At 39.8% G+C, this 144179-nt stretch overlaps 7 protein-coding genes and 1 long non-coding RNA gene across 20 annotated transcripts; 5 read left to right on the forward strand and 3 right to left on the reverse strand.

Annotated features, from left to right (window-relative positions):
* The first annotated feature begins 8164 nt into the window (after positions 1 to 8164).
* uchl1 (ubiquitin carboxyl-terminal esterase L1 (ubiquitin thiolesterase)) lies at positions 8165 to 15761 on the forward strand. Its single transcript, XM_044190654.1, has 9 exons — positions 8165 to 8311; positions 8408 to 8419; positions 8919 to 9047; positions 9810 to 9951; positions 10579 to 10664; positions 11460 to 11507; positions 12000 to 12069; positions 12150 to 12208; positions 14636 to 15761. Exons 1-9 carry the CDS (start codon positions 8279 to 8281, stop codon positions 14717 to 14719), a joined length of 663 nt encoding a protein of 220 aa, XP_044046589.1. The 5' UTR covers positions 8165 to 8278; the 3' UTR covers positions 14720 to 15761.
* Positions 15762 to 18061: 2300 nt separating this feature from the next.
* Positions 18062 to 47663, forward strand: LOC122873551 (LIM and calponin homology domains-containing protein 1-like). 10 transcript variants are annotated; one of them, XM_044190381.1, is made up of 31 exons: positions 18062 to 18501; positions 26734 to 26804; positions 26915 to 26984; positions 27068 to 27174; positions 27264 to 27294; positions 27400 to 27510; positions 28018 to 28145; positions 28364 to 28434; positions 30155 to 30356; positions 30521 to 30727; positions 31270 to 31578; positions 31760 to 32020; positions 33817 to 34074; positions 35136 to 35492; positions 35624 to 35950; positions 37563 to 37889; positions 38178 to 38216; positions 38989 to 39118; positions 39271 to 39428; positions 39611 to 40262; positions 41081 to 41410; positions 42615 to 42717; positions 42812 to 42837; positions 43030 to 43143; positions 43301 to 43393; positions 43474 to 43702; positions 43809 to 43908; positions 44676 to 44750; positions 44870 to 44978; positions 45332 to 45434; positions 46247 to 47663. In XM_044190381.1, exons 1-31 carry the CDS (start codon positions 18385 to 18387, stop codon positions 46270 to 46272), a joined length of 5241 nt encoding a protein of 1746 aa, XP_044046316.1. In that variant the 5' UTR covers positions 18062 to 18384; the 3' UTR covers positions 46273 to 47663. The 10 variants fall into 10 exon arrangements, with proteins under 10 accessions (XP_044046316.1, XP_044046317.1, XP_044046318.1 ...); XM_044190382.1 differs by having other exon boundaries at positions 37566 to 37889; XM_044190383.1 differs by lacking the exon at positions 43030 to 43143.
* A 2250-nt stretch (positions 47664 to 49913) lies between these two features.
* Positions 49914 to 63992, forward strand: tmem192 (transmembrane protein 192). The gene is made up of 6 exons (XM_044189626.1): positions 49914 to 50070; positions 51042 to 51197; positions 52063 to 52324; positions 52457 to 52579; positions 61692 to 61797; positions 63264 to 63992. The coding sequence occupies exons 1-6, from the start codon at positions 50041 to 50043 to the stop codon at positions 63376 to 63378; spliced, it is 792 nt and encodes a 263-aa protein (XP_044045561.1). The 5' UTR covers positions 49914 to 50040; the 3' UTR covers positions 63379 to 63992.
* Positions 63993 to 64568: 576 nt separating this feature from the next.
* On the reverse strand, positions 64569 to 67812 carry apela (apelin receptor early endogenous ligand). The gene is made up of 3 exons (XM_044189628.1): positions 67447 to 67812; positions 65516 to 65605; positions 64569 to 65156 (listed from the first exon to the last, which is right to left on the reverse strand). The coding sequence occupies exons 1-2, from the start codon at positions 67520 to 67522 to the stop codon at positions 65517 to 65519; spliced, it is 165 nt and encodes a 54-aa protein (XP_044045563.1). The 5' UTR covers positions 67523 to 67812; the 3' UTR covers positions 64569 to 65156; position 65516.
* Positions 65630 to 100900, forward strand: march1 (membrane-associated ring finger (C3HC4) 1). Of its 3 annotated transcripts, XM_044189622.1 has the most exons (11): positions 65630 to 66189; positions 74546 to 74643; positions 83658 to 83663; positions 83816 to 84061; positions 93033 to 93083; positions 93993 to 94066; positions 95386 to 96180; positions 96408 to 96588; positions 96743 to 96887; positions 98672 to 98716; positions 98810 to 100900. In XM_044189622.1, exons 4-11 carry the CDS (start codon positions 83975 to 83977, stop codon positions 99130 to 99132), a joined length of 1701 nt encoding a protein of 566 aa, XP_044045557.1. In that variant the 5' UTR covers positions 65630 to 66189; positions 74546 to 74643; positions 83658 to 83663; positions 83816 to 83974; the 3' UTR covers positions 99133 to 100900. The 3 variants fall into 3 exon arrangements, with proteins under 3 accessions (XP_044045557.1, XP_044045559.1, XP_044045558.1); XM_044189623.1 differs by lacking the exons at positions 65630 to 66189; positions 74546 to 74643; positions 83658 to 83663; positions 83816 to 84061 and adding an exon at positions 86662 to 87597; XM_044189624.1 differs by lacking the exons at positions 65630 to 66189; positions 74546 to 74643; positions 83658 to 83663; positions 98672 to 98716.
* LOC122873215 lies at positions 76740 to 83650 on the reverse strand. 2 transcript variants are annotated; one of them, XR_006377375.1, is made up of 5 exons: positions 80938 to 83650; positions 80717 to 80846; positions 78237 to 78346; positions 77933 to 78133; positions 76740 to 76920 (listed from the first exon to the last, which is right to left on the reverse strand). It is a non-coding gene; the product is annotated as an uncharacterized LOC122873215 (long non-coding RNA). The 2 variants fall into 2 exon arrangements; XR_006377374.1 differs by lacking the exon at positions 80938 to 83650 and having other exon boundaries at positions 80717 to 80890.
* On the reverse strand, positions 99983 to 104495 carry tma16 (translation machinery associated 16 homolog). Its single transcript, XM_044189627.1, has 7 exons — positions 104369 to 104495; positions 104136 to 104239; positions 102235 to 102272; positions 102044 to 102128; positions 101779 to 101927; positions 101650 to 101692; positions 99983 to 101264 (listed from the first exon to the last, which is right to left on the reverse strand). Exons 1-7 carry the CDS (start codon positions 104369 to 104371, stop codon positions 101081 to 101083), a joined length of 606 nt encoding a protein of 201 aa, XP_044045562.1. The 5' UTR covers positions 104372 to 104495; the 3' UTR covers positions 99983 to 101080.
* Positions 104496 to 111611: 7116 nt separating this feature from the next.
* On the forward strand, positions 111612 to 121097 carry tmem154 (transmembrane protein 154). The gene is made up of 9 exons (XM_044190656.1): positions 111612 to 111841; positions 112609 to 112701; positions 114384 to 114446; positions 114693 to 114752; positions 114964 to 115140; positions 115705 to 115759; positions 116773 to 116849; positions 117841 to 117883; positions 120011 to 121097. Exons 1-8 carry the CDS (start codon positions 111751 to 111753, stop codon positions 117870 to 117872), a joined length of 648 nt encoding a protein of 215 aa, XP_044046591.1. The 5' UTR covers positions 111612 to 111750; the 3' UTR covers positions 117873 to 117883; positions 120011 to 121097.
* Positions 121098 to 144179: the final 23082 nt, after the last annotated feature.

Here is a 144179-nt window from a genome sequence, read left to right on the forward strand (position 1 = left end):
CCACTGGAGCAGTTGGGGGTGAAGTGCCTTGCTCAAAGGCATCTCAGTGGTGGTAATGAGGGAGTGGCAAAAGCTGCTCTTTCACTTCCCCACCCAGGTATCCTGCTGGTCTGGTGATCAAACCACCTATCCGGTCACAGCCCCAGTTATCTAATCTTTAGGCCACCATTGCTCCACATTACAAGTTTATTTTTCCAGAGCTATCAATTGCATTTCATGGTCTTCATATCACATGATCAAAGTTCCAACCCCATCTGGTGGTGAAGATTGTGAGATGCAGTTGAAAGCTCCCGAAAAAATGTCAATACATTTTCTGGATCCTTTGCCCTCACAAATGAAGCTTTAAAAATTAAATCTACCTAAGGATGTAACTGTAACTTGTAACTTGTATGTACATAATAGTTCTGTTTATTTCGACCTATCTTTGTTCAGCTTGTTGTCCTTGTTTTTTGCTTTTTTTTTTTAACTGTGTATTTATTGAACTTTTTTTAAAACAAAACAGTTACACAACTTTTACATACAATATGAATACATGAAACAAAAAGAATAAATAAACATTGGGAAAACAAAAAAAAAAAGATTCCTGACAGCAGTTTGGTAAATGCACCACATATCGGTAGTTTACCTGCATGGTTTAAACATTGATGTATTAGTATATGTTAAAACTATTTCCTTCGAGCAAATATGTTTCAATAAGTGCCCACTTCTGTCAAAAAAAGTCAGATTTTACCTGCAAGTCTGCAGTCATTTTTTCAAATATATATACCTGTTTCAGTCTTTGTGTCCACTCTGTCACAGATGGTCGTGCACCTTCATCCAATTCACAGTGATTATCTTCCTAGCTACCATTAATAATATATGCAATACAAATAAGTGGGATTTATTAAACTGATCTGAGGGGAAACCATCAAGCAAACAGAAAACTGGGAGCATTGGTATATCTCTTCTTAAAATTTTACTAATTTCCCTTTTAATCCCCTGCCAATACAATAGTACTTTGGGACATTCCCAGAATATATGCACATAGTCCCCCACCATTCCACATTCTCTCCAGCACTGTGATAAAGGCGATGTACTGGCAAATTTGGCAACCACCAGTGGGGCTCTGAAGAATCTCATTTTCATTTTCCAATCAAATTCCTTCCACATTTGACTACTTATACCCTTATGACAGCCAGCATATATATTTATCCACATCTCATCCTCTATCACAGTATTTAACTCTAATTCCGTTTTTTTGCTTTTTGATGACACATACTTGGCCAATAATGCTGATTCTGATTCTAACTAAATCATAAGTCTTAGGCATGTGCTTTAATTTTTGTGTATGTATACTTGTATTTGTATATGTGTATTTTATGCTATATGTGAAGCACTTTGTAACTGTGTGTTTTAAAAAGTGTTATATAAACAAAAATTATTATTGTCATTGTAAAATAAGATAATAATACCGTAATCAGACATTTACATGGCAGTTGATGTGGTCAAATCTGGTTAAGATTATATTTATAGTGCGCATATAAACACGCAAGTTATAAATGAAGATAGCAACCCTCTTTTAAATACCTTGTTCTACTTTTACATTATTTGTTATCATTTACACAGGTGTAAAATATTTCAAACGTTATGCAACAATACAGATTAAATTTTAAATTGTCCACAAGAGTCCACAAAACAAGCACACCCAAACACAAACTGGCTGTTTTGAGATAGCAGGTGTAGGTCATAGTGCATCGTCACTTTCTGTGTCTGTAGTGTTGCAACTGTTGAAGTAAGAGCCAGAGAAAACAGCGCTAACAGCGTGCTGAGTGAGACAAAGAGACAAAATTACACTCCATCCCCGAACCTGCTGCTAAAGGAGGTGCACCATTCACCTCCACAGATTGTGCCGGGATAGGCACGCTGGCGTGCACAGGAAACAGGAGTCAAAGGTCAAAATGAGATTCCTTTAGTTCCTTTTTGACATCCAGGGGAAGATAAGTGAATTTTGTTCCGTTGTCCACAAGTGAATGTTTGTTTTTCCTTGTAAGGGCCACAATCATCACACATGAGCCGTTTTCACCAGCTGTTTCTGTAGCAGGAAAGAATGATGACTGCACTCAAGTTTCTTCCCGGTCAAACAGAATTAAGAGAAAAGATCTTGATCATAGGAACAAGTCTGATAGTAATTTTGTCTCCAGTGTGCAACTGAATATCCTGTGAGCTGATGAGCATCCCAGTGTCCTATCTTCGCTGACTGAAATGAAATGAAATAAAGATGGGAGTTCTTGCCTGTCTTGTCTTCTACTGAATTTTCTACATAGACCACTGCCTCACAATTGCTTGTCCCCTTTTTAGTGACCCATAAATACTCTATTTAAACACACAGGCAGACAGATAGACATGTAGACACATAGAATAAATCACCAGCTACCCGGATCACTCTGACCTATGAACCCTGCGCACACACAGCCACTGACCTCACCCTGCACGTATGTATAATCGATACCTTTTGGGATTGTCTATCTTTGCTTCTAATTAAAACATATTTCCAAAGTCCACCCTGAATACATGAATAAAACATGCATGTTGTGTTAAAAATCTATAACAAAGGGCCAACTGACACATTTAAAACATGTCATTTTCTTTGGGGATACACGATCAAATGAAGGTCAACATGCAAAGAAATGTTGTGTTGTCCCATGCCCTCTTTCTGGGAGTGTCAATGGGTGCTCAGTGTCAGAAAGCAAAGAACAACAAAATAAAATGAAACATAAACAAAATGCAAAGAGTTTTATACATGTGTGTTACATAATGTATGAAAGCAAGTGCAGATAGGTTACAGTGCAGTGCAGTGATGAGTCACATAGCCACAACCTAAAATACAAAAGACAGGGGAGGACACAGAGCAATTATTTACACACTCTTATTCTAACTGACACAGACAAGTACCAACATGAACAATCAGGTGCTTAAGCAGACAGGTGCTGCTTATACTTAGAAACACCAACATGAACAAACAGGTGCACAAAAACTGAGAAAACAGGACACATTAAAGTTATGCAACGGGCAGAAACCAGAAATGGTACTGACTAACCATTCTGTAACCATAGGCAGTGAAGAGTCACTCAAATTCATGCAAATTGTGCAAACCTAAGGAAGTGAGTGAATATGCATGGAATTTACAACTGCACTTAATGCTCTATATACAGGACTGTATATTGCTCTATACTGGCACAATAGCGACACCCTGGACTATGGTCATATTTGGCAACTGCACTGCTACACTTAAAGGGACAAAAAATATATCGCCCATTGTGATGTCTGCATTGTTTAAATATAATGGGACCATATGGCACTCGGCTTGTGGTGCTCAAAGCGCCAAAAAATTACATTTGAAAAACTCATCAGCAACGTCTCTTTCCAGAAATCATGACCCGGTTACTCAAGATAATCCACAGATTTGTTGTGAGCAGTTTCATGTAGGGACTATTTTCTTAGTCTTAGATAGTTCCTACATGAAACTGCTCACAAGGTCATTTTTGATTTTGGGGTGAACTGTCCCTTTAAGATGATGTTAGTTCCAGTAAACAAACATGTGCTGTCTTGTTCTTGTAGATCATGGTGGATTGAGAGACACATGCAACAATTTAAACGCCAGTGTACTTTACATCCAGTACACCATAGATCAGAATAGGCAGTTCTGAAGGGTCTTGAGTTAAATGGCTTATCCTGTAGGAGACAACTCTAACACTGGTAATATATATATATATATATATATATATAAACTTTGTCCTTCACCCCCCGCGGGTGGTCTCGTCCTTCGAGCTCGGGTCCTCTACCAGAGGCCTGGGAGCTTGAGGGTTCTGCGCAGTATCTTTGCTGTTCCCAGTACTGCGCTCTTCTGGACCGAGATGTCTGGTGTTCTTCCAGGGATCTGCTGTAGCCACTCCTCCAGTTTGGGGGTCACTGCCCCGAGTGCTCCGATGACCACGGGCACCACTGTTGCCTTCACCTTCCAGGCCTTCTCCAGCTCTTCTCTTAGCCCTTGGTACTTCTCTAGTTTCTCATGTTCCTTTTTCCTGATGTTGCCATCGCTTGGTATCGCCACATCAACCACAACGGCTTTCCTCTGTTGTTTGTCAACCACCACGATGTCAGGCTGGTTCGCCATTACCATTCTGTCAGTCTGGATCTGGAAGTCCCACAGGATCTTGGCTCGGTCATTCTCTACCACCTTTGGAGGTGTTTCCCACTTTGACCTCGGGGTTTCCAGTCCATACTCAGTGCAGATGTTCCTGTACACTATGCCAGCTACTTGGTTATGGCGCTCCATGTATGCTTTTCCTGCCAGCATCTTACACCCTGCAGTTATGTGCTGGATTGTCTCAGGGGCCTCTTTGCACAGCCTACACCTTGGGTCTTGTCTGGTGCGGTAGATCTGGGCCTCTATTGCTCTGGTGCTCAGGGCCTGCTCCTGTGCAGCCATGATGAGTGCCTCTGTGCTGTCCTTCAATCCAGCCCGCTCTAGCCATTGGTAGGACTTCTTGATATCAGCCACTTCAGTTATGTTCGGTGGTACATCCCATGTAGGGGTTTGTCCTCCCATGATGGTCCTTCCTCCAGCACGTCTTCCTCTGTTCCCCATTGCCTGAGACATTCCCTGAGCACGTCATCTGTTGGGGCCTTATCTTGGATGTACTTGTGGATCTTGGATGTTTCATCCTGGATAGTGGCTCTCACACTCACTAGTCCACGGCCGCCTTCCTTACGGCTAGCGTACAGTCTCAGGGTGCTGGATTTGGGATGGAACCCTCCATGCATGGTGAGGAGCTTTCGCGTCTTAACGTCTGTGGTCTGTATCTCCTCCTTTGGCCACCTTATTATTCCTGCAGGGTATCTGATCACTGGCAGGGCGTAGCTGTTTATTGCCTGGGCTTTGTTCTTGCCATTGAGCTGACTTCTTAGGACTTGCCTTACTCGTTGAAGGTATTTGGCCGTTGCCGTCTTCCTTGTTACCTCTTCGAGGTTGCCATTTGCCTGTGGTATTCCAAGGTACTTGTAACCATCCTCAATGTCTGCTATTGTTCCTTCTGGGAGTGAGACCCCTTCTGTGTGGACTACCTTCCCTCTCTTTGTCACCATTCGACTGCACTTCTCAAGCCCGAATGACATCCCAATGTCAGAGCTGTAGATCCTGGTGGTGTGGATCAGTGAGTCGATGTCCCGCTCGCTCTTAGCATATAGCTTGATGTCATCCATGTAGAGGAGGTGACTGATGGTGGCCCCGTTCCTGAGTCGGTATCCATAGCCAGTCTTGTTGATTATTTGGCTGAGGGGGTTCAGACCTATGCAGAACAGCAGTGGGGACACTGGATACTTGTGCAAGTGGCTTACCATTGGCCTCAAGGGTGGTTTTCCACAGCCTCATCGAGTTCGCAATGAAGTCCCTTAGAGTCCTGTTGATGTTGTACATCTCTAAGCATTCAGTGATCCATGTGTGCGGCATTGAGTCATATGCTTTCTTGTAATCAATCCAGGCAGTGCACAGGTTGGTGTGTCGGGCTCTGCAGTCTTGGGTGACTGTTCTGTCAACCAGGAGTTGGTGTTTGGCTCCTCTGGTTCCTCTGCCAATGCCCTTCTGTGCTTTGCTCATGTATTGATCCATGTGTCCACTTATCTTAGCCGCAATGATGCCTGACATGAGCTTCCATGTTGTGGAGAGACAGGTTATTGGCCGATAGTTGGATGGGACTGTACCCTTTGCGGGATCCTTCAGGATCAGGATTGTGCGCCCTTCGGTAAGCCATTCAGGGTGCGTCCCATCTCTTAGCAGCTGGTTCATTTGTGCTGCTAGGCGCTCGTGGAGTGCAGTGAGCTTCTTTAGCCAGTAGGTGTGGATCCTGTCAGGGCCCGGTGCTGTCCAGTTCTTCATACCTGAGACTCTTTCTTGGATGTCTGCCGCTGTGATGGTGACTGGATTCTGTTCAGGGAGCTTGCTGTGGTCCTTTCTCAGGGCTGCCAGCCACTGTGCATCGCTGTTATGCTTCGTACCCAATCTCTGGTTGGGGAGCTGCTGGATGCTCCCCTCTGACCTGTAGTCCTGGCTCCCCCTTGCCGTAGCATTTGTGTTGTACCTCGTCAATCTCAAGTTGTGATAGCAGTTGCCGCTTGTGGATGTTGGAACACTGAGCTACTAGTTGCTTCGCCATAAGCCTCGATTGTGGGTTTCGAAGTAACCATTCACCCCACATCCTGTGCATGTAACCCCTCTGACTAGGGTTACTGGAGTAGTAGCATTCCAACAGAGCCTTGTTATCGCATCTCGCCCATTTCCGTCTTGTTCCAGTAGCCCATTTGTCGTCTCGATGCCCTGGTTCCCCAACACCTGACGCAGACCTTGTTTGGCCGGGCGACGTCTGAGCCGGCATGTCAATCATTTCATCGTCACTCATCATCATGAGGTAGGCAGCAGCGTGAAGGGTCTTGCCTAAGGACCCACACTGGATGATGGGTCATTGCTCATTGCACCCCGAGGGGGATTCGAACCCTTGTTCCCCCGTGAGTGTCCCGTGGCCTATCAAATCGAGCTATCCAGCCTTTCCGCACTGGATGATGGTCATTGCTCAATGCGTCCCGAGGGGATTCGAACCCGTGTCCCCCGTGTGAAAGTCCTGAGACTTACCAATTGAGCTATCCAGCCGCATAATATATATATATATATATATATATATATATATATATATATATATATATATATATATATATATATATATATATATATATATATATATATATATATATATATATATATATATATATATATATATATATATATATATATATATATATATATATATATATATATATATATATAACAGTAATCCCAGTGTTGCCAACTATCTTTAAAACAGTATGTAACTGCCTTTTAGATGTATATATATATATATATATATATATATATATATATATATATATATATATATATATATATATATATACATATATACATCTAAAAGGCAGTTACATACTGTTTTAAAGATAGTTGGCAACACTGGGATTACTGCAGAGATACAAAAAGTTGTAATAAAAAGCTTTACTTTTCTCTTTGACCGATGCAGCAGTTGATGAGACCTAAAATCTCTCCCTTTTACTTTTCTCCAAAGAAAAAACACTGACATCGTCTTTGTGGAAGTGAAAGCCCCTTTTATACACAGTCTCAGGATAAAACAAACGGTTAAGTTAGCCTACTGCATGCTATTTAGCTCCATATCTTTATTCTAGAACAATTGGTTATGATTCTAAAAAAGACAAAAAACAACCCCACAAATCCAATTGTCTTATATGGTAAAAGCCCAAAATATTCGCACATTTTTATTTTTGCATAGACATACATTTGCATGTTGTATCTTCTTACATTATACATACACACCATACATCACAGAACATCCTAGAATACCTGTTTTTCCTCCATGTTGGAGGTGCAACTGCCTTATATGAGAACAAAAGTATTACATAACTTTCTTTATATTGTTAGAAGTTACATAAGAACATTAATACCCTGTGTTGCCAATGTATTTCCAGTTAGATTTCACTGGGGTGTTTTTCCAGTTAGGCTGTGGGTACATGCAGCCACATTAGGGGCATAAGAAAGTACACAAAAATTCACTGAAGCTTTCAGTCCATTTGCTGTTGTACATGCTGTCAGGTAAATTAGATCTTTCCCTGAACAATATCTGGTACACTAATAATAATAAACAGAACAGTCACGTTATTGGCCTGACTGATTAACATGTGATCTATGCAGTGTACAGCATTGCAGTTGGCAATAAGATGGACATGTATTGTTTTCATTATCTTTAACGTGCGACTTCAAAAGTCCAGTATTAAACTCATTAAGCAAACCATTGTTGATAGGGAGTGATTACTACGTCACACTTTCTTTCTAGAAAGAACGTGATTTGAGCACAGTGATCTCACTTTTAGCGGTGTGTGATTGAACTTAAATCTGATTTTTTAAAAGAGGCTATATCTCTTTCTAGGATGTAACTACATAGCTAAATGTGTAGCAAGTAACATCTAGCGTTTAAATCACTGTGATATTTCTAATGAGGCCGGTTAAATATGTACACCACCGGTTATTTGATCTGAGCCCACCCCCCTGTCTGCCGGTAAGTGGTATGACCGGCAGCATAAAGTACACGCTCTGTAACTTCAACTGACAGCAGCAGAAAACCGGGAGAGCGCACAGTGACAAGATATCGTTAAACTTGCGGAGTCACGCAGAAACATTGCAAAAATGGAGTGGACCCCGATGGAGATCAATCCCGAGGTGGGGGGAAATAACCGTGTTTTCTTATCTTTTTAAACACCATAACATTTTCACAGTCAACAAACTCACCTGTGGTCTCTGTTTATGTCGTTTCAGATGCTCAACATGGTGAGTAGCAAACGTTAGACGCTGAGGAATGGCGACATACTGGTAACGTTAACCGTTTGATTCAGCTGTCAGGTAAATTTTACAGTAGCTAGCTAGTTATGAGGGCAGTTAAACCGTTACTAAGACGACTAAAACGCCACCATGACACAACTAAGGCGTCAATACTAAGGTTATAGGGATATTGTCAACTGTCTAGGTTAAAAAAAAAAGTGGTTGGTAAGTTTATGTTAAAAGGAGATGCGACAACAAACAGAAGAAGCGTTGATCTCCTCATTTTAATTAGCGGCAGCATCATTCCCAGCGCTGCCCCCAGTGTCTGGGCTAAAGGGTGTGGTCGCACTGGACCAACACAACGCAGCATCTTTGAACACCCTCAGAAGGGATCGTGTGTGTGTGTGTGTGTGTGTGTGTGTGTGTATATATATCTGTGAAACCTCAAGTGCTTTACATCCATTTAAGTCGTCGTGTTTTTGTTTATTTTCCTGGCTGTGTGTTTCAGATGATGAGCAAGCTAGGCGTGGGTGAAAGCTGGCGCTTTGTTGATGTGGTGGGGCTGGAGGGGGAGCAACTCTCCTCCGTACCCAAAACATGCTGTGCCTTGATGCTGCTCTTCCCACTGACACAACAGGTAACAATTGGGTGGTGGAGACTACTTCCTGGAAGGGAAGGAGGGAGTGGAGGGTGGGGTGAGTCATTGATACAGGCTGTCTGGAGTGGGGTGACACTGAGGTGCAGGGAGGGCATGGATGGAGAGGGAGCAAGAGCTGTAATGTTATGTGATGCGTAGAATAGGGTGAGACTGGGATGGCAGAGAGGAAATGAATCAGCAGATGCTTACACTTTTACCCCCCCTCAGTATGAAGTCTAATTAACCTGTCAAGCCTAAGTATGAAGTATAATTAACCTGTCAAGCCGGGTTTGCTTGTATTGTGATCCTGGGAGCCAGACCACATCCCGAGGGCCAACAGCCGAAATATACTTGGGCTATGCAATTAATTTCATTAACGATTTTTTATTTTTTTTAATTCCAATTAATTATCAATTGGTCTACAAAATGTCAGAAAATTGTTAAAAAATGCCCATCACAGTTTCCCAGAGTTCAAGATGATGTCTTCAAATGCCTTGTTTTGTCTGATCATCAGTTCAAAACCCAAAAATATTTAATTCACAATTATATAAAATAGAGAAAAGCAGAAAATCCTTGCATTGCAGAAGCTGTAACTAGACAATTTTTTTTTGCTTTATAAATGACACAAGTAATAGATGCAGTTTCCAATTGTGACCTTAATCCATGTGCACATTTCAAGTGGCATAACTGGCAGCACCCTGTGTTCTCATGGGCAGATGGTAATGACCATGCTCTGTGTCTGTCTGTCTGGGTGTACGGCAGCATGAGTCTTTCAGAAAGCAGCAGGCAGACAAGGTTGCAGGAGGCTCTGAGGTTTATTTCCTGAAGCAGACAGCACACAATTCCTGTGGCACCATCGCCCTACTGCATGCTGTGGCTAACAACAAAAGCAAACCAACATTTGGTGAGTGCAGATCAAATAAGCACTGGCACCATAATAAGAACGAAACAATACAGTTACTAATACTGATGTTACAAAATATTTATTTGGAGAACGAGCATAACGCTGTTGGTCAGTGTCAATGACTCAGCAGTTACTTTTCAACGAGCCGAGATATCTTGCTTTCATAATTCAAATTACAACCCAGACATTACTTTAATGTAGTTTTTGTTGAAGGGAAAACGGCAAACTTTCACCACTCTTCGTTAAACCTGGAAATGAAATAGAAAACCCTTTAAATTTGTGATGTAAAATCCAGGGGCTGCAGTGACATGGGCACATGTCCTGACCTGACATGGGCACAACTCGTAATGAAATTTTCTCTCCAGAATTAAGTTTAAAATCAAATCACACATACAGGGGTTAGTTCTTCAGTTTATTGCTTTAAAAATAAGCAGTATGTTCAAAAGTATTTGCTGAATGGTCCTGGAGCAGCGAAATAAAATAAAAATTAAAGTTTTTTTAAAATTACTCCATGATGAGTGATGATAGTTATTTGGTGTGGTGGCAGGTTGTGATTTGGGATATTTTATTGTGAATGAATGGCATATTTATTTCTAATTAACTTGATGCTGCTTTTGGTCTTTTCAGATAATGGCTCTGTCCTGAAGAAGTTTCTAGATGAGACTGCAAACATGTCTGCTGATGATCGTGCCAAACATCTGGAGAAGAACCAGGTAAGATAAACATACACACTGTCGAAGCTGCTATGTGTTCTTCTGTTAATTGAATTTAAAAGAATGGAGATTTAACTGTTATATAAATTGTGAATCTGGTCAGCAGAGACTAAAGTATCTTTGGAGATTTTATTGCCTATAAGGTAATGATCGGAGGCAGTTAACGAGGCATCTTCACAACCAAACCTTTACTTTTTTTTTTCTTTTGTTTGTGTATATGGTTACTGTCTTCTATGTAAAAATGTTGAATAACCTGTACTTCAAAATTAATGACTAATGAACAAAAAATACTATGTATTTTTAAAAAAAGAAAAAAAACTGAGATAAACCTAAAGCCGGTGTAGTCCCTCATTCGTCCAGGAGTGTTCTATCTTGTCCAATTGAGAATGACTTCCGGATGGGAGCCGAAACGTCTTGATTCTGAAAACCGTGTCCAGATGACTACGACTGAAACCTTTTCTACGATAAACCTAAAGCAAACACCTACACTTTATAGAATTTGTTTGTAGTGCATGTTTTGTTTTACCCACTTGGGGGCGCCAGACACTGCAAAATCTTTGGCACGCTTAATGGCACTTGGACAGCTGCTTTAAAAATTCTTGAATATTGTTACAGAATGTACTATTAAGAATGTGTTACTAAGTCTGAAAAACATCAAACTTCTGCTTTTTTTCTAAGATACACTTTTTTGATTAGCAGTTTATCTATTAGAAACATCTCTGCATGTTTATTTTAATGAGTATAATCTGTTTTTTGCATTATTTAACTAACATGTTCTGAATTTGTCTTCTCCAGGCAATCCGTGAGGCTCACAATGAGGTTGCAATGCAGGGCCAGTGTAGGGTAAGATACTTAACCACAATATCAACAACTAATGGCTAGCATCCTACACCCCTTTCAGGGAGCAGATGCACATATGATGCAGGTTTACTCAACACTTCGACCAGCGATGGACTCCTTCATATGAGACAACTGTCATACTCCTTGTCACTGTTAGAGACTCTAATCTGCAGTGTATTTCCATACACTAAACTGATAAACCTGAGAATTACATTAAATAATTACCAGTAAAAAATAACTCCTCCTCCCCTTGGTGAGTCGGTTAAATAACGTTTAAATATCAGTATCATTGAAATAATTTCTGTTCCTGGTCGCCAGTTCACCAAAGCCGGGCAACCTCTGACCCACGTCCAACCCTGGTCGAGAGGAGGGTTATGAAGGTTGATCCGTTCAGATAGAACCCCGCTGTCACTGTGTGCTTGTCTTTTCTGAAACCTTTTTTGTATCCCAATATTTATTTACTCTTATTAATTCCTCATATCTCAACTTTCACAGCCGGAAGCCGACAAAGTCAACTTCCACTTTATTGCCTTTGTCAATGTAAATGGACAGCTTTATGAATTTGGTAAGATTGTCAACTCATTTTGTAGATTCCTGTTTGTGTTTTCATGTTGTGGATTCCTGACCATCTTAACTGTTTTTAAGATGGGAAAATGAATGGACCAGTGAAGCACGGAGCTACCAAAGATGAGTCATTCATAACGGTACGTAATAATAATAATAATAATAATAATAATAATAAAACTTTAATTTATAGTGCACTTATCAAAACAAAGTACAAAGTGCTTCACAACAAGAGAAATTAAATAAAATAAAGTACAGTGAATGATGAAATAAAATACACAAAAGCAATAAAAACATCCAGCCCAGGTAAGATCAGGATATGCTTTCAGATAAAAATGCGTTTTGAGACGAGACTTAAACGAAGACACTGACTCAGACAACCTAATTTCTTCGGGCAAGTTGTTCCAGAGCCTCGGGGCCCTGATAGAAAAAGCTCTGTCCCCCTTAGTTTTCATCCCAGACTCAGGAACAGACAGGAGACCCCTGCCCAAAGATCTCAAACTACATGAAAGTTCATAAGGGATTACAAGGTCTAAAATATAATCTGGAGCCAGGCCATGAAGAGCCTTAAAATTAATCAATAAGATCTTAAAATCAATCCTAAAACCAACAGGGAGCCAATGTAAAGAGGCTAAAACAGGTGTGATGTGGTCATACTTCTTGGTCCTGGTTAACAGCCTAGCAGCTGAGTTCTGTACAGTCTGCAGTCGTGTCAAAGTTTTTTGATTAAGACCAGTGAACAGGCTGTTACAATAATCGAGGCGTGAGGAGATAAAAGCATGTACAACAGTTTCTGTATCAGTAAGATTTAAAATAGATCGTGTTTTTGCAATGTTTCTGAGGTGATAGAAACATGATTGGACAAGCTTAGTGATATGTTGCTCAAAATATAAATTGCCATCAAACAGGACACCAAGATTTCTTGCAACAGGCTTGATACGTTGTGACAGGTTACCAGTAGATGGCAGTATTTGTTTAGTGATGTGTTGGGGCCCAATAACAAGGATTTCATTTTTCTTTGAGTTGAGCTGAAGAAAATTTATCGACATCCAATTTTTTATGTCAGACAGACAGTCCTGCAGAGAACTCAGCGTACTAAGGTCAGTGGGCTTGACAGGGAGGTACAACTGTGTGTCATCCTCATAGCAATGAAAAGAAATACCATGTCTGCGGATTACATCACCCAAGGGAAGCATGTATAAGGAGAATAGTATTGGTCCCAGAATTGAACCTTGAAGAATATGGTCATTCTTCAACATTATGTCAATTCTGGATTTGCTGAAATATAATTGTGAGCCAAGTTCCTTTTTCTGCACATGGCCGGTGATGAGTCATGGTATTAAACTGGAATAGGGAGCGGCTGTTCCTGAGTATCTTGAATCAATCAATAAACATTAAACTAATGCACACTCTTAAATTCTTAATGTAATCCTTATTCTTAATGTAAGGATTGCTGGAATTTAATCAATCTTGTTTGATGCCAGTTATGTTTCACCTTGCTGTTGAACTGCCACTCCTCAAGCCATGTACGTCAGGTCTGTTTGTTAAATGTTAGATAAATAACGTAAGTTGTCTAGGAAAGCATAATGAAGATGACTGATACAACTGGAAAACCAAGAGTGCTTTTAGTCCTAATTTGCTTATGTGCTACAGAAGTCATTGAGGTCATGTCTGTGCTCAACTCGGAGGCTTTTAAATTGTTGCGGCAAACTACCACAAGAGGGTTGTTGTGGTGATTTTATTGGATCTCAGTTAAAGGCAGAAAAACTACTGAAAGTAGAGACACCTGCATTCACAATTCTACTGGAAAGTATGGGTGGGAAATATTGGCAAAATAAAACTCTAATCAATTATTCATGGCTTTAACCAAATACTGCTATCTATCGCGTGTGTGTGTGTGTAAGGCATAAGAATAAACTTGAGACAGCATACTAAACCAACCAAACAGATGCCTGTGAGGAGAGCAGCAGCAGCAGAAAAGCAGACAGACACTGCGGCCAGGCTTAAATAGCCTGGGAACACACCGGGGCCTCAGGTGTTCCAGGTTACACTAACGATCCACCTGCGGAGAGGCAGGGGAATCACAGCAAAACAGAGATGGCACAGCAGGGGTCATCACAAGAGGCATTCATTTTACTAAGCTGGAATGCCCTAATAAGATAATTTTTTAAAAAATATCCTTAAACATCTGAAACATTTTAAACTATATGACAATAACTAAATTTCATGACATCAAGCCTCATATTACAGTATTAATATATTAGTGATATTGCCCAGCCCTACTGAGGAGTATAAAAAATATTATCAGTAAAATGTACTTAAATATATTTTTGTTTTTAAATCCTCCATCTTTAGGACAGTCTTTCCTTCGTGGCTAGTAACTTCAAGAAGTCAGAAGTGTAGTTTTTAAAAAGTGCAAATTTCAGTTTTTCATTTGAAAAGTGCAGTATTGCTAGTTTATGTACATTCGAGCAAAAGTAACTTAATAACATGAGTAAAATTACATCACAATTAACCAAGAGTAAACAAATCTCCTTTTTTCGTTTTCCCTTTTCATACATGCCCAGGATGCAGCCAAGGTGTGCCGTGGATTTATGGAAAGAGAGCAAGGCGAGGTCCGTTTCTCTGCAGTCGCTCTTTGTCACAGTTAGATATTTCGGTAGGACACACAATCAAATTGTCAACCAGAATGTCCTGGAGCATTCACGTGGCAAACACAATCAGCAGGCACCCATAACGACCTGCGTGAACACATACATCTGCAGACACTATGCACTATAAAGCACATAATGTTACCACATACTGTACTCATCTCATGAACAAAGCATTCTTTAGCACATGTACACACAAACACACCATCAAAACCTTTTTGTTCTGCTAACACTGATACAACCCTTTCATGTGATTTCATTTAGCAGTGAAAATTGTAAAACATGAGCTCAGATCTCACCACTGCTTGTTTGCATGTGTGTATTTGTCTTTTTATTTTATTTTTTTGCAACTTTTTTTTTTTTTTTGTACTTTTGTACATTGGTGCGTCTGTGTTAAACCCAAAAGACTGATGCTTAAATACCTTTTGTGCCAATAAAGAAGAGTGAGAAGGAAACGGCAGAAGACTTGTTTGGAGAAACATTTTGCCTGTTTTCTCTGAATGCCTTCACTTGCTGTGTGGTTGAGTTTATAAGGATCTGACATTCCTCAGAACAGGCCAAATGTATCCGTAGGAATAATTTAACCATTGTTCGGAGCACGCACACAACTTCTTGAGTGGTGTTCTTGGGTGTCACTCTGACATTTCTCTGAAAAGTGGAGGTTTTCTTTGAGAAGTCTCAATTTCAAATGCAAAATGATAGTGGTGGATTACAGTCATTTTCTTTGTTTACTTTACCTGTTTTCAGAAATTGAACAATTGCATTATGTTTGTGCTTTTCAGTTGAAAATACAAAAAGGCTCAAGTAGTCAAAGTTGCACACTAATAATATATTTAACAGAAAATACAAAACTTCCAAACACGATAGGGACTATGAAAATAAAGTGCTACTCTATGTTGGGTTGTTGTCGTGCAGGGTGATAGTACTGTATGTGTAGGCTGTGCACCAATTGTTTACCTTTCTGCACTTTCCAAATACTTTGTTGCTGTAGTTCTACTGGTGATGCAGCTGTGGGAATTCAATAAAGCAACCATTAAACGTCTATGTGTCTCCTGGTGTGTTTGTATTGATAAGTAGAGGAAAAATGGGAGTCCTGCTTGTGCGCCTGCTAATCTGCGACAGCTACTGTATCAGTGTTTTTGTTTTTTAATACGATACCTCAAAATACTATTCTTCTAATGTGGTGGTCTAGTCATTTGACTGCCTATATACCTTTTCTAAAGCCGCAGTTATTCATTGATTAGTCAATCGATTTAAAAAATTGACAATTGTTTTTCAAGCTAAAATGAATTATACATATACATTTATGTTCTGGACCTGGTCAGACAAAACGAGCAAATTGACGCCATTGTTCACAATAGTTTTAACATTTCATAGACTGTTAATTGAGAAAATACTTGACAGATGAATTGATAATGATCGTTAGCTGCAGCCCTAAACTTTTCTAGCTCTTGCTTTAAAACCCAGTAATCTATAAGCTTTTATTGACTTCCCCCCGGTCACCAGTCTACATTTTAGCCGACAACCCATTCATGCTTCTGTCACACGAGGTGATGAAGTGGTTGATGTCCTAAGGCCCTCACAGCTTGGGGCTCATCCTGACTGGTCTTTCTTGGCTGCAGTTCAGCTGTAAAGGGCTGAAACAGGAGGAGGACTGAAGAGTTGTTGATTGTCTGGTCACTCGACTCATCACTGTGGATACCGACACAAGACCTTTCTCTGTGCTGCAAAGGAGCAGGCACGGTGTGATGTACAGTATACTGACCTAAATGGAGGACAAGGGGTTGTGAAAAAGTACTCTGTGAAGCTCGTATTTGCCGTTGAAACACTTAGTGGAATGCACAGATCCTCTCAGAGGCAGGGATGTAGACTAAAGTCCTTATCCAAACAGACAGACGGGCCAACATCTATATGATAAGAAAGGGGTGTGGGAGGAAACATCGCACTACTAGTATCCCCTATGTCTTTTGCTTGGCAAGGGCAGGTGACTAGGTAACATGCTCAGAAACTAAAGGTTTGACCTGCTGTTTGAAAAGGTCACATTTGCATCCAATGCTAAAGGGCAGGAGTCAATAACCACACTGTGTACGCAACTGTTATCAGCAGCACTGATTACTTATAACATTACAGATGACTGCCGAGCCATTCTTTGGTCAGGGTATGAAATGCAGTTTGTAAGAGTTTATGGGCTATTGATTTTATTGATTGTAACTTGCACGTAATGACGAAGAAGCTCAAAATGGGGCATACGTGTTATTTTTCGCAGGCAGGGCTGTAGCTATTATTGAGGACCGTGAGGTCATTTTGGGGAGTTTTGCATCCTGGGGGTGAGTTAACGTTATACAATGAAAAACTTGCACTTTGTAGATATTTTATAGGCTGATTCCACTCTGCATTTTAAATTTGACAGCTTTAAGGCCAAGAAATGTATAAATTAATACACCAGAGAAATAATATGTGTTGCCTTTAAGTACCCATCAGGTACAGAGCACACATTATATCATTATATTTTTCCCAGGTTGTCAGTTTGTTGGTGGTGATTTGATTAAACACAACTATATTTATATTAGGAATATGCACCATTTAAGCACAATATCAACTGAAATAATTAAATAATTCATTTTGACACAGGGTGCCTTCACAACACAGTAAAAGTACAGTAAAAAAAAAAAAGAAGCTGTTTATGTCTTGCTATGGTGGTGCATATTCCTAAACTAAATTGCAATTAATCAAATGAACAAAAACAGTGAACCTGCCCTGGGGGCTTTTGGGGCCCTTGAGGGTCTGAGGGCCCCAGAGCAGTTGTCTGCTTTGCCTGTAATCCAGCCCTGTGGAGAAGGCTTTAAACGGCATCCAGGCCTTAATGTAGGGGAAATAAAATTCACAGACAATATAATTGAAAAATTAACTGAACAAATAAAATGTTAAAAAATCCAATACCTCAGACTTTTTGGTCTAAATGTTCTGGGTAGAGGGCTCCTGACCTCAGTATTTCTAAACATCCTTCCTATGGCTCTGCTTGAGGGAGAAGTTACTTGACCATGTAGCACTATGATAAATTGGAGATTTTAAGGTATCATTGCCCATTTGTGGTCCCTGTGATAAATGTAGGCTCTCTCAAACTGACTTTCATGGACTCAAACAGATAAATGACATTTTCTTGCACAATTGCTCTCCATCTTAAAGCCAGTAGACTTTCTATTGCTCAGGTAAGCATGAAGTAAATCTCCTCCAGCTGACGCACGAGAGCTGTGCAATAACGGGACATCTTTTGAAATCCCCCCCCCTCACCCATCTCTCTCTCTCTCTCACCCCTCTCTTTCTATCTCTCTCGACCTCCCCCGCACAGATTCCTGCCTGCGCGTTCACGTCTCCTGAATTGCGCGGCAGCAGCAGTCTCGCGCAGTTCAAGAATCGTTATTTTTAGCGCGTGGTTCGTGTTGCAGTGTCGTGGTCGCGAGGAGCTTTTTATCCTCCATCTCCGTGCCACAGTTTGAGCAGGACTCGCGGGGGAGCACGAGAGGGCAACGCAACGCACTGACTGCGCGAGGAGTTGCGGAGTGGCGGTAGACTGTAGAGAGCGAGGAGGAGGATAACGGACTGACCGAGGGGAGCACCACCACACATCTTATCACTCTGGTCCTCGTTAAACGGCCTGCCCGAAGATGGCTAGCCCCGTAGCAGGTCGAGATGTCCCGAATGCCCCGCCGCGGGACGAGCCGGAACGGTTGGACCCGAACCGTCCCGAACCAGCCTGTCAGGAGGCACAGAAATGGATAGAGGTAAGTTAGGTGACCGTTCAGAGAGGCTCAGGGGCCTGCTGCTACAGGGGAAACGGGCCATACTGTCATATACTGTGACCGGGGAAATAATAGCACTACAGCACCGGTGCACCGTCACCTGTTGTGGGGACGACGCAGTGTCATGTTACCGTGTGGGACAACGGCTCTGCTGCCGTATGTGTGGACCACCGTATGTGTCAAAAGTTTTCACACATGTGTGGCTCTTAGTGACATTTAACAACCCAGACCAGCACTGTGGGGGCGTTAAACGACGAACCGAGCAAGAAAATAAACGACAAACATAACGTAAATCCCGCAAAGTAGTCGTTTATTTTCCGTTTGTTTGGTATCGTGTTCTACTTGCTAGGAGGAGGAACGCCCCCTTTTTTCCAGGCGCGAGGGGATTCCGGTTGCCATGGTAATGAAATCGGGCCAGCAGTCACGCATGATGCTATACTGTACCAGCAGCATCGGATGAGATTATCATTTGTGGTTTGCTGCATCGCTTCCACCATCATCTGGTCGGCTAAAAACGCCTCTCTCTATAAGCCTGAGTGGTGAATCATGATCCGCCCGTGGAGCTGCGTTATGACCTATTTTTTCTTTCTTTCATCACGGCCCCTTTAGCCTAGCTACCTGCCAACTAGAAACCCAGATTAGGTAACAAAAAAATATATAAGGTTTGGAAGTACAACACAATCAACTTTTATGTAAAGGTCTTGGCTGTGTTTTCACAGGACTCCCACAATCTGTGCTGCTTATCACACACAAGCCAGTTTACTACTTGGCTGTGGTAAATAGAGAAGAAGATGGATAGATAGATCTATATGACACATCTGAAGGTAAATACAGTACTACAAACACCCAGTCCTGACATACAATTTGAATTGTCTGGATAAAAACCCAATAAAGATTAAGAAAAAGCTTATTTCCATTGTGATTTCCATTCTATGAGTAAGATGACAAACAGGTTAAAACAGGCAAGAACAACAGAACAAACAACCCCACAAAGCAGACTTAAGATTGATTATTTAACAACCATTTCTTCACCAAAGAGAAGTTAAGTTTCAGCAATGTTTAATAGACAACAACTCACTAAAGTGGATATTGTAATGGGCTCTGTATCAGTCCATACTGATAAGACTGAAATCCAGTTTGAGATTAAACATGCATCCAAATGCAAAAATGCTACTGTTTATTACAGTGGTTTCCAATTTGGGGGTCAGGACACAAGGGCCGTCAGATAAATGATTAAAATGATTAACAGGAAAGCAAAGTGCTGGGTAGTTTTACCTCTTTAGGTCTCTAAAAATTATTTGAACATAATATGAAATAAAACACTTTTTGGGTGAACTGGTTCCAACCAGTAGACATATGCATCCACTGGTGAGGGGTGGCAAGTAGAGATTGTTTTGTTTTAAGCCCAAAAGGTTAACATGAGCTGAGGAAGTTGTACATTTTTAAGAAAAGATTGCTGCTCAATGAATGAAAACTTGTTAAATGTTAAAACTGCCATAAACATTGAAGCCAATTGCGTTAAATATAGTCCTTCCTTCCTTTTACCAAAAACATTTTTAGTTTCTATCTATCTTTCTATCTATCTGTCTGTATGTCTGTATCTATCAAAGTTAAATGGTTCACCTGGGGCCACATCTTTCCTCCATGATTACTTTTAGACTTTCAGAGGCTACAGAAGTAGATCATTCGTCTCCCATCTGCCCAGTTCAGATCTGTAAGTGTCCCACATACAGTTCAAGAAAAATCTAAATTATCAGCATTTATAAAATATCTATTTCTGTGGAGAGTAATGACCTATTTAGGTGGCTTTAGGGATATTAATATGCTCAGACAATTTTCCACCCAACTTGCACAGTTATCCATTCAATGAATGAGGTTGAGGTTTGAGGGCTATAAACATGTTATCACAAAACCCCTTTAACAAACTATGACAAAACTCTCTATGCATCAATGATTGTTTTAACACAAGCATCCATACAAGAAGTCTAAAATTAGCAAAGATATGATTTAGATGTGAAAATATTTTAGCCAGCTTGCCTTCATCATGGTGGTCATGGTGTCTGAGGTTGTTTCTGGTTCATTTACATGCAATCCATTCACAGCGTCACTACAAAAACCAGATAAATAACATTACAACCATCAAAATAGTTTTTACAGAATGCAGCAGTTCCTCTCAATGTATAAAGATATTTACAAGAAACATATAAATAGCAGTAAATACAAGATATACGACATTACAACCAAGATTTTTCACACAATATTTCATCTTAACGTTTTAAGCAAATGCTATTCTTCTAGCCTCATTTTTCAGAAACACAATATACTAAATCTCTGTTTTTGCACTTATGGATAACTCAAACAAATTTATAAGACAATCAGCACAATTGACTTCAACAAATCCCTCTTTAACTGAAGTTCACCTTGCTCTCAAAACTTTCTTTTTTGGGGCGGGGGGACTACTGTTATCCTCTTAACTCTACAAAACTGGCTTCAAAACTTTACATTTTTGATGCACGATGAAATGGACACATTTTGATCAGCGCTTAAAAAGTCCCGATGGTAGCTTTGTAACATCAGTAGTGAGCATAAACAGTCTTGTCTAGGTTAATGCTGGCCTCTAAGTCTTAATCTGTCCTTCAGTGTCTTTGCTCTGCGTTCCTCTTGCTTTGTCGTCTTTCTGCCTCCCAGTTCTCTAGTTATTTTCAGACTGGTCAGGCTGACTCTATTTCTAGTGGTGTATTTAAATGCTCTCACAGGTGGGGATGATTCAGGGTTAACCATGCAACCCTATGCTCCATGCAGCATTTTCAGTCCGCGTGTGTGTGTGTTTTCCATGTCTGTAAGAGTATGCAAAGCGTATGCGCACACACACACATGTCGATCAGCTATGCATGATACTGCTCACACACTACTCAGACACGCCCCGGTTGGGTGACACTGGTCACTATGGGAACATAACATGGTCAAGCTCTCAGGTGTCACTGTTTCTAGGGGGGCAGTAGAGCAGTAGGCTATATATCACCACATGACCCAAGCAGGAAATTAGACTGGCACAGACAAGACCTAGCTATCTGTTTATAGACGAGACAAGGCTGGATTAGACTTTGTCTCAAAGCTGATACGCGCTGTTGAAGGTGCTTTAAACCTGTTGGATGTGACACTGAGCAGTTGTACAGGCTTAGAGAAACACAAAGTTAACTTTAGTGACAGCAGTTAACCTTTGCTGTCACCGGCATACAGTGCATAGCAAAAGTTAGGGTCTGTCACACAGGGAATAAACCAAAGAATTGTGTGTGTGTGTGTGTGTGTGTGTGTGTGCGTGCGTGCGTGTGTGTGTATGTGTGTGCCAGATGTCACAGCTGTCCTAGGCAGATTAACGCCAATGGTCCCAGCCAGCCAGCTGTGTCTGCTCGAGAGAAAGAGAGTGGGGATTCATGGATTTTCCATGCATCAAATACTTTATGAAAGAATGTGAAATAATGCAGAGATGTCTATCATGCCTCAGTGATTTATCAAGTTTTTGTAAAGCCAGGAGAGTCACGGTTTGCCTCAGACAAAACTAAACATGTTGTATTTTTTTGCAAAGCATAAAGTTTCAGAAAAGTTAGTTGTAATTGAATATGCTGTATCATGATATATGATTGATTGACTCTGATTAGCATCGTGCAGACCTTTCAAGGAGCATTAGTTTGTGTTGTGTCAACTTTGACACTGAGCTATGTGAAAACGTAAGAATATCATATTTTGCCACATTTTGGATATTTTCATTGAATTAAAAATACCAAAATATCATGCAGTGATTACGCTATGAAAGTTCCTAATCACATATTACTGTAAATATCATTTTAGTGTACTACTACTTTATTTTACTGTGATGAAAAATACCTTTTCAAAATATGTAGTACAATAGGTGTGCTTGAATTACACAAAGGAAGTGCTTTTCTTCTTCATATTGAACAGATATCAATTGTCAGCAGCTGAAAAGTCTGATGTTGTCTAGTGTCGAGTCACTCTGGTTAATTACTTTGATCCAGATTAAACCCATCCTCAATCTGGATTATGACTTTATCTTTCTGCCTTTCTCTCTTCCCCTCTCAGTTTATTACTCTTTGTTATCGTCTTCTCTGCGTGTCACACAGCCATTAGTGTGCAGAGTGCCTACAGCACATGATAACATTATAACGAGGCAAATACTTCTGCAACACCACAAATTAAAACACCAGCCTCTCTCAGTGGTCTGTGTATCACACTGGGGCTCTAACCCTCTACATCTCCATCAACTAGGCTTTACTGGAAGCACATAGACAGTTCAGCATGGTTCAACTTAGCCCTAGTTTGTGCCTCCCATACATTAACATTACATTTGAGTCACAGAGCATATGTTTTTTTCCCGAAAAACAAATACCTGTCGATCTTTGAAAAACTCAGAAGGTCATTTAACACTTACTGCTGCACTTAAAGTATTCCCAAGACTCCTCTCTAACCATTTGGACTGTCTGCTTCACAGCTAAAATTATTTTTAACTCGTTTTCCAAGTTGCAACTCTATTTCGTAATCCAAACAAAGATGGTAGCCGGAAATGATATATGACCTTGCTCAAATTGTACGATGTGAACCAAAAGTTTATTATCATCTGTGGTGATGTGATGTGATGATACTGCTTTCTGTTATTTATTATTTTCATATAAAATAATGCATCTGTATTTTTCTTGTGTATTACAAAACCAGAAAGGAGATATGTGATTTCTGTTTCAGGAAATAGACTTGCAACTTGGGAAACATGAGAGAAATCATGCAGCAAACTTTTAAGTTAGCAACTAACTGTAACTAACTGGATTTTTCACCGGGGATTTATTTTTTATGGAAAAACAGATGCTTAGCTCGGTGACTCGAACGGTAAGGTTCAACTCAAGGAGTTTGCCATGATAAATTTAAACAACAAAATGGTGTCAGCTGCAGCAGCATGGCCCCGTATTATCATCACATTTAGTCTGGCCCTGCAAAATTCAGATTTAATGCATTACTGCACATGATGTACTGCATATTTTTCTCCTCATCTGCTTTCTGTTTTTCTAGCCTCGCATTCCTTCCATCTTTTTACAGTTGTTAAAATAAAAGTAAAGAGTACTTTGGCCTACTTCTGCTTCTCACCTCAGGGTTTAAATGGTAGCTGCTGCTGCCATTCACCCAGACTGAGCAGAGCAATCCACCATGAGGACTGAGAGGGAGCCAGGGAGGGTCGAATTACTGTTGCTGGCACTGAAATACCCCCAAGGCCTTTGGCTTGGTTTTTGTAGCAGACATGAATGCTCATTTAACACACATATACACTCGGCTTCTCGTTAACGCACACTTATGTCTCATCTTTTTTCCTCTGCTTAGATTTTCAAGAGTTTTCTATCCAAAACATGTACTCTCACACCAGTCACTATGTCTAATTGCTGTATTTCAGGTTCAGCATTTAACACATAACCAGTCGTTATCCACCTCCACCCCCCACCCACTGTCTGTGTCCTGCATCCCACACACACACACTACCTACACAAAACACAGTTGTCCTGCTCTCCCTCAATACACTACTCTACTTGGTCAGTAAATTATGCATGACCACGCTGTAAATGTTTCAAAGACCTTGAGTCAAACCTAAGTAAACATGCCGTATGATATATGTGTGTGTGTGTTTGTGAGACAACTGAATGATGAAAGACAAGAAAAAGAAAGAGATGCCAATGGGAAACATCTGGTCATCTCTTATATAACGAAAAACAATAGGCTGTTTTCATAGCTGCAGATGCACTGTGTGTGACAAAAAAAAAATATAATGAGTTTAAATGCAGTCAATGTTTAGACCCTTTAGAGATTATTAAATGTTTGTGGTCAGTTGCCACCAAAAACTGACACATTGGGTCAGACTAAATGTGGGTTTTTTTGTGGATGGATGTATAGGAACATATACTGTATATGAGCAGTAGAGCTGTGTGCCTGCAGTTAACAGTTTTGGTGCTAACTGTAATCTGAGCTAATCTGGATTAGAAGTCTAAACAGCGTCAGTCAAACCTCGTCTTTTCTGTTCATCTTTGGCTGCTGGTTACACAACAGCTCCAGAAAGCAGTGTGTGTGTGTGGGTTGGTGTGCCACAGTTAGCTTCCTGATTCCCTCCTCCTCTCCTGCCTGCACAGGATAGACTGCAGATTTGGAGTCCAGGTTACAGGATTGAGGTTATCGTTGCGGCTTGCTCAGGCTACGACTGCGTGCCTCTAAATCAGGGACGTGTGTGTGGGCACATTTTGGGAAAAGGGAATGAGGACACAGAGCAGTGTGTCACTGGCTTGGCGTCTCTCTAATTTGGTTTCTACTGAAGCAAAATGTTGGGGGAAGGGTGAACCAGAGAGCAGCAGGTTCCTCTGTCAGGGAGACAGTGAGGCACAATCCAACAGTCTTCAAGCACTTTTGTTCATGATATTTATCTATTAATGGCAGTGATCATATTAGGGCTGTAGCTAATGACTGTTTTCATTATCGATCAATCTGTTGATTATTTTTCAATTACTTTACTGTTCTTTTAAATGATCAAATGTCAGGAAACAGCGACCCCATCACAAGTACCAGGAGCCCAAAGTGACATCTTCAAAGGGCTTGTTTAGTCAGACTAACTCCCCAAAATGTTAAATTTACAATGTTGTAAAACTGAGAAAAATAGCTAATCTTCACATTTAAGGAGCTGGAACCAGAGAATGTTTGGCATTTTTGCTTGATAAATTACTTAAATTATTAATCGATTGTCAATGATTATTCATATTTTGTTAATCAATTCAGCAATAGATCATGTTCATCTTTATGTATTGATATCTACACAGTACCTTTGTTCTAATCTTTTTCATGACACCAATAAGAAGAGCAGAATGGCCAAACAGAGGATATTGCTGTCGTTTTTGATATTGTAGCACTTAGTGTAGAAATGTAGGTTAGTTAATTAGTTAGTTGGTTAAGCTTTATTTATGCCTAAAATCAAAGTGCATATACATACGATCACAGCAACATCCTGGGTACGTCAGGGTGGCCATCAGAGTGGTTTAGTTGCAATTGATGTAATCCCAATGTTTATGTGGCGTGTTATGATGGAGTAATGGGGTTTAAAGTGTGGCCTGAGGAGTCTGTCTCCTCTGCAGGTCTGCCTTTCTCCTTTATGCTGTTTTTAATTACCTCAGCCTAATTTTAACATCAGCTCTGTTGTATATTTCATTACTTTCTGTGAAGTTTTAAAGTGTCAAATCCATGAGTGACACATGAAAGAGGTGGTGATGCACCAATCCCAATTTCTCTCTCCTGATTCCAACCGATATTGAGCACCAGTCTGATACCAGTGCCCTCTTTTTCCCAGATTTAAAATCTAAACCTTTCTGCATGGAACAGTAGGAATCATTTTAATGTAAGGTCAAATGAGAACAGAATTGTTGTTAGTCGGTAGCCCACTGTAACTGATGTAACAGAATTTTGATAATGTCATTGTCAAAGAAACTATATTTGATGTGGATCGGTCACATCATGGCCGATACCTGATCTGCTTAATAAGTTGGTTTATTGGCACTGATACTAATCAGGCGTATTGAATAGGTGCAGAAGGAAGATTGTAAAAGAGTAATATTTGGGCTTATTAGTAAGAATACTCCAGTTAGTGCAATTAGACAGAAAATTCATCGACAGCAAGTTTTGTCAATCAAGTATTTAATCAAGTAATTTATCAAGGAAAAATATCAAAAATTCTCTCCTTCCGCCATTTCTGTGTGAGTTAATATCATTGTAAACTGAATATCTTTGGATTTTGGACTGTTGGTTGGACAAAACAAGCAATTTGAAGAAATCACCCTGGGAACTTGTAATGAACACTTTATAAATTAAACAACTGATTGATCAAAAATAACCACCATCAGTAATATAAAATAATTGTTAGTTACAGCCGTAGTTCCAGTCCACCTCCTTCACCTCTGTCCCTTTCTTTTCCTTTCCTTTTCATATAATCTTCTTATAATATTTTTTTAATATTCTTTAATATCTTATTGTCAATTTTAAATGTATGATTCCTGACCTGCAGTACTTAGTATCTTTCTTTATATTTCTACTATGTTTATTGTTTTGCACCAAAATACCAAAGCAAATTCCTTGTATGTGTAAACTTGGCAATAAAGCTGATTCTGATTCTGTCCTCCTTCGCAGGCTGTAACAGGGAAGAGCTTTGGAGACAAGGACTTCTGCAGCGGACTGGAGAACGGCATCCTGTTATGCGAGTAAGCCTGTGACATCTCTAACACTGAGTTTTTGATGTCTGAAGTAGCAACAACATATATTATCTCCTCTAAGACTCAATAAATCTTTGCTTCTCCCCTCCTCCACGCAGGCTGCTGAGTGCAATCAAACCAGGGCTGGTCAAGAAGATCAACAGGCTGCCCACTCCCATCGCTGGGCTGGTAAGAAGACACGCTCCACTGTGACATTCAGCCCTGTAAACCAGCCTGTTCGTCAAAGTGATAAACTCTGCTGTCTCTTCTAGGACAACCTGTCAGTCTTCCTGCGGGGCTGTGAGGAGTTGGGCCTGAGGGGCTCCCAGCTGTTTGACCCCGGGGACTTGCAAGACACTTCCATACGAGCTAACCTCAAGTAAATAGGCGTGTGTGTGGCTTTTTATTCCTATCCATGTCCATTTTAATGTAGTATCACATGACAGTAACACACTTCTCTTTCATCAGGGACTCTGACTACAACCGCAAACTAAAAAATGTGAGTAAATATTGCTCTTTCTTTGTTTTTTATTGCTTTATCTTCTAAGTCAGTGTGTTCAGCATATATGAGTTTCCCCCAACCCCCTGTATCGATGTCTCCCAGGTGCTGAACACAGTGTTCTGGCTGGGGAAGGCTGCCAGCGGCTGCGCCTCCTACAGCGGCCCTACTCTCAACCTCAAGGAGTTTGAAGGGCTTCTTGCTCAAATGAAGATGGTGAGTGAACAAAGCGAAGAGGACAGAGCAGGGAGGGGGAGGAGAGGGAGACAGACAGAAAGACAGAGAGCGGCATGGAGGAGGTGCGGGGGATGGATTTGTTAGTTTCCTGTCTTTGTTGGGGTGCAGGAGAGACACACGAGACAGGAGACAAACACATTTTTGTTTTTGTTACAGCACAGCTACTCCTATTTCAGGGAGAGACAGAAAAGAGGAACAGGATATGAGTTGAGAAAGAAGTTTGGCTCTGCACATTTTATCTATTGGATCAATTGGAAGTCTATTCAAATACATTTTTTGCTGTTTAGCAAAACAATGAGCAAACACCTGGCTTCTCACTTTTCTTTTTCTTTGTTTCTTTTGCTCCTAGTCTCCTTTCCGATCAATTTCTCAACCCATGTATTGTCTCTTAAGTGAGCTTCTTTATGCATCTTTCCTACTTTAAACACTTTTGCATATATTTTCCTGATGGCTGATGTGTTTTTGTGTGCATGTGTGTGTTTGTAGGAGGCCGAGGAAGGAGGGGACAATCCACAGAAGCGCAGCGTTAGAGACAGCGGCTATGACTGCTGGGACTCTGAGAGGAGTGAGTCTCTCTCTCCACCACGACACACTCGCGACAACTCCCTAGACAGGTGAGAGACATCTGTCAACACACAGGCACGCACACATACCCAAATATGTGGACGCACACACCAGGGGTATTTCAGATTACTGATGAGAAGTTAAATGCAACTGTTGAAACTCAGTTCAAACTTTAAAACTGGTCCCACTGATACAAAGCCTATGTTTGCATTAGAGTAAATGTGATTTTACAGTGTTACAGTAATATGTTTTCTTTTGTTATTGACAGTCTGGACTCCTTTGGCTCCCGCTCACAGCACAGCCCTTCTCCCGATGTGGTGAATCGAGGCAACAGTGATGGTTGGTTCTGATAAATGTCTCTCAAGTAGGAAAAGTAAAACTTTTCAGAACTTAAGAGAGCGTCAGGTTAGCTGTTTCCCTCTGCTTCCAGTCTTTATGCTAAGCTAAGCTAATTGCCGCCTGGCTCCAGCCCCATACTAAGCTTACCAATATGAGAGTGGATATAGATCTTCTCATCTAACTCTTGTAAAGAGAGCAAATAAGCGTATTTCCCAAAATGTAGAACTATTCCTTTAAAGCAGCAATACAAAACCACTCATCCATAAATAGTCTGACTGCTGTTCTCTAACATGTTGGGGTTTCAACCTTGGTATGTTATGGCCAGTCAGGCAGACTGTGGACAACAGCTGAACCTCTCAGGCACCGTGTGTGTTTGTGTGTGTGTATGTGTGTGTGTATGTGTCTGTGCCCCAGATGCAGCAGCTGTTGGCCCAAGTAGCCATCACTAGAGATTTGGACCTGGGAAACACAGGCTGAGGTCAACATCCTGCCTTTCATATGTCAGTCTGTGTGTGTGTGTGTGTGTGTGTGTGTGTGTGTGTGTGTGTGTGTTTGAGGGGAGTATCACAGACATCCTGTTTGTGTCTTTTATGTTGACAGTATAATATGTGTGCAGCACGGTGACAAGAAAAACACTATTCCAGAGCCGAGAATAGACTCATTCCCCACATTCTCTGGAGGTCACAGAGAAAGTGTGCCACCTAGCCAATGATATTTATTACCCAAGAAGAGAGATGGACAGGGGATATAATTTGTCTTATTCTGTCTGCATGTCTGTTTGCTGAATATTTATGCACAATAACCTTGTCGAAAGTTTGGCACGAGAAGTGATCAATGTTTCTCACTGCCTGCCGATATAATGGTGTTGCAGTTACATTTAAATAATAATTCTTCTTTATTGTAACTTGGGTCATATTTCTTAGTTATGTTAGCACTGTACTCACCAAAGTAATTGGTGAGATCTGGGGACAAATCTGACAGGGTAAGAAACACGAGTGGCCAAATAATCAGGTTGGAAACAAGCCAGCAGTCCAGCCGAATATCTAAACCACTTTATTTTGAGGTAAAGAAAACTATAATTGTTATAATAATCCCTCATTCGCTTCCAAATAAGTCTGACTAAGTACTTGTGTTTCTTGCCTGTCTGACCTGATTTTTAGCAAAGTTACCACAGTCATGAACTCAGCAATTAAGTTATTAATTCCAATACAATGTTATTTTTAATATTACCGATAGAATAGAATAGAATTACCGATAGCAGGGGACTCACACAAAATCAGATTTTGTGTGCCTATTAGGAGACATAGGAAGAGGCTTTTACTCTCCCAGTAAAACAACATTGTGGGATGGGAAAGATCATTCCTGTTTAAGATACACATAACTACCCTGTCAGTCTTTTCAAATGTAACAAGGTGGTAGAAGGGCAGCCCCATGAACAAATACAGAGCTGATTTCACTGTTTGGTGTTACAGTAAACGTCTAAAATGCTTGAAAGTGTCTTAAGATGAATATGTCCCATTTTATGAACATGTTTGCCCTTACTGACATGGAACAAATATTATGAACTTTTGGTGTAAGAAACAACATGGAGCTAGTATGTCTTGAGAATCGTATAGCGTTTGCAGAGGTTATTGTGCAAGGACCAATTAAAAAAATAGTTCCTGACTACTTTCTAACCTTCTGCACGCTTTCTCTTTTATGCTCCATCGCTCTCTCCCAGGGCGAGGGAGCGACTCGGAGGCTGATGGCCCCAGCAGGAAGCCAGATGTGCGGAAGGATGACATGTTGGCCAGACGGACTGCCAGCAGTGAAGCAAGAAGCTCCATTCCCTTTAACCAGTTTCTTCCCAACCGAACCAACGCCAGTTCCTACATCCCGACTCCACGGCGAAAATCACATACAGAGGAGGGAGAGCAGCGGAGGTAATGACAAGCACATCAGTGCAGTAAATAATTCAGATGCAAATTATGCATTTTATACACAAGTTACTAAGTGCTGCAGTGAGCCGAAGGAAAAGGTAAATCACACAAGACACACAAACTTCCACATCCCTAATCTTTCCCTGCCATTACACAACGTTCCCCAGTCACCTTCAAGCCACTCCAGAGCAGGGCAAAAGGACTGGACCGCACCACAAAACCCCCAAGACTGTCACTTGGGCACCTGAGAACAATGGGGGAAAACTAAAACAGGAAGAGGAGAAGGTGACCCAGGAAGTGTTGGATCAGAGGAAGCTGCAGAAGTTAGAGAAGGCAGGGATTAAAGTTCTGCCTGCTGCCGTTCGCTACAGCAGGTCAGGGAGGAGAGGCATGAGAGCTGCTGCTGCTGTTATGGTTTGACGGTTTTGGTTGTGTTCACTAACAGATCGTTGTGATGGTAATTTTGTATGTGTGTTTTTCCTGGTGCTCCATTCACACTGGTGCTGGGGTTTCACTTTTGGTTCTGTGTAGTCGTCGGGTTGCAGCAATCTGGCTTTTTAATGATGAGTTTTGTGTGTTGGCATACAGATCTGACTGCTTGCTCCTTTTCTGCATTTTACATATGGGAGAGGTTAATTTAAATCACGTCAGTTATTAATATCGTAATAGAGGTTTCAATGGTCATGAATTGCTACTTGGTTGGTGTGTAAAAAAATCCTTATTATTTATTTTTGATGCACATTTTTATACGTTTGCCTGTGAACTATGACTAACCATTTGGACCTTGCCAACAATATTTGTGGGCGCATGTCAAACCCGAACATTGCATGTCCTTACTTCTGCTCATAAGATGCAACAAAGGATTTTTAATATTCTCTGAAATGACCTTGCCATGCCATCCCATCTCCAACCCCAGCCCTCCCACAATGGAGGAACAAAAAGTGAGGTCGCCGTCCCCGAACATCATCCTTCGCTGCGATAATGACTTTTTGAGCTCTCAGAAATCTGCGTGGGACTCCTCCTCTGATGTGGAAGAGGAGGCAGAGGTGCGGAAAGTTCCGGATGTTCGTAGAGATGACCTGGCATCCAGACGAGCTCATCGCGGCCCTGTTGCTCCCAAAGTGCATCAGTTTGTCCCTCCGCCTGTATGTAGCAACAAAGACAGAGAGCGCTGGGAAGGCATTAGACGAGCCTCACAGCAAACGCTGCAGGAGAAGGAGATCAGGTTAGCCAGCTTATGATTGTGTGTGTTGCCGTTTTTTCTTCCATTTTCTATAACTTACTGCTAAATATACTCTTTCTTTCTTTGGGTGTTGCGGTCACTTGTGGTTTGACGTGTGTGTACTCCATCTTGATGTGTAATGTGTGCCGTGTGATGCCATTGTACTGGCTCTGTGATTGGACAGTGAGAACGAAGCAGTCCCTGACATCATTACACGCAGAGACAACCCCTTCCTAAACTCCACCTCTCGCCACGAGGAAGAGGAGGATGAGGGAGAAGAGGGAAAGGTTAAGGCAACACCTAATAAGCAGAAGGATGACCTGGCTCAAAGGCGGGCTCAAAGTAGGCCCCTCTCTCACAGGGACGGACCAATGAGCTTTGTTTCTGCCTCCATGAGCCAGGCAGATTTGCAGAAGTGGGAGAGACTCAAGATGACTGAACCCAGGTGCCCAACACACACTCTCTGTTTCATCATACATGCAGTACAAAGCACTTAAATACTGCTGTATGTCAAGTGTTGTTTGTTAATGACTGTGCAGTATGTGTGTGTGTGTGTGTGTGTGTGTGTGCTTCTAGTTTTAGTTCCGGTTTTAAGCAGATCTTTGCAGTCAGAAGAGGGTCATTAATCTGCAGACTTTTTACTTTTTAAGCCTCACGAACAATGGTTTGAATACACGGGGGATTTGGTACCTTATTTCAAATGCCATCCAAGTTAAATCCTCACTAAACCACTAAGTAGTACACATTATTAAAATGTCATGATTCAAAATCCCAATATCATTGCACCCACAATTGCTTATTTTGTAACAGGAGTGCACATAAGACAGAACTGTAAAATGAAAATAAAATTGCTGCGAAAACATCTTACATTTTACTTTACTTTTGCTTTTTGCATCTGATAATTTGTTACAGTATCATTTAGGCTCATTCTAACTTTCTACTGCACATAAAACAGCAAATTGTTGTTTTTACACTTTGCTTTTTGTACGGATTAATCTAACAAGATATATCGTGTTAATTAGTTAGCTTCAGAGGTGCTGGTAGGCAGAGTCAAGCTACCTGTTTCCCCCTGTTTCCAGTCTTTGTGCTAAGCTAAGCTAACCAGCTCCCGGCTGTAGCTTCATATTTACTGTAGAGACTTGACAGTGGTATCAATCTTCTCATCTAACTCTTGGCAAGAGAGCAAATAAGTGTATTTCCCAAAATATCAAACTATTACTTTAAGTAATTTATCAAGCAAAAATACCCAAGAATCTAGCTTCTCAAATGTGAGAGTTTGCCACTTTTTCTGTTTTATATCATTATAGATAGAATATCTTTGGGGTTTTGACTGTTTGTTTGAAGATGTCTCCTTGGGCTCTGGGAAATCATTATGGACCTTTTTTTCCATTGTTCTCAGACATTTTATACAATAAATGATTAATTAGGTAAATAAATCTGTAGATTTAAGGTCATGTGAGTCCCCTCCTCTAACAGAAATATTTTAAAAAGATACCTCCATCGTCTACTTGTCAATATTCTATCAGTTTCAGCTCTGCTTTGTCTTAAGTTTCTTGTTTCCTTTTGTAAGTAGCTATAGATCTCCTTAGTTTCCCTTAGTCCCTTAGTCTCCTTTAGTTTCCCTTCTCTTCTTTTCTCTGTTGCTCCCCATGTTCTCATCTGCTTGTTTATTCTCCTCACTATTGTGCACTTCAGTCCCCTTCAGTCTTCTTTGACAGGCATTGAAACAGAGTAGGGAACTGGCCGTTGTGTATGAGGCTGTGTGTGTGTGTGTGTGTGTGTGTGTGTGTGTGTGTGTGACCAAAAGAGAGGCAACTGTTGGCTGTGAGGACTGCTTCGGCTTTGTTTTTCTCTCTCTCTGTGCTGATGTCATTAGATAGGATAAAGAGTTTTTTGTGTTCCCAGAGGAACAGCAGTAACCAAGAAAATTTGGCTACCTAGAGTGGACGAAAAGCTTGGTGTGTATGTGTGAATGTACATGTCTGTTGCAAGGATTTAAGTACACATCCCCATGCTTTGTCCTCTTCTGTCCATCCACACTTCCTGTCTGATTCATCATTTCCACCTCATCCTTCCTTTGTCTTCACAGTCTGATCCTCTGTCTCTGGTTGCTCATGACTTCTTTTCCACCCTCTTTGTTTTCCCCCTGCTCTATTGCTGGCTGTGTGTGTGTGTGTGTGTGTGTGTGTGTGTGTGTGTGTGTGTGTACGCCTGTCTTCATTTGTGAGATTGTATCTACAGTGAGCCTAGCCCGGCCCCTGTGTGTCAGGCTTGTCTGGAGAAAAATTATGGAAGCCCTTTCAGCGGATCAGCCAAGGCTGGACGAGGTCACAGCAAAGTTGTGACCTTTGGGGGCGTGACTGAGATCGAGCAGCCAATAGACACAGTCACGTCAAGTGAAGGGGAGGAGACGGAGTTGCTAAGACGACTCCTTTCCAAGGCAACTGTAGCCATGCCTACCATTGGCCTGGGCTCCCAGCTTTCAGAGCGGGAACGCAGGTATGGACGAGGCCAAATACAAGACAACTTAGGCTTCAATGGCTTGAATCCAAAGTCTCTTGTATTAGTATGGACTGTATTGAGGAATAGATAGGTCCTTTTCTATCCCATTACTTTCTTAAATTATTTAATTGAATTGCTTGTCAATGTCATTTTGGAAAATATTTTACATTTCAGGCCTATTTGAGTTAGTGAATTAGGTAGTTTGGATGCACCTCTCTGCATTGTACTGATTTGCTTGTAGTTTTAATAGGAAACAAAGTTACACACACACTCACACACACATGCATATACATGCTGCTGTGACAACTGGAGCTAGAAAAATCGGCCAGGCTGATATTAGCTCATACAGTGATATCACTACTGGCATATATGTCAAGAAATTGCAGTCAAGAACTATCAAAGACATGTTTTTGGTAGTTTTTAAATAATGTCTCCATTACATAGTTGATGAGAGAGCACTTGCAATTTGGCAACCAAATTCTGGCTATTCTTATCAAAAATGTTTGTTTATGTTGTGTTTTAATGTTTAAAAAAAGAGAGTTTTGTCCAACATATCAGTTCTTTTAAATTCTCAATCAATATCGGTATCAGCCTCAAAAATCCTGGTTGGGCTAAATAAACAACTTGTAGTAAATGTACAATTCATGCATTCCTGTAACGTTGGGGTAAACCTGTTTTACTCCTGAGATATTACACAATCTGTTCACTTTTTCCATAAAATCGAAACATTCCGCTTTATAGATGGAGGTTATCACATGAGTCTGATGGTCAAAGTGTTTGACGTGGCTCAAAATGTCATCACAGGTCTCTCTTTTTTTTTGTAGATTTGCATTAGTTTTGCATGTTTTTTCTAACCCCTATTTATTGTTTGTTGCTGAAACACTCAGTTGAATGGTTTTTAGTTTGAACATTGTTCCGTCTTTACGATCTGTATTCTGTACTCTTACTGACCACATGTGGACTACTTTTCTGCATCTTCCTGCCTGGATTTTAAGATTACAGTTGCAAATTATCCATCGTTGTTGCTGCAGTTTGAGCTTTATGTGATGCTCTCACAGCCAGGTAGATGCAGCTGACCTCAATCAAACTACCCCGCCCTCTGCTGACCTCCCACCCTGGACCCCTGAAACCCCTCCTACTCTTGCTGAGCTGGATGCACGTCTGGCTCAGTATGAACGGAGAACAGAGGAGGGGGATGAGGATGAAGAGGACAGGATCCCAGATCTCCAGAAAGACGACATGATGGCGAGGAGGACAGGAGTTTTCCATAAACAAAGCACTGCCACAGTGACGTACAACCGTTTCCTGCCTCTGCCCAGCTCCAAACGCAGCACACAAGGGCAGGTCACCACTGATGCTGCTCCACGGAACAAAAGGGAAGTGCAGGCAGACAGGAGCAAGAAACTGAACACCAGGTGGGCTGAGATTTGTATGGAACTGTCTAACAGTATGAGGAGGGACTAACAAGCTTGGTGTGGTTTGCATCCTCAAAGGAATTCTCCAGCTTGATGTTTAGTTATTTCAGTTATAGCAGTTTCTCTCATAGAGTGGAGCAACAGCAACCCAGAGTTCCCATGGAAACACCTCAACCGCGCCCTGACTCGACTGTGATCCGAGCAACTTCTCACAGCGAACGTGAATATGATGATGAGGATGAGTATGATGAAAATGAGCCTGTGCCTGACCTGGAGAAGGACGACATGATGGCTCGCAGGACCGGGTCATTCCAAAAACCGAGTGCAGCCAGAACAAATCAGTCCATCAACCAGTTCCTGCCAGTACCTGGATCAGTTAAATATAACATCGCCCCAGTGTCTGCAATGAAGCCACTACACAGCAGACCTAAAGTCATAGAGAAGATAGCTAGTGAAAGGTATTTACTGTCTTTGAATGCCATACTGTGGTGTCGTTCAACAACTAACATATTTTACTGGCAAGATGAAAGTTTAATTATGTTGACAAGTTATATGGCCTGCAGCACTAACTTTAACACGTCTCTGTGGATGATTTATAGTTGATCTGACTTGACTGTTGTTGTTTTGATTCCGTGCCAGCATGTTGCGCTGCCTGCAGCTGGATGCTTGATGTGGTTTCATTTGTATTATTTGTATATGAAAAGACTGGCCGACTTTGATTTGCTGTTGTGGTCGGATTCTTGGAGCTCTGTTTCTCATTTGGCTCGGCAGTGTTTGTGCTTGGTTTGGACTTTTTTTTTGTTGTTGTTGTTGAGGTTTAACCTTGGCTTTGTTTGTCATGACTATGGTTTGGTTGTGGTTCTAGTTGAGCATGGAGCGTTCGGCTGTTGTCTTTGTATTTAAAGTTTAAAAACAGCTGCTGCTCTACTCTCTAGCATTTCATATTCTCGGGATGGATCACCCAAATTACAGCAAAAAAAAGCTAAAAGTAATTTTCTAATAATTTCCTTAATTAAAAAAAAAACTACTCAATTTAAACCCAAGTAAATATTCATTCATTATTCATGTATTACTGGACTATTTATTCTCCACATATATTGAATTGTATGTTTGCCTGAAGACAAATTCCAGCTGATCACTTTTGGATGTTCACTTGATGTGCCATAAACTGAATTAAAGACTAAGTTACATAAGAAATGTGCCAACTGAACATCGTTTCTATTTTTCTAGTACCCATATTTTAGTACACATATTTTTTGGTTTATCTTCAGTGGTATCTAGCCAGACAGTTTTTTTAAGTTTGCTAGAGCCCAAGACACAGCTAAATAGGGCAGAAACAAGAAGAAGCAGCCAATTATTTGTCAACAATTTTGGGCAATTTTGGTTAATTGGGGTACTCCAGCAATGCTCTTAGCACTGCCCTCACATACAGAAGGGGGACTTGCAAGAGACATAAAAAAAGGATGGCCCCCTGTACTCTCAATAATCCACATAACTTGCTGTCAATAGTTTTCATAGGGACTATGTCTTCAGTAAAAAGTAGTCCCAATGAAAACTGATCACAATGAGATCTGTGGATTATGCAGACTAACAGTTTCTGAAAAGAGATGTTGCTTTTGAATTTTATTCTTGCCTTTTTCCAGTGTTTTGAGCACCACAAACAAAATTCTATTCACCTCCATTGTTTTGGGGTGGAGGCTGAAATCTCAGAGACATTGCTGATATCTTACAACCTCAGCAGATAAAACCAAAACTATCTGCATGACTAGATATCATAAAATGTGAGAGAAAATATATTTTTTTGTAATTTGGGTGATCTGAGTCTTTACGCCTGTTCTGGCCACTCCCCACAGTTGTCATTGTTGTTTTTTGTTTTGTTGTTGTTGTTTTTTTTACCTTTGACAGCTGATAGAAACCACTATTTTGACATCAACTAACTTCAGTGCAACATGGTTAAAAGTTTCAGCAAACAAACAGATCAGCTGCAGTCTTCTGTTGTCTGTGATGCAGTCTTGTTTTACCCTTTTAGCTGTATTTCCTGGTAATCTTGGCCTTGTCACTGGATTTTAGCAGCATCGTTACCATGGCAGCAGAACCTCAAGCCACACCCTCCAAAGCCCCAACCCTTACTAAGTGTGCAGGGCTGAGGGAGAGGCAAGAGGAGGACGGAAAGCAAGAGGGAGACATGACAATCCCTAACACCTCTGTCACAGATGTGACTGAGCCCCCCTCCTCTCCATCGCTCACCCCTCCACCCAGTCCTGCTACTTGTGAAGTGGAGGCAGAGCTGGAAAAGCAGAGTGTTGAGGAAAAGGTGGAAGAGAGAAAGAGGGATGTGAATGAGGAACCACGGAAGAAACCATTCTGGCTGGATGACGATGATCTACCTCCCATGATGTGAGATGCCCCTTGAACTGTTTTTACATGTGTCTTCATCACTCCTTCTCAGATTTTGCTCTGCCAGTCATCCAGTCTGCATTTATTTCACTTAAGATATGAGAATGGAAGTGAACGAGAGCCAAATGATTACTCTCTACTGGTTTTTTGCTGCAATGATGGCAAGTTTTAAGTAGATGCCTCCGCTTGGGATGTGAAGTGTGACATTAGCATTGATGGATAACACCCTGCTACCCATTCCTTCACCTGCTCTTTCCTCTCATTCACTTTATTCTGTCATTGTTTTAGGATGAGCCGGCGAGTTGCTTTTATGTCTGAGGACACTGAGTAAGTCTTTCGAAGTGAACCTGGATGAGCTTCTGCATGACAACAATATATACACGCTGTGCACGTTAGATTTCAAGAGTACAGTCCAAAAATATATTAATACACGACACACTAATATGTTCATTGCTGTGCATTGTCGCGTTATTACTAACATCCATCTTTTTATTGTCATCTTTTGCTTTTATGTTTTACATTTAATGTAATTCTGTTTTTCATTTTATGCTTGTTTGTTTAAAAATAGTTCATCATTGAAATACACAAGTTTATATAGACTACTGAACTTACATCCTTATAATGAATGAATGAGTTTGGCTTGCCAAAATAAGTTGGTTGCTCATTTGCTTGTTTAATTGATTTGTGATTAGTATTAAAACAGTAACATATTTTTGTTACTGTGTGGAGATAATGTATTATTTAGTAGTTTATTGGTTGTGTTCAAGTATGTCTTGCTTTGTGTTCATATCTTGTAGAAATAGGATGTAATCACTGGCAGACCATCTTTGCCTATGTCATCTCTTCATTTTGAAAAGGGGGCAGGTTTTTTCTCTTCCCTGTTACTTTTCGATCATGGAATGTGTATTATTTTGTTAAATTACAGTGTATATGTTTGAAATTTTGTGTTGGAAATATTCACTAAAGTGACCAAAGTAAACAATGAATGAATTAAAAGTAAATATTTGCTGTTTACCAGGGCCAAATTGGACAAAGTGAATATGTTGGGTCAAGTGATTCAGTCATTTATTTATAAGATTATACTGTCTTTCCTCTCTAGGAGTGTGAGCATGAGTGACATGCTTAACGAGGAAGAGGTGGGACACTTACCGCCACTGAGCCAATCACGATATGAGCGCATGCAAGAACAGTACAACAATTTTCTGGAAGATGAGGACCACTGGCGAAACGTAAGAAACTTCTGTCTTTTAAATAGAGTAAGATAGCATGTAGGGTCCATTTAAATAGTAGAAGGGAGAATATTATGTGCACTAACATATTCAAATAACAGCAATATCAGGAAATAAAGCTGCCATTATTTGACACTGTGAAACTGTGACAGGACTTGGCTCGCTGGAAGAATCGCCGTCGCAGTGCGTCACAGGAACTGATCAAGAAAGAGGAAGAGAGGAAGAGGATGGAGAAAAGGATGAAGGGGGAGGGATTTGACAGCAACAAGAGGAAAAGCATCAAGACCTACAAAGAGATCGTGGAGGAGAAGTAAGGGGGATGTTTTAGTGTTGCACATGGCCCTTAACATGAGACAAACTTATTTAAAGTAGCCCAAATTTAAACTTTGATCTCTGTCAAAAACACAATGTACAACAAAATAACAATCGATATCAAAAACACCACCTAGACACCAAAAGCTTTGTGTCTCTCTCCCTACTTGTCTTTTTTAGAGAGCGCAGAGAGGCAGAGTTGTGTGAAGCCTACAGGAATGCAGCGACTCCAGAAGAGGCCGCCATGGTTTTACAGCGTTACGCTCTTCGCTTTACCATCAGTGACGCGACACTGGACAGCCTAAAACTACCTAGATCCACTTCGAAACCCAAACAGGACCTAAAGCAGGTGGACACGGAGCACAAAACGGCATCACCTGTTAATGAGTCTGAAACATCAGAACCTCTGCACAAACCAGAACCAACTGTTATAACGGACCAGAGCCACACAAAACCTGAAGAGATACACACAGATACAACTGCTCAACAAGTGACATCAGTTTCTGTCTCCTCCAGCTCCCCAACACCTGGCAGTCCCCTCACCCCAGTCACAAACTCAGAAATTGTGCCACCTCAGTCACTACAACTAAATGAACCTCAGTCCAAACCGACAGAGTCTACAACCACACATCAAAAACAACAGATTACAGGAGATGCAATGCCTCAAACCAAACACACTCCGCCTCAGATTGCACAAGTGCAGCCTCACACCACGCAGCCTGTACACACACTCCCCTCCCCTCCATCTACATCCGCCAGACCTGTCCCCCTGCTGGCAGCCAAGCCTTACTGCCAGCCCAGGAACACACAGTCTGGACACAAACCTGTCAAGGTATCATCTGATCATCGGCATCTCAATACCTGACATTATGCTTATATTATAAGCAATATGTTTGTTCTATTTAGGAAGTTTTAACATTTTTACTTCTTACCCAGTGACATGGATGCCGTTTTTAGTTCTTTCTATGCAGATTTGAAGGTGTGTTGAATAATATGTCAGGCTTAGTCAGTGGCAACTAGTATTCACTTCTCTCAAAAAGCTGAAATACATCTTTGAGTTTATCCAAAGGAGCAGTGCTCATCTTACTGAACAACATGTATAATTCAAGGTCAAACATCTGATCCACTTTCTTTTTACACGTTGGATGAATATAAATATGTATACTTATATACTTAAATACAAGTTGTTGCTCAAGTGGTCGACCACATGAGCACCTCCTTTTATCTATGGTTTTATTTCATTTGATTTTTTCCTATGTTCTGTAATCAGTGTTGGTAATTTCCATAATTTTGTGGATAAATAAATTTAACCTTAAACCTAAAAAAAGGACTTCCAAACAATAATGTAAGTGGGATAATTTTGTATTTTATTTTAAAGACATTTGTTAAGAAGAATTTAACGGGGGGGGAGTACAATGATAGATCAGAGTAGTTGGAGAAGATGTGTTTCGACCGGAGCTGCAACAGACCCCTTAAACATCGACTGAGCTAGGCAAGACTATAAGTTGACCATATCTTTAAGCTGCCTGCAGAGACATAAAAATGGCATCCATGAGTTTGTGTGACTCTACTAAATAAGAAAAATAGAGTAATAAAATTTCCAAATCAAACCATCCCTGTAATCCTGACTTCTATGTGTGTCCCTCTCAGATGGACGGGTTGGTGCGAGTGAACGGAGAGGTGATGGAAGATTTATCTCTTTCCACCCCACCTTCCTCTGCTCGGCACTCGCCAAAGGCGATCAAAGACGTTCCCTCCAAACAGACGGAGAAAGATGTCCCCTCCGAGCAGACTGCGACCAATCAGGAGGCAGTGGAGCAGACGCCACCTCCACAGACAGAGAAATCGACCCCGTCTTCGGGCTCTGCCATCAGCTCCTTGATTGGAGGTCGAAACTGTATCATCACGACAACTATTGTGACTGAGCTCACACAGACTCATGTGGAGCCACATCACCCGGATATCCAAAGCAATGGACAGGTAATATTACAAGTGACATGTTAAAGGACCATACCTGTGTTTCTTGTGGATTCGTCCATTTAATACAAATAATGTATGCTTTACATTACTGCTGACCATTTTCAAAAGGAAACCATTTGCTTTTAGATGGTGTTTTTGGAATTAATATATTTTTCTAACCACCCAGACAGCCATGAGTTTCAGTTATTTTCGATACACTATGAAAATCAACTTGCAGAAATGTAATATTAGCTTGAGAGAGGTGAAATATCACAGTGAAAATTCTGTTGTCTGTACTCTTTGTCAAGTTGTGTTATTGCTGCAAGGAAATCCAGATGAAAGCGTTAATTGTTTTCATGAATTTTCCATCCTGATGCATTCAAGTGTTTATGGAAAGCCTGACACCTGAGACATGAGAGTCAGCTGTTGATTCTTACCATTCATGAGCTGTGTTAGTGGAAAATGAAACCCAAGGGACAAACTGAAAGCAAACATGGGTGCAGTTATAAAAGGATATTGTGCATTTAGCTACTTCTTGCAAGGAGCACTTGAATACACCAACACAGAGTTAGAACACAAACAGAAAGGCGAGAGAAGAGAATATTCCTTAATGTGCCCATGGAGAAATTTGTCTTAGACTCCGCACTGCATTACAAAAACAATAAAGACAATACACAGTTCACACATACAACATACAAAAGACATACAAACAATTAAAAGAAATTAGTACACAAGTACAGTCAGTGCTACACACAACCATACGTTGCATTTTTTGCCTCCCTTAGTTTAAAACACCAAATTTAATGGGGAACTTTATATCGACCTAGAGAGGGTAGAAGCTGGAACTCAGCGACATGAGACTGACCTGAAACACTCTTCAGCTGTTCACTGTGATGGATGGCCTATGTAAAGCAAGTTTCGTGTTTTCTCTGGTTGATTTTAATATTGCATTTACATGAACTGAGGCCAGCCACTGCCTGAAGAAAAAAACACAGTAAAAAAAATCAAAAAATACTGTGGTATATTTTGGACTTAAAACCGGTCAGCAATAATTTAAGTATATGTGATCTGCGCTAAAGTGACTAAAATGTTCATAAACGCCAGCATTGTCCATTCATTTTTAATAAATATGTACAAATAGAGACAAAAGAATTATAGATCCACTTTACAGTTAATTGGTTTCCAGTTAATGTTTCATTAATTTAGTTGAATATTTGACTTTCAGGTCAATGGTACTATGGGATTATCTGGGATACCAGTGGAGGAAAAAAAGGCTCAGCCAGCTACATCACCAACCAGTATGCAAGAATATTCTCCCACTGTCACAGGTAAAACTGTAAATTATAAAGAAGTATAATTTTCCATTTCTTTTAGCAGATATATTATTTTAACTATGTGTGTGTGCCTCTTTCTCTGCCACAGATGGACTTGAGGAGAGCAGTGTGACTGTGAGTATCTCCGGGAAGCTCCCGCTTGGTTTTTTCTGTTTCTCCTTCATTTTTAAATTTGACCCTGTCCTGACCCTTCGTCTCCAGTAGTCGCTGTAGTCAGACTTGTCCTCTCACCTTTCCTCTCTTTCTGTCCTTTTGGTCCGTATCCGTGTGTGTGTGTGTGTGTGATTGTTGGTCGGGTCTGGGTAGATTGAGACCCCCATGTTGAACTTGGCTAAACGTGTTAATCACTGGGTCTGGGACCCCAATGAGGAGCGTAAACGCCTGGAAATGTGGCAGCAGGAGCAGGAGCGCCTCCTACAGGTACACTGGAGGAATGGTGTGTATGTGCATGACTCCATGAGGGTTAAGCAGAAAACAGAAGGCACAGGATGTACTGGATGTGTGTATATATGTGTATGTGAGTGTTAAATGTGTTTTTGTGCATATAGTATTTCACGTGTACAATGTTTCTCTGCAGGAGCAATACCAGAAGGAACAGGAGAAGCTGAAGAAGGAGTGGGAGAAAGCACAGCTAGAGGTGCAGGAGGAGGAGAGAAAACACAATGAAGAGGTACAATCGCACACAGACTGACAAACACATGAAATCAAAAGCATCACTTACTGTCTTTATTTTGTGTGTACATCTTCCAGGAGAGAAGGATTCTAGAGGAGACTGTAATGCCCCTCAAACCCACTGGCTTGTTAAACCAGCAGCCGGACCAGACAGGGATGATTTCATCAGCTCCAGAAAACAACGAGACAGAGGGAGGAAACATTCCTCTCCAGCAAAACGGCCAAAGAATCTCCACAGGGACTGAGGATCAGCATGCATCGAAGCTGCATTTCTTCCAGGATGAGATTCACGCAGAAATACACACTGGTATGCAGGAAGTGTCCACATGTGTGTGCACAGCTCATTCAGTCTTCAACCATGTATTCCTCAGGGTTTCTGTGATAAAAGTTTATTTTCTGATGTATTTTTGTAGATTCTGCGTGTGATGGTGAACCTTCAAAGAAACAGGAACTGTTGAAGACGGCCTCTCTGGACCGCAACCCTCAGCTAAACCAGGCACATATTGTTAAAAGGTATGTCAGGATGCTTTCTGTGTGCGTTTTCTTGTTTCACATTTGAACTGACCAAGTAATGTTCTGCTTTCAGAGAGGCTGATCAAATGCATGAGTCTGAAATGCCCTTTTCTATGTAATTGGAATCCAGCTAATTTGGTAGCATATAAATTAATGTATGAAGTAACCACGAGTTAAAGTGAAACTATGTAACGTTTCCTAAATAGCGGCCACTGTGGACACTGTGTGACAATTATGATATAATGATATAATTATGATATAATGCTAAATTCTAAACTACTGTTTAACATTTAGCAAGTGCTAAACTAATGTAACAGTAGCACAAGTGAAGAAGAGTCACTAAGTCAGTGAACTGACTGAGTAATGTGCCTGATACAGCCTGCATTGCTTCATGCATTACTTAAGCATGTGTAGCATGTGTTAGCCATGTTTTCTGAGAACAAATGCTTGGAAGTACTGAATGAATGTCTTTTATGTCCACATGGCAACCATTTGAATAGTGGATCATTCTACCGTAGGAAAAAAAGTGCTTTATATATAAATATATATGTATTATAATTTCTGAGCCATTCTTTCAAGGTGAGAAACGTTCACTTAAGCTGCATTTTTATTTTATTTTAACCTAAATACACGTTTAGTTTTTTCACCTTAACAGACTTTTCTCATGTATAAACAGTAATCATTCACTGAAACGTGCTACAAACATGTTACATATGTTTAGATGTGCTTGTATTTATTTTTCTGTTGTTTTGTTTTTTTTACCACAGGTCTGAATCACATGACGCTGTAACAAGCAAACAGCAGTCCTCCCCTTCATCCCCTCAGCCTCCCTCACCCAGCAGGTAATGATGCTAGCACACAAATACGCAGCCACATGTCTGAAAGAATTCACAAAATTAATAATGGTTTATGGAGTGAAGATGCTTTAATGTCCCTTTTCCTGCTGTCTGTGTGTGTGTAGGTGTGTTAGTGGGAAGAGACTGTGTTCTGGTTGTTCTCAACCACTGGGAAAAGGAGCTGCCATGATCATCGATACACTGGGACTGTTTTTCCACATACAGTGTTTCAAGGTACTGTGTTATTCTAGTACACACATGCACACCAATTAGGGAACTTTATACTTTATTTTATTTTACACAGAAGTAGCATTTGGCTTCTTTGTCAAGGTTTTGAAGATGTACAATGTTTACTAAAGCATGTGTACTCCATCACAGTTATCTCCGAGGTAGCGTGCATATATAAAAAAGAAAGACAGAAAAGTGGCTGATATGCTGCAAGAGTAAAAAGCAAAACTTTTACTTTTGATAATCCTCATCTTTAGGGTTTGTAAGACATAATTAATAAACCATGTCTAACTATTTGATAGTTTGTCTTAAAAGATCTGTGTATAATGATAATTGTAGACTGTATTTCTCTTCCTCAGTGTGGAGTGTGTAATGGGCAGCTGGGTGACGCCACTGCAGGGACGGACGTACGGATTCGTAATGGACTTCTGAGCTGTCATGAGTGCTATATTGCATCTCGGGGTGAGAACACATGCACACACACACACACTCAAAGACACACACAGACTGATACACATTGGCATTGATGACATTTTATGCTATTCCACAACATTACAGAGGGAAATATTGTACTTTTTTACTTCACGTTTATCTCACTGCTATAGTTACTATTTACTTTGCAGATTGAGATTTTAAAACACATTATCAATTTGTAAAATATGATATATTGTTATAGATTAAAGTACCCAAACGTATATAAAATAATTAAAACTAGCTTCACCTCGACCAGCTGTGACATTAAAATGCTGCTTACGTGCTAATGAATCAGTAATAATATTCCAATAATACTCTACAATATATATAATAATACAACACTCTAATACAATACTTTTGATTCTTTAAGTACATTTAGCTGATATTACTTTTATACTTTTATTTAAGTACATTTTTGAATGCAGTACTTTTACTTGCAACAGTATTGCTACTTTCACTTAAGTAAAAGATATGAGTACTTCTTCTACCACCGGCCTTAGTGCTCACCATTACGTGCCTAACACCAACCCCTTCTCTAATGTGAACCTAAACTTTACAAATCATTCCAACTTTCCTAACCTTAAACTAGACCCCCACCACCTAAAAACCATAAAATGGGGTGAGAGGGCAAACCAGATTGACAACATCAATTCACAAATGTCCTTAATTCAAGGGTCTAACAAACTGACTCCCACAAGAATAAGATCAGACAAACATTCACACACAATCAGTGTTATTAAACAACCTTATCATAAGTTATGAGAACAGACTTTAACACATCTTAATGTGTTTGTATGCAGGCAGAGGTCAGCCCACCACACTATGAAGACCTGAATTCGGACTGGAACCTCCACTGTCAACGTCAGTGATTGGGCGGAGAAGAATTCTAGAACCTCGAATCACATTCTGGAATGCTCTGGAAAACACTTGGAATCTCCTCGGAGCTTTGGAATTATCGTTTTTGCCTGAAATGCACAAACAGCTTTATGGATGGTTACCGAGAGCGAAACTGGACACAGCGCAGTGTGTGCTGCTTAACTGTACACATGAATACACTTCTATCAATACGTGTAGCATGGATGTAATCAAGAAATCAGTGTGTTTAAGCCTTTGCACATCCGTACTTAGCACAGTCAAGATACTAATATAAGGATCTGTTCTGTCACAAGCTTAACATGTAACGCTAAAAGCCGCACACTACTTACTGTCTTCAACACATCAGTCTCAAAATCTTGATTCATTAACCCCCGCTTCTGCACTGATCATGTGACTCCACTCTCTGAGTGCGACGTAAAGTGGTTTGGCTTGGATAACCTGAAGTAGCTTGACCATTATAATGCCTTACTCATCATCGTACCTTCTCGTTCATTTTGTGTTTTGTGTTTACAGTTTTGCATGAAAGAAGAACATATATAAGTTATTGTGAGTATTGCCCAGATGGAGTAGTGTGAGTTTGATGTAGGTTGTTATCTTCTCAACAGCTGAACTTTTAACTTTCCTCTTGTATGTTGTACATCATCATATTTTTGAATTTTTGGGAATCTGGCTGACTTACACAAGCTTTTTCTTTATAATAATTCATTTTACAACAATGAGAATGCATGTTATTAATAATACTTGTTCTCTGGATTTTAACTATTTCCCCCTTAAGATGTTTTAGCCATTGTTTATTCTCATAGACTGACTGCATCCGAATCAGTGCCTTATGTAATGAATGCGAGGGCGAGTGTATGTGCAGGAGTATTTCACACTCACACGGACCTCTGGGTCTTGGCACATTGTGTGTGTGTGTGTGTGTGTGTGTGTGTGTGCGCATGTGTGGATGAAATCATGCATGTATAGGTATGTATGCAATGTGTGATTTGACTTAAAGCACAGTTCCATACCAGCAAAAAAACATTTTAAATGGATCAGCCTCTCTTTATCACCTGCTGTTCTCTTCCACCCCTTCCCATGAGCTAAACCAATGACACAAAGTGATTTGCTGCTTCCCTGTTAATAACTCCCCCATATTGTGACACATTCACAATGTCTCTTCTCGTCTGCCTCTATCACAAGTGTTGCCTCCCCAGAGTCTGAGCTGAACCTCTCTCTCCTCTGTGTGTCATTGCCTCGTTCTGGACACCTGACAGCGTCTTCATCGCTTAGAGGAATAGAGCGCTCAGTTCATTGTCTTTTATAGCAAGTGTATGTTTATCAATAAAATATTTAAAATGGGTTGCTGTCTGTTTTTTCCCTTGAGTTTTCTTTAGCTAAAATACACTTTAAGTAGGCAGGTAAAGTAATGAATCCACTGTGACTGTATAGAACAATGTCCTAGCATAGATCAACATATAAACAATGCTGGGGAAAGCATTTAGATCTTTAACTTAAGGAAATGTAGTAATAACACGATGTAGAAATACTGTTACATGTAATCATAGAAAAGGTTTCAGTCGTAGTCATCTGGACACTGTTTTCAGAATCAAGACATTTCGGCTCTCATCCGGAAGTCATTCTCAATTGTGAAAAATCATCTGAGAACTCAGGAATTTAATCTACTCTGTGTTGCTTAGGCCCTGCCCTCAGACCACAGGAACCATCTCCGTCCTGTTACATGTAATAATAATAATAATAAACTTTATTTATAGAGCACTTATCAAAACAAAGTACAAAGTGCTTCACAGAGAAAGCAATAAAATACCACAGTGAATGATTCACAAACATACATAAAAAAACAATAAAATAAACATCCAGCCCAGGTAAGATCAGGATATGCTTTCAGATAAAAATGCGTTTTGAGACGAGACTTAAACGAAGACACTGACTCAGACAACCTAATTTCTTCGAGCAAGTTGTTCCAGAGCCTCGGGGCCCTGATAGAAAAAGCTCTGTCCCCCTTAGTTTTCATCCTGGACTCAGGAACAGACAGAAGACCCCTGCCCGAAGATCTCAAACTACGTGAAGGTTCATAAGGGATTACAAGGTCTAAAATATAATCTGGAGCCAGGCCATGAAGAGCCTTAAAATTAATCAATAAGATCTTAAAATCAATCCTAAAACCAACAGGGAGCCAATGTAAAGAGGCTAAAACAGGTGTGATGTGGTCATACTTCTTGGTCCTAGTTAACAGCCTAGCAGCTGAGTTCTGTACAGTCTGCAGTCGTGTCAAAGTTTTTTGATTAAGACAAGTGAACAGGCTGTTACAATAATCGAGGCGTGAGGAGATGAAAGCATGTACAACAGTTTCTGCATCACTAAGATTTAAAATAGATCGTATTTTTGCACTAAGTCTTGCATTCAAAATATGACTAATATGACAAACGTCTTGTCAGCAAAATGTCCTTAATGTGTCAAAGGTAGAAGTACTTATTTCGCAACTGAACAGTCCCTACCATTGCTTTGCATCACTGTGCAAACAGCATTTTAATGTTGTAGCTGGTTGAGGAGGGGTTAAGTACTATATACCATATGTTAGGTGGTTAAATTTATAACAATACATAATTTTATAAGTTGATCATGTTTTTGTATGTAAAATGTTAATCTGCAAAGTAACTCTAGCTGTTAGATAAATGTAGTGGAGTAAAAAGTACATTTACCTCTGAAATGTAGTGGAGTATAACATAGTGAGTACAGTACTTGAGTAACGGTACTTAGTTACTTTCCACCACCGATTATAAAACACTAGACCTGAGATCAGACATTCTCAGTTCGCAAAGTATTGTTTTGTAGTGTTTTCAGATGATTACATACACAAGATGGATTTATTGATCATTTTACAACACAGGGTTGTATAACGAGATTTTGATTGTAGTTCCCTTTATGCTACTCAGAAACAAATGTTATGTACAAAAATTACATACAGTAGATTAGTGAATATATAATAAGTCATAGAAATAAAAGCTATTTTACATGGCGGAGTGCTGAGTGCTTAAATTGAGTAATTTAAATGCATATTGATACACAGAAAACAAATATTTGTATCTGTGGGTGTGCTTTAGTGTGTGGTAAAAATAAAAGCACAGAAATCACATGTTTTGTCTATCCTCTACAAACATGCGACAACACTTTTCAAACCCCATGGCCAGGTTAACCTGCTAGGGGGGATGAATGAGATGTTCCCTGTTCCTCCCACTCTCTGTACAATATTTACAGTTTTTCTATGCTAGAGTCCTACCTGGCCCCTGATTTACCGTGTGGTAATGTGATTCAACACATGAATTTAGCAACATGCAACACAGAAGCACACAACTTCTATGGTAATTAAGCATGACCCAGTTTAGTGACCTGTATTCCCCAACAGCTTTCCCATTAAATTAGCAGCCTTGAGATTTTGTACAACAAAAACCTTTGGCAAAATCTCACATTTTTTACAATGTAAGTTTCACAAAGATAGCATTTATTTGTATGGTTGTTGCACAGGGTTGCAGGACAGGGTTTCTATTTTTCTGCTAGGATTTATTGAGCTGGGAAGCAAAGTTTAACAGAGAACGGCCCCATAAAATGAGGGAACCGGAAGTGTGCTGATATTTGCCTGCCCGCCCCTTTTATAGCATGTAAGCTATGGTTGTTTGTTGTTGCTTTGTCATTTCTTCTTTAAAAACATCGAAACAAAATGGACTCAAAGGGACCCTCACTTTATGCAGTACGTATATTTATATCTATATGTAATTTAACGTTAACTGGTTGCCATGTCAACGGTTAGCTTGTTCGGTAAAAGGAAATAAACACTCTGACAGTTAGCCTGGGCTAGCTAGGTGGAGCAGCCAGCTGGATGTGAAACAGCAAACAACTGACAAACCACTGTATTTCTGTCGTGTAGCAACAGTTATCTTTTACAAATGGTCAGATTATCAAAACATTAGCTCTAAACACGCGGTAAAAAGCCACATTTGTGATCAGTTATCTCGTGGTTTCTCAGCTGTTTCCTGTTTTCAGTGCAAAATATAATAAAGCGATATTAATTAGTTTCTCTTTCAGTCACTAACGTTAACTCATAGTCTTACACAGATATCTAATATTAACTGACCAGCTGTTATCGCTCCTCTTTGTCCATGAATTGACTAATGGCGGTCCGGGTCGATTTTAGTCAGTTAAGTGTCTTGTTTTTATGGGAATGAGCCTTTAGTAAATACTGGAAGATGATTAGTTACATGTCTGACATCTGACTCTTTTATTATTCACATATATGCTTTGGTCTTTGATAAGCACCATTGTAATGCTGAAGACACAATAAAAGATAAGAGAAAGCTTGGTTGTTCCACTGGAGGGTAATTTGGTACTACAACAACACTAGAAACAGACAAGTATGCAGGAACAGGATACAGGTAAAAAGAAAAATAAATACAAATCACAAATAAAAAGTTATGGAAATACAGTATGTTACCTTAGACCAGTGTGCATAAGTAATGAATGTGCAGAAACAATGGTGGTCAAAGTGACAGTAGATACAGAATATTTGAAATATATATATTTACGCATAGAAATATACCTCATGTAGAATTTATCTGTAAGAGATTTATATATAAATCTCACATTTTTGCAGTTAAAACAACTAATCAGTGTAACAGTAGGCCTGGATTTAAAGACAACTTACTATTATGGCGTTTGTTTCAGCCGGCAGGCACCTCAGTAGATATGTCACGAAGCCTCGATGAAGACTCTTTGGTGGACGGACCTCTGATCTCTGCTGACGCCCTCCACTCTGCCATCAGGAGAGAGTTTCAGACCTTGCCAACACCCTGCTATGCCAGCCTGCTCTCTGTTCTGCATGTATGATATGCACACATTTACACACACGCACGCATTGCATTTACTCGCACTGTAGTAACAACATCATTCCCTAATATGAGCAGTAACCTGACTTTGGAAATATTCGTGTGAATGTGAAACCCGGTTTCTCACACAGCAAAAAAAAAAAAAGCTAAATTTTTTTCTTCTGGTGAAACTGAATTACTTTCTTTTTAAACATATTATTCTTATTTTATTTTGATATCAGGGTACTATTGTTATTGTGATATTTTTTGCCACAATAATTTTGTGCTAAAACAATTCAAAGTCAATTAACTGATTAGTCGTTTGACAGAAAATTAATTGGCAATTATTTTGATAGTCGATTAATCCTCTGAATCAGTTTTCTAGCAAAATTGCCAGATATTTGTTTGTTCCAGCTTCTCCAATGGGAGGATTTGCTGCTTTTCTCTGCTTTCATTCATATCATCATAAACTGAATATGTTTGGGTTTTGGACTGTTGGTTGGACAAAACAAGACATTTGAAGATGTCACTTTGGGCTCTGGGAAACTGTGATGGGCTTTTTAAAAAATTTCTGACATTTTATAGCCAAAACAACTTATCGATTAAGTAAAATAATAATCGTCAGATGAATCTACAATGAAAATAATCGTTAGTTGCAGCACTACAATACTTGTATATTAACTTTAATGTCATGACAGCACTTTTTGATAGTAATCTGACTAGTGCAGCACATGTAAAGGCATTTATCCAATCTGCCCTCTTAACCTGGTTACTTGCAGTGACCTTTTTTATTTCCTGTGTGTAATAATAGTCATATTATGTGCTAAAGTCTCCAACCCCTTACATCTGTCTCACTCACAGGGCTCTCTTCTTCCTTTCAGGCTGTGTACGTGGTGTTGTCAGTGTGTGTGGCAGTGCTGTGTGTGTTGAAGTTAGGCCAAGAGGAGGTGTGTGTGAGTATTTTGGGTAATGTGCGAAACGACAGTGTCATTGTGTTTGGGAAGGTGTGTTTGTGGGTGCTGGTGCTGCTGTTCACTAGGTGTGTGCAGCACCACCACAGCCAGGCCAGGAGCAGAGGATACCTGCGATTCTACAGACAGATGCAGGGACTGAAGTACCTGCCGCTCACCGTACACTCTGCAGGTACAACTGCACACATGTTGTCAGGAACTATAAATCCATTTTGCTGCACAGGTAGAGGTCAGTTTTCTCCACAAGATGGCAGTAATGTTATAGGAAGAATGTGTGTTTGTATTTCTTTGTGTTTGCCTGCAGGAAATGTTCTGCTGCTGGTTGTTCTGGCTGCACAATTATCACAGACTGTGCACATCTACATGCTGCTCATCATCCTGGGGTTGGAGCTCTTGGTGTCAGTGCCATGTCTGCTCCATTACACAGGTAAACTGATCTCCGTTAATATTTTAATATTAAGATAATTTCACTCTGTGGTTGCACATTGACTCTTATGTAGGACAGCAGGCCTTTATGTAGTTGACTGATGTTTGATTGCCTGCTATATATCAGTCTTTCAATGTGCACACGCACACACAAAGCCACACCCACTGACGATTAATACAATACATTAAGGCTACATCCACACTACTACATTTTCATTTTAAAAGGCATGAGTTTTGCTACGTTTACACCTAGCGTCCACACTACTGCAGCGTTTTAGTTTGGACACGCAGCTGGCCACGTTTTTGTTTGAAAACTCTGGGGTTGCGTTCTAGTCTGGACGGGTAAAAATGGAGGCTTTTGGAAATGATAACGCAGACACCCACGTTCGCTTCATGATTGGGTCTTGTCAGTCACTACGTGTCCTTCTCTGATTCGTCACACGCCTGTCACGTGTCCCTTTTCCAGGAGACAACAAAGAAAAAGAGCAGCCTCGAATTACAGGCGTTGCTGACCTTGTTGTCTATGCCTCGTCATCGGTCCAAGCAAAGAAATCTCTGGTCTTACTTTTCGCCATTGCTGTTCTTCCTTCTCAGTATTTACTCTATCTGGCAAGGTAAATGTTACATGGACTGTACTTGTGTGGCGCCTTTCTAGTTTTCCGACTACTCAAAGCGCTTCACACTACATATCACATTCATACACTGATGGCAGATGCTAACTGCTCATCAGTCCAGAGAAAGTAACTAATCATTCACACACACACACACACACACACACACCAAAGGCACAGCTCTCGGGAACAATTTGGAGTTCACTATCTTGCCCAAGGACACTTCGGTTGGCGGTTCGATTGAACAGCGTTTTAGGCGTGTTAGTATGGACAGAGATTATTTCTGAAACAGGGCTGAAACGCTCATCTGGACAGGGATCGTTTTTGTTTTAAAACGAAAACGTAGCAGTGTGGATGTAGCCTAACACACACACACACACACACACACCCAGAAAGTTTTCCCAGTTCCACCCTACTTTCCCTTGTACCAAGAGGACCCACTAAATAAAATATAAACTGAAATACAAGTAAAGAATCTAACTTAATAGATAAAAGAAAAAAATATAACAAATATACACCTTTAAGAGTATAGAACAGAGTGCATTTAACTGAAATTGATACACATTTTAAAAAAGCACTTTGAAACTAAATTCTTGAAACCACTGAAACCAATGTCGTTTCACTCTGGATAACTGTCACTTTCTTTTACTTTCAGTTCAATTCAATACATTTTAATTGTCATTGTACTGTGCAATGTAAGTGCCTTGTGAGTGGTGAGACTGACACAGTGCATAATATCAGTCTAAAAATACAACACTGTGGAAATAAATAACAATACATTAATGTTGTACAGTAACTCAGCAGCAATGTAGAAAATAGAGGATGTGAAAACAGCAGCAGCATAAATACTCTGAATAGCAAAATAAAGGTAGCACACGAACAATAAAAAGGGCCCAAGTCTTAACAGCGTTATCAGTATCTTGATACTTGATAAAAGGCAACCTGGCAGCTAACCTAGACTCATGAAGCCTGTAGATGTAAAGTCTGTGTAAGTCATTTCATGCCTTACACAGATAGAGGTCGCATGAAAAAAGCTGAGATACAACCGTCCCAGATCCCTTTGGGAATTTCATTTCTTCTATCACAATCCCAGGCTTCCCTAGTTTCTGGACATGTGGCTGAATTAGTATTGTGGATTATGATATTAAGAGATTTTCCTCCAATCAGTTCACATTTAGTAGTTTATAAGGTGAGTGTGTTTTTTATTCCAGTGTTGCAAGAGCAATGCAGCATCATTTGTGCTACACCAGTTTTCTTGTGGATGGTGGTAGTAATATCAGTAGTGGTGTATGGAGCGACACACCCAGTAGATTACATCACACACACACACACACACACACACACACACACACACTACCCCCACTCTATATCTGAGCACATTCGCATCACAATACCTGCCCTGCCCTTTTCAAACTCGACAGCATGACAATCAACCATTCAGCTCTCTGTCCTCCCTCTCTCTCTCTCTCTCTCTCTCTCTCTCTCTCTCTCTCTCTCTCTCTCTCGCTCTCTCTCCCTCTCTCTCTCGCTCTCTCTCCCTCTCTCTCTCTCTCTCTCTCTCTCTCTCTCTCTCTCTCTCTCTCTCTCTCTCTCTCTCTCTCTCTGTGTCGTCCCCCCGATTGGTACAAACACCATGCAAACTTTGTTGGATGATTTGGATGATACCCATACTTATCAATCGATCTATATACCTATTGTCTTTTTTTATTTGCCCTTGAGGTCAGGGACTAATTGTTTGAGTTTAATTTACTCCCTCTGGCCCACTGTGTTGGGAGCTTTGTTGAAATGGCCTTAAGCTGCAAAAATTTACCAGGGCAATTCAGTCACTTTGCAACACAACAGAACATACTGCCCATAATGTAACCCTTTACTTAATTTGCTGTGAAAAAGTCACAGCATTTGAGAGAATAGAGAACATGTGGGAAAGCAGTTTGCATAGTTTATTGGATGGCCCACCCAAATATGACAAAGCCATAGATTAATTTTATTTAAGGTTTTTTGCATTTATTTATTCTTTTCAAGCATTTATGGAAATGCAGTTGACAAATGTATGACTAACTGATTTAACTATTCAGAACGTACCTTGTGAATGAAGTGCTATTTTGCATCTGGCTCTCATATATCTGAATTCTGAGTTTAGACTGCCACAAATACAAAACATAGAAACACTGAAACGTATCATGAAATACTGTACTTCATACTAAACTGCTGACTGATGGAGACATTTATAATTAGCCCCAACATGATCATGGCACATGCTTCAAGTAAAACAGGTGACATCTCACATGCAGGTTGTGGTTGTCAATGGTGTCGTCCATTAGGATCGGCCAAATTAGAAGTTACTGCTGTGTTAGGGCTGTTTTCACAGTCGTTCCCTGATTAGCTTGATGTCTTGTTCTAATATTCAGTTCTTTGTTGGTTTGAATTCTGCATTTGGCCCGTAATAACGTATTAATGATTTAGTTTACTTATTATTAAATGTCACCTATAGAACATTTTGTGTAAACATCAGTGGTTGGTCCATCAGTTTGGTCCAGACTGAAATATCTCAACAACTATTGGATGGATTTCCATGAAATTTTGCACAGACCGTGATGGTCCCCAGTGGATTTATCCTAATGACTTTGGTGATCCTCTCACTTTTCCTCTAGTGCTACCAGTTTTTATACATTTGTTTTGTGCTAAGACAAAACTGCAGATTGGCACTAATATCAAAGCCTTTTAAATGATACCCAGCCCTACAATAGTACAAGTATTTTAGAAATCAGCCTGTAATAAATCTGTTTGAGTGGAATATAAATTTAGACAAATCTGTTAATTGTAATCTGTGATATAAAAAAAAATCATGACATGTTAACAGTGATGGACAGTAAACAATGAATATTGAGATATTCCCCAGAATGTTATGTGTGGTCCAAAACACTGGTCTTCCTCTCAGTATGTAAAGTAAAACTGCTATTCAAGATGCTGTATCAGAGGATATTGATATTGAAGAATCTGTAATGAAAGGAAATCCATATTAAAGGTGTGTTTGGCAGCTGAAGGGCACAGATTGGGGCTTGAGATACCAGAGAGCCAAGGAGAGAAGATAAGAGGCATTAGGATTTATCCTAGCCAAAGGGTAGCCCCCGGCTCACTCCACCCAAACGCAGGGAGACACACACACACTCCACATATTGTCCCTGTGTTTACAGTGAGGGTGATCCTGTGTGTGTGTGTGTGTGTGTGGGGGGGGGGGGGATCTGTGTTCACCCGCCACATTCCTGCTCAGATCAGTGCAGTCAGGCACGACTCGAACCGAGCAACGCCTCACAGCGCAAACCTTTTAAAGCACAAACACAAGCGCGCACACACACATACTCACACATGATGCAGAGTGAAGGTGACATCAGCGACTTCATGAGGAAAAAAGAAAAACTTTCTTTTTAGAGGAGAAAGAGAAGCAGAGATATAATGCCTGCAGCTAAGAAGTCCATACAGGAAGGCCTCGTTCAACTTCTCTTTGAAGTGCGTGCTCATTGTAAGTGTATGTGCGTGTGTGTCTTTGAGGTTTGCTGTATGTTTCTGCCTCTCTCATTTTAACATGAATACACTCTCCTCTATAGACCTACATGCACATCAAAGCCATGTCTTGGCCTTCAAAGACTTAACTTATAATACATCTCTCTCCTCTGCCTGGCCAGAACTCAGTGTAAGCACTGCAGGGCACAGGGTTAACAAACACACACACTGTTACAGATACCTACACTACACCCCGATCACACACAAACCCCATCTACTGTATGACAGGGGAGATGTGAGACTCAAGACTGACATGTTCAGCATACGTTTGAAACATACATGTAAAATCATAAATACCTGGTCGTTCCATTATTGTAGGTCCATGCAAGTGATGGGCAATCTGTCCAAAGTAAATATCACTATAGTTATCAAACCATTATCTCAATATTATTATATTATCTCAATATATACACGTTATTCGCTCAAGTATACAAAATAGTGTTAAAAAGTTAAACTCGTGTTCATCTTATCAAAACCTATAATTTCACGTATATATTCTTAGGTATTTCAGATCTCAAGCAAATGTCACTTTTTAACATCCACTTAGAGATGACCACTGTGAACTGTGTTATCTCAATTTAAACATTTAGTAACTGTGATTCAAAAGAGGGGTTGATAAATGATATCAACAATCCTTACATCATCCACATCACTGTACCAGACCTCTGTTCTAAGCAGAGATACTTCAGATGATTCATTAATCATTCAAACTGGTTGCTTCAGTGTTTTTTTTTTTTTTTTGTCTTACACTGGAGTGTCATAATTTATAATCTGGTGTAAATGTGTCAGTTTAGTTTTTTATCTTTATTCAGTCACTTTGTGAATGCAGCCTTTAAAAACTTGCTCTGTAAGGAAAACATATCTTTAATTTTACCAAAGTAATCCTATTGTAATCCTGTTATAGTTATTTATAGAAACATGTTTAGTGCCAAACTTGCACAAAACCCGAGCAGTATCAGAATCAGAAATACTTTATTGATCCCTGAAGGGAAACTCTTTCGTTACAGCTGCTCAATATCGCATCAATGCACACAGGAATAGAATGAATAGAAGTACTAAGCAAATCAAAATATAATACGCTATAATACAGGTAAGATACATTAAGTACAATTGGATATAAAGTATAAAAGCTAAAATAAGTGTAAGTACCAAAGTGGATTTAGAGGTTGATCAGTATGTACGGTATAATACAATGTAATAATGTAAGTAATAAGTAATAGTGCAATAATGAGTACTGTTAAGTGTAGCTTATTAAGATAATTATTAGACAGTGGATATTGCACAGCAGTAATAGAAGTATGAATAAATATCAATAAATAGAGAATATCAAACTGAAAACAGACAATATTGCACAATATTTCAAGTACTGCAGTGATGTTAATGATCCAATGTCCAGTTTAGTGACTTAGGGTCATACAGACTGACACTTAGAGGGAGGAGTTAAAGAGTTTGATGGCCACAGGCAGGAATGACTTCCTGTGGCGCTCTGTGGTGCATTTTGGGGGGATGAGTCTTTTTGCTGAATCAGGGGCAGGGTCCACACCAAAAGCCAGAACAGTCCATCCCATGTCATTTTCAGTTTAAAAAGGATATTTAAGTGCCTAAGTTCAAGGTACATTTATTTGTCATTCTACAACACAGAGCTGCACCATGAAATTAAAGTTGTAGCCCCCGTCACGCTATACAACAGGCTGTGGCTGGGGTGGGTACTGTCCTTTATTATCCTTTGGGTAGGTTGGTACCAATGATCTTCTGGGTGGTTGTAATCACCCGCTGCAGAGCCCTCCGGTCCTGCACATCCCATTCCAGTTTGTGATGTTTCCAGTCAGGATGCTTTCTATTGCTCCCCTGTAAAAGTTAACAAGAATTTGGCACAGGAGTTTTGCCTTCTTCTTTGCGTCGTTTCTGCACTTTCTGTACTAGCGTGGAGATGTGAGATGACCATGATGACCAAGGTTCTCTGTGATGCTGATTCCCAGAACCTAAAACTGTTCACCTGCTCCACCTCAGCTCCACTGATGTAGACAGGAGTGTGTGTCTTTGCCTCCTTTTTCCTAAAATCAACAATCAGCACCTTGGTTTTGCTGACACTGAGCAGTAGGTTGTTCTCTGTGCACCACTCTGCAAGATTGTTGATTTCCTCCCGATATCAAGTCTCATCGTTATTTGTAATCTGACCGATGATGGTGGTGTCATCCGCAAACTTAACAACAGAGTTGTCTCCATGTCAGGGATTGCAGTCATGGGTGTATAGCGTGAACAGGAGGGGGCTGAGCACGCAGCCCTGGGGGGCTCCGGTGTTGAGAACTAGAGTGGAGGAGGTGTGACCACCAATCCGAACTGTCCGGGGTTAATGTCAGTCCACTGTTACAGTACATTTACAAGCTGTATTCAGCTGTATTCAGCTGTTTTCTGTACCAAAACTGTCATTGTGGACAAATTAGTTATATGGGATTTTCTCAGTTCAGCATCCACATTCGAAAGTGCGAACTATATGTTCATTATGTACACAAAAATGTGGTCTTTTTTATCTATATCCCTTAGAACTTTTAAATGTGTGTTGCTTATTGTTGAAGATTGCTCATAAGTCTTTTCTGCTCAGGTTTCTCCTTGAAGTCTTTTAACTTTTTCCCACAGCTACAGCTCCTGCACATGGCACAGTTTCAACAGCAGGACTTATTTTTCAGTAGACTGTAGACTTGCATATTCCTTTGAACTCTTTTAATGTCCTGTGTTGCAACTAAAAGGTGTTCTCACCGCTCTTCTCCTTCATCTCGCATTACTCTATTCAGTCTCCGTTGTTGCCGGGATCCATTTCCTTTCAGTTCTTTGATTTTGAATCAGGCAGTGCATAGTTGTGAGCACAATATGTGGCACCATTAGCTGTTAGCACCTCTGCAGCTTCACTGTTATCACCTGGAAATGTGCACTTCTTAATGGCTGACTTAAGCTTCTCAGATCTGAGTAGACCAGGTCTGAGCACGGTCTGTCCAGCCATGTGAGTGTGTGAGTCTAACAGGGATGTGTGAAATGTGTCACTTCCTTTACACTCCATCCATCTTGGTATCTCTGTCTGTTTTTTGCCCCCTGCTGTAATACACTGAACTCGACAGACCTGAAGGACTTCCTGAGCATCCTCACTGACCTCACCGTATATATACTTATATACTTTCAGAACTATAGGTTTCAACCTAACTACAGCTCAGGCATAACGTTAGCCTTTACTGTCGTCTTTGTGGCATTTGTAGGAGAAAAAAACGAGTGGACAGGAACTGTGACTATCATAATAATAAATAACATGAATGAAGCTCAGGCTTTCACGAATTGACTGCAGCATTTTATTTTCTGTGGTTAATATCTTGAACAAAACCTAGCTAACTTAGGGACATCATAACTAGCCACCATATTGATTTACGTTGTTAACTAGCCATTACATATAGCCATAATTAATGTAGCCTACATTCTTTACTAGCCTTCATATACCTTGTGTCGGGTCTGCTCTGTGGACTGGAGAGATTGTAACGTTATGCTTTCTGCTGAGATACTGAAGCACAGATCTCGTACTATTGTGGTAGGCTAGTTCAGTTTTACAATAGAAACACTGTTTTCACGGACAATTTTTTTCAATTGCTTTCTCTTCTCTGCGCCCCTCGCTGTTTTCTCTCTCATCCTTCTCTTTGTAATCCGCACTGTCAAATCACAGCAAAGACGCTCTGAACCATCTCTGATCACATACAGCGTAAGCACGTTAAAGGATTTATTGATATTTGATATTTTTCTTACTGTGAGGCGACAGTGCTAACCGCTGCACATACTCAAAGTATATCTATTATCCTTAATTGTAAATGCATAATTTTAAATTAATTATTTAGTAGTGCTAATAAGTTGCTTCCCGCAGGCTGCAATACATACTTCCCAGACATTTATTAACCTAATTAATATTATTTTTTAAACCGCTGTGAATATAACCGCTTTCATCAAAGCATTACCTTAACCTGGTTATTCTCAGTAATGTTTGTATATGCAAACATTTGTCAAGTGTCTTTTTTCTTTTATATTTTTGAAAAGACTGGCAAAATATTTCACCCTGTTGGTATTTAGTTAAATATTTGAAAGCCGCTTGCCTTTCTGCCTGGTCATTTGTGAAACAAACATAGGCTCATCATCACTTTTTGTCCTTTTCCCTCCACCTCTTCATTTCTCTGCCTTTCTGGAATGTCTCTCTCACATACTTGCTTACTATTGCTACTATTACACTTACTATTTACACACACACACACACACACACACACACACACACACACACACAGAGATATTCACACACAGATTTAGGGCCTCATTATGCAGGAATGTGCAGTATTTCTTTAGATTGTGTGTGATTGTGGATGCTGAGATGCTGCACTGTAGCAAAGTAAAGATAGCGCTCTTTAGAACCTCCCTGACAATTTCCTCTGGCTAATGACACTCGAGTCTTATCAATACACGGCAAGCTCCTCCCTCTGCCCTTCCTCACACACTCGCCCTGCAACCCCACACACCACGGCCTTATCTTGATTGAAACAGCACCAACATCTCCCATATTTTGGCGCTGGCTCCTCTTCCCAGCTACTGTATACTCCACACCCACACCTTGCTGCTAACCCCGCCTCTTGTGTAAAGGTGTATGTTTAGGGTGTGAGAATTAGAGGTTTGAGTGCAGGATATGGCAGCCCATAAGGACTAAGTGCAGGATATAACAGCCTGTGTGTGTTTAGGAGCGGGAGAAGGATGGAAAACAGTAAAAAAACAAATGTGTGCTGTTTCTCACCTGAGTCATTAATGTTTGCAGGACAGCTCTCACTGCCCAATAATGTCTATGTGTCTTTAAGTGCAGCTGACAAGATAAAACACTGGTTTGATGATGTTATTAGAGAAGTGACTAAAGATTTGTTGTGGTTTTAGTCAAGGTGATGCAGTTCAACAGGGAGCGAGCTGCACCAGACGTGAGCCAAGAAGAGTATTCACACAACTTCAGTATCACGAGCGTGCCGACGGAGACCGGCTTCAGGTACACAGATTTCACTCATTCACACACGAACTATGTCCACAGCCCCTTTCAGACATGCACCATGTTACATAAAAGTGCTGGAAAAGTGCTCTCATGTTTGAATAAGCCTCCCAGGTTTCCTCTCTGTACTGCAAACTGTTTCGTGCAACACGGCTCCAGTCTGAATTGAATGCCGTGTCGTTAACATAAAGGCTTCAGCAGCACAAGGTTAAATAAACAAAGAGAAACATTAAATTGTGAGTCTTGGTCCAAGTTCTTGAGAGCACAATTTTGCCATTTAATTATCGTCTCTTACGCTCAAAGATAAAACAATCCGTTCAATAAACCATGAAATACTTACCAATATTAATACCAATTTTAAGTTGTTAAGGATTTTTTTCTCAAGTTAGATCCATCTCAAAAACGTGTCTTCATTCACACCCCCCCCCAGCTTTGATCCATGCCGACTGCTCACTGTATGAATATCTAGCAAACACTTTATACATACAACATATGAGCAACTAGGAATTAGTCCAAGCCTAACATTATGTTGTTGTTTTTTTTTAGCTGTGCAGGCACTGTCGAGACGCATAAAATAGGCAACAGAATTCTATATTCTGTCTAATAAAGTATAAAACTGATGACATTATGTTAGGGGATCCAGTAGTGAGAAGCAGGGTGAGCGTCCCTGGTGCTCTTTAACTGCAAAATAAGTTTTAAAATCCATCCCTGTTGCAGCCTCTGAGAAAACCGATTCCACTTTTATTCCTTCTTATTATTTTCCAACTCACTGCATTCCTCCACTGTACCATCGCTCCCTTTCATGTACCAGATGCCAAAAATTGCAGTTCAATTCACAATGGCCTTGTCATGCTTGAATAGAGCCATTACGCCATTTATGAGTCCATTACTTAAACTTAAAGTTCAAGGCTGGCCATATTCTAAATTTTTGTTACTGTTAAACAGATCCCTTGAAAAGACCAAAACCAACAATGTGTTAGTCTGTTTTTTCCTACTTCTCCAGCCTGTCTGTGGCCCCAGGCCCAGTTTTTCCCACTGAAGATGTATATATTTACATTTTTAAAGAAGATTTCCTAAAACAGGTGGGAACTGTGTATTTGTTGGGGACTATTTTCAACCACAGATTTGCTGCGCTAGTCAATATTTACATCAGCAGGATTGACTCCAAATAATGTGCCCACATTCCTGGTAATAAATGAACATGTCACCCGGTGCAACAGTGTGGCCCATTGATGTGTTGGTGATGAGTTTTTAAACAACAATGGAGCTCTATGGCACAGAGAAATAAGCTCAGGCTTTGGACAGGCCATACTTAGTATACTTAGTAATACTTAAGGTCAATTCATTGTTGGTTTTAGGCTTTTTATGGGATGTATGGACAATAAGAAAATTATAGAACAGCACCAGCCTTATCCTTAAACAGATGAACGTTACAGATTCCATATGTGCTATTATTTGTGTCACAGAGAGGGCTCCAGTCTGGAGGAGGTGGTGGACAAGCAGGCCGACCTGATAGAGTACCTGAAACAGCACAACACCTTACTGAGCAAGAGGCTGCTCAACCTCACCGCTCAGCACTGACCGCAGCCCGGCCTCCTCCTCCTCGTCCTCCTTCCTGTGAACCAGCCACCACACTCATCATGATTTTAACACTCGGCTCTCTTAACAGAAGACTGAAGCTAGAAGAAACACTGGATAAAAGACTAAAAAGTAAGGAAATCCCTGTGCGCACAAACTTAAGACGGGAGGGCTTCTCTGCGAGGCATCCTCACCTGAGATGGACAGATAACGCAGAAGGAGGTGAGCTGTAAGTTAAGGGCAGTTAAAGAGGCAAAGTGGGAGGAGGAGGAGAGGAGTCATGGGTCACAGATCAGAGGTGAGGGGTTTTTATCACTGTGTTACGACCCCCGGTGACCCGTGTATGCTGCCGCTTGTGTTACCGTGAGAGGAACAGAAGAGGCAAAATTATTTGGGATATCCTCTGCACTAAGGAGGAACTGAAGATAGGAGACACAGGTGGGAGAGGTTACCACTGATCAGGGTCAAACAGAAAGAGATCGAGTAACGTTGTAAAATGTCTGAAAGTGCTATTTTATCTGAATGTGTGTGTGTGTGTGTAAGTGTTTTTATTTTTCTGTTTAATCATTGAGTTTGTGTATTTGTGATCAGATTCCAATAAATCTTTAATATTCTCATCTTTTTGTTTGCTTAATTGAAGCCTTTCCAGGGTGACAGTTGACACAATACTTCAGTGAAACCCAAGTAAGTGACTGCAGTGTTTTGACAAGTGTTTATTTTGTTATAATGTACTGTGAGCGATCTAAAAGAAAGAAACAATAGAATGACTGCAGCGTCAACATTAGCTTGGTGTGAATGCCTTTTCCCGCCTCGCCTTTTCTGTGTTAAATTTCAACAGTCACGGGAATCTGCGTTAACGAAATATCAAGGTCGTCATTTGAGCCCTTGGTGTTTGCTTCCCGCTGTGATTTCTTTATGCTCTGGCGTCCGTAACTCCGCAGGGAGCGCTGCATTTACGACTCCTTCCCCATGTTGCTTCTCCTGGGAGCCCAGAGTTATCTGGAGTACTGCAGGTATCAGGAGCGCTGTTTGCTTTGGGGCTTTTAGGTCACACATATAAAGATATTGTCTATCCCAGATTTAAATGAAGTCTGGCTAAAAACCTATTGTTATCCTCAAAGTTGCACGTTTATTTCGACCCTATGGTCGTTTGTTATTTTACTCTTACACATAAACACAATAAAAACAAAACACTACATTGATATATGTTTTTATTAAAAAGTTTTAAATGTAATTCAATAAACATTTGAAGTGCATACATGCATTATAAACACTTTATAGGAATACTATGTGGATGCTGTTCATCGTAGCTGCAGTCACTAAGATGTTTCCAGCTCTTTGGTCCGTAGCTTTTGAGTCGAGTGTCGAACATACTTGACAACAGCTGTTGATGTTGATGTTGTTGTTGATCCTTTCCCCACCTTCTTATTCAGTACACAAGTATTGGCTCTTGAGGACGAAGAGGGGAAGGCGCTTGCAACTGGACAAACCCAGATCTGTGGCCACCAGGATGCCAAAACATTTCATTAATTAATATTTTGTCGGGAATGAAGAGTCAATCATGCTCAAGCTATAGTTGAGCTTGATTTTGAACAGGTTCTTGTAGCTCTTTTGCAGCTACAGCCTTTGGATGACATTTTCATGGTGTCCCATAGTTGTTTTCCCCACTTCACAATCTATGTCTTGGTACTGGGACCCATCCACGGTGTTTGGGCCACACACTGCAGTTGCTTCATATTCATATTTCTCTCCTAAGGTCACCCTCATTCTTGGGCCTTAACCTGTAATGGGGGGAAAAAACACAATTTAGTGTCCTGCTAAAACGAGTTGAGGGTAAGACAAAGACAGCTCTAAGTAACTGTGCATGTACAGGAGTCAGAATTAAAGCTGAGGCTCCATCCTCTCCCCCCAAAACACTCCTCATGGCACTAAAGCCTTCCTCTTCATCGTTAGTGAGATTTATGTGAGCCTTCCACCCCCCTGCACTCCTGTTCTGCGTGAATACACACCTCTGCCACTAATCACACACACCTTAACTGCCACCTGCCAGCTCCGTAACCTGGTTTTGTTCCATGTATCACACAGCTCTGCTCATAACCTCTTTTACAGAGAAACACATGTATGAGTGCACATGTCTTACCTTAGGGGAAGGGTACTCTGGAGTGGAGAGGCAGGCAGCGTCTGTGTGGGCAGTGATGCCTGTGGTATTTTCTCTTCAGGTTCAGGAAATCTGAAAGAAAGAGTTGTTTTAATTCTAACATGCAGAATAAAGTCACTGGATAAGCAGATGGTTTTAAATGTGTAGCCTATAAAATATATATATTTTAATGTAAGCTATGCTGCTAGCATGAGTGAACTGCTTCTCAAGTGTAATTGTATGTCTAAAAGCAAGATTTATGTCTGCAGGTGGACCCGTGCATATCACCTGACAGGCCTAATTAATCCCAAATGGAGGAGAGTGAACTCAGCCTGGGCTTTTTAGCACCAAGAGATAAAACAACATCTACCATTTTCCCAGTAAGCATAATTTTGAAACTAACAAACCCTTATTATGGCCCAACTTCACCTCTGTTGACCATAGAAAAGCTCGCTATTATGGGTTTTATTGTTTGGACCCATTTTCCAACAGCAGGGCGACCCCCTTCTAATAAACTGGGACACACAGACCTAACACATGATTATTTTTAAACGCCCCTAATAAATCGACTTTGACTCCCGCGGTTCACGGGCTGCCAGCCAAGCCCAGGAAGAGATAAACTGCCAGATGACTTTATGACCCGTCCCCCACGGAAAGACACTGCTCCACGCCTGAAGGTAGGCTTCTTTACACTTGGCACTGCTATTCCATGTCATGTTAATAAAGCTCGGGTATTTGCATGGCGCTTTAACACCGTGATTAACAAAAGCGCGCCGGAGTGCCTTCCAGCCGGGGACAAAGGGGACTCACTGGGGTCGCTGTGCGGTCCCCGGCGGCGCTCGGCTCCCTCCCTCTTCCTCTCTTCTCCTCTCCATCATCACATGCATCTAATCACGACCTCAAGCCCCAAAGCCGCTCTGTTTAACAACCGCTGTCTGACTCCGCCGCAAGGCCGAGGAGCAGATAACCGCAAAACAGCTTGGGTTCGCGCAAAAAAGCGCACCTGCTACGCCAGGCAGCGTGATGTACCGCAGTCAGGAAAACTGAAACTTTTATCTTGGGTTTGCTCGTTTGTAGCCAGGTTGATGTGAAAACTGTTGGGATGGCGAATGTTAAAGTGAAACTTTAGAATTTTAAAACCCAAACATACCACAAGTTAGCTATGCTAGTGCCGCATTCAAGCCATCTTGGCAAAATGGGAAGAACAGGCTCTTGTTAAACGCATTATCCCAAGGTACTAATTGACCCCATTTCTAGTCATGTTCTCTCACCAAATGAATTGAAATTAAGCCTTAGTAATTTTAAGTAGTAATTTTATCGTGCTACATATTTGTAGTGGTTTGAGTAGCAACAAGATACAAAAAAAACTCGTCTCAGTGTCAACAACTAACGTTAACTGTTTGATTTAATTTGTGTAACGGCAGCCAAGTTGGCTTTGCAGCTCTTTCGCCACCGGTTGTTGACACTTTCGTAGTGTTTTTATTAAGAGGCTCACGGTAACGGTTTTTCCCACTCGAGTTGTCGTATTTACGCACTGTATGATAACTCATGAACACGCCACATATTTTACGGATTCGTACCGATCGTGGATGTTATAAAGAGATTACATTATATTAGCTACATCCCGCCATGATGATTTATCATTACCGCAGCCAAAACGCAAAGAATTGACTAAATCACTATATTTTTTATGTATTTTATTTTATTTAAGTTTGTAGTCAGTGTAACTTGTAATTATGTTTAAGCTAGGTATTGGGGTTTAAGCTAGTTAATGTAGCAAGAAGCACTGTTGCTATGGTTACCTGTAGTTTAACGTACATTGCGCAGTGATTTAGAACGCTGTTTAAAACTGTTGACCGGGACTACGTTTAAACTGTCATGCTGACCTGCAGGCCAGTCGGGAAATCTGGACGGAGACGTTTTGGGACGCTTACCTGGTCTGGTAGAGGAGATTGGTGCTACAACAGCTACAAGCAGCAGGAGCAGGTAGAGCAGGTTGAAGATCCTCATGGCTGGGCAGCGGTCAGCTTCTGAAGAGCTTAGTTAATGATAATTTTCCGAAAGTGTTGAGAGTCCTTCCGGCTCTTGAGCTGGACTGGTGATGCTCAGCGTGTTTCGGTTCTCTCTTTCTCCTCGGTTTCAGTCCAGAAGGCCCACCACGGGAGAATCCAGTACAGACCAGTACCTCGTTTCTCAGGATAATCAGTATGTTTCTGCGAAATGTGTGTGTCCAAAGTGTTTGTGTGTCCAGTGAGAGTGTGATTGTGTCTGAGAGCAAAGTGACAAAGGTGCCTTTCCCCCCACCTCCTTTATACAGCTTTTTAGAGGGAGGGGGTGGAGTATGAGGGGGTGTGTAGCTCCCACAGCAGCCCCCACCTCAACCCCTGACACACACACACACACACACACACACACACACACACACACACACAAACACAGACACACACACTTCAGCATTGCACACATTGACCCCACATGTAGAGGGCAATTCAAATGACAGGAAGCCCCCTCCTTACCCTCTAACTGAACACACACTCTCCTGCGTGCTGCATTTTGTGTGTGTGTGTGTGTGTGTGTGTGTGTGTGCAACTATGAGCGACTGACGTATTTGAGAGCGGATGAAGCAGACAGTGTTGATTTATCACCTGTAACATTAGAGCAAAGATTTAAGAAGCTGTCGTCGAAAGTGGCTGGTTCTTCAAGACTGAGAGCAGAGCCAGATCCCTCCTCCCGCAGTTGTCCCCTACCCCCGCACTGAGGAGGACACACACATCTGGGGCTTTTGGATGCTGGGGGTGGTATTGGAGGTGGTGGAGGGGGGTGTTTGCACCGAGCATATCGGGGCTGGGGTCCTGATAAAATGACTAACAGTTCTCAAAGAAGTCTGTCTGTCTGGGATGCCGTCAACTGTCTCTGTCTGTCTGCACCAGCGTCTGTCTGTGTGGCGAGGGTGTGTTTGTAGGTGTGTATTTAAATGGATAAAACTGTATTTTTCTAAAAAGCAATCCTTAGCGTGAGGATTCTGGGTTGTTTTTTTTTTTTTTTAGGAGGTGTCATCTGTAAAAATTCAAACTGTGGCTTTCCAAAATGGTTGCTGACTTAAGTGAGTTCATTTCACTTTGTTTGCATCTTCTCATTAGCACTGTGTATCAAACCACTGAGTATCGACAACTGTCAAGCACTGAAAGGGCATCTTAATTATTTATTCTTTAGTCACCAATCAATTTTCATGTGTGATGGATAGGGTTGGGTGTAGAACCTTAGTACTTTTTTTAGCATCGGCCAAAATGTGTTTGGAGCAGTGTTGAAATTTATATAATATATTTATAAGCTTGTTTGCTCATTCTTTGATCAGATAGCTCCTGATTTAAATTCTGCATATTTTGTTTAAGCAAAGTTGGTGCACAGCTGCTTGTGTTTAGGCAATATAAAAAAAAAAGTGGTTTTACAGAAAACACGTTTATATTCATTTAAATAAGGCATCAAAACTTGATTGGTACAGTAGCGCTGCTATTGTATCTACACTAGTATCGAAATATTCGAACAATACCCAGCCCTACTTCTCATGCAGGCTGTCAGTTGGTGGTATACCAGGGGATTTTCTTGCAGCAGGTAACCCCGTTCACTTGGCATTAGCTCTGCGGTTGCCGGTGGATTTTGCAAAGTGTGGGGACTCATTAGCGTGTCTGCTTACGGCCGTCTCTGTGGACTGAGACTCTTCATTCAGCACCCAGCTAATGAATTAACACATTAAGATGAAATGTCAGCCATTACATGTGAATGAGGATTAGAGAAGCAGCAGGACACTAATGGACCGGGGGCTCGAAATAGTCAGAGAGACTTTGAACAAGTATCCGGACCATCAGCTCTTTTTAGCCCTCAAAAATAGACAAAAGAGACCAAAAAAGAGTCTCTCCGTTTGTGGGTTGTTTAGTTGTGTGTGTGTGTGTGTGTGTGTGTGTGTGTGTGTGCGTGTATGTGTCAGTGTCATTATGTCTTTGTAAATGTTGCTTTTATTGCTTTATTGTGTTTGCAAAAATGTAGCTTGAAATGACAGAGATTCCTCGTGGGTTTGGCTAACGTACAAACACACACACGTACACACACACGTACACACACACACACACACACACACACACTCATCCTGTCGCCAACACTCAGCCGAGGTATGTAGTTCGTTTCTGTGGCGAGCTGCACTTTGCATATCAGCTGCCATTGTCTTTTAAAAAACTTTTATTTTCCCTGTTTGAATATGCTAATTTCGTCTCAATTGTCATTCAGAGCCACCTGGTATCCACTGCAGCCAAATCTCAGTTTCTCTCTGTCTCTTTCTATCTCTCCTTCAAAAACAGAAACAAGTGAATCGTACCGAATTCTCCCCACCAGGTTTTCTGTGTGACTGAGTAGAGCGTGTTGTAATATTTGCTCTTCCTGGGATTAAACGTCTTTACAGGGATTACCCAGCCTGCTCAAACACTCCCCTACGTGAGAGACACACACACACACACACACACACACACACACACACACACACACACACACACACACACACACACACACACACAGAGGGCAACCTCGTATTAAACTGCTTCAGTACCTTGGCACCGCTGGACTGCACAGATGGACCTCGCTTCACCGTTGAAGGTTATTCTTTGGATTGTGATAATTAGTGTTTTAGGTACCGACCAGATGTGTTCACCTAACCGATTACCCTATAAAATGATAACAAATATGCCCATTGTCCAAGGTGACGTCTTCAGATGTCTTGTTTTGTCCCGTCAACAGTCCATAACCCAAAGATATTGAGTTTACAATGATCTAAAACAGTGAAAAGCAGAAAATCCTCACATTGGAGAAGCCGGAACCAGAAGATGTTTTGTGTTTCTGCTTCATAAATGACTTAAATGGTTAATCAACTATAAAAATTGATGTATTAATTTCCTGCCGATTGACTAGTTGTTTCTGCTCACTTGTTTGGTGCCAGCTGAAATGTGTCCATAGCACTGAGTATGAAAAGTACTGAAAGCTGGCATCGAACGTCTGCTCAGCCAATTTAATTTTGTAAAGTTCAGACAATATTCACTTTTTGTTGAACATGTTTATATTTCTCAAAGTAAGGTAGTAAAAAAGCACTTGTTGTGTTGAAACGTCATTTAATTCATTAGTTGGTCGACAAAAATAAATTTTTTGATAATCATTTAAAGATTTTTGATTTTTTTTTGTACTAAAATGCCTAAAATTCACTGGTTGCAGCTTTTAAAATGTAAACATTTGCTATTTCTCTATTCTGAGATCATTAAAAATTAAATACATTTGGGTTTTAAACTGTTTGTCTGACAAAACGAGCGAATTTAAAGACACTTTTGGCTCTTGAAACTTGTGAAAGGCATTTTTAACTTTTATAGACTGATTTACGATTAATCGAGACAATAATCTGCAGATGAATAGATCATTAAAATAATAATTATTTGCAATCCTTCACAGAACCAAATCTAAGGTGTCGTATCACCACTAGTATCACAAAGGTTTACATTATACCCAGCGCTAGTAGTGATCTGACCACTCACAATGAGCATCTTTTCACTTGAATGTGTAGTTGAACTCAACAGGCACTGCTGCAGGATTACTGGAGAGTGAAAGTCGGTGATCAGAATATAATTAGACGTGAAAATAGTAATCTGCTGCATGTAAGGAAACAGTTTAAAATGTACTGTTAAATGTCAGGCTATACGTGGAAAAGTGTGCATTAACCCATTTTCCTTTGTCAGTCTGGTCATTTTAAATGCGTTGCGGATGAGTGTGTAACTCAGGAAAGAGTTGGACAGAGTTAGACTGCAGACCTGCTGTTATTGCTACTGTTATAGTAGTCATGGACTTCCTAGTCGCTGTGATCTTTACGACCACGGAGGAAGCTTCAGCCTCTCCTCCCCTCCTGAATTTTCACTTTCTTCTTCCTCTCCCATCATCTCATGACCAGGACACGCAGATAAAGAAATTCCTCTCTGATAAAACTTGTTAAGAGGAACAGGCCGTTATATAAAGAAAAAAGTTCCTTTTCCACTCAGCCGAACATTATTGCATTGTACACAGGTACGCTTAGCATGGACAAATAGGTATATACGTACAGATAGGCAACAAATTAAAGAAAAAAACACCCATATGGTCTCTTAGTCAGGTGTTGCTCCACCACGAGCCTCCAGAACAAGAAAGATTCTCCAAGTCTTTTTGAACTGGAGGGATGAACACCGTTCTTCTAAAAGATATTCCCTCATGTGGTGATTTGATGACGGTGGTGGAGAGTGTCCAACACATCAGTCTCCCAAAGGGGTTCTGCTGGATTAATATCTGGTGACTGCGAAGGCCATAGCATATGATTCATGTTAGGGTTGGGCAGTATGACGATATATACCTTGTGACAATATAAATCTGTCTACAGTCAGAGATTTTGACATAACAATACTGTGGCAGCAGCTATGCCTTTAAAATGTCAGCAGAACTGCTCTATGGTAATATTGAAATTTAATATAATCTTTGCATCAATGTAATGAAGTAACTTGATTTGTCAGGTATTAAATTCACTGGATCAATTTAAAACAAACGCACCTGTCCAGTCCAGACACTCTTAAACCCGACTGATTTTCTGGGAAATTAGCAAGACACACTATTACAATATATATTGATATTAGAGCTGCAACTATCAGATTCTTTTTTTTTTTTTGATACTCGATTAGTCGTTTGAGTTATTTCTCTAGCAAAAATGCCAAACATTTGCTGGTTTCAGCCTTTCAGATGTAAAGATTTTCGGCATTGCTTTGTATTGTATGATAGCAAACTGAATATATTTGAGCTGGAGACCGCTGGTCGGACAAAACAAGTCATTTCAGTGTGTCACATTTGGCTCTGGGAAATTGTGATAGGCATTTTTCACTATTCTCTGACATTTTACTGACAAAGCTATGAATCAATTAATTGAGAAAATTATTAGTTAATCGTTAGTTGCAGCCCTAATTGATACTGTGATATAAAATTACGTATACCGTGATAGAGGATTTTATCCATATGGCCCACATAGGTTACAACAATATGACCCAAGTTGTGTTGACCATAGTTTTCCTTTAATACAAAGTCACCCAAGTGGATACAGAGGAGAGTGTAGGTGATAGATTGAGTAGCAGAGATGTTTTGTGCCGTGATGTCTTTTTGGGGTGTAGTCCAGTGTTTGTGTATGTGTGTGTGTGTGTGTACGTGTGTTGATTGTGATCTGATGGGTCAGTTCGTTGTCCATCGTTAGAGTGATAGTGTGGGTCTGTTGTCATGCCATCAGGTCGTCAGTGTTAATGAGGGCCGCAGCCAGCCAGAGCTTAATTACTCTTAAGACTCTTTATCTCCAATTGCCCAATACAGACCCCAATGGAAACATATACACATGAACAGTAGTGAACACCCAATACACACACAAACAGTATGGACCATCAGGACACATCACACAACACAAATGAGCCGGGCGTTTTTCTTCTTCTTCTTCTTCTTCTCCTGCACTCTGTGAAGACAAAGATAAGAGTCTCACGACGGTTGATTAACTTCGTCTTTATTCTGGTGCGCCTCCTCCCCTCCGCGTCGGCAACTAGACGGCTGACTGTGGAGGAGTGACGGAGGGCTCAGGGGTCAAGGGGCAAACTCAACAGGGAGCAGCCTCTAACCCCCCAGGATGTCACCGCAATGGGGCTTCAGGGGCCAAAAGTCACTTGGTTTGTTAAATCCTAACCCAGACACAGCGGCTTCTCTGGACACACAAACCCAGTGTCCGTGCTGCGGTTTGATTTTCAAAGTGCAGTGTGGATCTTTCTTGTTTTCTGGCCATACACATCAGTAGATACAAATACAGAAAGTGCACAGAGAAAAGCTTTGAGTTTCTGCTTAAGTTGTGCTTGTCCTCTTTGGTTCAACCTGTCAGGGTCCTTCTCAGTGGAATTTAAAATCGCATTGGTGTGATACTTCATGAAAACTGCAGGTGGGGCTAAAGAGCAAGCACTTCACTTATATTCTAGAGCAAGAGCACATGTTTGATTTTAGAAAGTTGTGGTGGCACAAAGATGTCAGGGGTCATGCAGACCAAATCAAATAGTCAACAAACTGTCACTGTTCACTTAGCATATATTCCACATGGCTCTAGTTTTAACAAAAACATACAGTGGATAGAGCATTGTGTACTTTTTGACAGATCCATCCTGTTGAAGACTATAACACAATCCAACAATCAAATGGTTTTACTTTATAGACAGCAAAGGACAGAGATTCCCACCAAAGGAGGCAGGATTTGTATGCGTCCTCAGAGGAAGCATTACCTGAGCAGGATAATTCAGTGAAAGAATCTTTCAAAAGCAGGTGCTCGGGGTTGGTTGTGAAGCTCTGGACCACAAAATAACAGTCGAAAGTGAGAAAAACTCAGATCAGTGCAGCTAGATTTTTAAGCTTAGCTTGTAATTACAACTGATCAGTAAGTGCAGTGAGTGCATTACTAAGGACGATTTTACAGATTCACCCAAATCCCAATTCAAAGAAGTTAAGGGGGACAAAAACTAATCCTAACCCAACACTACGAATTTGAATCACATGATATTTAGGTGTACACATCTAACTGTTCCTGCTCTACAGCAATAGTTGCATGCCACATTAGACTGTCAACAATTTCAGTTTTCTTACCTAAGACTTGTTCATTCATTTGTTTCATTTCATAATGACACTCTTTAATAAAAAAACAACAAATAAAATGGGAAGTTTTCAGTTGATTTTGAGTCATTTGTGAAACCTTCACCAAAACCCCAGATACACCACATCTAGTACACTAGATCAAGATAGAGATCTCTGACTTTTACTTTATGGCTTCTGTCCAGCTTGCTTGGTGATCACTCTCTGCTTTCTGTTAAATGGTCGGGACTTCTTTGCTTCGACGCCTTTTTCTGAAAGAGAACAGATATACGTTACAGTGTGCAGCATTAAAAAAGCTGACATTTGTCTGTGTGTGTCTGACAGCAGAGGAGGATTTCGTACCTGGATGTGCTGCTTGTGGTTGGATGCAGACTGAAGCCAAGATGAAGAGTGAGAAGATGACGAAGGCAACGATGATGAAGGTGAGCTCAAAGCCAGAGAACGGAAGTTCCATCTACACAACTACCCAACACAAAGCACGTCATTACATTATGTAACGTCTTCACATTAGGATTAAGAACAAAATGCATGACACAGACAAACTGATAAATCATCTCCGGTGATCTGAACTGTGTTGTTCTGTTTGCTAAAATAGACCTACGGAGATACAGTAGGACAACTATTAACATCTTTAATATTTAAAAGTAGCTAGCTAGTATCTACACTTTGTATTTTATTGAATTGCTGCTATGATTTATGAAGTAAAAAGGGTCAAAATTTCAATCTTTGCTGAACCACGATCACAGACAGGTGTCTCGCCGTCATTTAAAAAGACCATTCCATATTGCAAACGTGTATATGAGGTTTCAATGTGCATAAACTGACATTTCTTAATCTTTATATGTAAATGACTTAGATTTTGGTCAATCATTATAATCCATATCTGCATGATATTCAACTATAGCAACAGGGCTATCAGATATAAAACTAAATGTTAAAGTTGTGTGCAGCAAAAGAGAGGTTTGGAACCAGGATAATAAACATGTACGATATGGATAAAATTAGGACTTGTTTTCAGAGTGAAACTATGGGTTATTGCAAGCTTAAATGCACATTATCCACATACTAAAATATATTTATTTGTCAGCACAAAAGCCACTGTTTTGCATACATGAGAGGTAGTATTTTCATTGCAATACTGTTTACATACAGCTTGAGGTGCAGTAGCATGGCACCTCCACCAGGGGACCTTATAACCCTGTTATTTGTAACTGTTACTTCTGTCTGTTGTTGGTTTATAAATAAATAGGTAGGTAGGTAGATAGATATATAAATAAACAGACAGACAGACAGACAGACAGACAGACAGACAGATAGAACCACATAGTACCAAGGATAGGGCAAAAACAAATGAAATTAAAAAACTATGCCATTTAAACAATGACTCGTGCTCCTCAGTCTACCTACAGTGCTCTTTGTATCTGTTTACTGGATGATTGTTCACAGATGTGCTAAAGCAGAATATTTTTTCCTGGTCTTGGTGGAGCTTTATGGTACATTTTACTACAGAACCTTCTATTTATGATTACTTTCAGCCTGAAACATTTGAATAATCTCTCCAGTTCACGTCACCTCTACAGTATCAGAGAGAGAAGAGTTCGTTTGAACGGGGCGTCAAGGAAGCCATTTTTGTGAAAAAAGACAACCCCTCTTTGAACAGAAATGGTGGTCTGAGATTTAATCTGCCCAAAGTCTATCGGAGTGTATTATCACCTTGGTCACGCCTATCACATGCTAATCAGGCACTTAACAGTGATGAAGTAGATGTCTCCAGGTAATGTATTTCTGACCCTTTATTTTTTGCTATTTCGGTAGTCTGTCCAATGTGAAGTTACTGTAAACTAATTACATCGCTGTGGTGAAGCGACCACTGTCTCTATTTTGATAGCCGTTTGTGCTTACTACACAACCTTTTACTACAAGCCGAGAAATAGAAAACAGGTTGGTTTTAGCCCCACTTCCTACAGGGTTCATTATTAGAACTTAGGTCAGTTCAATTTATGTTAATTATTAACGTTAAAATACCCTCTCCTCACCGGTATTTTGAGTGGACAGACTGTTGAACCAAGCTCCATTCTAAAAGCATGTGTTTTAGGGTAGGGCCATATTTTTTCACAGTAAAAACTGTAGTCACGCCATCAATAAGACTCTTTTCTGATTCGCTTCGATCTACAGGCACAATCTGCACACATGCCATTTACTCAGTAACATCATTAATTAACCTGTGATGAAGTGTTTGCCACAGAGGTACAAGTATTGAATGGCCGGGTCTCACAGTTTACCATTTTCATCTTCTCTGTGGATGTCCTGAAGCCACAGAGCTTACTGTCATTCGCTCTTTGGGGGGGGAAGAATTTGTAAACTGGGTTGTTTTTTTTTTTTTGTTTGACGTGCAAAATGCACCACAGCAGCTTTTAGGCATGGTGGCACTAGTTTTTTCAATTAGGTGCTGGGACTTTTACAGTTTCCACCCATAAGGGGGCGTGGTCGTTCTAAAGACAGGAAAGTGACGTATACCTGCTCTCATCCATTGCTGCTTGCAGCCTTGTTGGGGGGGGCGTTCAGAGCGCGAGGCAGTTTGGAGTGCGTGCCCGTTCAGAGTGGGCCGATTGCTTGGAGCGCTGTCAAGAGAACCGCTCATTTGATTGACGTCACACTCGACACTGCTCTCCCTTGGGTCCTCGATCGGATGAATGGTTCTCGAGATATGCCAGGGACAGTCATACACACATACAGACAGACAGACAGAGATTCCTTCCTTTATAGTTAGATGATGCTGCTACAGCGCCACCTATTGGCCAAATGGCACCAAATTTGTCATAGTCACTCAGAAATCATATCTACACATTCACCAAATGTGGTTGTAATAGCACAAAGCATTCAGACGATATGACATTTAATGACAATATAAGCCCTGCCTACAGCATTTGAGCAAACTTTGAGGGCCAGCTATAGCAAAACTGTATGGAATATCAAAAATCCGAAATGTAACTTTTTCCAGCTTGACCCAGAGATGTTTTGTACCAAATTTGGTGACGATTGCTCAAAATCTGTCGGAAGATTAGCGAAAAAACTGATTTGGACAAAATTCAAAATCGCGGAAAAGTGATCTAGACGCAAATGGGTGTGACTTATATGGATAGATTCGGCTGGACCAACAGAATCCAGGAAAAATGAATGTTGTTTGTGAGACTTAAGCTTCAAAAGTTACAGGCCAAAATGTAATGTTTGTTGTTATAGCGCCACCATCTGGCCAAATTGCACCAAACTCGACACTGCACTCCCTTGGGTCCTCAGCAGTACACCAACCAAATGTGAGGTCGATCGTATGGACAGACATACAATCAGAGATTCCTTCCATTATAGTTAGATACATTAACAGGCATCATTTATGTTGCACCATGCAGTTTTAAATTATCACTGAGAGGCTGAATGAATCATAATAGCCAAACACAGATGGACTGCTCCACCCTTTGATCCCTGACAAGAATGATTCACACATCTCATTCCTGCCGAATAATTTGAGAGCTCACTCTAATCTGCCAGCACATCTTTTATTCCTGACCTGGATTTTGAAAAGCCTCTCTGGAGCTGTAGATTTCTGTCAGAGATGACACATTTCTTGTTTGAGCAAATCAAACAGCGATATACAACAAGAAAAGTGGGAGGAGGTGGAAAGAAGAAAACTAGGTACCAAGTTTTGAGACTTACCAGTGGAAGAATCAGCAGCTATTTTCACATCTGAAGATCAAAATAAAAGGACTTGTGTGTATGTTCACATACCACGAGAAAAGAAGGCAGTTGGAACAGTTGGTTGAAGCAGGTGTTTTGTTGATTGATTTTTTTTTTTTAACAGTGTACCATCTAGGCCACTCCTTTGTGCCTCATCCTGGAAGCAAATAGCACTGGATCCTATAACAAAGTACACAAACGCACACACACACACGCACGTACGTTCAGAGGTCACCATTTAGACTTTGTGCTGGTAACTGATAATACACATACACACACTCACATGAGGGTTTGGCTGACACGTCCTCATTAGGCATCGAACAGGAAGAAAGGCAGCTGTTGACCACTGTTTTCAAACGATCAGCTCTTCGCTCTGTGGTTGTGTCTTTGTCTCTGACAGACAGGAAATGATAAAAAGTGGTCACTGCCTGTGTTTTTCCCAAGTAAATATACAATTCACAGTGAAAGATGGACAATTACTCATGAACTTTTACGTTTAGCGCTTGTTTGTGCTGTTTAGAGTCTTATATAATAACAATCTATGATGTATTTAAAATAAATCATGTATAAAATAATCTTAACTCCATTTAAGGTCCATTTACTAGCTTTTTCTTTAGCTTTCAGCTGCACACAGAGCCAGTTCCATTTGCTGAAGAACACGAAGCTCCGTGAAAAGTGGACTTTTGAGTTAAGATTATGTTATTGATTTTTTAATACAATATATACATCGTTTTATTCTATACATGACTTATTTTATACATCATAGATTGCACAAGGTCTATTTGCAATGTCGTGAATAAACCTCCATTGCTTCAAAATCTATAGGACTTACAGATGTCATGTGTACAGTTTACATACAGCAAACAGCATGAAAAGAAATAAAACAGCAATGTTAGACACAGAATAATTAAATTATTAAGACGACATCTGTATTAATTATAGAACAGCACAATTATAACAAAGATAATATTTTACAGGGCTGAGAAATAAAAACTACTCTAAACGACAATACTAAAAATTATTATTTAGTTCCATGGTAACATGACAAAATAAGTTTTACGGGGTGTCATGGTGAATTAGTGGTTATGACATATATATATATAACATACATATACATACTGATAACATAAATATACTGATTTTACTGGTTTCATTCTGGCCAGGGACCTTCCCACTCTCTCTAAAGGCTAAAAAGTTTTAGGGCAATATTTAACGGCAGTGACAGTGAATTCATTAGAGACTTGGAATAAATGCCTTTGTGACCTATGTGAAGCTGATAATACTCATCAGATTTATTTATTATTATTTAGTTTTAATCCATAGTTTGTGGTTTTGTTGATTGCATTACTGGATATTTTTATTATTTTGCACAAAACTAGAAATGTAATATTTTCTGTATATACTAAACACTCAGTAGCCAGTTTATCACGTACACGTAGAAAAAACTAATGCAGTTTAATACAACAGCCCTGCGATAAATCCTGCCTTCATGAAGGTTACAATGTTCAGTTTTTGTTGAAACTGTTTTGGCGCGATGTTGATTCAATTCTGTGGTCATTTTGGAAGCTGCAGTTTGTGTCTACTCTCATTTATATGACTCGGCTGGAAAACATATCAGAAACACTTAATAATATTATTTTGTGTTGCACTTTTCAAGCCAGAAGCACAAACGGCTTTCCAGAGGAATTGGAAATAAAGTGTGGTGACAAAACTAAGGGTACCATTAAGAAATAAAAGAAATAAACAGTAATATTAGACAGAAAGGAATTACGTTTGGACAGATTTAGAATGGGAACTTATAACAAAGATAATATTATGGAGGGCTGATAAATCAAACCAGAGTGCTAAACAAGTATCATTAAAGCTGGAGTTCTTTTACATATAAATGAATATCTGTTACATTCGAGCCCTTGTTGCCAAACGAGTTCACACAATGCTGATTAGGCCTATCACCGCCAGGTGAATCGCTCTGTATTTCGCAATATACAGAAGTTTAAAATCTGGTGTCTGTGGCGACATTCCCGTGCTGGTGCGGATCGGTAATGATGCGTTTCACGCCAACCAGCAGAAGCGGGGAGCAACCCAGAGCCATGTAGAGAGCTCTGCGATCCACCATTGCTGTTTAAAAAAGATACATTATTAATTAATTCCACTATAATTTCTGAGGCTGTTGTTTGTAGCGTTGTAACACTAATGGATATTGTAGGATGTGTTGTTTTGTACAAAAATATTTTCACTATATACTATACACTTGCCAGTTTAAGAGATTGCTAAAACTCAGTGTAGTGTAATACAGCTGCCCTGCAGGCTGTAGAGTTATATTATACTGAGAGGTGTCTCTAAAATCTTATCCACCGCATTGATATTAATGAGGGTAAACTACAGTCTCCAAAATGATGATACAGTTGAATCTCCTCTCTAAAACAGTTTCAACAAAAAACGGAACATTATAACCTTTTGTGAAGGTAAGATTTATTGCAAAACTTTTGTATTAGACTGCATTAGTTTAAAGTTTTTACAGTACAGTCATAGGTGTTTCTGTTACTTCCACCCCTATTAGAAACATGTATGAAAGTGGCAGTACTCATGTCATAGAAAATCCATTGATATTATAAATGCACAGTGCACTGTGTGTGTGTAAACGTTAAACAGCACATACGATTCTTATAGTTTTTCGGGGGAATTAAAAAGTTATGTCTGTAAAGTGACTAAAAGGACAAAGTCAGACATTTTTGGTGTGTGTGTGGGTGTTTGCAGTCATACCATTCGAGTCTGCACATTCCTCTTTGAACATCCCAGTAAGTGTGAAGAGGGCGAAAACCAGGAGAGAGAACATGATCGTCAACACCTCCAGCTCAGTCAATGGAGATGCCATCTACACCCGCTGCCACAGCTGTGTGTCGACATTGAACATCTCGTCTTGTTTTCCTTACAAAGGTGACATCCCATCACACACTGAGTCAAAATGAGGATGAATCACTTACCCAGAGTCTGTTACTGGAGCATTTAGATGTTGACCAGCACACAGCAGCTTCACACAGCCCCCCCCCCCTGTTTTGTCTCTCTCTATCACACACTTGCAAGAAGTGTGAAGAGCTAACTAACACATCTCCTCTCAAGTTCAAGTAAGATCATGTTAACCCTAATTACCAGTGGAAACACCCCATTTAAAATGTACAAATATGTTCATTTTAATATTTATGATTGCTCTACATGGTGGGAGAGATTTTAGTGTTTAAAAATACTTGTGCCCTCATTCACACGTCTCTGAACTGAAACTCTGTGACGATAAAGCTCAAGTGGTTTTCTGGTTTTCTTAGTAAGAACCCATGTGGTGGCTTTCCTTTTGCAATGGAACAAATCAGTTTGTCTTTGGAATCCATCCTTCCCATCTTCAAGGCCTAAGAGGCACTGAGCATACCTTCTTTAGACTGTTAAAAATGCCGCAAGTGTTGATGGAATAGCACTTTTTTTAAAATTAGAGACACCAAAACAAGTTCGTTCTGACCTCCCCATTTCCAATGTGGTTAAATGGTATTGCAACAATGTGTGTGGTCATGAATGCATGAATGTATGTGTGTGAAAAGGATGTGGGTGGGCATACATACACATCTGAGACACTTATTTAAGCACTTCTCGTTTTAGCAGTACTTATTGAAAACATGGCTACTGCTGCTAACAATCTGTTGTTCTCTATGCAAATATAGTATAAGCATAGTTCATGTCAGATTGTCAGTGGGGATATTTTCAGTGAATCCAGCAGTCTGGGGAAGTGAAAAACACAGGTGGATGTGAAAACATAAAACATTGAAGACAACTTGTAAAATTAAAAACACAGTGAAGTCACCAAGACATGAATAGCATCAGTTTGGACTACCAGACAGGGATCACTCATATGCAGAGAGCAGGGTTAAATCTAGAAAAGTAGGAAAAGTTCAAATTGCAGTGTGAATAAATGATAACGAGACTGAAGTGCCATTTCCTTTCACTTCATCATTCAGACTGACATCGTGTTCATATTTGCTGTTTTCTGTGAGAAGTTGTTGTTTTGCTCTAAACAATCATCATTTTCAGGTGACGTGAAATCTGCAGTTAACTTAAGCTTTCAAATCAAACAAATATGTTGATGTGTTGTTACTCCTGTAAGTCAACCTAAAATAACCTTTTTAGCTGTGTCAATCCACGCTTGTCGCCATTTTTTATGGCAAATTTTCTATCTATATTTTTCTGGCTCTGGCACAGGAAGATGGCCTCCTCATTCTTAGTCCCTTAGCACAATGCCAGACTTGTTTAAAGATGGGCAGCGATTCAAAGGTCTGGAGCCAGAAGAAGTTTAAAGGCCCTGAAAGTTACGCTGATTAGAGCTCTAGTTTGAAGGTGGTGGTAGCTTTGATAGGAATTACATGAGGTCACAGGGCTCTATGTACTAATAAGCACGATAAAGGTGTAATTGGCCCACCCAATCACGTGCAACAAAGCTCACAAGAGGGAGATGTCCATCAAACACAGTTTGTACATGGCCACACAGTCCTGAGAAGAGGTCTAATCAACTAAGTGAAATCACTTGTGCAGTCTTCGTACTATAGGTGTGCAGAGCCTTTAATGCAAAATCTGTAAGAAGTTATGTTATTGTCTGATAATGTTTCACCACTGCAGCAGTATTTTTGGTCCATGTCCGGTTGGCGCATTTTGGGCTTGACACAAATAATAACATAAGTAAGTGTAGCATAGCCATTCATGCCTGACTCATCAGTTTTCACTTTATTGTTGTATAAATCTGCCTTCGACTTCGACCACACCTCAGAGGTAAAAACATAAAAAGGCGGGGTGCTCCGGTGGTCTAGGCGCTTAAGGAGCTGACCATGAAATCGCAACATCCCCAGTTTGAGCCGTGGCATTGCATATCATCTCTCCTTTCCCTCATTTCCTCTCACCTCTCTACTATCGACTTTCTAATAACAATACAATATATGCTAGCCCTGTTTAAAAAAAAAAAAAAAAAAAAAAAAAAAAAAAAAGGAAGAAGAAGTTAGAACACTAATGAGATCGCCAAGCCTTGGATAAAATGGAGTTGTTTGCCTCTTCACCTCAGTCAGCCGCTGCTCTTCAGTGACCACTTTAAGTCACCCATTTTCCAGTTATATCAATCATAATCCTCATGGCCTGAGACAACTTGAAATAGGATTACACCCTCACCACGCAAACACACGCACACCCACGGTTTGTGTATGATTTTTGTAGGTTTTTCACTTCATGGCAAGTCAGAGGACTAATGTGCCTTTATTCCTTTAACATGACAGAAGAAATGAGGTGGCTTAACATCTATCAACACACTGTTTCTCACCAGGGAGTCCCTGAACAATCAGGCCGTGTGTGTGTGTGTGTGTGTGTGTGTGTGTGTGTGTGTGTGTGTGTGTGTGTGTGTGTGTGTGCAGTCCATGTGCACAAGTTGCGTAAGCTTATTAGCAGCACCCCTGGTCAGAGGAGGAGATTGAGGTTAGTCTAAACCCTAATCCTTGTGGACCGTATGCTTATTACCCAGCAAGCACGCCAAAATCCTGGCTCCGCCCCTCCGAGAAAGACACACACACACACGCATATGCTCACACACGCATCACTACAACACACTTTTTCCATGTCTCCTTGTGTACTGCTCAGCTCCATATCAACTCTTCCTCTCTCTCTCTCTCTCTGTCTCTCTCAGCAGGAGGTCAGTGAAGGAAGAGGGGGAGGAGGTGCTGCACACTGTTGAGTAGTTTCCTAGTCGTCATGACGACCTCACGCCCCACCATCTCCAGAGCTGTCTTCCTGTTGCCACGGTGACCTGATCCTGTTCCATCTCTGCTCCTCTTGATGATCCAGATTGGGCTGATAAAGGAGAGCGACGTCTCCTTAACCCTGAAAACAACTCGTGGATGGGACAGCGGATCACACGCAGGGACGCGGATCTGAGGACAGGAAGGCGCGACGTGCTGGGAATGCTGTGGGAGTAACACCGGAGTGTTGCCTGGAAACAGCAGCATGCCAGTACAACAGATAACTGTGGTTCCGGCCAGGGAGACAGCCAGCAACGGCAAGAGCGGTCCTCGCTCCAAAGACAAGACCGAGGTGAGTTGCTGACCTCTTAACTCTGTTCTCAAGCCTCTGAGGTGCCAGTAAATACTCTGTAGGCTTATTTCTTTTTTCTTTTTTTGCGGTTAAGTCTAGTCTAAACTAGTCTAAAGTTGGTCAGATCACAGAAATGTAAGATTCCAGAGATGATGTTTGTGTTGTCAGAAGGCAGAAGTAATTTGGTCCTTGAGCATTGATCTTGGTGACTATAGAGGAGGTTGCAGATGTGTGTGTGTGTGTGTGTGTGTGTGTGTGTGTGTGTGTCTGTGTCTGCGTGTGTGTGTGTGTGTGTGTGTGTGTGTGTGTGTGTGTGTGTGTGTCAGCCTCTAGTATCAGCTGACAGTCTTTCCAACTCATTCACCTCATAGATGCACTCAGCAGCCTTTTATCACTGTAAAAAACTTGGGGGTTTGATGCTTTCAGCTGCATCTTCTTTAGAGCCTGACATCACATCACATCATAAAACGTCAGATCATAAAATATCACATCATAGAACGTCACAACACGTCGCGTCACCTCACATCACCTCGTGTTACGTCACATGCATACGGCTATAAAGTGTTTTTCTGTGACAGCAGGGAGGATTCGAGGTAGGCAGAGTTAAGGACTCATAGCATCAAGAGAAACAACGTCATCGTGGCCATATATGAACTAAAGAGTTGGGTTCTTATGAAAACTATATAGTTTACAAACTCATGCAAGTGGTCGAATGGTTCTTGGCAGCTTAGTGTCATTCATGCACTTGTCTTGTGCATGCACTATGTATTTGTTACTAATAGCTTCACTATGACTCTACTTGTTAAAACGGAAACGGGAACTTAAATAGCCTGTGATGTCTTTTTGGTGTATGTCAAAATGGTTTCACTTCCTCATATTTGGCACAATATTCTAATGTCATTTATTCATTGCCCTACAGTAGTCGCAAGACCTGCCTCTAAAAGTCTTGACTATTGGGTACCTAGCTTTTTGAAAGATGTATTGTCATTTGTTACATTACCTGTAATCTCTTTACTGTCGGCTGTCTAAATAAGGTGGAAAACACCCCTCCAACCCTACAAAATAAAAAACTTAAATTAGGAGCAAAACGACTGACCATGATGTGTTTCCAGGTCCTAGAAAATATCGATTCCAATTCACCAAGTCGTTCTGTACAAACAGGTGGAACAAGTTGTGTATTTAAAAGCTTTTTCACCCAACTTCAAACAGAGGAATGTGGTGGCTACATGGCACGCATTTAGACTATTAGGTCACGAGGATGACAACAGACTGCATGTTTAACATGCAAACTTCTTGTATAGCAGTTCTATTTTAGGTTACACCACAGTCTGCAATTATCCACTGATAATGACCTGTGTGGACAAAAAAAATATACATTTATTTTGTAGATTTGTTGTGTGAGGATACAATAATGCACAGCTGTAAGACTGAAATAACACATACATGCCTGCTGATGGTACTTAATAATAATCTTGTTTTAATGAGCTCTATGTGCACTTTCTGCTCCTTCTGCAGTGTAGATCATCTCCATGGTAGACTGCAATCAGTCCAGCATATTTAATTATCTTATTGACTGATGCAAGTCTTTGGTTTGTATAACGTTTTTTCGAATCCAACTCTTAATCCATATATAAAATATAACAAAGCTGAAGTATAAAGTTGAACAATTTTACTTTAATTTTTAAGATAATCTTATTTTTAGGTATAAAAACAATAGATTGAGGAACAATATACCCAGGAACACATAGAAAATGTAATTTTCATTTCACTGGACCTGTTAAATGTAGTTCTGCATGTTTTAGCCCATTTACTACGAATCGCTGATACTATATGACATATATTTCCTACTGTTCCAGGCATCTATTGGTTTCATTCTTCTGAAAATAAATTAGCTCTTAGACTCTTGAAACTTACCTGAATTCTGCAATCCATCACAGTGAACATCAAGTCTGCATTAATTTTTCTTAAAGTTACATTGTTTACATTGTCTGGCAGTTGATTTTCATCCCAAAAAAAATACATTTAAGAATACAAAAAAATGTAAGGACTGCATTTGAAAATGCAAAAATGTAACATTGACATGATTTATAGATAAAGAGCTAACTTGCAGATACACTGGTGTGGTCCTTTAAACATCCATTTGAACTACATCTCAAAGCTGTAAAGTTTTCTACTGAATATTCAAAAATATAGCAAATAGCTAAGTTATCATCGAAAACAAATGTCCTGTCTTCCATCTACCAACTCCGCTGTTCACAAATCTACTGCAAGTGTACAATATTTAAAATGCTATGGCTTTAACCTTAAAGGCCTTAATCAGCTTCTTACTATAAGTGATGTGATCTTAGATATACACACTGTTGTCTGCCACAGTTAGAACAATACTGGCTGTATTGTGTTTTTTATGTGCTCTTCTCTCTGGTTTGAGGTGGGCGTAAAAAGGTGTTGGAAAAAGGTGATGTCACATATTGACATATAACAATAAAGAGTCTGGTGACAGTTTTCGGGTTGTTTGGTTATGTTGCCACGGAGACACCACAACAACTGATGATGCAGATTAACTGAGTTTTGCATATTATTCTATTCTTATTTTGCTTATTCACGTAAGGGATAATGCCCGACGAGGTGTCAGGAATTAATAGACAACAGGGAGGCCAGAACCGTCCCACTTATACCATGGTCATTTGCCAAAGGAAAAAAAATAAGACCATAAATTTATATTTGGATGCGTTTGCAATCAAAATCTAAAGTTTTTCACAAGCCATAACTCAGTTTCCCTGGTAACACCTGAGGGTTTGACTAATACCTGGAACAATCATTACCATCCCATAAGATTGTTATGCAATGGGAACGTTGTTCACTACTCCAGTAACGAGAACGAACCTTAGATACGACTTTGCAACGGGTTACATTTCTAGTCCACTCAGCTCATAGAACCCTTTGGCTCAGCTATGAGCCAGAAAGCTAACGTTAACATTGCGTTCGGTTGATTAACAGTTAATATAATCTAGATAGGTCATGTGTACTGTCGGCCGCAGCCTGAAGTAGTGAGTTGAATAGCGAATGGGGTGTGAGATCATCGCTTAAGTTCAGAGGGGCAGTGTACTTCTTGCAGCTTGTGTGTTACAGTCACCATCCTGTTGTGTTCAGAGGATGAGGCACTGAAGGACTACACTGAGTCTTGTAAAGAAGAGCTTCTGATTTTTAGAACGGTGAACTGAAGAAGAAGAAATATTTCATGTTGTGAAGAAATACTTTAGATTTGAAACAAAGTGTTAAGGTCCTTTTTAAAAGCTGAGATTCTGTAAAACATGTTGTGATCAAATATAAACGGTGCAGCTGCAGCTTCATGGTTGGTTGTCTAAATGTGGCTGTAGGTGTTTTTTGATCGCGAGCCAGAGTACAGAACCAAAATATAGCCCTCAGTCCACGCTACATCACTTAATCCCCTCTGCAGAAACATGCACATGTCCTCACATAGACTCACCAAGGTCTCTGCTGTGCATCAGAGTGACGGCAGAGGAGCAGGCACTCGGGTAAGTGACAGTAGGATGTTATCTCTGATATAGCACTTTATCACTACTGAACTGTAGGCAGAGGTTATACGAGGCTCCAGCAGGAAGGACCAGAGTGTTTTACTGTGATCTTCTGGTTTTCGGTTTGTGTGCAACTTTTCTTGCAATGTTCTTCAATGGTTGTTGAAATTTGGCAGTGCTTTGCTGTGTCTTAGACCTGTCAGGCTTTTAAATCAGGATACTTTACATTACAGGTTCTTTGCTTGTAGTGAGGAGTAAAACCTTTAGATACACGAAAACCTATAGAGGGACAAAGATGGAGCCAGTGTACAACTGTATGAATTCAAGACTGGTATTAAAAATTGGCTCATACATTTATGGGAATAGATCATTTGCCTTTAAAAAAATGTCTATAGTCTATTTGTGTTTATTAGGTGTGAGCCAAAGAGTAGGGACATCTAAATGTGATTATGATACAGATGCAGCTACTGTGCAGATGCTACAGACCAATACACATAGTGCTGTATGAACAGACAGGGACAGTAGTGAGACTGCATAGCAACTCATGGATAGCAAGTTCAACTGTTGTTTCACTCAGTTCAAATGTGCCAATCGTAAAGAAATACTCTGACGTTTGAAAAACATTATTGCTTAGCTTTCTTACCAAGAGTTAGATGAGAAGATTGATATCAGTTTATTGTCTGTGTGTCCAGCCGTGTTTAGCTTAGCCTGGCACAAAGACTGGAAGCAGGGGGAAATGGCTCTGTCAAAGGTGCCTTCCAACAACAACTTTAAAATTGTCACATTAACATGTTGTTTTAGAAGCCCTCGTGTGACTTTCAACACTTCTGGGGGATTCTTACAAGTGTAGGTTACTAGCTTATAAGCTAACAAGAGTAGCTCTTTCCCCTGCTTCAAGTCTTTGTGCCCAGCAATGCTTAACACCTGTTAGACCAATTTCTCTACTGAACACAAAGAGGAAATCGATAGCAATCTTCTCATCTAACACTGTAACACTAACACTCATCCATACAGCTGACATAAAATTACAATTTTGTAATTCTGCTTTAAAGAGTCCACTGCAGGCATCTGTATGGCTGTGTTGTGGTGTGTTCATGCGCTGTGGAGACGACACTTTTCAAGACAGATGGGGGCAGTTGTTTTTAATGAAAAAATAATAATTCTTATTATTCTTGTAATCATGACCATGTATGTTGTTTGTTTTTCAAGTTTTATTTTCTGACAGCTTGGCTGTGAATGCAAAGGTTTTTGACATCTAGAGCTTTACATGAGCACATGAATGCACCACATGAATATTTAATACTGAGAGTATTAAAATGATGAAGTGGCACAAATATCTGTATCTTCTCAGAAATGCAAATTCAGATCACCTGAACAGCACACGTGCACAGCCGCTGGCCTCATAATTAAAGACATTTTATTTTAATTTCTTTTTTAACCACATTATGGAAGTTTGGAGTAGTGATATGTGATTTATTGACAGATAATCTGTTGCATGTCTCGTGTCGGAGGAATGTGCAACTTGAAAACAATGAGATAACTCGTTTGGGTCTGCCCGACCTTCATCAGGTTCATGAGCATCACAGCACACTGCCTCAGTCATCTAATCAGAGGACTACAGAGGCTGGTCTGACTGATCTCACCTTGAACTTAGCCAGCCTCTAGAATGTTTCTTTTACTATTTAGATTATATGGATGTTACTCTATAAATTCACTGATGAATGATACTGTTTATTTATGCGATTGCACATCTTTGACCTGTGACTATTTGATGTTGCTGTAAGATTCATGATATATCAGTATGTTTGCTCTTAAATTCACTTGTTCTTTACTATTTTCTGACCTTTGGAGAGCTTTGAGGTTACTTGGATGTTGCTTAAGATTTATTGGTATCGTTATAGTGAGTCATTTTGTATCTTTCTAATCTTTTTAATGCTATTTTCTGACGCATATGCTTTGAGTCAAACCAATCTCTGTAGTCCTCTGATTGGATGATTGGTTGACTGAGGCAGCGCGTTGTGTTGTGATACTGCCCATATATACCTGATGTAACGTTGTAACCAAATAAACATTTCAGCAGTAAGCGACACAGAGTTCTTCTCATTGTTTTCATGCCTCATAGGCCCAGTACATGTGTCCATCTCGTCTAACAGAGGAGGTTTGCTTTGACTCCACACAGGACTACTGATTTAAATCTGGCAAATCAGAAAATCCCTTGATCAGCTTAGACGATGCAGTCTTGTGCTTGACAGTGTCTTGCTTATTTATTTCGCTGAACTGCACGGTGTACCCACAACTGAGTCTATGTGTGGGTTGGTACACCCAAGCTCTGTTTTGCTTTTTGTATGTCAAGTATAAAATATTATAAAGAAACCACCCACATGAGACAAACATCAACTTTGAACTCATGATACATTAAGCTTATAACTTTCATACTGCTAAACCTATAGGTAATACATACTATGTATAAATACCAAGACCTTTACAAACAGACCTCTAACATGTATTACATGTAAGCAGACACGTATTAAAGACTATTTGCATTCATTTTAAATTTAGATTTTTTTTTAACACTGTTGTCTTTCCAAATGGCTGAGCCTGTGTATTTTCAAGGACACCAGAGCTGTGGAGTAATTTAATAAATATTATTATAGTCAACAAATCCCATCAAAAGATCGAAACAATGAATTGATCCTACAATTATTATCTGTATAGTCAGAGCCTTATATATATCTTATTCCTCTGTGCCATAGACCTCCATTGCGTCCAATGCAAGGATGACACGTTCTCTCGCTTCCTTCCCAGCACTGTAGTTTATTTTGAGTCAATCCCACATACACCGTCCTGCCGTAAATACACACATTAATTCACAGCTGAAAATAGTCCCTATTCTTGTTTGAACAATGTTTGCTTAAAACTACAGTGTCCATATGTGTTAGGAAATGATTTGGCATTTTAATAAGTGAAAGTATAAATCCAGACCTGTTTTTATTGAGAGAATAGAGCAAATTTAAACAGTTTACATCTCTGACTTACATTGCCAGTTCCCTCTTTTCCTTTTAAAGTGAACATACAAATAACCAAAAAGAGACAAACTAAGAAAAATAAAAGAGAAAAAAAGAAGAAACAAAAGTACTGACCCCAAACTGTACTCACTGAAATATTGTCATGCACTTGATACAGCAGTATTTTAAATTAGGACACAGGCAAGTACACCTGTACATTTATTTTTTAAATATCAAAGGTAGTGACTCTATATAGAAAAGGAACCACAATAAGTGACGTTCCTGTATATATGAATATACAAAGACACACACACACACACGCGCACACCCCAATAATAACTAAAAGAATGAGGAATCCATTCAATTCAGGCAGGGATGGTATCAATATAATGGAGCGGCCTACAGCGGACAGTAACTGTTTGAAATACAATCAGAAGTCTTAGGTCGGTCTGAGAGAGCCACAGACAGGAAGGGAAGTCAGAAAGTATTGAGAGACGAACAATGCAGTTGTTTGATTTTGGTCTTTTCATGGGATTTATTGGAAATAAGAACATTTTCAGAATAACAACCCTTATCTTTCAAATCTAATTTTCTCCTGGATATATACTATCACTACATATCGCTTTAACTTTCACTCTATTTTATGCTTCAGTTCCTTTTCCACTGCCCACTCGCTCCAACAGCAGATCGTTTCTAAGTATAACTTACCCAACCCACAACAGAGTAAGTGTGAAGTCAACATGCTCTGTTTAGACACCTACCAAGAAATTCTGATATTTTAGGGACAAAAAAAATGAGTAGAAATGCTGTCCACTACTTATTCACTATATGGATCAAACTCCCGCAGCAACTAGCCTGCATCCATTTATTTCACAATTTAAAACAATAAGTAACTCATGTGAACACAGAGACACTGCTGAACTAGGTATGAGTGATATATATATATATACACATACAGTCAGATGATAAAAATGTGTCTACTTTAAGAGATTTTGCCTTTGTTTATACCGAAGTAACTACCGCTTTAAAATCTCTAGGTGTATTAAGCCACTGTAAATAAGTTATCAGGACTGTTTTATGGCAAATTAGGATTTTTATATGATTTTTGCATCAATGTGATGAACTACTTTGATTTGTCAGTTATTTACTCTGCTGAATTACCCCAAAACAGACATTTCTGTCTGGTTATTTTATCCATTAATAATTTCTCAATTGGTTTTTCAGAAAATCTACTATATCATGGTTTAAAGTGATAATATAACATTACATATATCGTGATAAAGGGTTTCATGCATATCGCCCACTTGTGAGCGGACATGGTTAGAGAGTGTATTTGTGTCTGGAAAATAAAAATAAAAACGTGATTCAAATACCATGGTGGTTTACCGACGTAAACATGGTAACTCCTACACAGAACTGTCTACTGGTAACTGAAACTTGCTAGCTCCACTGCTGCAGGCAGCGAATGAGGCCACAGATGTCTGTGCTCTAGGAAGTTTTAGAAAAGTGCTATTAGTTTGCTTTAAATAGAAACACATTGCAGAGCAGCATCTTGTACACTTAGCAGGACGACCAGGTAATAGGATTGTCCGGCTTTAGCTCTGGTCACAATGAAATAACAAGGACACGTGTCCATGCATGACTTCTGACGCTGGATTTTAACCAATCAACACAGAACCAGCGAACACTGAATACTATAGAACACGTGTGTGCTGCTCAGTTTGATTATAATGTTTTTGTCTTCATTGCTGAGTTAAAGTTTGTCCAGTTTTTCTATCTTTAGCTACTTTTACAACACAAAAGTCATGAAATGTTCTCACATTTCACTTATTTTGGGGGGGCTTTGTAGGTGAACTTAAAATTGAAAATCTAGTTTGAAAATTGAATGTACAGCTTCTGATGTGGAAATCTTTGGGCAAAATGAAACTGACAGCAGATTAGAGCTGAAACAATCAGTCGATTAAGCGATTAGTTGATTGACAGAAAAGAGTGTTGATAATCAATGAACCCTTACAGTGTTTTAAAATGGAAAAATATGGGAAATATTCTCTGGTTTCAGCCTCTCAAATGTGAAGCTTTGCCACTTTTCTGTTTTATAATATTTTAAATAAAATATCTTACAAAACAGGACATTTGAAGACATCATCTGGGGCTTGACATTTTAGAGACTAAATTATTAACCAATTTACTGAAAATAATCAATAATCATTCTACAGCTGATCACATCTAAAATGTTATGGTAAGATGAATGCGCCCTGTGTTGACATGAGTGCAGTGAAGTATTGTTCCAGTAGCTTATTAATGTTAGATTTTGTGTTGTGCGGCAGAGAAATCGCTGGTTTAAACAACTCAGGCAGCTCAGGTGCCATTAAAGCATCACATACTTCTCTGTGTTCTCTAATGATTTTCTGTCTCTCCTTCTCCCTGCAGGGGAGGAAGGCTCCCGGGCGCTCAGGGAGTCGATCCAGCAACATCTCCAAGGTAACCGCTAAATATCAGAGAGCCAATATCAAGGTCACAGTTCAGAGTGTATGGTAGCATCGTTTATCCAAGCAGAATCTGATGTGCAAGAATGTGGTAATGATAGAAGTGTTACTAACCAATCAATATATGGTTGCTCTAAGTACACACTGCTGTATTTATGTCTCATGAGACACTAAATTAGGCTTTAAGCTCCTGTTTCATATTAACTATAAATCAAATGGGAATGTGGAAGGGTTGCTCATAGTAATAAACCCACAGAGAATCATTACTTGTAGCTCAACAGGTCACTTGAGCCTGTTAGCATCTTTTACCAAATTAACTCTATGTATCAGTCTCACCAGTCTCAGCCCCATTTTTAACAGCAGTAGGGAGCTGTTTTTTGGGTTTTTTAGCAAAAACGCTCACATAAATAAAAGATAAAGATGATTCAGGATGAAGTTGAAATCTAGCTAATGTAAAAAGCCAAACATCTAGCAGCTAACGGCTCGGATACATTTCTCATGAGTTGGTGGAGGCCAAACCAGAGCTAAAAAGAGAGTGAATACTGGGCTTGTCAGGCGGCTAGAAATAAAGAAATACTCAAAATGAATGCCAGTGTTTCTACGTGGATGCTGGATATGTACGTGGGTAATTTTTTTACTAACATGTTAGCAATAACAACTTGATAAGGCCAACATATGTCAGGGCTGTATGTTTGTGAGCTTATTTTGCAAAAAATTTATTAATTCAGCTTTAAGATAATTCATGTTTATGATTTATCATAATATTATTCTTTATTTTGGTTATGTGATCATTAGAAAGTGTGTAAAAATGTTTTGATAAACTAGTGATGGTTGATGACCAGTGACAGATTGGTGTAGTAGCATAGCAGCATGGAAGCTAATTTAAGTATGTTTGTTCTTTCAGGCCAGCAACTCTACAACAGGACTCACCACAGCCTCAAAAACATCAATCACCCCGTCTGGTCAGGACATATGCAGGTAAGACAGCTGTCTCTTTAAGTTTTACCCAGAATTACAGTCACCTTGTCAGAAGGTACAGGACCGATGCTTCTTGAATATCTGCAAACATCTTTCTTAAAGCCAGGCTCCAGAGCAGCCACAGTTCTCAGTTTAAAGCTTCTTCTCCACTGAGTGGGGGACTCAATGGGTGTGCCGCACCCCGAGGGGCATTAACAAAATTACAACGGAGGCTGAAACTCCAATGGGTGGAGGAACATGAAGCTGATTGCAGATCCTTCAGCTTCTTATATAAACTGGTGGTGTGGTCATCATGGTGACAGGCTCAGTCCTGTGGTTTCAAGACTGAAAGGACGCTGTGTTTGATAGCAGTGTGATGTACATGAGTGCTTGGACCTCCATTTGTCACATACCATGATCAAATAATTTCCTATTCTGATTACCTAGCCTGATAATCAGGACTACATAGCCATTTTGTTTTCACATTTTTTTGTTCGGTTGTTATTTTGTCTGAACCACTCAGTAGCAAATGACATATCTGTCTCGCCAACATCATTTTCAGTCAACATGGAAGCTGGTGGGAGTTTCTAGGAACTGTTTACTTAATGTTTTTCCACATTGATCAGAAAAATACGCAGAATTTACACTTGACATTTAAACAGAGATTCAGAAGTCTGGGATCGGGCTAGATATTGTCCTAATATCAGTCGGCTCGGAAGGATGCTGGCCAATGGCACTTTAAAGGGTTACAGAATTACAAAAAAGTATATTTCCCCCTATTAAGTGGTATCGAGCAATGCAGATTTACTTTTATTTGGTTTGGAGATACTTCACTCAGTTACAATCGAGCTGAAAGTAATTTGGTTTATGGTGCTCAAAACACTGACATATTTCTAGAAAAAAATGTTATTCAGGATAATTAAGAGATCTTGCTTTTAAAGAAATAGTCTGTGTGAAAAGTGTTGACAGTGAGGTTTGTGGGTTTTCCAGAGTAACGGGGACACCGATTCTGAAAAGAGCTTTTGCCGTTGACTGTTTTTAATGTCATTTTTAAAAAAAAAACTGTGACCACCATAGATGAAATCCAATTCACCTCCACTGTATTGAGGTGAAGGCAAAAAATCTCCAAACCTGTGCATATAAAGACAATTCTGCATAGCTAGATTGTAGGTAACATACTGTATGTTTTTTGTTATTTTGGTAAACTGACCCTTTAAGTGCTTACAATCAGGTTTCAGCTCATTTGTTTCATTAATGTCATCACATTCATGTCTTTTCCATCTTGTTTCACCTTGTTTTTACACATCTCCATCTGTGTGTGTGTGTGTGTGTGTGTTCAGTCCTGGCCAGCTGACCCGCTTAGAGGAGGATGCTTCTGAATCACAAAAACACAACAAGCACACACACACCTCTGTGATGACCATCACCAGCACAACTCTGGGCTCGTCAGCTCAGGCCCAGAAGAAGCAAGTGAAGCGCCGTCACCGCCGCAAGAGGAGCAGCTGCACCACCCTCGACTGCGTGGAAACCAACGCCAAACAGGAGCAGACCGACCGCAGCCTCAGCTCCGACCGCAGCGAGCGGGGGGAGCAGAGGGAGCGGCCTTCCAAGAACCAGAAAGAGCTCCCACCTCGCTTCCGCTGCTCAGGGGCCCCCGAGTCAGACTCCACCTCCGAGGATGAGGCGAGGCGCGAGGCCCGCAGCTGGAGCAAAGAGAAAGCCCGAAGAGTGCGCCGCCGCAGCGGAAGCAGCCGAGAGAGGGATGGAGCGAACAAAGACAAAGCAGAGATCATGGAGCTGCAGTCGGTGGGCTCAGATGAAGGGAAGGAGAAACAGCCTCTGGTGGAGGACGGCGGAGGCCTTAAGAAGCGGCACAGCAGCAGGGCCTCGATGAAGAGAGACGGCAACGTTTCACCGAGGGAAGGCTCACAGAGCAGAGATAAGAGATGCAAGTCACGCAGCCCAGGAGGCAGCTCCTCATTGGCAGAGGACGGCGAGGAGCTCATCACCAAGAGATACCAGGAGAAGGGGTCAGGGGGTGGGGACATGTCAGTGCCCACACCACAGAAACACTGCGGTGTGAATGGAGGCACAGCACAGCCCTGCTCTGATGACTCCGAGCTGGAGGTCTGCAGGTTAGTGTTTGTGAGCCTATATGAGTGTGGGTGTGTGCACTAATCATCTATCAATATCAGGTTCAAGTTCAACTTTATTGTCCAAAATGGGAGATTCTCTTTGTCAGGGATGTAAAAGATACCCAAGAAAAATAGTACAGAGGCTGCATATAATTACCTATACTGATGTGTGTGTGTGTGTGTGTGTGTGTGTGTGTGTGTGTGTGTGTGTGTGTGTGTGTGTGTAGGATCTGCCACTGTGAGGGGGATGATGAGTGCCCGTTGATAATGCCCTGTCGCTGCACGGGGAGCCTGATTTTCGTCCACCAGGCCTGTCTCAACCAGTGGATCAAATCCTCAGACACTCGCTGCTGTGAACTCTGCAAGTTTGACTTTGTTATGGAGACGAAGCTCAAACCTTTATGCAAGGTGGGCACACGCTCATGAGTCTCATTCAAAGCTGTTAACTGGGATCTGCTCCTCCAGACGGGACTGTCAGGCTGTAATAATGATCATTTCTCTCTCTCCCTTCAACCAATGTTGCCTCCCATCCCCTCTCCATCTCCACCCCTGTGTCTTCCAGTGGGAGAGGCTACACATGTCGAAGAGTGAGAGGAGAAAGATCTTCTGTTCAGTGTTGTTTCACCTGATAGCAATAGTCTGTATGTTGTGGTCAGTCTTCGTTCTGGTGAAGAGAACCGCGGAAGAGATCAGACTTGGGAAGAATGGTGAGTACGTTTCCCCTGACTCCCTCTCTCACATACCAGAGACATGCAGAGTAAAATTTGAAACTTTTGATCATTTTCGGCATCGATGAAACAGTATCGTGAAATTAAATGAAAGGTACCGTGGGGAGTTTTAATTGTAAAACGCTGTTTTCCTCACATTCACTATTTCTCACCAAGGTATTGTGTGTATACATAAGACCTAACAAACATGTTCATGCTTTTCCTACCTCAGTCAACATTTGCAAACCGTACCTTTTTTTTAAGTTGGCTTGCAGTGAAATACCGGGTGGCATACTGCATTTCATCAGTTAAATCATATTAATGATTACAATTCAAAGATAACAAATATATAAATATATGTAGTATGAAAATGCTATAGGTTTATAAGTAGGTTGGCTGTGCAATTTTTCCATTATATAAAAATGTACATATGTCACAGTTGTAAATATGTATGACTGCCCTGAAATTTGTATCACATCCCGTCTGCACATGTGCATCCTCATGTTGGTAAAACGCCTAATACAAACAATACAGCACCATTGAAACACTGCACTCTAGTGCCCCTAGTGGTCAAAAACGCCACATTGTACAGTCAACCTTTTCACCTGCTGATCTTTACACCTGTCTGACTCTGGTGATGTGATTTTGAAGAAAAGTTTCCTGCGTAGTCATTCGTTGTATTCATGTTTTCTCTAGTAAAACACAAGTATGTGTATGAAATGTACAGTGTAAATCTCCCAGCCTATAAACTTAATGATGGTCATCCCCAAGTGTCCCTCTGCACATTAGGGGTCTAGTGTTGAAGAATTGCACATATATTCCAAGTCACAGTAATTTGTAATTTTACCTAGTTTCACATATTGTTGCATAAAAAGATTTAAATCATACCATGTTATCTCAAAATTACCATGAAGCTCATGCAAAGTGCAGTAGCTTTGAAATAAATTAATTGCTACATCAGTGACTTTAAAAAGACACATTCACTTGATTTGTGGATACAGTATATTGTTCATGTTGTTGCTCATTAACTACAAATTGCATGAACTTTGTTACTACAGATGACATTTCCTGATAAATTTCCTACTTTTCAAGCAGTTATTTACTTGCTTGTAAGACCTGAAATTAGTTTGATCCAAACTTTCCAAACAAAACCCAGAGAACAAACTGTATGCAAATTCAAATGATGTGAAAACGGTCATCTCAGATGTTCGAGTTCATCATCAAGGACAGTAATTCACCAGCAAGGTTTTCAATGCAGTCTCTGCTTATAATCTCATTACCGCAAGATGAAACCGTATCATGAGAAAAGAAAGAGCCTGAAGGTTCACTGACTACACAAGACGAGTTTCAAATCTCTACAAACTGATCTGCACACTGTACTGACGTAAACTGAAACCAGTCTATGGAAAATAGTTTCAGTAATGTGACGAAGACATGAACTACAAGTAAACATGCAAAACCACCAGTATGTTCTTTTGTTTTGACTGACAGGTCACATGATGGCCTGACAAAATAGACCCCTCAGTGCTTTTGTGTGTTCATTGTTGTGTTCGTTGATGGTGTTGTGTGTTGTGCTGTGACCATAGTGTATCTGTATTATTATTCTCATATTATAGGACCTAAGGTTAAAGGTAGCAAACATAGATGCAGTATATGTTAAAAACACATAATATAGATTGATAAACATTAATATACATTAATTGTTTATCATAAACAATAGCATAGAACACATTTATTCGGAGATCATAGAAATAAAAAGAAATTACACTCACTCTTGATTGCAGAGGAACTATGGAGAGTTTCTCTTCTGAAGTACTATTCGTCACAGGGTAAGCACAGCGCACACCACCCATCATGATCCGTCACACATCCTGCAGGTCGACTTACAGCCGCTCTGTGTGTTTGTGTGTGTGCGTCCTCAGCTGTGCTGGAGTGGCCCTTCTGGACCAAGCTGATTGTGGTGGCCATAGGCTTCACAGGCGGCCTCATCTTCATGTACATCCAGTGTAAAGTCTACCTGCAGCTGTGGCGCCGCCTCAAGGCCTTCAACCGCATCATCACTGTGCAGAACTGCCCAGAGAAAGGCGTGCACAACTCTCAGGCCCGGCCCAGCGCCCTGACCAACGGCAAGCATGAAACTGTGGAGGTCCCAGTCAGTCCGGCCCCCGTCCCGGCTCCAGAGGCACAGATGGACTCAGACGTGTCAGTGGAGGCTGCGGTGGCGCCGGCACAAAACCCCGTCTGACTGATTCTCCTCCTGCTGAGAAAGAGTCCTGAATCACACCCTGCGCATCCAACAGCACAAGCTGGTGTGAGCACGGTGTAATTTAGACTCGTACAGTGTTTTAGTGTTGGTCATCTCAACTCCTGTGATTACTGATGTTGAGACACAATGGACGGATTTAAAGTCCTTCAGTGATCAAGGAAAACTGAAAGGCTGCAGAGAAGTGAATGTGCAGGAAGAATGTGGCAGGCCAGAAAATTGAGAAAAGAGGAGGTGAGGAGATGTAAAGGAAAATAAAGCCATCAGAAGCTTGTAAAGACTGCAGTCATGTGGTATATACTGACACTGACATGAGGTAAAGGTGTGAACACGCTGTGGATGCATTTAAAGACTCATTATGCTTCAAACAAACCTTGGACAACACGTCATACAGCCATGTCTTCAGGCTAAACACAGGGTTGCTGAAAAGCCTGCCGTCACAGAGAGCGAGGGGGCGAGATACGAGGAATTGTACAACTTCATGTCCTCATGGTGTTAGACTTGGTTGTTTGGTCCATGTGAAAAGTGATTTAAGTGGCTGTGCGATGAATGAAGACTGACAAATCACTGCATGAAGGGGCAGATGTGTTGCGAAAACGGACAGACAGTCAACGTTCATGCGGTTCTGTTTTTACTACATTGCGTGTCTGCATACACGGACATGTTCACAACGGTTTGTTGGCGCGGTCTTAAATTTTGGGCTCACATCATTTTTTGCGTTTTTGGACGCAAAAACTAGAAATTTTTGGGGGATTTCAGATACTGTCGGACACTACAAGCAATTATATAAGGCCTTACAGGCCGGAGGAAGGTTAAGAGAAGTTCGTCCAACTGTGTCATTATCATTGTTTATTTCCAAACTGCAACACTCACCTTAAACATGCTGTCAGAGATGTGGTAGTCGCTGAAATGGAAATAATGGCACAAACTTGGGAACAGTCTTTCTTCATGGCCATTTATTCCGTTGCATTCAGTTGTATACGAGACGTGACGGAGGTTGTAGTGTGAAGAATGGAAAAGAGCTTGAGGAAAGAAGTTCATACCCCACCTATTTTCACACCTCCGCACACCTGTTAGCATGAAGCGGGCACGGGCACACGTGAAAGCAGCAGGTTTCAGATGCAGTTAGACAATCCAACAAGCACTTTGTTTGAAGCATACTGAGGCCTTAACTCTCCTTCTGGACAATCAGGTCTTCAGACACCAAAGAGTCAGATATAAGTAGAGAAACAACTATTTAAATATTTAGCTCAGTCTGAAATTGAAAAATGTAATGTTTTGAAAAAGCAGAATTTATTTATGATAATAGGAAAGTTTAGAATATTTCTTAAAATAGCAAATCTCAAGTAACCCAGTTGTTTATGACGTTTTGTTTTGACAGTTTGCAGCTTTAAGTGATCCTGCTCTGCGAGGTCCCGTTATTTATACATCGATGTAACTAGAGCTTTCGTGGTTGCCATTTATTGACATTAGACTTGACACACTGTGTGAGTGACTGACCAGTCAATCTACAAAAGAAGACTGTTGTTTACACGTGTCTACTTTTCTACAGGTTTAATTTGGGTTGTTGTTGTTTTTTTTTTTACCAGTGTCACTTTCATGTCACGGAAAATGTTATTTTCTCTGTGTCTTATATCCACCACAACACAACACCACAGCTCAACATCTTTGTCAAAACCTTTTTTGAATATTCCGGCTACATACGATGCATATTTGTTTGTGCAATAAACAGTGAATGTAGAAACCCTCACAGGCCGGTGTGAAGTTACTGAGAAACAACAAGACTTTAAAGGAGGGCAGACTGATCACATTTTTAGTTTTCCACCAGAGAGTTTGGCACCATCTTCTGGACAGTCATGGAGTAGCAGCATTTTCCCACACAAACACTTTTTCTATGAAAGAGTCTTTGCCAGTCTGATGTTATCCTGAGTCAGTTTGAGTCCGACATCAGCACCATCTCATCCAGCTCCTCATCATCCAAGTCATCTTCATCATCCTCAATATCATCTTTTGCGTCATGTTTCTCCTCTTCTTCATTCTTTGTGTCCAAACCTTTGTTAGACACCTTTCGCAGTTTGATATTTGGAAGTTTCTTCAGATCACCGGTCCACTCCCTGCCGAAATAAAGGATCAACAAACGTTATCAGAAGGGATGTTTATGAATCCTCACACTCATGTCCCACGTGCAAATCCTGTGCTTAAAATCACAATATTATTTACAATTATTCTATTTGTTCAGTATGTCAGTATTTTTAGGCTTTTTTTTCATCCATGTAGTATTAGAAAAATAAACATTTTAAATCTCTGCACATTATGGAGGCATTGAAATTATTTTGAATTCGAAGGTAAACAGCAGGAGTCAAAGACTGCCAAGACTCCTCTTCATTTCATCATTTGCATGATCACATTTTGTCAGATCACGGAAGCTGAATAATTACGGCCACTTCTCAAATACATAAATTGTAATGAAACAGAAAACTCAAGCTCATATCCACTCACCTGAATGTTTTCAGATGCTTTGCATTGATGATGTCTGGGATCTCTGTGAAGAGGACAAACCACAGTATAATGGATTAGTTTATTTATACAGCATGCATGTGTGTATGTATTCATACGATGAGCACTCACCAAATCCGATGCCCTCATATTGCGCTCGCTCCCGCTCGATGGTCTGTTTGATGACAGCCTCTCTGGCACCATGGAGACGACCCTGGCGACCCTTGATCCCGTTCATCAACTCAATCTGCTCCAGTTCAGAATCAAACCTCTGGAGGTACCTGCACATACACAACAAAACACACGAGCAAACTCAACATTACAACAATTTAGATGCATTTCAAACTTAAAAATAATGAGTGGCTGAAACTAAATTACATAAACCCCCTTTTTTGACCTGTCAACGATGTCACAGGCATCTTTTCTGGTGTAAGCGGTCTTTTCTGGATCCAACTGTCCCTGAAACCACAACAGCTTCTCACCTGTGAGTCGAGAGACAGACGAATAAAAGAAAGAGATGGTGTTTACTGGAGAGAGATTTTATCCTCACAGCCAGCAAAGTGTGTATAATATGACAAACAAGCTTACCAATGCTGCTGAGACGTGTTGCTTTGTCATTCTTCTGCCTGCAGCGTCAGAGAAAACAATTAAATGAAAGTAATCCGAGCCTCCCACAGTGTACATTTGATTACATTTAAATATGTTCATTTATATCTTTGCATTTTTTCAGAAGACACATTTCAGCCTTGTTGTATGTGTGGTTAACTAAACAGTATGTTTTCATTAGAAACTAAACAAGTGGGCAAATCTGCATTTTGATCTCTCATTTAATTTCTTCCTATAGGTCTCCATCCATACACTGTATGTAATTGATTGATTTCATGTGAGCAAAGCCTTTAAAAATGTTATTCCTTTGTTTGATTAAATTTGTACGAGTTATTTGGCGCTTTGTATTGCAGAAGACCAAGAGGCTTATGACAGAATACTGACACAAAGGGTAGATTGTAGAAAATGCTAAAGCAAAGTGACAGGGCTTCTTTTAATTAGTCAAGTTTAAGGCTTTTTAGTACTTGGACCCAGTCAAGTGTTTGGGTCTGCAGACACTCACAGGATGTAGGTGGAAATATGAGAGGATTTCACAATAAAGCTCAAATGTAAGCACCACCTTTCATTAGTATTCTTTATTAACTTTGATTTAAAAAAAAAAAAAACAAGCTGGATTCCTCATTACATATTTTACAGGGAGAACCTGCAACAAATGTCACACAAAACAAAGTCACCACAGTTAAATTCAATCGATACCTTTGGAAAATAACAACAACAATAATAATAATCATGTACCTAATAGCTCACTGACAACCACTCACATACTACACTGTAAATATCTTACATGTACTGCGGTGATTTGTGAACTGTTGTTTGTAGCAGATACAACCTGAGTTCTACATATTTCAGTTTTTTAGTAGTTTTGACCAGTGGTGGAACGTAACTAAGTACATATACTCGAGTACTGTACCAAGTACAATTTTGAGGTAAGGTTTAAAACTGCTGTGCAATATACTCTGTTTTCAGATATTTATTTATTTATTCATACTTTTACTCTTACTATTGCTGCTGTGCAATATCCACCGTCACAAAATCATCTTAATAAGCTACACTTAACCTGACAGTACTCATTATTGCACTATTACTTATATTATTACATTGTATTATACCGTACATACTTATCAACCTCTAAATACACTTTTGTACTTACACTTATTTAGCTTTTATACTTTATATCCACTTTGTGCTGTATTACACTTGTATTATAGTGTATTATATTTTGATTTGCTTAGTACTTCTATTCCTGTGTGCACTGATGTGATAGTGAGCAGCTGTAACGAAAGAGTTTCCCCTCGGAGATCAATAAAGTATTTCTGATTCTGATATTTACATTTTATGTACACTTCTACTCGACTACATTTTGGAACCCAATATTGTACTTTTTACTTCATTACATTTATTTTACGAGTTACTTTGCAGATTCAGATAACTAACAACATATAAATCAACTAATAAATTATGATATATATACTTTTATGGATTAAAATACCCGGCAGTATATAAAGTAGCAGAAATGAGCTCCATCTTTACCAGCTGCATCATTAGTGGTGCTTACACATTAATGCATCAATAATTATAATCCAGTGATATAATGTATATTATTCTGAAATGGGCCATTCCGCATGATGAGTACTTTCACTTCTGGTACTTTAATTATATTTTGATGCTAATACTTTTGTACTTTTACGTAAGTAAGATTTTAAATGCATGACTTTTACTTGTAACATTATAGTATTTCCACACTGCGGTGTTACTTTTACTCAAGTAAAAGATCTGAGTACTTCTTCCACCTCTGGTTATGACAACACAAGAAGTCAGTTTGTGCTGAAACGTAGCTGCTGTGCTGCATCAGTTTTGTTGTGTTTTATTTCTTCTCCACACACCTTTCTTTCTTTTTCAGTCTGATTTCTTCTCGGGCGAGGTAAGCAGCTTTCCTGCTGTACGGGTGAACAACCTTCTCCGGGGCTTTTCCTTTCTGAGCCTTCGGCTGAAAAATACAACCAGATAACAAAACAATCAAAACATCTTTTCAGCGTTAAAATGTTTAGCTGGCGGTTAAAATAACCATTAGTTCATATTATACTGAAAGAAGTAAGTTACGACACACCAGCCGTACCATTTTAACTGGGGTAAGACACGCGTGCTCCTCTGTTGACAACTGGACCGGAAGTGGACCGATCCGTCACCAGATTTTGTCCGGACTTGTTGCGGAGAAAATAAAATGGTTCCTGTCTTCAAGGCGTCACAAGTTCACAAGCAGTTAAAGGGATTAAACTTAAAAAATAAAACCTTTAAACAAAGTAATGTTGATAGTTACTGTGTTTGACTCTGTATATTAAAATTCACGTTGTGTGTGCTTATTTTAACGGATTAATGAAGATGTAATTATTTAAATAAAACCACTAAACTTGTGATGGGTATGCTTTATTTAAATGGCTGCTGATATATGGCCATAATAAAGACAGAAAGTGAAAAAAAGACAATTGAATCCTACTGTATTATTTGTTAACACTGTCTCTCTTCAGAGGACTGTCACAACTGGGGGTGTTTTATCTTGTCTGTCTCTACGTGTTAAAAAAATAACATTTTTCAAAGTTATTTTAAGATTTTGAAATTCCCAGTGAAAATAGACTATACACTATAAACTGTAATTGGGGTAACACAATGCAAACTAAATGAGTAAATTATTATTACACACTATTTGACAAAAAGTGACATTACATAACAACTGGCATAAAAAGCGCATAAATTGATAGGTAACTTGAATAACAAAACAGATGAAGTTCCCTTGATTTAGCTCATAGTACCTTATTCTCCCAGGTTGCAGGGTTACTTGTGGCTCCTAGAGTCTCCAAAAGTAGATGGGAACCAGAGCCTTCAGCTATCAAGCTCCTCTCCTGTGTAATCAGGTCCCAGTTTGGGTTCGGGAGGCAGACACCATCTCCACATTTTAGAGTAGGCTTAAGACTTTCCTCCTTGATAAAGCTTATAGTTAGGGCTGGCTCAGGTGAGTCCTGAACCATCCCTTAGTTATGCTGCTATCGGCCTAGACTGCTGGGAGACTTCCCATGATGCACCTCTTTCCTCTCTCCTCCTCTCCCTCTCCATCTGTATGCATTTTTATCCCATTACTGCATGTTACTAACTCGACATCTTCTCTCTCCCATAGTTTTGTGCTTTCTCGTCTCTCTCTTCTCACCTTCTGTCACTTTCAGCAGGTATTTCTGCCTCCGGAGCTGCAGAGACTGGATCTGTGTTCCTGCTCAACAACTGCTACTACAGTTGTTGTTATTGGCTCTGTTACTATTATTGTCATTATTATTCCTATCACTGTCATTCCTATTATTATTACTTTATTAATATTAATATTACCAGGTTTCTGCCTCTTAAAGGAAGTTTTTCCTTGCCACTGTCGCCAAGTGCTTGCTCATGGTGGGATTTGTTGGGTCTCTGTAAATAACATAATAAAGATTATTACTGAAAAATTCAATTCGACAAAGTCTAAGGAGCTGATTGTCAATGCGACAAAGTCTAAGGAGCTGATTGTGGATCTACGGAGGGCCAAGGCACCAGCGACCCCGGTTTCCATCCAGGGGGTCAGTGTGGACATTGTGGAGGACTACAAGTACCTGGGAGTACACTTGGATAACAAACTGGACTGGACCAAGAACACCCAAGCTCTTTACAGGAAGGGCCAGAGCCGCCTCTATTTTCTGAGGAGGCTGAAGTCCTTCAACATCTGCCGGACAATGCTGAGGATGTTTTATGAGTCTGTGGTGGCCAGTGCTGTCCTGTATGCTGTTGCATGCTGGGGCAGTAGGTTGAAGGTAGCGGACACTAACAGTCTCAACAAACTGATCCGTAAGGCCAGTAACACTGTGGGGTGGAGCTGCACTCTCTGGTGGTGGTGTCAGAGAGGAGGATGCTGGCCAAACTATATACCATCTTGGACAATGTCTCCCACCCACTCCATGACGTGCTGGTCAAACAAAGGAGCACCTTCAGCGGAAGACTCATCCCCCCAAAATGCACCACAGAGCACCACAGGAAGTCATTCCTGCCGGTGGCCATCAAACTCATTAACTCCTCCCTCTAAGGGTTAGTCTGTATGACCCTAAGTCATTAAACTGGACATTGATCATTACATCTCTGCCATAATTGAATAATTGTGCAATATTAGTTTTCCCATGTTAGTTTTTCTTATTTATTGTTATTGATATTATATACCTCTATTACTCTCGACAGTACACGCACCTCTGCTTATTACTAATTTTGTTACATACACGGTAAACCCACTTGGTACTCGACACTTAGTTTATCTTATACTTATACCGACCTGATACTTAATTTATTTTCTGACATGTTTTATAGTGTATTGTATCATATTGTTTGCTAGTACTTTCTCCTATGTGCACTGACGTAAAGGCGAGCTACTGTAACAAAGAGTTTCCCTACGGGGATCAATAAAGTATTTCTGATTCTGATTCTGATTACGGTCTAGACCTGCTCTATAGGAAAAGTGCAAGGAGATAACTTCTGTTATGAATTGGTGCTAGATAAATAAAATTGAATTGAATTGATTTAGTAATATATAAACAACTGCAGGGAATCATTTTGTTAGATTCTTTTTACAAAAAAAGTAACACATACTATAGAGCGATGTTTGAACAGCAACATGATACTGTCATCACCTTCTTTAGTTGTAAAACAACAGAGATTTACAGTCATTTTAAATTTACAGTAATTTGATGGATGAACATTTGAAGAACTACAGCTGTGTTTGTATTATGTGCTATTATTTGTGATAAACAAATACACAAACTTTACGTATGCATCACTTCATTTCTAGACAGCCATTACAAAGCATGATGTATGAATAAATATTCAATGAGAAAAAGATAAGACAGACTAATGAGAATAAAACTATTCAAAGTTTATCATCTCAACACATGTGTATTGAGACAATGGTACTGATCAGTCCAGAATAAGCTGCTTAAAGCTAGGGTAGGTAACGCTGGAGAAACTAGCAAGAGACAGCTAGATTTTGAAAGTATCCAACCGAAAAAATCCCACAACCTCCCATTCAGGCCTCCCCCAAAACACATTTCAGACTCAATGAGTGCACGCTCAGGTAGGCAGGTAGACAGGCAGGTAGACCAGCCATGAAATGATTGCATGGGCAGTTTTTTTCAGTGGGACCAGTTGAGACCAGTCAGGCTCCTCCAGCACCTCCGGCTTTGCTTGGTTCATATGTTTAAAAGATCAGATAAGAGGCAGCAGAACAAGCCCTGGTGTGTTTTAAATACTCTCATTTTTAAAATCCAGCAAAATCAGGAACAAATCACTAACTTTAAAAGTTGGTTGCCCCCCCACCCAAAAAAAAAACCTTATTGGTCAGTGGTTAAAGTAACAATTTGAGGATGCATTAAATGGCCAAAGGTATGAGGACACACATAGCGTCTACTTTTGTGTACTTTTGACCTGGGGTTTTTCATAGTTTGGTCCCCTTAGATGCCTCCAACCATTTGACAAAGCGAGGTCTATTAAGAAATTCCCCAGTTTGGTATGGAAGAACTTGATTGGCCTGTAGAGAGCCCTGACCTCAACCCCATCCAACACCTTTGGGATGAATTGAAAGATTATCGCTGAACGTCAGTGTCTGACCTCACTAATGTTCTTGTGGCTAAATGGGAGAAAATCCCTGCAGCCAGTTTCCTAAATCTTGTAGAAAGCTTTCTCAGAAGAGTTGAGGCCATTATGGGAGAAGACTAACGGCCATGGATGTGGGATTAGTTAGTTCAACAATCACATATCGGTTTGATGATCAGGTGTCAATGTGCTTTTGGCCGATAAAGTGCATCTTTGTGTCTTCACTTTTCTGTTTTGTAACAGGAAATTTCATGTGTATCTGCAGTGATGTCAGATTTCTTCAGAACTTCTAAACGATGCCAACAGAAGCATAAAATACACGTCAAAGGAGGAAGAATCTGACACCAATTGTTTTACACGTCATCTGGGGAACAATGATGTCCAGAGGTGGGAGAAGTACTTTACTTAAGTACCAATATGTAAAAATACCCCATTACATGTAAAAGTTCTGCATTCAAAATCTTTCTAATGCAAAAGTACAGATGTCTTATCAGCAAAATGTACTTAAAGTATCATAATTAAAGTACTTGTGCTGCAGAAAAATGGCCCCTGATGCCCCCATGATTTTATTCGATTGTTAATACTGATGCATCAATGTGTAAATAGCATTTTACTGTTGTAGCTGCTCAAGCTGGAGCCAATTTCAATGACTTTATATATAGTTTGGTAGTTTAGTCAAGTGGTTCCCAACCTAGGGGCTGGGCCCCTTCTAAAGGGTCACAAGATAAATCTGAGGGGTCGTGAGATGATTAATGATGAGAGGAAAGAAGAAAAACATTAATTCTGTTGCACAAACGTGTATTCTTTTTGGACTTTTCTCTAATCTTTGTTTTTTTGTGAGATGTTGGATCATTTTACCACTTAGGGCCTAAAACTATCATTTATATTAAACCAAATCACTATTTGATTGAGCTGCTAACATCTGAAACATGACAAGGGGCCCCAATGTTTGTAAAAAGTAACAAGGAAAAGATATTGGAAACCATTGGTTTAATCTTAAACAATGCATTGTAACTTAAATTAAAACTAAAATTATCATATAATTTGTTTATGTAAAATCTTAATCTGTAACTAGTAATAGCTGTGAAATAAATGCAGTGGAGTAAAAAGTATAAAGTAGCATAAAATGCACTAAAGTACAGTACTTTAGTTAAAAAGTGCATAGTTTCTTTTTCACCACTGGTGAAAAGACTACTATCACAATCACACACAATGACATAAAAAAACAAAACAAAGCTGATATTGTGTGTCTACTGCAGTGAGTTACACCTTCAACAGACTGACGCAGATAGCATGACTCAGATAAATAAAGTCTTCTGAGGGGGAGAAGGCAGTCACGGATACTGAACTCACACAGTATGAGCTGTCTTCTCTGTCACAGACGAGTATTATCATGAAACAGAGATTCTTCAGAAAAAACATCATTCAGTTTTGGTTTTCGCTAAACCAAAAGTTTTATGGCTATATTCACTGAAAAGGTCTTCATTTCAATGTGTTGCCACGTAATGAGTTCTGAAATCTATTTCATTCTCTTTCCCGGAAAGTTTATGTTGTGTAAGCTTTTCCCATTTTAATTCACAGCAATGTTTATTCCAAATAACTAGTGAAAACTTTGAATGAACTTTGAATGTCATGGTTTGAGGGTTTATGTATAGTCTTTCCTGTTTTATTTTGAAATGCCCCCCCACTGCCTGAAATCAGTGTAAGCCTTCTGTGTTCTTGAATAAATTGCTGAACTGCACCTCCTCTGCCTCTGTGTCTGCATTTGGGTCCGATCCCTTGTTTTTCCTGCCACGTTGCTTGACACCATCGCAACAGTACGATCTAACATTATGGACCCAACAGACTTTTCCGAGGAAGACTACCAAGTGATCTGTGACTTGATGAGCCTAAAGCACACATGGGAAGAGTTAATGGATGACTTCCACAGAGAGGCCATAATTTTTCAGCTACAAGCAAAATTGTAGATGTTGCTTGGGCTGAGGAATGCGATCCCTGAGTGGCTCACAGACTACCTCTATACCCAGAGACCTCAGCCTGCACCCTTGCCTGCTATCCATCAGCTTGGTTTCCGGCCTGCTAACCTTCAGCCTGCACCTGTCCTGGAACCACCTTCTGGAAAACCCCCCAGAAGGAAGCGTGGTCCTCACCGACGTCGTGTCTCTCGGCTGCCCAACTGCTCGTCCTCACCACTGCCCTGCGCCGTGGAGGTCCCGCTGCCGAGCTCTGCAGAGACTCAGCTGTCCAGTACCATGGAGATGTCGCCAGCCCTGTCTGGTTCCCAGTTGGCAGTTAGGCCGCAGCCATCCCCAGCTCTGGAGGGGCCGCCGCAGCCATCCGTTGTTCCTGAGCTGCAGCAGTTTTCTGAAACTCCTGAACTGCAGCCTCCTGGTTTCCTAGCATCACTGGCTCCACTGGTCCCTCTGCCAGCCTCTCTGTAGTTGGCTTCCGGTCCTGCGGCCCAGTCGCCGGCCTCTGGTTCGGCCTCCAGCGGGATTCCGCCTTCGCCGCCGGCCTCCTGAGTTGCTCTACATGTCTGGTCATCCTCAGGACCTGCCCTGCCCTTCAGTCTTGCCTCCAGGCCGTTTGCCTGAGGTTGTGTGCTCCGCACCTGTCCCACCCTTGGGCTGTCTGCCGGAGGACCCCTGCATTGCCTTTGTCCAGCCCCCTGAAATCAGTGTAAGCCTTTTGTGTTCTTGAATTAATTACTGAACAGTCGGTTTGTCCAGCTACCACTTTGGTCCGGACTAAAATATCTTTATTGGATGGATAGCCATGATATTTGCATCAGACATTAATGACCCTCTCAGAATAAATTGTAATAACTTTGGTGGTCTTTAACTTAACTCTTTAATTTGTAAATACTTTGGTTTATGACCAACCAAACTAATGACATTCCCTTCATCCTCTGCTGTACTTTGTGTTTAATTCTAATTAGAAAATGTCAGCATGCTAAAACCGTAAGCTATTACAGTGAACATGGTAAACATTATACCTGCTAAACATTGCCATGTTAGCATTGTCATTGTAAGAATGTTGGCATGCGTGCCTGTAGACTCTTTTTTTGGATTTGTGTCCAAACTGCATGATACTGATTTATTTTAGCAGAAAATGAGCACATAGTGACGTGGGTTACTTTACCCTTTACCCTGATTTTTCTCATGTAAGAATCACCAAATATTGCCTAACCTTCTTTAGGCTTCTGAGAACTGTATTCAGAGGACGAAGCATTAATTGTGTTTTAATGCCATTTTTGGCCATCATGTTGAAACCTGCTACCAACACGTTTCTGCTGTTACATGAAGAAAATATTGTAGAGTCCTTTTAGAGAAGACCCACAGCCTTCGCCCATAGATAATCATAACAGCATGATACTCAAATTCATGATCAGTATTTTACCACAAAGAGACTAATGATCCTGCCACGAGCTCATAGCTCAAGAAACAGATCAACAAACAATATTCAGTACATTTACAGCCTTGGAGTTATTTTAAGCAGCAGCTACACACGTACACAGTTTTCTCAAGAGATACCGACCAGCTGGTTCTCACAGAGCTCATACAAAATTGTTTTTTCCTTCCTTAAAGTTTGTTCAGCTTCCCCCTCACTCTGTAGAGCTGCATACCTAACCGGCAGGAATGCAATTGTACTTCAGCTGAGGAGCCGTCAGGCTTGTGGCGACAAGCATACAGTTTGCTGCGTCACATCCGAGTGAGTTATCTGAGTGAGTCTGAGGGTGTGTGAGTGAGTCTTTTGTTTTTTTTCTTTTCCCTCCATTTAACATGTTAAGTCAGATCAGGAAGTGTGATGCTGTGACAGTAGAGAAGGAAGTGGGCACACAATGGCACTATGTCTGCTTCTTGGCCTGGTAGAATGAGAGGCCCCCGGGTGAAGACCCCTCTGCTGCTGCTGCTGCTGCTGAGCACTCTGACTTGGACAGGTAGGACTGGAAGATTAGTTTGTTTTACTCTCTGAATTAAGACACAACAGCATTTTCACGTCTCCTCCCTGCTTTCTCTTTTAGTCTACTTTTCTGACTTGATGAGTTTAACTTCTTGACTGTAAGTAAAGAGTGTTTATTATTGATACTGTGAAAATGTGAGAACTTTAGTTTTTTATAATGAACACCCGATAGCAAGACAAGGACCCAAAGTACTATAATTTTGTGTTCCAGTTGGGCCTGGTTTTACATCAATCCACTTTTTGTCAAATCTAAGCCATGTTAAGAAACGTAATCCCTCCTGCATTTCAAATTATACTGTTCTGAGATTTATAAAGCTGAGATTTAAAATTGTACAGTACGCACCATAGTCTATTAGTATTTTAAAAACTGCTCATTGGCATTCCTGTTTTGTTAAAAATATAGTATCTTTTCTTGAGCAAGAGAAAACTTGTACAACATGACAAAGCTCTGTCGGGAACAAATTGCTCAACATGTTGAATATCTCCACCTACTCTGCGCTGTCCAGTAGGTGCATTTTGCAACAGTTTTCATTGTTGTAGCAACCGCCTGAAATCATGTACACGGAAGTCTTCAGTTCCTTTGTGATCTGACAGTTCTGCTCCACTGCAGATTACTGTGTTCTTTCACTTGTGTGTCTCACTTTTAATATAAATGCGGCACATGTTTTCCTTAAGTTTCACTACATCCTTTTCAATGATATGACAGTGCTATGGTATAAAATAATGAGAGGTGTTGAATTGCAGTGTTATGCCATGAAGATGATGGTACAGATCCAGAACCTGAGACAAAAGAAAAGGAGACAGAACCAGAAGATGATGGTGATGCAGAGACCGAAGGTGAGACGCGAATGATAAGACAAACTCCAGAAATAATAATACACTGTGTGGCCAAAAGTGCCACGAACAGGTGTTTTTTGTGGTTTGGGCTAGACCTTTTTGTTCCAATTTAAAAATAAATAATAATTTTCATTTATGAGATTAAAATCTTTTTTAAGAGGCACCTGGTCAAGAGGGCAGCATTAAAAAAAACATTGTACTAGGTTAAATACAACTTTACACATGCTATAAAAGTATATAAACAATATCTAGTGATGATGCATAAACAGGTATGAGAATCCAAAACCATCAAAAAACTGAAGCAAACACATTGACCAAGACTGCTATACATACTGTATATGTGCAGTGGATGATACAGCATACAATGACATTTAAACCAATAGTGTGCTTCCATCTTTTTTTCGGAAACTTTGTTTGTTGTTTTTTTAAGTGATAATAACAACTAAATGCATACAGAACACATGCCCACCCCTCAAAATAAGTAAATAAATAGATCAAATAAATAAAGAAATCAAATTAAATAAAAATACAGCAAGGAAGGACTAAATGCAGCAAACTCAAATAATACATTTTACATAACCCAGTGTGCTTCCATGTGGCGACAGTTTTGGGAAGACCCTTTCTTGTTTCAACATGTTTTCAAAGCGAGGTCCATAGAGAAATGGTTTTCTAAGATTGCTGTGGAATAACCTGACATGCCTGCACAGAGCCTCCTGGGCTGCAGCCAGTCATGAGTCCAATGATGCATTGTTGATCAGTTTGATATATTTTATTAAATGAAAACACATGGATTAAGACGGTTATATTCCCCCATTATATAGTTTTATAAAAGTATCTATTTATTTCTTTTTTACTGGCTGAAAAGTTGTCAAATTAAAGTAAATAGAGTCTAAACATAAATTACCCTTTATTATTATTATCATGTGTGGGTTTGGTCAGGGAACATTGGCAGTGGTACATTTACTCAAGTACTGTACTTAAGTACAGTTTTGAGGTACTTGTACTTTACTTGAGTGTTTCCATTTGGAGGGGCCCGACCCCTAGCTTTGGAGCCACTGGACTAAACTACCAAACTGTATATAAAGTAGTTAAAAGTAGCTCCACCTCAACCAGCTACAACTGGAAAAATGCTTCTTATATATATTAATAATCTATTAATGTCATATATAATAATATTTCAGTCACAGGGGCCATTGTTCTCCAGAATGAATACTTTTACTTTTGCTAAATTTTTCTGATAAGACTTATGTACTTTAACTTAAGTGGTATTTTGAACGCAGGAGTTCTACTTTTAATGGAGTATTTTTATATTAATGTAAGTACTTCTTCCACCTCTGGCCATTGGTCCCCCCTTTTTTTTGTACTAATTTTTCTTTGAGGGACACTATTTGCTCCTGATTCTGGTTAAAAAGTATTGTATAGGTTTATTTCTTTTATGCCTTACCTGGTCTTTACAACAAAACCTTGTGGAAACACTTCCCAGAAGCATGGAAGCTGTCATAGCAGCATATTATAGATCCATGGTTTTGGAATGAGATGTTCAACAATCACACATGGGTGTATTCTGTTTGGGTGTCCACATACTTTTGGCCATGTATAATGAATTGACATTTCAAAACTTATGAGTATTATTCACTGTAGATGTTGGCATCATGACGACGTGCTGCTCTCTCTGTTTGCAGAACCACTCCCAACTGATTCTGATGCCACCTCAGCACCAGACCCTCCTGTCACAGAAGAAAAGGGTAAGTCCACAACAGCTTTTTAATTGCACAGGGTGCTCTTTTTGCTGAAAAAAACCTCTCCATTTACTCGTAGGAAGAGTATTTCACAAATTAATTACTGTTCTGTTGTTCAGCATTTTATATCCTAGTGCAATTTCATGTCACTTCTTGACACAGTGAAGTGGAGAGAAGAAAAAAACATTAGTCAGTACTCTCTGAAACACTCCAGTAAAATCATCTGATTATTTCCTCTACTGATGTTTCCAGGTGAAGAGCCCAGAGAAGAAGATCATGGCTCAGGAAAGGGTCGCTCCTCCGGAGATGATGGTATGTCAGACCAACTATGGCCTAACATACCAGCACAGTATTGATCTGAGTCTAGATTACTGGAAACTTAAAAAGCCATTTACTACTTGTATTAATCATTAGACTAAATGACAGTACAAGAAGAACAACACTGCAGCAGGAAACATTTATTACACAAGTGACAAATCCAAAGATTGATGACTGACTGATAACTGTTGCCTTGCTTCAACAGAAAATATAGAAACAACAGAAGACCCCAACTTTACGGGTCCAACCATCACACCAACAGAGGAGGGTTTGATTCCCATGATCATCCTGATCCCTGTGGTGCTGGCGGTCGTAATCATCGGCATGATAGTTTGTGGTATTTTCATCAACCGCAGGTGGAACAAAAAAGTGAAAAATCAAGGTATGTCCATCACAAGAGGGAACACTTTAAAGGGCCAGGGTGCCCAAATCACAAAAAACTAAACATATTTTCCTACTTACCCCCTGGTGGCCATTGCAGACGCTTCTGGGTTTATTTGCAGAGATTTTCAATTTTTCACGATAAAAGCACTGAAAGACAGCAATATAAACTATTTTCTACCAAAAGTTAAATATAGTGGCATCTGTCCACAGTAGGATCTGTGTATTTTACTTTCAATGTCAAGTTAAAGTGTATCTCAAAACTTGACAAATAATTCTAAAATTCTCTGTGTGGCTGGATGCCATGAGGGTTAAATGGGAAAATACATTTTTTTGTAACTTGGGGGAACTGATGGTAAGTCTGACTTCATTCTTGTATCATAGGATTGAATTAATATTGTTAAAAAAGTACCTCAGCTACTTACCAGTGTTTGTTATGAATATATCTACTAAATATTAAAACTCAGCTTTGGGTCTTTTAAGTTAAAGATGGACTGTATTTAATTACTGTACTATTTGCCAGAACCACGTGACTATATGACTGAAACATGTTCTCTTCTCATAGAGCTACAAAGAGAGGATCCATATTTGGATGGATACAGTACAGAGAAGGTGCCAATGTAAGTGTTAAGAATTTAATTATTTTTTCTACAGCTGCTAATTTGAAGAACTATTCTGTGTAAAATGTTTAATTTGTCCAATGCTTAGTTAGAATTTACCCTCAATGTGTAATTTCCTGTGCAAAAAACATGAACATGTTTGGGTTTCATATGCATACCAGAGTGAGAGTTATGTTAAAATAATATAAATACCACATATCTTATGGTTAGATATCTTTCTCCAGTGGTATTTTCTCTGCTACTTACAACATCTGCAACATCTCCAACATACAGTATTCACTTCTTGATCCTTTGATTTGACCTAATTGCTTTTAATCTTCTGCTCTCACCATGATTGTGTAGTTGCACAGCTATGCAGGGAGCTAAAAACACTTATAATAAAGACTGAAGACAAGAGTTGACCTTTGAAGTCTTTACTGGAAGCAATTGTAAAGCTGTGAAAACAGCGTTGGATAAAATTAATTAGTACAGTAACAAGGAAACAGGATTCACAAAACTGTAAATACATTGCCCCTCATGCCAGGAAGAAACAAAGTAGGCTATCGCCAGTGAAAGGTCAACATTAGGGCATCATAGGAAGTACAACACAGTAAGTAATATAGTAAAAGTAAAAAGAGTACAAAAAAAAGTTAGCTGTCTGAGGCTAATGTGTTGCTAATACACTAATAACACTTTTGTGCTAACAGCTAGGTTAGTAGCGAGCTTATTGCAGAAAAACTGACAAATAACAAATCAACAATCACAGAACAGCTTTGTTAAAAAGAGTGCCTACAAATAATGCTCAAACAAGGGCATTTGGAGAGTAGATAAAAGATGTCTGTCAGAATTTGTTTGGTGACAGATCTGACAAAATGGTGGACGTAACGATGTCAGTTAAACTGCAACTGCTACAGAACTCTACCAGTCGTGGTTGCTAGTAGCAACAGAATGTTCATCTGAAACCAACTGCTGGTGACAAAAAAAACTTAAGTTGCGAATCTGGGTTTTGTGTCTAAACACTTTGTACCCTCCAGGCCCATGTTTGAAGAAGACGTGCCCTCTGTACTGGAGCTAGAAATGGAAGAGTTGGACCAGTGGATGAAAAAGGATGGTAAGTATCTTTAAATAAGGCTATAGTGTGTGAAAATATATGAGTATGAGACGATATCAAGATATGTGCCTCAAAAATCTGTCAAAAGAAGGTGAGATTCACACTGAGGGGATCTACTGAGAGATGTTATAAAGCCTAGCAGCCATTCATTACCCATGTTGAGAGCTGCAAGTTGGATAACACGCTCTGAATGTGGTTATGTCTGGATGTGAAAGTTCCTGAAACATGCAGCAACACTGACTACAGTATATCTGTTATAATCAGTCATTCTTAATGTTTGTCATGACAATTCAGAGTTAATTATGTTATTTACTTTGTTTCCTTTTGTTTACACATTTATCTTTTTTTTTGTGTGTTGGGAAGTGAAACAGTGAAAGGTGGTAGGACTCTGTTATAGTTATTGTTGCCGAGATGTTCCCCGTTGCACCATTTGTTCTTATTGTACTGCTAAATGACATCCTTTGTGCCTGATTGTCTGTTCTGAGATTAAAACCAGACATAAACCATCAAAAAGGGGTAAAAAAGGGAAACATTTCCAACAGTAAGATTAGTTGTCCAGCAGAGGTCACTGTTACTCTAATCGCTAAGACTTCTTGTGCTCATACAGGCATTGCCGAATGCCAGAGTCTTTTCTGTAGTCATTTTTGTGAAATGGTTAGTCAGAATTTACCCTCAATGTGTAATTTCCTGTGTAAAAAACATGAACATGTTTGGGTTTCATATGCATACCAGAGTGAGAGTTATGTTAAAGTAATATAAAGTCATCACAAGTCATATCTTATGGTTAGATAACTTTCTCCAGTGGTATTTTCTCTGCTACTTACAACATCTGCAACATCTCAAACATATTCACTTTATCACATAGTAATTTTTGGAAAATGCTGTATATTTCTTAGTACTTCATTGCTTGAAAATTTGTTTGCAACATTTTTATGACATGCTGAAGTTTAAGTGAATATATGAGTAATGTTCATTGGTTTGATTGTTCTAGGTGACATTGCAGAGGACTCTAAACATCCATGAATCTATTTATGGTGAGCACACTTTACACTTATTAAACATATATCCAGTTTATGAGCACATACAGATTTTATTCAGTTTCTTGTCATTCATCCCTCATGATCAGAGAGCTATTCTCATAACCTTTTAGTATTAATATGACTGGAAATGTGTTAAGTATTATTATTTTTTAATTACTCAACTCTAAAATATTGTTTTTAGATATCAAAAATAACATAAATGCATAAAATGCTGCTCTTCTGTGAACCTCAAGAGTTAGTTTGGCAGTGTCGATGACTAAATCATCATCATCACTGTGGCACAGAGAGTAGCAATGTGTCACAGCATGAGCAATTAATTATTAAGCAATTTTCCTGCAGGTGTGAAAACAACCTAATGAACTATCTCATTGTGAATACACTTAAAATACTAATGCATTTATCTGTTTGCCTATGGTATACACATTAAGGCATTAGGACTAATCTATTAGATACAGCTTGTTACACAATAATGCTAACACAACACAGATCCACTTGGATTACAAGAAGTCGTTCCTTTCTTCTGCCAGCCTCTGTTTGTTGTGATGCACCAGCTGGTTTCAGTATAGCTGTGACTGATGAACTGTGACCCTTTCGTCATTACCCATGGTACTGCTTGAAAGCACAAACACTCCTAACATCTGTAAGTGATTACAACAGGCATGCATGGAAGTGTGGCGCAACTTAACCCTGGGATAGTCTTCTTACTGAAAGGGCTGGGAAGCCGAGGTCAAGGTCAACTCCGCAAACTGTTGACCAACGTCATTTACACACTGCTTTTTCTCAGGATTTAATTTCCAAAGCTGTGCAAGGGTAAGAGGGTTCTTTCATTCAACACGGAGGCACTTTGTACACTTTAGGTTACAAAACAGAAGTTAATGTAATGTTGCTGGTGGTTGCACAATGTGATGCCATCATAATGCAGCAGCTGTGAAATTCCACAGTAACTTTGGAACAAATTAAAGAAAAAACAAACAATGAAGCGAAAGATGCTAAAACTCTCCATAGAGCTGAGGGAAACTGCAGATAATAATTCTCAGTGGTTTTGTTACCATGAGTGAACCTTTATACTTTAAAAATAATATTGATTCGTAACACAAAAAAGTAGCTCAATATCCACAGGAAAGCAGGAGGAATATTTATGTCCATCATCTGGATACCTGCCTTTCAGAAAGTAGAGTGGAAATCGCACAAAGCAGGATTATTCACTTATCTGAATTTAAAAAAAAATATATAACAGTTTTCAAAACGTATAGCTAAATTAACACAACAAATAATGAAGTTTAGTTTAAACGTTCTGCTAGAAAACATTTAAAACCAGAGTCAAGTATATGTCACAGATGAGTTGGCCAGCACTATGTTTTCTCTGCTTTGTGTTTGGGACATTGCTGAGAACAATGTATTTCTGCTCAACTTACACTGATTACAAGTGAAAGTGTAGGTTGTGTTGTGGTTAGTTTTGTTGTTGGAGCTTGTCAACGTCATGCCCATTGTGGTTCTTCCTTGATGCTGTGTGACCAACGCCTTTTTAGTCTTTAGTCTTTGTACAACATTGCACAGTGTAATATGCATATTTTTGAGTAGTGAATGTTGCCTTTTTGCATATGTGCACTGTATATATTTAAGATATTTACATATTTATTCTAATTTCATTATGTTAAATCTATACACAACCACTGATTCACTAGACAGTTGAAGACATCTGTGTGTGCATTAATCACCTGCAGGGGGGTTACTACTGTATTTAAGTGAATCCGGCAAAGAAATAGCAGGGAGGCTAAATCTTCCTCACACCTTCACTGCTGTCAGGTTGAGAGAAAAGGGGGATCAAAGTGGTTTGAATCACAGTAGAGAAACAATTGTCCAAAATTCATTAATTTCTTTTCTTTTATGGACTAAACGTTTTTTGTAGTTTTGGTTAACTACATCAAAGATGACAAACAGTAATTTTACAGCTTGAATCAACACTGCAAATTAAGTTGAGGTATGAGTAAGTTACAACAAAATATGGCTGTGAACTCATCACCACTCTGGACTCAGAGATTAGAGGAATGATCTCTCTCTCTCTCTGACTCTCTGACTCTGACATCGTCACCTCTCTCTCCCATGATTTCTATGCTGCAGGTAAACAAAGGATGCTCTCCCGGTATGCAAGGACACACAGTCAACAATGCATTGTTGCCAACTTGGATGGTCTGACCTTTCTGCAATAATCCAGCAACATTTGTGACCATGGGAACTTATTTGACTGCCAGGAAACAACATCACAACACTTAAAGGATGCTTTATAAACAGTATTTTCATTTTTGCAGTAAAATATTTAGCAAGAAAGTCTTCAATGTGCAACAATTTAACTTAAACTTGTTAAATAGTGGCTCCTTGGTTATGAAAGTGATCAGTGTTGTGCCTTTCATGTATTGTTTCTGTCATGCTTTGCCTGTTTTGATTGTTTTGTTGAACTGTCAAACAGTACTCAGTTATACCAGGTAAATGCACAATATTTTCTGTCTCAATTAATCAGCCTGAATGAAAAGTATTAAGTTTAAACCTAAAATACACTGTGCTGCAGCTACCAAGCATTTCCTTTTGTGCAGATTCATGCTGTTAAAGAGTATGTGGTCATCTTAAAGTGCATTAGGCTACAGATATGACTGCTCACAGTTTCTGCTGATGGTTTCTCTTCAGCTCAAAGCCTCTTTGTTGTATTACACTATGCGACTCCCTCCAGCTGCAGGTATTAAAATATCTTGTTGGAGATTGTTGTCATGTATGAAAGAGAAGGCCACTCCATTTCATGCCTGTACAGAGCTTGTTAGGATGTAAGGAGAAAATGTTTTTATTCAGAAACTGAAATCAGAGTCTTTTGATAAATGATTGCCCGTTACAGAAACAGCTTTCTAAAAGCTGCTACTGATAAGATTTTCATCTCACCATAGATAATAACTCTCTGATTGAATACTTTGTCAAAAGATGATGTTCAGATGTTTTGTTTCCGGTTTTGATGAATCTAAGCAGTCATGACACTGATCTAAATGTGAGTGAAACTTTGTAAACGTCAGTCAGTGTTTTGCAGTATCTTGCACTGTAAATATGAGAATACAGTATACAGAAGATATTATTTTCAAGGAATGCCTTTTGTAAATATTTCATATAAGGCTGTAGTATTGTTGTTTTGCTGATGAAGCTTTGAATAAAATTTCAGTAAATAAAATCTCTTGATAAAATTAGGATGATTTTTTGCACCGCTGGCAGTGTGTCACTAGGGATGCCAATGTTGGCCAGTTGTTTCAGTCTGAAATATCTCAACAACTATTGGATGGATTGCCATGAAATTTTGTACAGACATTCATGGTCCCCAGAAGATGAATGGTAATAACTTTGGTGATCCTTGGATTTTCCATTTAGCTCCATTATCAGGTCAAATTGTTACTTACTTTACTGTTTTATGACCAAATACCTGCAAAACTAAGCTTCAGCTGTCCTTAATGCTAATTAGTGGTAACATGGTAAACATTTTATCTTCTAAACATCAGCATCTTAGTAAGATCATTGTGAGTATATTTACATGTTGACGTTAGCATTTAGCTCAAGACACCACTAAATACAGCCTCACACAGCTGCTAGCATGGCTGTAGACTTATTGAATATTGTATTTAATGTATATAAAACATAAAATAAAAGTAATTAAGATTAATGTCATATACCATCCATGCACTTATCTGTTTCTGTGTAACTGTTAAAATGATAGTTGTTGTAATTATAAGTTTTATCAAAGTGAAAAGTCTTGAGCCTACTCTTAAATGTGGAGATAGTGTCTGCCTCCCAAACCCAAACTGGGACCTGATTCCACAGGAGAGGAGCTTGATAACTGAAGGCTCTGGCTCCCATTCTACTTTTGGAGACTCTAGGAACCACAAATAACCCTGCATCCTGGGAGCGCAGTGTTCTAGTCGGGTAATAAGGTATTGTCAGAATCAGAAATACTTTATTGATCCCCAAGGGGAAACTCTTTTGCTACAGCAGCTCACTATCACGTCAGTGCATACAGGAATAGAAGTACTAAGCAAAAAAATATGATACACTATAATACAGGTCAGAAAATAAATTAAGTACCAAGTGGGTATAAGTATAAAATAAAATAAGTGTGAAGTACAAAATGGGTTTACAGGTTGATGATGAGCTCTTTAAGATACGATGGTGCCTGATCATTAAGAGCTTTGTAGGTGAGGAGACGGATTTTAAATTCTATTCTGGATTTTACAGGGAGCCAGTGCAGAGAAGCTAATATTGGAGAAATGTGATCTCTTTTCCAAGTTCTTGTCAGTACACATGCCGCAGCTTTCTGGATCAACTGGAGAGTATTAAGGCACTTATTCGGGCAGCATGATAATAAGGAATTGCAATAATCCAGCCTAGAAGTAACAAATGCATGGACTAGTTTTTCATCATCATTTTGAGAGAGGATGTGCCTGATTTTTGCAATGTTACGTTGGTGAAAGAAGGCAATCCTTGGAGTTTGTTTCATGTGGGAGTTCGAGGACAAATCCTGTTCAAAGATAACTCTGAGGTTCCTTACAGTGGTAATGGAGGCCAGGTCAATGCCATCTAGAGCAACTATAGCTTTAGATAACGTGTCTCGGAGGTGTTTGGGGCCAAGTACAATAACTTCAATTTTGTCAGAGTTTAACATCAGAAAATTGCATATCATCCAGGTTTTTATATCCTTAAGGCATGCTTGAAATTTAGCAAACTGATTAGTTTAATTTGGCTCAATAGATATAATTGGGTATCATCCGTATAACAATGAAAGTTTATGGAGTGTTTCCTAATGATATTGTCTAAAGGAAGCATATACAAGGTGAATAGAATAGGTCCAAGCACAGAACCTTGTGGAACTCCGTGACTAAATTTGGTGTGCACAGAGGACTCACCGTTAACATGTACAAACTGAGATTGATCTGATAGATAGGATTTAAACCAGCTTAGTTCCTTTAGTGCCAATTAAATGTTCCAGTCTCTGTAATAAGATGTGATGGTCAATGGTGTCGAATGCAGCACTAAGATCTAACAAGACAAGTACAGACAAGTCCATTGTATGATGCAATTAGAAGGTCATTTGTAATTTTCACCAGTGCTGTCTCTGTGCCATGATGCACTTTAAATCCTGACTGAGAATCCTCAAGTAAACTGTTGTTCTGTAGAAAGTCGCACAACTGATCAGCGATTGCTTTCTCAAGGATCTTAGAGAGAAAGGGGAGGTTACATATAGGTCTATAGTTGGCTAAAACCCCTGGATCAAGAGTGGGCTTTTTAAGAAGAGGTTTAATTACAGCTACTTTAAAAGACTGTGGTACATAACAACAGATTGATCATATCTAGTAAAGAAGTGCTAACTAAGGGTAAAACGTCTTCAAGCAGCCTAGTTGGAATGGGGTCTAAGAGACAGGTTGATGGCTTAGATGAAGAAATCGTTGAAGTTAGTTAGTGAAGGTCGATGAGAGAAAAGCAGTCTATATATATATCAGGCTTTACAGCTGTTTCTAAGGTTCCTGTGTTTGAAGATAAATCGGTTCTAGTTGAGGGCAGGACGTGATGAATTTTTTCTCTAATAAATACAATTTTATCATTAAAGAAGCTCATGAAGATGTTACTACTGACGGCTATAGGAATACATAGCTCAATAGAGCTGTGACTCTCTGTCAGCCTGGCTACAGTGCTGAAAAGAAACCTGAGGTTGTTCTAATTTTCCTCTATATGTTTTAAGACTATATTGCCAGACCAAACGAGATTCTTCCAGGTTGTTGGAACGCCATTTCCTTTCAAGTTTTCACAATGTTTGCTTTAATTTGCAGGTTTGGGGGTTATACCATGGAGCTAACATTCTTTATTTTATTATCTTCTTTTTTAGAGGGGCAATAGAATCGTGTGTCGTTTGCAGTGAGCCTATAGCACTATCAAAAAGATGGTCAATTTGGGAGTGCCTGAAATCAGCACAAGAGTCCTCTGTTATATTGAGGCATAGCACAGAACCAAATGCAGATTGGATTACTTCCCTAAATTTAGCTACAGCACTATCAGATAGACATCTAGAGTAGGAGTTTTTGCCTAATGGCGTGTAGTCCAGAAATAGGAGTTCAAAAGTTATTAAATAATGGTCCGATAAGGAATGATTCTGTGGAAAGACTATTAAATGGTCAATTTCAATGCCATATTGAAATCACCTACAATAATTACTTTATCTGTTTTAAGGACTAAACTTGATAAAAACTCTGAGAATTCAGATAAAAATTCAGAATAAGGACCAGGAGCGTGGTACACTATAACAAATAGAATTGGCTGTTTGTTTAGGTTTTTATGTATAACTCCTTTTCTGTTAACTTTTGGTTTTATTAATTTAAGTGGTCGGGGGGCATGCACCGTCACTAAGGAGTTTTGGGTGGGTAACTGCTCTGGATGTGCAGAGAAGCGTGTAGGACTGCAACTCTGCCTCCTGGTCTCAACTCTGAGTTGTCATGGTTTGAGTCCACTAATAAACTTGGCCAGATTTCTAGATGTAAGAGCTGCTCTATCCAAAGTGGGATAAATGCTGTCTCTCCTATCAGACCAGGTCCTTGGCATAAAGTCCACCAATTATCCTCAAAGCCCACATCGTTTGCTGGACACCACCTCGACAGCCAGTGGCGGGATGAAGACATGTGGCTAAACATGTCATCACTGGTCAGATTCGGCAGAGGCCCAGTGAAAAGTCCGACATTGTATTTGCATATGTACACATCAACTCAACATTAACTTTAGTGATCTCTGATTGGCCTAATCAGGAGTCGTTACCACTGACGTGAATAACAATCTTACTGTATTTAAGCTTATCCTTAGCCAGCAATTTTAAATAGGATTCATCGTTGTGCTCTCTGGCCCCAGGAAAACATCAGACTATGGTCTCTGGTGTCGCTAACTTGTTTCTCAAAATGGAGCTGCCAGTAATCAGAGTTGGTTTCTCAGCGGGTGTGTCGCTGAGTGGGGAGAACTTGGACAGGTTGGTGGTGAACTGTGGGCTTTTGCTTAGGGCTATGCTTCCTTCGGACAGTCACCCAGCCTCCTTGGTTTCGGGGACGTCTAACAGGAGCTACCTCTGGTCGGTCCGCACCAGTTACTGGTGGCTGGCTAACTACAGCAGCTAATGGTTGAGTTCCCATGGTGCGGAACCGCGTTTCCAATTCACTAAGCCTCGCCTCCAATGCTACAAATAAACTACATTTATTACATGTACCATTATCACTGAAGGAGGCAGAGGAATAGCTAGACATTTGACACACCGAGCAAGAGAGAGCAGGACAGGGAGTGTGGGAGAAAAACCTTCAGATGTCTTCAGGTCCTCTCACACACTGTTTAATTCTTCTTCAATAAAACACTTGAGTCGAATAGAGTCCAATGCAAAATAGATTTTACTGTAAAATCAAAACAAAGTACATGTAAAACCGATTTGGTTCATGAAGCAACTGAACAGGCTCAGTTGCGTATTTACTTATATTTTCAAAACATGCTCCTCCTGGCTGGTTGGTGGGATGTTCCCTATTGGTCCATAATCAAAACACGGAAATCATTGACATTCTCTGATTGGTTATGAATTATTGTGCCATTACGCTTTCACTGGTGTGAGGGTTCCATTACACAAGGAAACTTCTGACTAATGTCACGAAAACATAATTACCTCGACTGTCCTTGAATACATTGGGTAAAGATAAGGATAAGGTTGTTTGTGAGAAACTAAAACAGGAGGATCTGGGCAGAGAGATATGACTCCTGAGAAGAGCATCTTTTTTGTCTCTTTATCAGACAGAGCTTATCACAAAACTTTCCAGGCTCTGTACAGTGGAATCTTTGATTAATATGGAGCACATCATAACTCTGTGACAAACGAGCGCCCTCCGACCTTCGGCAAAACACATCAAAGCCCACAGCTGTTGGTATTATGTGTGTACAGAGAGCATGCACATTTTATTCTCACAACTCTCATGTATGTCCATCAAATATAGACACTTTTTATAATCTACATTATATTCTAAACTATATAAAAATAAAGGCTTTGTTACAACACTATATGCATTAATCAGGAAACATATTACTTTTCACTTAGCAACACAACCTGAATCATTGTTGAACTTGAAAAACGCTACCAGTAACACACAAACACCGGAGACCGGAAATGAGGCCATACGCTGTACATCAACACGTCAGTACCTCTTGTTTAGCTTGGAGACAGAAGGCATAAAACAGAAGAACCTTGGAGGCATGGAGTTCAAAAGACGTGGGTGTTTACCTGCATGAGGGAGGCTCTGGCAAAAGATGTTGCATTATAGTATTCAGGCTTTTTGGAGCTTGACTAATATTAGGACTAAAAGTGAGGATATCTCCGCCTCGGCAGCATCAATTTTGACCACTCTTCTTTAAAGTTGTCTATGTAATAATAAATTGCTGGAGTACTCTAAGCGTACAAGTAATGCATTCCTTCTTGGTTTATTCCTGGCCTTTTAGTCCCATATGAGCGTGTGCATAGGCTAAAACTAGAGGAGTCTTTGCAGTCAGGGCAGGTAGCTGTGGACTGAGCTGTCTAAAGAAGTATCATATTTTCAGTATCATATTTTACATCTCTTCGTAAAACAGATTTTATCAGAGAGTTTATCCTGATTCTACTTGAGTTTTTATGTTATTTTACCTACAGTATTTTATTCTGGTTCAGTTTAATGGCTTTTTTTGTCCTCTAGGTTTTTACATTTGCTTTTATCAGCACTGCTTTTAATAGAGCTGAAATGCTTAGTCAATTAATCAATTAGTCAATGGACAGAAAATTGATTTTTAAGTTATTTTTCAAGAAAAAATGCCAAACATTCCCTTGTTTAAGCTTCTCACATATGAGGGTTTGCTGCTTGTTTGTCTCATGATAGAATACTGAATATCAATCCATATCTCTGACATTTTGTTAATAAAACAATTGGTCGATCAATCGAGAAAATAATCTGCTGATTAATTGATAAAGAAGATAAAGAATGTTAGTTGCAGCCCTAGTTTTTAATTTGTCGTCTAGTGTGAAGTACTTTGTGACTTAATTTTTATAAAGTGCTATACAAAGAGATTATTTTTTATTACATTGTAAGCTCATAAATACAAACACAATATCTCTCTCTATATATCTATATATCTTATTGAGAAAATACAAATATTGTAAATCTGCACTTCTACCATTAGATGCTCTACAGCAGCAGGTGTAGGGGTTTTCTCACTGAGTGCACAGGCAGTGTCACTTGCAAACAGCATTGTTTACACTATGCCAATATCTGGCTAAACTTGACCAAGAGATGAAGGAGTCTCACCCTAGGTACGGTATATTCACTGGTATATGTGAGGATGGGTATGTTTATACGATTGATTAAAGGCATGTCTGTCACTGTGAACAGAAATGTGATGTAATCCCCTAGAGGACACATTCATAACATCATATTTTCCAGTGACCCGTCTCTCTGAATTTACCAAGCTTTGTAAACTGAATCACTGTCTACCCAGCAGGCACTGTTGTTGCCTGTCACACACTATCAGCTCCATTTCACAGCCGCACCAGCAGCCTTGTTTGTTTGCCTTCAAGAGCTGTGATGTTACAGAGCATCGCCGTCTGTCGCAATCATCGCATTCACTCAGTCTTGGGCAATCTTTGATTGGAAAACACAGCATACACCAGGGAATCTGTAGAGAGATTGTGTGTGTCTGTGTGTGTGTCATTATAGTAGACTTACTTCACAATAGTTTTTAAGTTTGATCCTTTGTAGAGTCGTAATGAGCAATTTAAACCGTGTGAATGTTTCCACTGTCTCTTATGAAACACTGCTTCTTGCACCATTTGGACAGCATTTGATAAAATTGTAACAGACACATCAATCAGGGCTGTAGCGTAGAGGTCATGTCCTCTGTATTTTTTCCCCCAGGAAATTTGGAGAGCCGAAGCACATGGTTGAAATTTTATAAATGAAAGTTACACATGATGGGATTTTTTAAGGGTGAGACTAACTTTTTTAGACTTGGTGCTCACAACACATAAACAAATGAATAAATAGTAAAAGTTCAACTATTTATCTTACGAGAATGTAACTGGGAAACACTATTTTAGACAATCATGTAGAGAAACCCTAGGACATAAAACTGTTTTTATATGAATAAAAACTAACAAAAAAGATGAAACAAAACAGTTGAATTAAACATGGAAAAAAATATCCAAATTAATAGAATATTTTACAGATGATTTTCAGGTCTCTTCAAAATTATCTGTGTGTGTTTGTGGAAATACTGAGATACGATCTCAGTATTTCTAAAATCCTGGCTACGGCCCTGACATAAACACATACAACATTCAGTATATTTTAGTGTTTAGTTTCATGACCAAAACAGCATTTGGAGAGATGAAAAACTCCTGTGAGGAGTCTCATACAGAAGCGTTTCCATAAAAGCACACAGCTTCAGAGAGTATTTAGTAACAAAGTGAGGATATTTACAGTCGTCCTTTGTTTCCAGGGTCTGCTTTTCAGTTTTCATTGACCGAATGCCAGTCTCAATTCCACACTTCTCAGGATCACATGTTTGGTGCTTAGTGATATCTCAGGGTTTCAGACTCTCCCTGGAGGATCCAGATACAGGGCATAAAAATGACCATGAGCCAAAGCTAACCATGGTTGGCACTGCAGGGAAAACTTGAGCAGCAGCAGCAGCAAGCAAATCCATGACAACTTGCTTTTTTTTTTGCCTGTGAATAAATGAGGCTCAATATGCTGGAAAGAATTAGGCCTAGGTTTTCATCCAGCATGATTTCTGACACACCATGCAAATTTGGATTTGGCGTCTCTCCCCTCCCATGTATTTTTTCTCCAAAACTTTATTGATCAAAATGTATTTACATTTACATTTTATCATAACAAGAATGTTAAAAAAAGTAAATGGGAGGTACAATCAAAGCTCATACAGTATATAGCCTACTAAAGTAAAATAGAAATAAAAAGGGCAAGAATAGTAAAGAAAAAAAGCACATAAAGGCAGATTAAATTCTGACCTAAAAATGCAATTATAACATGTTTTTATGTAATTACATTTTTTTTTAGGAAAATGTGAATTATTAAGCGAAAATAGTAATTATGGGTATTATTTTGGAAAAACAACATTTATGAAAAATCTTCAACTGTCTCATTTAATAAAAACCCATATTAGGTACAGATCTAATAATTAGTAAGACTATTAATTACCTAAGATTATTTATCATCTTGTGACTTCTCTTCAGATAAATTCCTTCTAAAGCATCTAGATACCACCAACAAGCACTACTGGTAATGAAGTGGTGTGTTGTACACACATGTAGTCCCCATAAAAGGAACATTTTTCTTTATAAATTGGCACCTTCATGGTACCAATGTGTCTGATTTGTTTAATCATAATGGACACATGTGGGCTTACAATTAATTTATTACGACTTATAATTTCCCTGTCTGCCAATAGAGAATTTGCATCTGTTTGTAAAGCTATTGCATATGGCATGTCTTATTTAATAAGAAGACATATTGACTATAAAGACATTAAGAATTTAAACCACAAACCATTTCAATCAGTGGTCTATATAACACTGATTAAAAAATAAGCATATTCAAAATTAATTTTGCAGACAAAGTTAGATTACTTATGTCCTCTTGGAAATTCTTTTGAAACCAATTAATTGAAGATATTAATAAAAAATGGTCATTGCCATATACATTCTGCTTATTCAATAAGGCTCGAGAATAATATTAAAGACCCCACTAATGTTTTTATTCCATGCTTTGTCAATATTTATGTTAATTATAGCCTATTTTTCGATAAAATTAACCAGAATCACTTACTCACTATTTTACAGTTGTAATTTTACAGCAACATTTTAAAGATATTTTCAATATAATTTTCAACATTATAAGCACAATTTAAAGATATCTGTTAAATATGTTATAATATAACTAAGTAAATTTAAAGACCCAAATATTACTATAAGTTGTTCACATGGATGTCATCCGGGGAGTATATTATTACATCACATTCGAGCGCCCACTGGCAAACAAAAACGTTCCATCATCATGATGCGACAGCCATTCTCTCCAGTCGGTGGAGAGTCAGGAGACGAACAAACCTGGCGGTTGTTGAAGAGCCTGTGAACGGCAAATCACCCACAACTGACATACTGTTTGGTCTCAATGGATGTGTTTTCCTCTTGTAATGGTCGGAGGCCATCATATGTCGCACAGTAAAGGAACAGAGTCCAAGGTTTGACCAAGACTTGTCAATTTGACATAGCAGCTAACGTTAGCAGTGTTTTACTAGCCAGCTAACATTACACGAACTTGACTTATAGGTTGCCTAGTAGAGGCTAGTTAGCTGATCTTGCTAACGTGCTAGCTTCTGTTAGTTAGGTGCAAACACTGACTGCTGCTGGTGGGAAACCAAGAAACGAAGAGAGAGCGTTTAACCTCATCGGACCCTGTAGCGGTAGCTTCATCCATCTCCAAAGGATATCTCGCTTTGGAAACACGACCAAAAGGAATCTCCGGAGAGGCCTGTTGTCTTTGTTCATCTCCACATTTCTCAGGTAAATACAGTATGAAATTACAAAGTGCATATCACAACTGGGGAATATTGCAGTAATGGACCAGTGGAAGTGGGCCTAGCATTAGCTAGCTAACGAATAGCTCGTTAGCTTACAGAGTTAGCATTGCTAACGCTAGCCAGCTTATCGCACTTCTGTTGATGTGGAGTTTGTAAGCGATCTGAAAGAAGTTACCGGTGTCAGATTCAGCTCACTGTGGCTGAACGTACTGTGTTGTAGTGTTTCCAGCATTAATGAAAGCAATCTGACCCGGTTTGGTACCTGTATTAGCTCACTCTGATACTAACACGGTTCCTTTTAAACAAGCTGCACAAACTCAAAAGCGCGAGGAGTTCACTCCGCATGCAACATGTTAATTATGCGATGAGCAGAAACTTGGTAGCGAATTCTATTTACCTTGGTTATAGCGTACAAAATAAAGGCGTAGGTGCAATTTAGGAGCGGAATAATCGTCTTTTCTCTGATAGTCAAGGTTTTATGTCCCAAATGCTAGCAGACCCCATCCGAAGTTAACTTATGACTCACTTGTATAACGTTAGCTAAATCCAGATGTTCTCGGGGGCACACGGATGACAGAAATTCACGGGACAATAACAACTGACATTTACCACTCTGTTCTCCATATAATCTTCAGTAATGGAAGACCAGAACAACAACACAATTTAGCCTCCGCATTTCTGGTGTCAGACTCTTACTTTATTTCAACATGTAGACCATCATTACGTCATTTTTGTCATCATTTTTTGTTTTGTTGACTTAACTACAAAGTAACTTGACCTGCACACATGACAGAGAATGATGAGAAACTTGGATACGGTGTTTGTTTACATGGGATTGTATCCTGATTTCTATTGGAGTACTCCAGGAAGCATATTCCAGTTTTTCAAAACTGGGATATGGTTTTATCAAGTTTTCTGATACCAAGATATGATGTTTACATGTGCTACACATACCCGGGATGGTACTAGAGCACACTCACTTTCAACCTGAGATTGATCCCATCCGCTTATCTGTAAGGTTAGCCAAATCCGCGGGCGTCTATTCACACACTCAAGTCTGGAACAGTTCATTACACATTAGTGCTAAACAGTGGAATTGCTTACATTACATAGCATAATTGTCAAATAAAGTTTTAGTTTCATTTCTCTCCTCACCCTGATTCTCTTATTTGTCTTTCTCTTGTCTTGTTTTTCTAGTCTGGAAGTCAGTTGAATTTACTGTAGTGTGGTCAGTAGAAGGGTTGTGAAGTCTGGTCAAATGACATGTTGACTGATTCAGATGCACAGCCAACACAGGTTTAACCTACATCACTGTGTCGGTTTGAAAGGGGTTGTAGACTAGTGGCTCTTATTTCCTCTCCACCCTAACTGCATTCACTTGACCTCTCAGGTCTGAGTCTGTCCTTGATCGGATAGCTACAATAAGAAACATCTGTCTCTTGGTCCTGAAGTCAAGACTGAAAACCAGTGACCAAGGACTAAATTTTCTTCCATGTATGTGTTATCATTGGTTGTGAACCTACGATAACAAACAGAACATACAGGAAGCTCACAATAATTTCAATATACCCCAATAGTTTATTAAAATTAGCCTATCTTTAAGAATCATTTTCTGAAAACCTGTAAATCTGTAGGGTATGTGTTTATTACAATAAGTGGGAGTTGAATAATAACTTTCAAGCCCCCCTCAATGCCACATTTTGATACATTTGGGATACCTGTGCCGTGCCGTACTGTTAGAAACTGTGATGAGATCCTGTGATGCAGGCACGACACCACAAGTGGTTTTCCATATGACAGGAACAGCACGGTAAGATTTGTGGGTTACCTTGATGAGCAGAAAGAAAGCTGTGATATGGAAGGAAAGGAAAGTAATAGATCATGCTTTTTCTGTCAGTTGTCTTTTGTATTTGGGTCTTTCAGGACAATGTCAGATAACAGTCATGTCTTGACACAACATCCTCGGGGTGAGAAATTGTAGAAACGTTTTATATCACACAGATTACAAAAGTGCAACTGCAAAGATGCTTTTCTTTTTGCACAAGATCCATGTGATGCACAGAGCCTAACCACAGAATCCAGCTGTTTACACACAGTCAATAGACAGATACTTTACTATTTACTTGTCAATTGGATCTAAAACAACTCCATCAAGGCTTTTCCTCAATAGATAATTTAAAACAACTTTCTCTACATAGAGTTAAATACAAAACCATAGTGTTAAGTCAACATCTGTTGACTTAACACTATGGTTTTGTATTTGTATTTGTATGGTTTTGTATTATTTGTATGACAGTGTCAGCAAAAGCTGAACTCACAGAGCTTAAAGGTAGGATTTATTCCAGCGCCGTTGTCTTGGTTCACATTGGGTTGAATAGGAGTTATTAGTTTTCTGTTATTTCAGTGTGCATTTTTAGCAATATACTGTCAAGAGGTGCTTTGGGAGGCATTTAACATGAAGTAGTCTAGACAGCCAGCAACATTTCCATGTTTCCGACTAATACTGGAAATCTGGCATCATTTGTTGAAATTTGGAATTGTGGTTTTTATCTGCTCTCAACCTACCTTACTTCAGTTACAAACACAACCGTATTGACTTTTCATGAAAATGGGGGGAAAAAAGGTATCAGTGTTGTTGTCGCTGGGTATCAATTGAGTCTATATGAATATAGACTCTAACTCTGTAATCTGTATGTATGTGCTTAGAAGAGGTTATAGAGATCCATTGAGGAAAACATGTTAGTCACACTCACTGGAAATTAGTCTGTTTATTTTATTTAAAGCCAACAGAAAAAAAACACTTTGTTTTCTGGAGTTCCGCCTGTTCAGTTTCGCCTTTGGCTTCATAAAGCAGCAATGTATTGAAAGCTCATTTGAATTAAAAAAAACCCCAACCTACATAATAAGACTACACATCAGAAGGGTTTTTAAGTGACCACAACTTTGGAAACTTCTGTCGTAGTGTGAACATTTAGAGGTAAACTTTGGAATCCATAGTAGGATGTGTAAGTGTAGTGACGTTTTACTGATGATTTGATATTTTCATCATTTGTGCCCTCATGTCATGTACACTTATACTAAATACTGTTGGTCTGGTCATGGTCCAGTAATTGATGATATTGCATTCTAGTTTGATGAATGTTTTACAACAAAGATTTTCCAAGATTAAAGGCTGCTGACAGATTGTATGGCTTCTGCTGCAATATACGATGCCACAGAACAGGCGAACTAGACAAATAATAGGCACATATGGACTTTTCGAAAAGGACATTGATGATTTGGTCATTTCTTGCATTTAAAAGGTTGCTCTTCTGAATTAGTGTTACTACCTACAAACCAAGTAGCAACAGGTTTTTTTTATTACCTGTTAACTATTATTTAGAGTCACAATGCATTCAATGTATCCCATTTTGAAAGTGCTTACACCATGAGCAATTATTGGACCCTTTAGTTCAACGTATGATGACATGTGGGACATATGTGTTCCTCCATCTGTACGGTTGAGGCAGTACAAATAGGTGAGGATTAAAGAATGTGAAGTACAAAGATTGGCTGACAATACTGAGATAAGAATGGCATATTTTCAGTTCACATGGTTCAGTGTGATGAAATACCATTTTCTGTCTATGATTATTGCTGCAAGGCCTTGGAGAGTGAGAGATGAGGGGTATCCTAGACTTTGTTTGCAGAAAGCTTCACATTCCCACACTCCTGACTGTTGCTGTGTAACTGACCCCAGGGCCTTCCTAAAACCATTCTCACATGGACAGTGAGATTTCCTGGCTTTAAAGCTTGTATTGACAAAACATGAAGGGAGTTACGAGTGAGATTGGTTATTAGGGATGTCAATAGGAGGGGAGTGTTTCAGGTTGCATACATTCTTGGAGACAAGACTGGGCTTATTAGCTCTACACGGAACGTTTTATAATTAAAAACAATTAAAAGCACGTTTGTAACCTGCATGCTTAAAATTAGACTAATTGCTGATTAACACTCTTTGTTAAACTTGTTTTGTGAAGCTGGGCTGTTAAGATACTGTAGACAACCACATAACCCTCTGAATGGTAACCCAGTTATGAAACATTTCATGTAATCTTGGGTTATTAGGGAAATGGGTTAACCGCAACCATCTAAAAGGTTTTTTTGGATTTATCGACTGTTATAATGTCAGCGATTTGAATCATTAGTTGAGTCGAACCCCCGAGTCGAATCTCATTTTAGCAGATCACTGCACTTTTCTTTAGCTGCGTCACTGTACACAGAACAATGCAGCATAACGGCATGGCAGGCTGTTATCTTTTATAAACGGAGTCTTCAAATTACTTAACTACAAACTCACTGTAACAGAAATAGCGAAGGCTGAGGGAAATGGAGGAGAGCTTTACTCGCAAAGTCGTCTAAACTTGAACCAGATGCTTGTGTGTTCGCTACAACTTCTTCTACTACAGTTCAGTGTGAGACTTGAGTTTATACCCTGGTGACACATAGAGCATGTTATTACAAACTCGCCCCTCTTTTGTGTAAGTTCCTCAACAAACAAGTAGGTGTTGCTCGTGGTCCAGGTCAAGAACTTTCCCCACTAGTGCACCCCCTGTTTATTTTTTATTTCAATTACTACCATTATTTTGCTATGTAAAGTAGTTTTCATTTAAATGGACTGTGTAATAAGTGACAGTCCAGTTTTCAGGAGACAAACCAGGACAACTTTGGCAGGGTCTGGAATGATGAGATCTGGAGCACGTGGATTTAGCAGGAGCTTTTCTATAAGATGCAGCAACTACCGTTTCGACATGAAGCATCTCTTCATCGGAATAAGAAGAGGCAGTGGCAGTGTAGACGTTTAAGTTTCCTGCCATACATTGGGAATACCCCAAGTCATCAAGTATGGCAAGGACCATCTGACTGATGGTCTTGGAGGAAGTGTAAAGGACTAGGAGGATGAGGACTGAAGAGAGAAGCTTCTATGTTGAAGTGGATTGCTTTAGTAACGTAACGAGTGCAGTCTGATTAGAATGGGCAGTCTTCCAGGCCTTTTGGGACCCAAAACACCGTTTAGTGAAAGATACTGGGACATTTGGCTAATGAGTGATTCATGACATGATTCATGATTTGATGAGCATCCACAGTCCAGAGAGAAGAGAAGGGAAGGGATTGAGGGTACAAGTTAGAGCTACAGGTCAAGATGAGTTTGAGGACTTCATCCAGGTAGAGAGGCTTGAGAGAGAGAGTACGAGCCAGTGTTTCTGTGTGGGGTTAAAAAAGGCAGTTTGATTTTCAAGTGGTAAAGGAATGGTTTCGCTGTAGAGTTTGAATTTAGAGGAGAAACTGAAAGTGGGAAGTGTTATTTGAGTCAGTTTTTCTCAGCTGCCTGAATCATTTTTTCATCCAATTTAATGGATTCAGACAATCATGGGGTTGTTGAGGACAGATGGGCAGGTCGAGAGGAGAGGGGACATCTAAAAATGTAGATGTGGAGGAATCAATGTGGAGAATTTGGAAAAAGACGAGTGGAGTATACAGTACAAGTAGAAGAAGTATAGTGTGTGTTGGGACTTAAGGAAATAAAGCAGTTCTCATAAGCATGAAGAGGAGAAGCAAAAAGAAGAGCAGGCTCTACAAAAGTCCAGCCTGTTGTCAGCATTGTGTGTGGGCAGAGGCACTTGAGAGAGAACAAGATCAATGAAAGAGGAAATTAAAGGGCCTTTTTGTGTGGGGAGAGTCAAGTCACCTTGAAGAGAGAGGGATCTCCCATCTTTGGGAAATCTCATGAACTGTGTGTTTTTGTCTGTTTTTATTATTCATTTTTTTTTTTTTTTAAGAAAGTCATCAAGTAGGACTTTAGGGCAACAACAGAAAACAACATCATGGAGGGCTGAAATAAAGTTTAGGCTGTAAGTAGGTCAAATGTTTGGATTTTATAACACACACGTTTGGCCTTTTATCTTCCTTAACTCCCCTGAAGGAACTCTCAAGCCCCCTCAAACTCCTGATAACTATGTCCAAAATCACTCCTGTGTTCATGTATTCACTACTCCTTATGTAATAAACACAGTAGTACAGTACAGTATTGTAGCATCATGAGAGAAATCTAGAGGGAAACTGTGATGTTTGATGTGAGATGTTTTCAGATATTAATCAGGTAATCTTCTGTAGCATGGAACCTGTGTAAACATAATAATTAAAGCGATTTTTTTTTTACGCAGATTTTTGGTCTTAATCAGGTTTTATGTAAAGTTGTTAGTGTCATAATAAAAGTTGTCTGTTTTTAATATAGCCCAATTTCAATTTGAGATGTCGTTCTGTGTAACTTAAAATCTGTCTGCCATCACGAAAAAAAAGTTTTTGGTTTGTTTTATTGCATGCTTTCACCGTCCAATATCTGCAGGTCTGTAATGCTATGATCTATCATGTGATGGTATTTTCTGGTCTGTGCTTCTTTAATATGCTTTCTTAATGAGTTTGAAATCACTCTCAGGGTTTACTGGAGATTTACAGGCAAGTATAGCAGAGCGTGGGTGTGTTCTGCAGTTGTGAATGGCCCTCTGCCCTGTATCTGTGAGGCACAAGGAGCATTTTAATAATTCAGTGCTGGGCCATGTAGCTCTGAGTTGGTTAATGAACACGGGGAGGAATCTCCCAGGCATATTGCTTTGATGTGGGCTATGTGAACATTGTGTGACATAGTGCAGGGACAAGAGGAAGTCGCTGTTTTGGACAAAACAAGTCTATAGTGGATATATTTCAAAATTATGCTGTGGAAGACCATCTTGTAGGCTCTCAAAGATAAGTTAAAATACGGATAGGAGAATAGAGGAGAGTCTCTCTTTATCTTCTCCAAAACACTTTGTTTGTTTCTTGGTGCTGAGCAAGCACATTTTTAACAGTTCCAGTATGCTTTCACCCATCATGTCTACAGAAACGCGTAATGTTCTCACAAAGAGCTGACCTCGCCTAATCATCCAGCCTCTCTACTTTAGTAGATGACGTCTGTGCCTGTGCTTAAACTAGAGGGGTGGGTTGTACATAAACACAGCTGTATCGTTACATTTTTATTTTTATTTTTTTTGGACAAATTTCTCCCTGAATACGTTTCAGATTTGTGGTTTTGAATCGATAAAGTCATATCTCTGACGCATTGATTTCTGTATACACCCACATTTTAAAGACTAGAAATTAGTAACCAGTTTTAAAAATAATCAATATTTGGTATGGACAATATGTAAAAAGTCGATATATATTATAATATAGTAAATATTTTGTAAATTCAATTGAGAATCATTTTATAGACAAAATAAGTTAAAGTTTTTGGCGAATTAAATATCTGACAAATCAAGGTACCTGATCTTTAACATTGAACCTCCAATAACAAATTTATATGGCCGCTTGAGGGCAGAGGGTTGTGAACACAACATTGACATATCAAAACCTTTTTAAGTTGATATGGCATTCATGTTAGCAAACACTAGCTTATTTACACATCCGGCAGTGATGGAGCAACATTATCATTTCATTCTTTAGCATTCATTTGGAGTCGTGTTTTTGGCCACCTGGCGAATATAAGTCCAATATGCACTCTCTTTTAGCTCTGTTTTTCGTAAATAATACAGCCAGAGATATTAAAGTGATAATTACAATGGTATCGCAAAATCTCTGAAGGTTGACTAATTTCTATTGCCTTATGATATATTTTGTCATATTGCCAAACAGTAAAGAATTAGTATTGAAAATAACCATTAGTTGCAGCCCTAATGCATTCAGACTGACTGCAAACATGAGCTTTTAACACATCACAATGTTTGTGTGAAAGGGATATAAGTAGCTCCCCAGCACACACAGCCGTCTTCAGCCTTGGTGTGATTTCCTGTCAGAGACTGCATAGGCTGTGGGGCTTTCAGCTCAGACCGTTTCCATCTTGCCTTAACACAATTGCATCTCTTCACTGCCACCCACAACTCATTCTCTCTCAAATGCCCACCCGTCCTTCTCTGAGACTGCAGCAGAGGTTCAGGATGAAAACCATTTGAAAGGAGGCCTCTCCCAGCAGAGGTCCTGTTGGCATGGAAACGGCCGTCTTTGTGAATGGAGGCTTCTCTCTTAAACGCCTGGTCAGAGGTTTCCCACTGTCCCATGGTCCCTGTCAGACTTCTAAAAAGCAAACTGTTGCAAGTTCACCAAACCTGGGTTTATATTGGTTTTATGGTACTTTTTGGTAATGCTCTTTGTTGTTGTTTTCTACAGCTTCTTAACTCTTGATTTGTTTATGAGAGTGTGTGATTGTGTTACTGCAGGTCTTACGTTTAGTTTCCACATTATTTGAACACTAGAGTGCTTTCACACTGAAAATAGGGGTAATGTGGACCTAAAGTTTAGAGAAAACAACATTCAAAAGATTGCTGGATCAAATATTTGTTTAACATCAGTACTAACTCTAGCAGGATTTGTCTGAACTGGTTCCTTGGCATAGTGGGGTTGATTCAAAGATCTAGTGACTGGCTTCCCATATTTTACCAAATGCTGCGTGAAATTAATTATTTCAGCTCATCACAATTAGTGCTATACCTTCTTAGTTGATTAGTCGACAAATCTGTGGTTTTCTAGCTAAATGAGTTTTTACCAATTACTGAAAAACGATAGGCCTATCTGTAGCATCACAGCTGTTTTCACAAATATGGTTATCTTTAATACACCAGAGTTTAAGAGATTTTTCTGTATGACTGCATTTATCTGAGGATGGACAATCACACAGTTTGGCAGATTTCTCTGTAGGTAACAACCTACTGGATCAAGAAATAGAAATGTCTCAGGTGTATCAAAAAACATTGATTGTCATCATAAAAACCAATGGCACTTTGCTTCTACAATCACGATCACTTGTTTATCCAAATTTTGTAGTTACCCTACCTGCCAATATAAAGTCAAATGTTGAATAGCTACAAATTAGTAATTAGCTGGCATTTAATCAGTCCAAAAGGAGTCAGGAAGGATAAACCCACTAGTAATAGAGAGAAATCAGTGGTAGTCCAAAAATGGCACACACACCAAAGAACAGAGTGTATTGTTAGTTTTCTATGCAGTCACTTAGGTTATTTGTCTAAATTAGTCCCTGATTAGATGCTTTCATTTCCAAATTCAGTTTAATCAACAAAAAAGCCAAGGTCACTACATCCTTGTCTTTTCCCTGCCACACAGGTGTCTACAGTTGGCACACTCTTCATTGTCTGTCCTTCAGACTGTTTCCAAATTCTCTGAGACCAGGAATTGTGATTTTAAAGTGTGATTGTGCTGTTTGGGAAAATAATAATTTCTCTCATAAATGTGTACTTTTATGGTAGAATTTTGCCCTGATAATGTCCGGTTTCAACATGGCTGAAACCAACCTAACCATTTGTGGCAATTAAGTGTAAAACATTGTAATTAGACAGTTTGAGGATTCAATACACTTAACTGAAAATCTTTGAGGTAACTTTTTCACGGTATAGTTTGCCAACATAGAAACTGCCTAGAAATCGTCTCACTTTGAAGTTATGTAGATCACAGTTCTCTGGCCCACATCGTCTTTCTTCTGGATGAATTATTTACTGTTTATCAAACTTAAAGTAGGTTGGGTCACACTTACTGTAGCTAAAAAATGCATCTTGTGTGAATTGATTCCAAGTTGACAGCTTTAAGTAGACATGAATGCACCCAAAATGCATGCATGTATGTATTGGGGTCTGATTTCTCTGGCTCAATATGAAGACAGTTTTGATACATTTATTTTAAGTTGATTCTTATTCTTTATTCCATAAATTGCATTTTACCCTGTTCCTCTTTAGGTCAACGTTCAATAATAGATCATTTTGGTGTGATAAAGAATTAGAGACACTATAGGAATGTGTTGCATTGTCATGGTAGGATATCCTCCCTCAGACTTGACCTGGGTGGCTTTCCGCTGGGGATGCAGGCAGCTGGCAGCTCAGTTAAAGTGCCTTTTAAGTCTATTAGAGAGGATAATCCTTGAGGGAGAGTTCAGTGAACAGAAAGAGCATGCAAACAGTCTGTCATTTCACTTTCCTCACTTTTGCCATCTGATTGTGTCCCTTGTACAAACCCTCCCGATGCAGCCAATCGTTCTCCAACACATGGCCACCATATGCTTTCTTCATTACTCCCTAAAAGGAAATGTGGCCTCCCTAAACAAGACATAAAATAGAGAAAAAACAATGACGTGTGTGTTGTGTGACCTCAAAGTTTTAGCTTTGCTCCAAACCAAATTGCTATAAACGATCTCTGAGGTGCATTTTTTGACATTACAAGGCGAAATTTAACAGGCATGTTTTGTTTATTTCTCTGCTGTTGCTTTATCTTTTTTAACTCACAGTTGTTTTCTCACCTTTGTTGCTTTCTCTGCATTTTCTCTAGCCTCCCGCCTTCCACCTTCACTGCCCCCAGCTCAGTCTGTGGCTCAGCATCATTTCAAAGGGAAGGTCTGCGGAGCAGCAGATAACACGCTGTACCCCCAAGCACTGGCAAGCTTTTCCGGAGCCCCTACACAGTCTCTCGACTGACAGGTTAGGCCCCTTCTGTGTCTTGTAGGAAACTGTTTCTGCTACTCCTGTTTCTTTGCTGATGTTTTTTGTGTTTTTTTCCCCCTCTAGTACCTCTCGCTGCAATTTCTGTTGTTCAGTTGACCCCCAGGCTTAAATGTACACTTGAATTGCATTCTCGCCTCACAGCATTTGTATGTATTCGTGGAACTTAAAAATATGAAAGGAATGTGTAACTTGTTGGTATTTTGTTAGATGGAGCATTATGGCCTCTCGCATACTAGGACTCTCATATTGTTCAAAAGGATGCACAGATGGTTTAACTTTTTTAACATTTAATTATCGTTAACATGTTAATCAAGATATTTAGTGCTGATGATTGTGCCTTTTAATGTCATTAGAATTGACTGTTGTGATCAGAAATTGGTTCCTTTTCTTATATTGACACACAATGCCTCTGCATTAGAGATTATGCAAAAGCCCCCACGTTTTGCAGTTACTTTTCTCAGATATTTAGATATTCCTTTATAGTGTCCATTACTTGTTTTAAAATCCACAGTGTATTTTACTAGGATCAGTGATTGATTTCATCTTGTCTGACCCTCTGCATGCCTCTCTGAATGATCACATAGCAAATATAAAGACCAAATATTCCAGACAGCAAGTGGTGTGAATTGTTGGCTTCAGAGTAATTCAGTTAGGCTCATGATCCCTTGGTTGGTAGTTGGATACAAGAGCAATTGCTTGTTCCTCTTTGATTATGTAAATCAAAATTTGACTCAATAATGGGCCAAGTTGTATAAACACTACATAAATGCAAGAATGAGTGTGACGCTACTCTTCTACAAGTTGAAAAATAGAACTACACTTTAAACTTGCTTAAAAAATGACAAAAATTATGTTTCAGTTATTTTACTTAAATCAATGCTGTGATTATAAATTGTAATATCCTGTTTTGGCTAATTCTGATTGGTGGATTTGAGCATTTCTAAAATCATCTTATATACTGTATGTAACCCCCACAAAGGTAATGGATGCTGGATGGCTGCTCTGTGTTAGAGTACTTAGGTAAGTATTTTGCTAATGCTCAAAGTCATGGCACCTGTTGGCTTATCTGTGTTTCCATGGTAGCAGCACCTTGCTACTCAGGTTCCACATGATTTCCTCTGGGATGAGACACCTCTTGCTCTCTAAGAACATCTTTGTCTGACAGTGGATTTCTGTGGCACATACTGTCTCTAGTTAAAAAAGACTATTATTCAAGCCTGCCTCCTGTGTAACCAGGAGCCAGATAAATCTTGTCAAATGTGCAATCAATGTTTAATATAAAAGTACCACCTGATGTCATGTAGAGACAATAAGAATCATGAAAGAATGTAAGTTCAGTGCAACCTCTAATGATAAGCTCCAATAAACTGTTGAACTAGTTCTTAGCATAACAGGAATAGGAAAAGATTAAATCAGAAGTCCACACGCTGAACAAAAGATGACTCGCCTTTGAAGACATTCAAGTTATGAACATCTTTGTTATATTCATTCTCTGGCAGTAGACACATGTTTACATATGCCCCTCTCAATTCCGTACAAATCGATCATTCATCCTTTAAATTATACAATATAAAAAAAGTTGTAGACCTTGTTTTTATCTTGCTAAATATGATATTAACATCAGGATTACGTGTCACTATGATTCATTATTTGTAGCTATTGGAAACCAGTTTACAGTTAAATGTTTACAATAAGCTAGCTTCCACTGCAATAGCATGGGTAGCATTTGATGTAATTCTAACTTTGCTCTCAGTTCAATGTGGTGTGGAATTTACCAAAGGTCACATTTATAAATTCATACAGAGAAAGCAGACTTTTCAGACTTCCACTAGGATCATTGCTTATCTCTCCAATTTGTTGGAACACTCTGGCTACATCATATTTGCAGACTGCATTTTGATGTGATGCAAATTAGGTACAAGACGACAAAAACGAGGCCTACTGTATTTTATGAATTGAAATATGAAATAAACATATTTAGAGGCAATGTTGACCTGGTATGGCCTGTTGGTGTGTGTGTGTTTTGTTTCCGCAGCTATGGCACAGGCAAAGGCTTGCTTTATTAGAGGTTTGTGGTTCATTTAGTCAGCAGTGCTTACTGTGGACTGAATGAACCTCTTCGCTGTGTACAACCAATCAAACCGAATGGTGAAAATATGTTGTCAACCTTAAATGCCAGTTTATTTATAGTGCAAAATCTATGCAACGATGGCAACACAATTAATTATATTAACACCATCATCACTGTGCCTCTACCATGATCACCATCACCAGTGTTATCACTATTGTCTCAATTATTAATTATAAAACTAAAAATAGCACCAATGATAGTGACAACAATCCAGCAGAGATTACTCTTTATCAGTAAGGATTGTTGTGAATATTTGCAGAGCCAGTAAAACAGTGCAGAGAGGAGATGGGCTTTAAAGTTTAGCCTTCCTTTCAAACTTGTAATGGAAACTTTAAAGGATGAGAACAATGTCTGCAAAATCTTGAAAGGATTTTATTTGTTGTAATCAACTCTGAATCAACAGCCTGACACAAACATGTATGATCCTACTCTTTCATTAATTCTGCCTCCCATTAATTTCTGTTTTGCTTTGTAATGCCTGCTCTGCATGACTGAAATGTGAGCTAGTCTGCTGTGGGGAAATAGTTTTTTTTAACTGCTGAGACTCACAGCTGCAAATTGTGTCATGATTGTGATGGTCAGGTCTCTGGTGTAGAAAACTCCTGGACTTGGAGCAAGAAGCTCTTGAGAAGGTGGGGTTGGAGAGGAAATGAGGCTGCATTCCAGCAGTGATTTATGAAGTATCTTTTATTCTCTCTGTACTGCTGGCTAGTTTGCAGCTGTTCCAGACAGTTCCCTGACTTTAGTAGAGCTGGACCCATCTCAGAATACATATTGATAGGAAGTCATTAGTTGCCATGAGCATAGTTGATACCATGTGGTAAGAGCAGTGAAAGTTGCTATTTGAAGATTCACCTGTGGCTTTTTAAGAAATCTCTTCCCTTTTTTGATTTTCACTAATACATCATCCCTGCACAGCTTTATGCAG

Source organism: Siniperca chuatsi, linkage group LG3 (assembly GCF_020085105.1).
Source record: "Siniperca chuatsi isolate FFG_IHB_CAS linkage group LG3, ASM2008510v1, whole genome shotgun sequence".
Classification (NCBI taxonomy): Eukaryota; Metazoa; Chordata; class Actinopteri; order Centrarchiformes; family Sinipercidae; genus Siniperca; species Siniperca chuatsi.

What these genes read in the sequence shown, in the direction of transcription:
- uchl1 (XM_044190654.1), top strand. Translation starts at nt 8,279, where the DNA reads ATGGAGTGGACCCCGATGGAGATCAATCCCGAG. An exon ending in CAATGCAGGGCCAGTGTAGG is followed by an intron (nt 11,508 to 11,999) that starts GTAAGATACTTA and finishes CAACTTTCACAG; the next exon opens with CCGGAAGCCGACAAAGTCAA. An exon ending in AAGATGAGTCATTCATAACG is followed by an intron (nt 12,209 to 14,635) that starts GTACGTAATAAT and finishes ATACATGCCCAG; the next exon opens with GATGCAGCCAAGGTGTGCCG.
- LOC122873551 (XM_044190381.1), top strand. Translation starts at nt 18,385, where the DNA reads ATGGCTAGCCCCGTAGCAGGTCGAGATGTCCCGAATGCCCCGCCGCGG. An exon ending in CTTTCAGAGCGGGAACGCAG is followed by an intron (nt 34,075 to 35,135) that starts GTATGGACGAGG and finishes ATGCTCTCACAG; the next exon opens with CCAGGTAGATGCAGCTGACC. An exon ending in AAAGAGATCGTGGAGGAGAA is followed by an intron (nt 39,429 to 39,610) that starts GTAAGGGGGATG and finishes TGTCTTTTTTAG; the next exon opens with AGAGCGCAGAGAGGCAGAGT.
- tmem192 (XM_044189626.1), top strand. Translation starts at nt 50,041, where the DNA reads ATGGACTCAAAGGGACCCTCACTTTATGCA. An exon ending in GCCTGCTCTCTGTTCTGCAT is followed by an intron (nt 51,198 to 52,062) that starts GTATGATATGCA and finishes TCTTCCTTTCAG; the next exon opens with GCTGTGTACGTGGTGTTGTC. An exon ending in GCTCACCGTACACTCTGCAG is followed by an intron (nt 52,325 to 52,456) that starts GTACAACTGCAC and finishes GTTTGCCTGCAG; the next exon opens with GAAATGTTCTGCTGCTGGTT.
- apela (XM_044189628.1), bottom strand. Translation starts at nt 67,522, where the DNA reads ATGAGGATCTTCAACCTGCTCTACCTGCTCCTGCTGCTTGTAGCTGTT. An exon ending in AATCTCCTCTACCAGACCAG is followed by an intron (nt 65,606 to 67,446) that starts GTAAGCGTCCCA and finishes TCTTTCTTTCAG; the next exon opens with ATTTCCTGAACCTGAAGAGA.
- march1 (XM_044189622.1), top strand. Translation starts at nt 83,975, where the DNA reads ATGCCAGTACAACAGATAACTGTGGTTCCGGCCAGGGAGACAGCCAGC. An exon ending in TCTGGTCAGGACATATGCAG is followed by an intron (nt 94,067 to 95,385) that starts GTAAGACAGCTG and finishes GTGTGTGTTCAG; the next exon opens with TCCTGGCCAGCTGACCCGCT. An exon ending in TCCGAGCTGGAGGTCTGCAG is followed by an intron (nt 96,181 to 96,407) that starts GTTAGTGTTTGT and finishes GTGTGTGTGTAG; the next exon opens with GATCTGCCACTGTGAGGGGG.
- tma16 (XM_044189627.1), bottom strand. An exon ending in GCCTGTGACATCGTTGACAG is followed by an intron (nt 101,928 to 102,043) that starts GTCAAAAAAGGG and finishes GTGTATGTGCAG; the next exon opens with GTACCTCCAGAGGTTTGATT. An exon ending in AAGCATCTGAAAACATTCAG is followed by an intron (nt 101,265 to 101,649) that starts GTGAGTGGATAT and finishes TTATTTCGGCAG; the next exon opens with GGAGTGGACCGGTGATCTGA.
- tmem154 (XM_044190656.1), top strand. Translation starts at nt 111,751, where the DNA reads ATGTCTGCTTCTTGGCCTGGTAGAATGAGAGGCCCCCGGGTGAAGACC. An exon ending in GAGCACTCTGACTTGGACAG is followed by an intron (nt 111,842 to 112,608) that starts GTAGGACTGGAA and finishes GTTGAATTGCAG; the next exon opens with TGTTATGCCATGAAGATGAT. An exon ending in CCAGTGGATGAAAAAGGATG is followed by an intron (nt 116,850 to 117,840) that starts GTAAGTATCTTT and finishes TGATTGTTCTAG; the next exon opens with GTGACATTGCAGAGGACTCT.